Source organism: Artibeus jamaicensis, unplaced genomic scaffold, assembly GCF_021234435.1.
Source record: "Artibeus jamaicensis isolate MK-2021 breed Jamaican fruit bat unplaced genomic scaffold, CSHL_Jam_final contig_519, whole genome shotgun sequence".
In the NCBI taxonomy this organism is placed as follows: Eukaryota; Metazoa; Chordata; class Mammalia; order Chiroptera; family Phyllostomidae; genus Artibeus; species Artibeus jamaicensis.
The window spans coordinates 58,649,417-58,788,765 of record NW_026521871.1 but is presented as its reverse complement, the minus strand read 5'-3'; the positions used below and the strand labels follow the sequence as shown (position 1 = coordinate 58,788,765).

Below are 139,349 nucleotides of genomic sequence, written 5' to 3'. Positions count from 1 at the left end.
TCTCCCCTGGCGGAGGGAGTCAGACTGGAAGAAGAGCGGGCTTCCCTGACCCCTGTGCCTTTAGTGAAGGTGACACGTCAGTCCGGCTTCGCCGAACACTGTCCCCGGGACCCCAGGGCCGGCCGCTGTCCCCGGTGCTGAAGGCCAGCCCTCCGCCCTCCCTCCGGCAGCCACACCCCATGCCGCACACCCACGTGCACACACACGAAAGCCGTGCTAACCGTGATGAGCCTCCGTCAGCTTGCGTCCCTGGCTGACCACGTGGAGAAGGGACCCCTCCCAGCCGCCCACGCACCAGAACTGCGCGGAGTTGGACGCCTGGCCCCACTGAGTGGGGGCCCTGGGGCCCCTGGGCCTGTCGTTCCCCCGCAGGCCACGGACACCCAGGCTCGCGCATGTGCCGACGTCACACGGAAACTGCCCGCGGGCTCCGTCCCAGTCCCGTCCGAGCCCAGCAGCTCCTTTCCCCAGTGTCCCCTGTCCCGCCACCGAACCAGGACCGCGTGACACGTGAAAGGCACAGAGGCCACGGCTGCCAAATGAGACACCAAAGCAGTTTAGGAACGAGTCTGAGGCCCTGCCTCCCGGAAGCACCCAGAGGTCGGGGAGGGCGGGACTCACAGGGCCCCGCCTGAGGGGGTGGGGCCCAGCGAGTGGGCGGAGAAGCGGAGGAGGCTTGACCGGCGCGGGGGCCAGCGGTCCCGTGTTCTGGGGCGAGGCGGGCCGGGAGCGCTGGGTGGGGGCGTGTAAGGCACCTGCTCGGTGTGTCTTCGGGAGCCTCACACCCACAAGGTGGGTCACCCACCAGGCGGGTCACAGGGAGCCTTGGGGACAGCGCAGCGGTGGAGAGTCAAAGCGAGGGGGGGTGTGTCCCGCGGCCCAGACGCACGGCCGGCCGCACTGGAGCGCACAGGTGACGTCCACGGCACAAACTCGGTGCCGTAGCGGCGCTCTGGGGCCCGTGGTCCCCTTAACCAGGCGCGATGGGACGACGGGCCCTGAGATGGAAGACAGGAGCGGCCACTGCGACCAGAGCGGGTTCCAGCGGACTTCTGTCCGCAGAGGCTCCCAGGGCCGAGGCTGGTCATGAGCCGCCGTGGATGCGTGGGTGGCTCTGTGAGCAAATCCCCTGCCTGACTAGCCAGCTGCGGAGGGACCGGAGCTCCCGACCGTCTGTCCTTCTGCCCAGGGTGCGGGGCAGACCCAGGTGGCGGCGGCGGCGGCAGTCGGGGTGGATGCGAATCAGCTCCGCTGGCTGACGGTGGTGAGGGGGGTCAGGGACAGGGCTGTGAGGGGCAGGTGATGATGTCACGTGTCAGAAGCTGGACTGGACCCCTGTCGGGACTCGTGCTGTGTGGGGTTCGAAGCCTCCCCTTTGTGCACGCAGCCCCCCTGCCCCTCGGGGGTCCGAGTCAACGGCTCTCTGCAGCCAGAGTGGTCTCTGGGCGGGGACCGAGGCCAGCGTGACTCAGACCAGTGTCCGTTCAGACCTCACCCGTGGAGAGGCGGGCACTCGGAACTGTGGACAGAGGGCGTCGTGGACGGAGAGGGGGCGGGCACTTCCGCAGACGCCGGGAGAGCGTCAGCGGCACTCGGATTTCTATCCCTGCCCAGAGCCTGCTGACGCAGCCGCACAGTTAATTAGATGTGTTTTTAATTAAACAAACAATGGTGCAACCAGAGAATCTCTTTATTTGGGGTTTGCCGGTCCCTCCCTACTGCCCGCCTGTGGGGAAGGGCACCCACCGTCCACCGTATGTGGGGGTGGCCTTGGGCGCCAGCCAGCTGGTACTGTCACCCTTCTGTCAGCCACGCACGTGCCAGGCTCCCCGAGCACCAGGCAAGAGAGCAGCTACCGGAAGCCGCCCCAGCAAATGTGCCCGGTGACGTCTCTGACTGGTGGGGCAACCGTCAGAAAATCGGGGGCAGGAATGAGAGATAAGAGAGCTTCTCTGGGCCGGCCGTGCAAATGCACAGGAGCCCCAGAGACGGAAAGAAATGAGGGTGAGAATTCCAGAGAAGCCAGCTGGGTCCATGAAAGAACTGTCTTCTGATACCGAGAGGATCTCGTCCAGATCCTGGCTCACGTCCGGACGCTGGTCACAGTCTGCCAGCCTGTTCGTGTGCGTCGATCCCCGAACGCCCTCCTCCTGCCAAAACCCCACGTCCCCAAGCCCCGCTCCCCTGTTTCTGTGAAGCGTCGGCAATTTTATCAGATTCCGTTTTATCCGAAGTCCCTGATCCTGAAGCCAGAGAGGATTGCTCCCCCCGGGTGTGTCTGCCGGCGGAATGTGCATGAGAAGGGAAATGAGCAGGGCAACAACAATGCCCCTGGTCTGGCCCGGGTCCTCCTCGGGGACCTGAGCCTTCTGAGGGGTGTTGAAGGGGGATTTCTCTGTGTCACCCGAAGATGTGCCTTCTCGGAGTCTGTGCGGGCGGAGCCGTCAGGACAGGGGCCAGCAGAAAGCTGGTGGCAGCCCAGCACCGTGGCCGAGCTGCTGGGAGCCCCCTTTGCCGCCTCACACAAGCGCCACTTAACGAGGGAGTAGGAGGCTTCGTGGTCGAATTCCAACAGGGAGTGCAGGGCCCTGGCTGGGGCCTCTACGGTGGACGGAGCCCACCTGGGCCCCCCGGACACTGTTCCCCAAGGGCCCTGACCACTGGAGAAGATGCACGTGGAACGCCAGTACCGTGGACAGGCGCTGGTGTACCATCCCGCCTGCCACCCACGTGTCCACGCCTGTGTGTGTGCGTGCCCGGGGCACGCCACCCCGGCTGCCACCCGGGGAAGGGGCGTGGGCCCCTGCAGCCCCTTCTCTCTCCGGGGGTCAGCTGTGACTGTGGGGTCCCCAGGCCGCCCTCACTGCTGAACGACTTCAGAGAGGCAGGGTGTCCCACGAAACCAGGACGCTCCCATGCCCCCCTCACTGCCCCCACATGCCCGGTGTTCCTGGGACGGAGGGAAAAGCGCCCGAAGGTGGGATAGCCTGTGTCTGCTCCTGTTCTCCACGCCTGGAATCACGCACCAGACGCCAGGAAGAGGAACCAGCTGAGAACGGAAGGCGCAGCGTGGCCTGTGTTTGGATCTGCATGAAAGCCGGTTCCCCGCTACACGGCCTCCGGCGGGTGCTGCTGGGCGCTGAGCGGGGGGGTCCTGAATGCCTGGAGCCCCGCACAGGAGGGTGGCTGCTGTCCCTGGGAGGAGGCCTGGGGCAGGCGCACGGGCCAGGGGGCAGCTTTGCTCCTCTCACACGGAGACATTTAATTCCTGCACCCTGCTTTTTTCTTTCTTTCTTTAAAAAAGAAAAAAACCCAACGGATCATTGTCTCGGATCTCCAAATTTCCAACAGTTTGAGAGGCAGATTTCATCAAACTCATTAGAATTTCTCTGTGGCTAATCGCTTTAAATTTTATTGGATTTCACTCTCAAATGGATTGAAGAAGGATGCTGGACACAGAACATGAGACTGGCGTGTGCTGTCGTGGGACACTCCTTCCACACGGTTGAACAATTGATTTTTCATATTATCCTCAAGTCCCAGGGCACCACGTGTAAACACTCACCGCGAGATATCAAATGAGCTAGAAAAATAATTGAATTTTGTACAAATTCTCCAGGGTGGTAAGCATCTATGACACCCATTAAAATTCAGAGGTCGTAAAGCAGCCAGAATTGTTACAACTCTCCTTAAATTGAGAGAATAACATAGCACATTGTGGAGACTCGGATGCAAATGAATTTTTTTTAAAGAAATTGAAGCAAGCGCTGATTTATAGAAAACTGCTGTAGCCAGGACCTTTTTCTTCTGATGCATCGGAGGGTCCTGTGTCCCCCAGTGTCCTGCCAACAAAGATGTCCCCCTCCACACCACGCCGCAGCCTCGGGGGCAGGAGGCCAGGGCTGGCTCTCTGCTGCCACTCAAGCCTTGGGTCCCACTGGGGTTTCACCAGCTGCCCCAGTAACGTCCTTCGTGGCGGAGGACTGGCTCAGAGTCACAAGCCACGCTGGGCTGTGAGCAGCCCGTCTGCCCTGAAGTGCACGACCGTGACCCTTTGGGACCCCCCCGGGATGTCGCCTCAGAGACCCCACCTCGGTCTGAGTTCCCCCAGGGGCCCCTCAGAACCGGGCTCCGCGGGGACATCGCCAGTCCGACGAGGTTCTCGCCGCGCCCTGCCGTGGCCGGTGGTCTTTGTCTGGGTCTCTATCTGCTCCTTTGACCACTTGATGAGGACAGCGTCTGGCAAACGTCTCCAGTGTAGGCTCCTCTTTTTCTGTCTGTAATTCATAACTGCTTTACTGGGAGGCCCTTGGGAAGAATGTGAGCAGTCCGCTTCTCAATAAACTTTTGATTGTTACTTGCTGTCGGTCCTGCACTGTGGGCCCTTCTTTGTTCAGGGGCTCGAGGTCGCTGCTGTTTGCGTCCTTGGGGCGCGATGCCTCCGTTGACCAGGGGGCTCTTTGTGTGGCCTTGGCCCCCTCTGGCCCCGCCCCCACTGTTCCTGGCTGTTCCCTGCTCCCTGCACGGAGAGAGCACCCAGGCACACTTCCTCTCCTCCCCCTGGTCCCCGCGTGGGCAGCCCTTTCTGCAGGGAGATGATGCTGAGAATCCAGGATGCAGGCCCCGAGTGTGTGCTGGGCTGCAGGGACGCACCCTGCTCCCCAGTGGGCGGCGCTGGGCCCCCGAATTTCCATCCACGTGTTTCCCTACCGTGGCCTCTACGACGCAGCCGGGAGTTTGAGGCAGAAACTCCAACCTCAGTGCCGCGGAGCCCGGTCTAGTCCGATTCCCGCTCTTCACCTCCCCTCCTGGCAGGTGAGCAGCCCCTCCTCACCTTCCATGCACTTGCGCACACCCTGCCTCCCTGCTCCCCGGCCGGATGCCCTCCTCCACCCGCTTGGACTGGGGCCCCCTGTGCTTGGTGTCCCTGATGTGGGCACCCGTATCACCCCACTGGGACCCCAGCGCCCCACCCAGGGCCTCCACCCAGACATCCTGCTCGCCGCACACCCCTCTCGGGGCCCAAACTTGCTTTGCTCTCTGACTGCGGCTTCACGATTGGATCGTTCTGGGAGAGCGAGAGACAGGGGAGGGAAGAGTTGGGAAGGAGAACAGGGAGGGACGGGAAAGGAAGGAGATGCGGCTGAGACATCTGTCAGAGGCGCGCTCCGCCCAGGTGCCGGACATTTACCGGACACCACGCGGCGCCACAGTGTCCCGTGTGTTTACACGACAAACTTGTCCTGTGTGACACGTCCATCCCCTTGGACACAGCTGCTCCGGTGTCTCCCGGATGTGTGACATGAAGGGGCAGTCAGCAGTCTCGGACCATGAACGTGGATGGAAGGGCCCGGAGTGGCACCCAGCAGACCCCAGAGCCCGTCCGTGGGCAGGGCTGGTGCAGGTGCCTGTCTCACGAAGTCCGGAGGCAGCCTTGCCTCTCCGAGTCCGGCTGGTGGTGCACAGCCGTGCTGACCGTCAGACTGACGGTCAGGAGCAAACTGGAACAACCACAGCCCACTGCCATCCGTAATGCACAGAAGCCCGTCATGGTGCAATTGCTCACGTCCAAGTCCATCGCCACTGGCCAGGTCACTCAGTGCCGTGCATGGTGGCACGCCCTTACCGCAACTTGGGAACTACCAAGAAACCGCCGCAGCCGGCACTTTCCATTCTCACAACGATCCTTGTTGTCCTCGCATTTCCAGTGAAGTGAATCTACTTCAGTATTTAATCACTGTCCGAATTTAGCAGGCGGAGTAGATTTACGGTCTTTTCTCATGTGTGTTTATTTACGGAGTGTTGTGTTTTAGTGAGAGCCCAGGCTGCACAAAAGAGGAAGAATGGAAGTTAACTAAGTGGAGAGGTGGTCTCCTGTGTTTAATTCCCCTGAAGGGCTGGGCAGGAGGAGATCAGATCGCGACGGGCTTAGTGTCGGGTCCAGACCGCCCACAGAGGCGTTTGCTGTGTCCGTTGTACCTGGTCTCCCGCCCAGTGTCAGGTTCTTCATTCATGATCCCACGCTGTGGCTTTGGAGACCCTTAGTGGACATGTCACCGGACGTGTCTTCCGATGCAACCGCAGCTTGGAAGAGTCCTGTCTTCTCTGGTAAGCCATGGCACAGAGGGTGTGCGGCGAGGCCCTTGAAAGCATGTCACATAGAGTTAAACCACTGGGCAGGTTGTCGCCCGCCTGTGCACGCTGGCAGGCTTACAGGGTCCCCTCATCGCTGCGAGCCTTCCGTCACTGCCCCGAGATGCTGTCCTCTCCTCTCCGCAGCCACCTGGGATCACCTGCCCTCCCGCTCACACCCCTGACAGGACAGTCAGAACTCAGGGACCAGGAGAGAAAATGCCATTGGTGTCCGCTTTCTCCCCAGCCCTGGCCTGGCTGCCTCAGCACGAGTTCCTGCCCACTTTTCTGTCCCGTGTCACTGGGAAGTGCCGTCACCAGAAAATTAAAGATTTAAAAGATGTACTTCCTCCAGATCTTCTCAGCTCATGCAAAAAACAAAAAAGTAGCTGCACTGCAGGCCTGGTTGGGCGTTTGTGCGGTAGGAGGTCCAGGCGAAGCCGACACAGTCCTTCGTGGCACAGGATCACTTCCGGGTCTTCAGGGTGGGTGAGGCTTCGTGGGGGCCTCCACACAGCTCCCACTCTGTATCTTTTTAATGCACAACTTCGTAATTACAGGGATAGTGCAAGAATGTGCCCCTACCTCCCAAATAAGAGGAATGGCCGCGTAGAGATGGAGGGTAGAATGCCATCTCTTATAAACTCTAAGCATTGATGAGTCCCAGGCAGACACATTAGTGAGTCCACCCCGTCGGGGCTCAGGGTCCCGGTCCCCGGGTCCCTCACCATCAGAGCACTGGCCGTGACCGGGGCAGATGAAAGAGACAGACCTCTGGTTGACAACGATGCTGACGTGGGCTGAAGGCGCCTGGCAAACCACACCATTCCAGCCTTCGGGGTAATTCAGAAACTCTCCCACCACCAAAGTCAAGTTTTCTTCTTAGAATCCCACATGCGAAGGACGGGGGAGGGAAGCCAGAGGTGTTTTCAGTCGGAGTAACTCGGCATCGCTCGAGCCCCTGGGGAGACGCCTTCCGATACATTTGCTTCCAAATCCTGCTGTTGCTCCAAGCTCGTTCCGCGGCGCTGGCCCCCGGGGACGCTCGGGAGCATTTCCGGGCCTCCTGCACCTGTGACCCGGGCCACAGCGTCCAGGACAGAATGTGTGGCACTGGCAAGCCGCTGACACCACCAGAAGCTGTTATGCGTTTGGGTCCAAGGGGACAGTGTGTTAATCACGTGGAAAGACAAAGGCTTCATTCGCTGCTGCTGCCGAAATGAGCCGACCGCCTTCTCCCTGCACCCGAGACCCCTGGGGGCTTTCACCAAGAGCGACAAAGCCCCGTGACCAGGCTCACGACCGGGGCCCCTCGCTTCATGTGGGGCCCGCAGCCAGCGCAGCGGAGGAGTGCAGGCCAGGCTCTCGAGGGCGGCGTACCTGCTGACCAGCAGGGATCCATCCGTTTAGAGAGGGGAAGGGAAGGAGACAGAGTGGGAGAGAAACATCACTGTGTGGTTGCCTCTCATGAGCCCCCTACTGGGGACCTGGCCTGCAACCCAGGCATGTGCCCTGACTGGGGATCGAACTGGTAACCCTTTGGTTTGCAGGCCAGAGCTCACTCCACTGAGCTACACCAGCCAGGGTGGGATTTGTCTGTTTAGAAAAAATAACTCTTTAATGTCCAAAGCCATCCTTTGTCTCTGCTTTAAATCCACTCTGACTAGATAGTATTATGAAGAGGCTGATACTAAGCACATGAAATGTGCTTGAACCCACGCCACCCTGAAAACAGCCCTTATCTAAAGATTGGTGGTGTCGCCTTCTCCCCGCCCCCAGGCCATCGCCGACCAGGAACCTGAGGTCCCAGGTATCCACGGACCCGCCCCAGGTCGCAGGCACCGAGTGGTCCTCAGAAGAGGCCGGAGCCCTGCCTGTCTGACTCTGGACTTCCCCCCAAACGGGGTATGCGTTTAACAAACGTTTCACGAGCCCAGCTCCCATTTTCTGAGCGCAGGCTGGGGAAGGACAACTGTCTAATCGGTTACGACTCTGTTTCGACCTTTTCTGTCAGTAGAATGATTTGCGCTCTTCCAACCACGTGACTCCATTTTATTTACGCTGATTCCTGTCCTTCTCAGAGACCTAGCGGCGGGGAAAACAGTTGGGTTTCGCATGGACGTGTGCGGTTCACAGATGTCCGGGGACCGCGGAGGCTGGGTCCGGGCCACCGCGTCTTAGCCTCTCCTCCTGGGGACTCCTTTCTTAGGAAGCTACTGGTCTCCGGGGCAGACACCCGGAACGTGAGTCCAGAGAGCTCAGGGTGGTGCCCCGTCCTCCCCGTCCCCAGAAACCGGTCGGGACGCCCCCTGGATGTGCACTGGCTGCCCGGGGCCCCGGGCCCGGTTGGCCATACCTGGTGCGAAAGGTCACTGGATGTCTCTGCACCTTGACCCCCATTTAGCCAGGGGGCACTTCCTCAGGGGGCTGTCCGTGCCTTCTTGGAATAGGTCTGCTTCTTTCAGGACCCCCTTGAATGAAGCTTCACCCGCCCCCAGTTTCTGTCGGTGGTGGAGAAATTCCAGGATGGTCTCTGGCCTCCCTTCCTCCCAATGTGGCCTCCCTCGCGTGACCTCTGGCTTCGCCGTGGGCGGGGCCTTCAACCTCCAACCAAAAGCAGCAGCGGAGAAGATGGAGGCCCCTCTGTGTACTGGGTAGGACGGTGGCGTCCGTCTGGCTGGGAGACTCCGCCGCTCCCTGGCCGCCCAGTGGAGGGACCACAGGGTGGCCTTTACCGGCGGCCACAGGACACCGTGGCTCTGAGGCTCGCAGCCCATCCTCTCCTCGGAGCCCTGGGCTGAGCCCCCGCCCTGGGCAGCTGACGCCGGTGGGTCCCAGCCTGGTGCTTGACGCCCGGAAGCTGAGACAGCAAAGGTGTGCGGCTTCTCACCAGTTCTCCTGAGACACAAGAGAACATCGGTATCACTAGTTCTACTGCCATAACCACAGAATCTGCCCTTTATTGATGACCTACTGTGTGCCAGACACTTGTGCTTCACTAGGCTCTTCACACAAATGATGTCACTGACCTTCAGAACAACCCTGTAGGGAAGGCGTTATCATCTCTAGTTCACACTCCAAGGCTCAGAGGTCAAGGGTCATCGGTCATCAGTAACTGGCCCAAGGTCACACAGTGGGTGTGTAGGGGAACGCTCAGGAGCCCAGGGCCTGAGCTCTTGCAGCTCTGCCACCCGCCTCCTGCCCCCTCCGCTCACGGAACGGGCCTGCTGATGTTGATTAAGGTGGCAGAGCGGCCTGGGCACCTCGCAGCCTGGTGCCAGCAGAGTCATCTGCACACCGGTGTCCCGGCCGCCCTGGGGCATTGGGGCCCCTGCGCCATGAGGACCGGGAGACTCAGGGCTCCGACCCTCCCGGACGCAGTGGCCTGGAGCCGCTTTTCCTTCTCTCTGCCCCCCTCCCAGTGTTTTCGGGCTCTCACCTTGGACGGCCTGGCTGCGGCGGGACCTTAACCAACCTACAGAATGGAAATGGTCCCTGCAACGCTAATGGGAGCGGGAGGCCTCGCCCAAGTCACAGTGAAAGCCTGTGAGCGTTGGTTCCTCGAGGTGACAAGATAAAGAAGCAAAGTGAATGTGAACAGTGTGACGAATAAGCTTCACAGAATGAATCAGAATGTCTAGCTTTTGAAACTCTGTGAGATGTAACATTTTTAAACACACGATGAGCTATTAACAAAAAATGCTCTTGTATTAGGGCAGAAATGAAAACCTTGTAGTCTTCAAAGCAGAGATTAAATAGTCTAAATAATTCAATCAAGAGGAGAGACAAAGAGCTGGGGATTAAAAAATAGCCAAGCAGCGGATCTTGAAAGAGCAGGATGGGCACACACTTCTTATTAAATCTTAAAAGGAGAAAATTACACCTGTGGCTGAATTAAAAATAAACGACTTCAGCATCTAGTTCCAGAAGCACCAGAACAAGCGAAGAACATCGAGTGGGGGGTGGGTGTGCGGGGGTGGCTGTGGTGACAAAGGCAGAAGCATCAATTAATTACGCTGCATGAGACGGCACCCGCAAATAACGCCTGCCCCCCACTGCACACTGTCCAGGACGTGTGTCGCTGCCGCTGCCGCTGGTCACGATTCCGTGGCTGCCTGGGTGCTGCCGCCCGGGGCCTGGTGCGGGAGCAAGAGCAGTGACCCCTCAGCGGGGTTTTTGTTTCGTTTCGTTTTTTGGCCACAGTTCAGTGTCGCTATGTGAGGAGAGCTGGAAACCAAGCGTTCCCTGTGTTAATGACGCTGAACCCCAGGGATTTCACTGTTAAAGACCTTTCCTCCTTATCAGTCATGAAAATTAGCATTCAGAAAGAATTTTGAAAGCCAATTATTCTCAAGTTTGATCACTGTCCATGGGAAAATGAATTTCTGCCAGTCGTCGCTGCAAAGCTGTCTCCACGGAACTCGCGGCACGTGATGGGAAGAGGGTTCGGACGGTGTTCGGGGACCCGCTTCCCTCTCACTCCGTCCTCCCCTGAGCCTCTCCCTCTGAAGAGACCTTTCACTCCAGCGCGGAAGCATCGAGTGCCCCCCACCCCAGGCTGCGTGCACTGGGCCCCTTCGCCGATCAGCACCGGCCGCTGAAACAGCTCCCAGCACCACGGTTTTCCTTGTAAGGTGGGAGGGTCCATCACACCCGTTAAGGTTTATATTGCCCAGTAGCAGAGCCATTTATCACAGCCCTCCATCGGCAACGTCTCTGGTTATTAAAACTCCCTGGTGGAGATGTACTTAGGAGCTCACCGCGCTGCTATGTAATGAATTTTCTTTATCATCTGACCTGAGGTGCAGGGGGAAAATATGTATGAAGGCACGTGACCGGAAAACAGTGAGAAGATGCTGACCCAGATCCATCGTTAGTCTCTGGAGTGACCTCTGGTCGGACCCACTGCCGACGCCACGCACACGGCCCTCGCTCGGGGGGCACTGGCCAGCCGGTCCCTCTGCCCCTTTTACTCCCTGCAGCCTGGGAGTAAAGACGGGGCTCTTACGCCCTGAATCCCGGCTGCCGTTGCGCAGTAATCCTGTGAGGCTGCAGACCGTGGGCTCAGTTTGGAATAGTAATTACACAGAAGGCTGCATCACAGACTCAGGTTGCTGACGACGGCTCTCTGGCTGGCTCAGCCACGTCTGACGAATACTTAGGACGGGTTCTGTCTGGCAGCCAGCAGCTCCTTGCAGCCTGTGGTGGCTCCGAGGTTTGGGGGAGCCTCTGGCTTCGGGGTGCCGCCCAGGGAACCGAGAGGCAAGCACCGGAGAAAGAGCGCCTCTACGAGGCCCCGTGTGGCGTTATGGGCAGGCAGGAGCAGGGGGACCAGAGGAGGGGAGTGTCCTCTGCCCACGGGGTCCCTGGCGAGTCACCGGAACCCGGAGGCTGATGCCCCGTAGGGTGTGTGGGGCTGGGTTGGGGGAGGGGAGGTGCTGGGAAGCTGGAGACCACGGATTCCTTGTGAACCAAACACCCGCTGAGAATCCTGCTCCGCCCGGTGTGGTGCTGAGAATGGGGCTCACGCTGCCTTTGTGGTTTTTCAGGAAGGTTCTTCCCTTCGATGTTCAGCCACAGCCTTTCTCAAGAACAATTCTGGGCCATCTACCAAACGGGAGTCTGTGGGCACCAGAGGGGTATGTTCTGACCTCTGTGGTCACCATGGGTGAGGCTTGACGTACGCCTGGACCTCGTTTCCTCCTGCCTCACCCGGCGCCCCCGCCGGAGCCCCAGTCCAGCGAGGTGGGCGGGAAAGTTGGAACCCACGTCCCTCCCCTGGAGGTCCGGTTTCTCGCAGGTGAAACCAGGAGCAGAGAGGCCGCGACACCAGTGAGACAGGGCCCGCCCTCCAGGCCCAGGGCCCGGTCCCCCGGCACACACAGCGCAAGTGTGTGTGTGCGGCACCAGGCGTGTGCAGAGTGCAGGTGGGCGTGCCCAACACCGAAAACCGAATGCTCATAGGCGGAGTGAGAAGTGAGCCCCTGAAGTTTCCCGGGAGCTGGGTTGGCTGTGGGAACATGTCTGTCAGCGACAGTGAACTTGGCTGCGAGAGCCCGTCGGTCCGGGAAAACGGTGGGTTCCAGCAGGGGCCTGAGCGGGGGCATTCTGCAGGGTGGTCTGTCTCCGAGTCCTGCGGTCCTGCCGGTCAGCTGTGCTGTGCTGGGCCCGTCCTCCGTTAGTGTCTGAGTCTGTCCACATCACCGAGACCCCGCACCCAGGCCCGCGGCTCCTGGGCACCAGGCGGGCAGCCCTCCCCGCCCTGGGCCGGGAGGCCGACACCGGGGCTCCAGCAGGGTCCGGCTGGGCCTCCTTCTGGGTCCCGGCTTCCGGCTGCAGCTGGCGGGGGGGTGGGGGGACAGGGGAGACGGTTCTCCTTCCTCGTGGCCACTCGGCCGCTCATCCCTCCCCAAGGGCTCCACCCTGTGACCTCCCTCGGGTGCCTCCTGACACCGCTCCCTTGGGGCTTCGGTTTCCACACGTGAATTTTGGGGACACAAACCCTCATGGTAGTGAAGTAGTTTGTTGTCTCCTCTTCTGAATCCTTCCTCTTTGAAAGCCCTCGGTCGGGGGTTAGAATCAGTGGGCACCCACCCGGCGGTGGCGTGGGAGGCACGGGGCACCACGTGCAGAGAAGGGCCTGGCCCCCAAAGTCAGCTGCGAGCCCCGCCAGCCGAGGACCTGGCGGAGCAGAACTGGGCCTTGGGAGGGGCCCGCCGTCGCAGCCGGCCGCACATTGCTTCCTGTGCCCGCCACCGACGCTTGAAGTAGAAACTTTTTCTCCTGAGGCTACAGGACAAGACTGTCGCAGTCGTGAGCCTTGTTTCACAGCCGCGGCCTGGAGAACAGGCAGGACGTGCGGGCAGCGGGCGGGCGGCAGGGGCCGGCCGGAGGTGGAGGACGGAGGCGACCGGGGCAGAGCGAGGGCTCGGGGCCCCGTGCCCCCCCCCGACGTCCTCCTCTCCCCAGCTGTTTCCTCCTTTTTAAACCGTGTTTCATGTTCTGAGTGTTTACCTGTCATCCTGCATTAGAAATAACCCACCAGAATCCATGCGGATCTTAAATAAATATTTACCTCCGAGGGACTTAATTTACAAGTAGTTTTTAAACTTGAACTCTGTGAGATGGGCTGTCTGCAGCGCTGAGGAAAGGCGGCACAGTCGCTCTCAGGCCGGGCAGTGTCTGAGCCGCAGTCGGTGCAGACGTGCCAGCGCCGCGGTGACCGACGTGGCGGTGTAAATAAGGACCAGGAACCGCGGCGCTCTGCGTCCGGGGCAGGTTTCCTGGGGGGCGCTGTGCCCGCCTGCCCGTTAAGCCCACCCCGACATTTGTGATCGGCCTGGTCAGGGTCGGGCCTTTTCCTAGATCTCAGCCTGGTCCTCAGGCCGCAGACCGGCCCCGGCTCGCTCTCCGGTCTGCGTGGTCACCAGCCTCCCGGGCGTGTGCGCTTCATGAAGCTGTGGAACTGACCGTGCGTCCGGGTCCCTCGGAGCGGATTGCGGGCTGGTGGCATCTCTGCACGGGCACCAGTGAATGGCATTTCTGACTCCAGATCCGAAGGTAAAATCGCAGCCTGGGAACAGATCTCAGGCCTTCAAACAGCAGCTGCAGGGGCGGGGGACCCTTCGTGCTGACGGCCTTGGTCCCCGACAGGGTTCGCTGCCAGAGATGGCAGAGCTTCGCGAGGCTGTTTCTCACACGGGGCTGCGGAGAAATCACCTGGATTTTATTAATGAGCTCATTACGTTGATTTATAACTAATGCCCTGCTGGGCTCATAGTTTGATTTTACGGTTAAATACTAATGAATTTTTATGAACGTAACTTCAGATGTCTTGTATATTTTCCGGAATTGGAATTACAAGTTACAAATCGGAATTACTAATGTACAGGGCATTATTAAAGAATTATTTGAATGCGTAAGATATAAAGAGTCACAGTTCTTCAGGGTATATTTTTCCTGAGCTAATTTAAATAAATTCTACCCCATCCTGTTGGACTCAGGATGAGAGGGTGCGGTGGGACCCGGAGTGCCGGGTGGAGAGTGGGCTCAGCCTGGCTGCAGCTGCATTGCCTGGGGCGACTTACATATTCTCTCCGAGCCTCAGCTTCTTCTGCAAAGTGTGTAGAATCCAAGCGTTTCCGAGTCGCTTAATTGTGGGTGGCACCGACAGGCAGGCCCCCAACAGGAAGCAGTGGCTCCAGCCTCGCTGTGGGCCCTTTTCCCTTTGGTGCGGTCCCACCCCCCGTTTATCTCCATTTGCCGTTTTTTCTTCCACGTCTGCATTTTTACGCACTGCTCCCCTGTGTACTTCTACAGCTCCTCAAACCCAGAGTAGGAATTATACCCTTAATTTTGGGTGCTTCCCTCCAAGGTCTAAGTTATGACAATCAGCGATTTTTTCTTCTAGTCAAGGTTGGCCCCTGAACTTTAGACCTGAAGTGCAACCTGCTCCAAGGGTCCCCTGGGAAGAACTGGTTGTTCCGCACGCCCTCCCCGCTCTGTGGAGTGTGCTGCCCTGGGCCTGGGTGCAGGGGCAGGCCGGAGCTCGGCGGGGCTCGCTCTTGGGTGGGGCTGCCTTTAAGAAGACGTGTTGGGATGGGCATTTAGGCAAAGAAGGTTGACCGGAGATTTCCAGAATTTTCTGCTGCACTTAGCCAGAAAGACTCTCTCTTCCCTCATCTGTAAAACAGAAAGAGTAACAGGCCACCGTCTCCACGGAACGAGTGTGATTGTAAAGGGGACTCTCACAGGGACTCTCACAGCCGACCACCAGCCATTGCTGCGGTGTCCCAGTGCGTCCCCTCCTTCCCGGATTGCTGAGGGGGTGGGGCTGGGCCTGGAGCCACAAGGCTGCTCCCGCGCCCCCTAGTTCCTCGCTGGGGGTCCTCGGAGCCCCAGATGGAGCCACGCCCAAAAGGCCGAGGGGGAAGGGCTGGAGGGGCCCAGGGAAAACCACCGAGTGGGTCCAGCCGTGACTGGAAGCGGGACACCCTCCTGAATCTCCAAACGCAGGAGCCCAGATGGCTCCTGGGAAGGAAACGCAAAACAAAACAAATATGAGCTTCGTTTTTGTACGTCACTGTCCGGGGAATATCAAGTTACCTTTCCACTACACCACGTGGCCGTCAGATGAGAGGTTCTCTGGCCATGCGATTAGTTTGAAAGAAGAACTTGACGTTCAAGACTGGATCTCTCTCTGTCTGTCTCTCACACACTCACGTACGTTCGGGATTACTTTGCCGAAATTATTTAGATCATTTCTTCGGTTAAATGCTGGGTCTGCCTGTGCAGCCACAGTGGGTTGGGGATGGAAATGGTGCTGAGTGTAGAAGGGAATTCGCGCGGTCCTTACCCCACCCAGTCAGGACCAGAGTGAGGATGCACGGTTGCTGTCGCCATGACTCGCTAATTCCAGACGATCACATTAGTGTGAAAAAGGACAAAGTCCTTAAAAATATATATACCTGGGATTAAAGCCAGAAGAAGAACCGGGAGCCACAGTCCTCTGGCCTCTCAGCCTGAGGGAGTCTCCGGCCAGGGAGTTGTGGCCTGCGTCCCCACAAACCACGGGCTACGCGTCATCTAACGTCATCTAATGACGGAAAATAGGCCTCCATTTTTCCATTGGTTATTTGAAAGCTTCAAAATAAATTAAGCTGAAGTCAGTTACGTGCTGAAGCTTCCCAAGTGCACAGTGTTCTCATTAATTTCTATGTGAATGCTGATATATTTTAATTTGAGTTTATGTTGCATGTGTGTCCACGGGAGGGAAAAAAAAGATGATTTCTAGTGAGCGGTGTTCATGTCAGTAAGGCACGTATTTCCATTAGCATCCATACGCCTTACAGATCTTTAATTCAAAGGTTGTTTTACCCAAAAAGGAGACATCTTTAAATAATAATGTGCCTATTCTCTATTTTTTCCCAGTAATATTTAACTCAACACACACATTCATGGAACGCCAAAAGCTTCACCTGCCAGCATCCGTCTGCGTGATACTCTGACACAGTGTAACGATTCATAGTCTGGTCCGCGACGGTGACAGTCTGTGCCAGCCAGCACTCTGAAAATGTTCACACTTCTCAGAACAAACGTGTCAGCCGAACGTCTCTGAAATGACAAAGGATGTGAAAGTCAATCTGACGCTACATCACCGTATCATGAAGTCAATAATTAGCTGTTTTTCATAGTGGTCTCGTGTTATTACCCAATTCGTACACCCGAGGAGGTTCGCCTCTGAGGGAACAGTGTGGAAGGGTCAGGGACCCTTCACTGAGCAGCGTGGAGAACGTCTCCGTTCCCCGGACAGGGCCCCGCCTCTGCCCATGGGCTCCGGGCCCAGCCTCCGCCCCAGCAGGCCGAGCTCTGCCTGCCCCGCGCCCTCCCCTGCGAGGGCCCCCTGCCTCCATCTCCTCCCGCCCTTCTTGGTTCTGCTTTTCCCCCCCAGGCTGTGTCTCTTCTCCTTGGTCCCTGTGTCCTTCTCTGCCCAGACGGCGGTGGCCTTTGCGGGTGTGATGCCAGCAGCAGGCCGTTTTCCTGTGCGCGGCGGTCTGTGCCCAGAGCAGGCTCTCCTGGGACGCGGGCTCCGCACCTGCGTGTGGGCACTCCCCTGGTGCCAGCCCGACACAGGAAAGGAGGCCAGAGCGGGTCTGGGTGTCCAGGGCCCAGTCCCCCTGCAGCGGGCCACGGTGCCTGAGCCTCCAGGACCTCAGAGCCCAGGGCTCCACTCTCCCGCCGGAGTTTCCGACGACCGGCTCTGGGCACCTGTGCAGGCAGAAGCGGGGATGATTCTGAATGTTGAATCCGACCCCTGGTAGGAGCTCGGCTTACAACCTGGGTCAGAACAGCGAGACCCCCGGCCCCCAGCCGCCACCTCCACAGGAGCCGGTCTGTCTGAGGTCCGAGCAGGTCTCCTCAGGGGAAAAGCCCCCCAGGAAAGGGAGCGGGCAGAGGAGGGAGGGCCCGACGCAGCAGGCACTGGACCGGGCTCACGGGGGAAGGGCTCTGGGTGTTCCTGTCCTTGTCTTTCCTTTCTCTCGCATCAGGGAGGATGGGGGACGACAAGGAGAAAACACCCCCCGCCTTTCCTTCTGCCACTACGCAGTACTGCCCGATGCGTGTGGCCCCAGAGCAGGCTCCCAGGCCCCTGCCGAGTCCCCAGCCACCATGCACTGCCCCCGTCCCGTGTGGGGGACGCTTCCTGTCACCGAGTGAGAGGTTCCAGAGCAAAGCAGGTTTGGGAAGGAACTGTGGTGTGTGGCTGTCTGCGCTGTGCAGCTGACCGCCGCCCACGCGTAGGTGACCCTTCCTCCCACAGGACGCCGGCACCTTCCTCCGCCGGCCCGGAGCCCAGTGAACTCGTCTTCCCTGTGTCCCACACGGAGGGCCGGCCGTGCTGTGGGTCAGCCTCGCGAACTGCTCCCCCACCCCCGCCACGGTACAGGGCGCCCAGGGCCTCCCTGCAAAGGCCGGAGAGAGGAGGACGCGCCTCGGAGCCACCAGTCAGTGTCCTCCCTGCACTAGATTAGGAAGAGCCGGGCCGCGCCCCCCTCACTGTTCGCAGGAGGTCAGCGGCTGGCCGCGTCCAAACGCCCAGCCTCATGGACGTCCCTGTTCCTCCCCCGGCCAGGGCGAGTCTCCTCCCACGGGCCTTCCACAGGCGCATCGCCCACTAACCCTCACCCTTCCACGGGCAAATCGCCAGCATTTCCTCCTTGTGAAGAAGCCACAGCCACAAACTGCCGGTGTCTTCACCGGCCTGGCGCCTTTTCTTCAACCCAGGACAGGTGGTTGGTGACTTGAGCCCTCACCCTCTGGTCCCCAGTCTGGGGTCCTCCTGGGCACCGCCCCCACCGGCGCCCCCGGGGACGGAGCTCCACAGCAGGGTCCAGACCTGGGAAAAGTGGGGTTCCCACTGTGCCTCGGTGCGGAGGTGGTTTTGTTGTTCTGACTGAATCAATTTGGAAAACCGTTTTGAATTTTTATTGTTACTGTATTGATCGCGGAATTAGTCCGAGCCACCCCCACGGCCGCAGTCTCCCGGGTAATTCCCTTCCGCACTCGGGAGAGGGAAGACTAATTAATGGTCCAGACTTAATAGTGCTATCGATTTGGAAGTAATGCTGCTTCCACACAAGCGAAGTGAAGTTCAGGGTGCAGACAATTAACAGGGTGATTTGGGACGAAACACTACTTCAACATTTTGTTCTAAAATCGATTTTCTCTGAATTATTTTGACGACTGCTTCAGTTATTTGCTTTACTCGGCGTGGAGATGGTTTAAGGCATGGTATTGAAGTGAACCATCGTGATTTTTGAGTAATTAATTAATTGATTAAAATGTGTTTCGGACAGTTTAGGTCATTTTAATTTCTGATTTGTTGGTGTAATTATCCCGCAAACACATCTAAGTAAGTGGCATCACAGGTGGCTGTGAGTACTTTATTTAATCTGCATGCCATAAAAAAAATAGAACGTGCCTCAAAACCTGGGGACGCCTGACGAGAGAACTGGGAGGAGGGGAAGGGGCAGGAGCGAAGCCGTGATGGAGCCCGCTTGTGGGCCACTTCCCCTCCCGCCCCTTTCCCAGTCCTGCTCTGTGTGTCGGGCCCACGGGGGCCTGGGGGCGGCGGTTCTGGGAGGAGGAGGAGGAAGAGGAGGCTGTTCCGCAGAATGTGTGGCGCAGAGCACCCAGGCCCAGCAGGCGACTGAGGACCGCCCCCTGGCGGTGCTGGAAATCTGTGGACGCAGAGTGGACGGACGCATGGGGCGTGAGCGTGGGCCGGCCACTCTGCAGCCGAGGGACCAGGAGGACGGCCTTCAGCACCCTGAGGCTCCTGTCCTCGCCTGTAAACGGGGAGGACTCGCAGACGGCAAGGCTGAGCGTGCAGATGACACTCACTCGGTGACACGTGTCAGGCATTCCGCACGGTGCCTCCCGTGACGGCTGTGACCGGCACAGGGACACAGGGCAGGGGTAACCCTTAGGCCTGGAACCCAGGTTCCCGTGGAGGTGCAGGCCGGGCGCTGTGGGACCCCTTGCGGATCAGAGCCTCGGAGGGCAGGGTCGAGGAGACTCGGACTCGGGGCAGCGTGAGCGGCTCGCAGGGCACAGGCGGGGTTCAGTGCCCGGCCCCGGGGGGGGGGGCAGACGTGAGCTGTGGTCTCAGGCCGTCGGCTCGGACTTGGAGCAGGAACACGGGCAGAGGAGTCCGCACGCGTCCGAGCGCAGTCTTCCCGGCTCCGGACGGCAGGCCCCACACACGGCCTGTGTGTCCCCGGGCAGCGGAAAACCGTCCTTGATTTCTGCACGTTCCCTGGGATGGACAGAGAGGCAGGGCATGGCTGTAGGGGCACAACTCACCGAAGTTCAGGCCACAAGCAGGGAGGCCACAGGCCAGGGGCAGGTGAAATGGGGGTAAGGACAGAGAGGAGACATAACTCTGGGGACGGCTTACTCCTCCGTGGCAAAGGCAAGGTGAGGCAGGAGAAGGGCGCTGTGAGTGGGGGACACGGCAAGAAAGCGGCCGTCTGTCACACTCTGCGAACTCACACCCTCCCCCTGTGCGAGGTGGGCCGTCCCAGAGCCCACTGGTACCTGCTCGCTGAGTCCGGATGAGGTGGGGGCCCTGCCAGGGCTCAGCCCTGTGCCAGGCATGTGCGAAGCCCTCAGCAATCGTGAGCCCGTTTATCCTCATTACCATCACCAGCGGGAACCGGAAAGGAGGTTTCTAACAGGGCCCTGCACGCCCAGAGCTGAGTCATCTGGGGCTGCAGTGACGGAGGCAATGGGACGGGCTGCGGCCTGTCAGGAGCCCGCCCGCTGCCCGGCCACGCACCCCCAGGTGTGTGTGTGCAGGTCACCCTGGCAGGACCCCGGTGTGCGGGCGACATCTCTGAGGACACGCCAGGACACGGGCCCTTCCTCCCGTCTGCAGTGCGGGGACACGTTAGACCCGAGTGGGGCACCGACGGATGGAATGAAAGACTCAGAAGAACGCCAAGTCTTCGGACCCCCGATCCCGGGGGGCGGGTCCAGCCTGGTCTCTGTGCAGCCCGATTCCGTACCCCCTCTCATTTGCACGTTGCGTTTCTCTACCCGGAATGCAGATGAAGGACGTCTTGTGTCGGGTCTTATTTCTGGCGCACAGCGTTCCGCAAACCCTTGATTACTCGTTGAAGTGAAGTGAGTGATTTAGCACTTTCTGGCTGAATTCCGCTCATGAAGATATATTCATTTTGTCATTTATCCCATGGTTACATTCCGTGCCATCAAATCAAAGCTAATTTAGAGCTGAACATCCACGTGGTGCTTTGTGACAAGCCAGGAAGCCTGCAGATCTCCGGCAAGCCGCTCCCACCGCTGTCAAATTAAAGCACAGAATCTGCTGCTTCCGATTCTGAGCTACAAGCTCAGGAAGACTGAGAACTCGGCTGCTGCCCCACTGAGTCCCCTCTGGTGGCTTTGCTGGGCTGACCAAATGCTCTGGGCTAAAGGCCAAGGAACTGCTCACGACCGCTGACCTCTCGGGACAGCTTGCCCGATGACAGCGTGAGCCCCTGTTCGCTGCTGGCCTCAAGGGAAGGCCCTCTGTGAGGGTGGGCCTGCAAGGGCTTTGATCTCGGGGGAGGACGAGTCGGTCGCAGCCGGCACAGCTCACCTGGCGTGAGGTGCCCCTGCCCCAGGGGGGCCCCTTCGTCCTTGGAGCCTTGGCACTGGCGTGCAGGGTGGTGGGCGCCCTGCCTGGGCTTCCCGCTCATAGTGGGATGTCCCCCTCTGTCCATCCCTCGAGGGTGCTACAGGCAGCCCTGTTACCAGGGCCACGGGGAAGGTGACAGGACCCCACCCTGGAAGTCCCCCCAGCCTCCTGCGCCAGGGCTGGGACTCGGGGGCCCCAGATGACCCTGCAGCCAGAGGTCCGGGGCGGAGCTGTGGCCTCCTCAGGTGTCCGGGTGGTCTGTGCTAGAGTCGCGACGTTAGAAACACGCTAGTTCCACGTTTCCACAGGCGACGACGTGGATTATTCTGGAGCCAGGAGGCGCGCCGCACACACCGTGTGCGTGCAGCAGGCGGGTTAACCCTCATCCCCAGACAGACGGACGGTGGTGTCGGCCCGGTTTCCGGAGCCTTCGCTCGCAGGGCCTGGGAGACCCTCGAGTCTGGGCTCCACCGAGGGCGTCCGCCGTCCACCGTGCAGGTGTGTGCACGTGTGTGCACGTGTGTGCACGTGTCTCCTGTGGCCTTTCAAAGGCTCGCGGTCTCATTTCTAGGTCCCCTGCTCCCTGCTGACGCCAGGACGCCACATGTTTTCCTGACAGGGGTGTTTATTGCTCAAGAAATGGCAGGACGGGCATGAAGCCCCGTTTCCCGGGTCACACGCGTCGTTAGCGCCGTGGAGTTCGCGTCCTGCCTCGCCCTCTCCCGTCACTTCTGTGTGTTCGGGGCTGCGCTGCTCACTCGTGTCCTTGGCTTGCAGTTCCTCTGGCGTCTCTGGGCACGTCTCTGCCTCGAACACGCACGGTCCTCCCCCTCCACCCACAGCCTTCTCTGAGTCCCTTAACTGAATGGAGTTCACCCTCCCGTCTCCCCCTGCCCTGGACACGTGGGGTCACACCTGCCGCAGTGGTCAGAGCAGAGCTGGGGGGCTCTCCACAGTGGGGGGCCCCTGGCCACAGCCCCGAGGGGCTGACTCGCTTGCCAAGGCCACGAACCGAACACGCTCCGTTTTCCCGCTTTGAGATGATCCTAACCAGGGGCTGTTTCTCCGGACGCCTGTGACCCCAGGGGGTGAGAAAGCTCCGTCACTCACAGGGCCCGAGTTTATTATGGCAAAAGCATAAAACGGGACAAAACACGGGGGCGCCCCCAGCTGTTTACGGGGAACCTCCTCTGCCCCTTCTGTAAACAGGCCGTCACCGGGGCCTGTTCCCCTTGCTCTGTCCCGGCGTCGAGCTGTGTCTGGCAGAGAACAGAGAACGGCTCTGGGAACGGAGGTGTGTCGTCTGTCCAGCGTGGAGCCTACGCCTCGCTGTGGTCACCGACGGCCAAAACCCCGTCCCGGGATTCCACAGTAAAGTCATTTTGGTAAGAATTTGGTAAGAATTCGGCTGTCAGGCTTCGTGACGGGTCCCCGCCACGTGCATCAGCTCTCAAAGTGTCCGTGGCCCCGGGAGCAGGTCAGGGTTTCAGAAGCAGCCTGTGGTTCTCCCCGGGACATCCTGGCGAGCGTTCGGATTGGTGCCGTCTCCCGGTGTTTGTAACGGGCGTGCCCGGCGAACCGGGGACCAGGCCGCTGGACGGCCGTGTTCGCCTGGACTTGAGCAGCCTTACTGCACGGACATTATATCTGTGGTCTTGCTGTGTGTGTTAAAAAGTACAGATGCCCCAAACGGTGACTTTATTTCTAAAAAAGCGCGGGAATGTAAAAGACACAGAAGGAACCCGTGTCGTTCTCGTCTCCCTGGAGGGCGGGGCTGGCACCTGTCAGCGTCTTGGACACTCACAGGGACGCACCGTGCACTCCGGGCTCCCACAGTGTCTGCTCGGTAGGTCGCTGCGAAATGGGAGAGAGACCACCTTTCTTCTGCTCTCAGTAGCGGCTGCTGCGTGAAGACCAGGTGTGACCGGCGTCAGGGGAAGCGCCGTGGGTGCCTCTGCGGGTTCAGAGCCTCGTGTCTGGCCTCGGAGAGCCGCCGGCGTGGGTTTGGGAATCCGAGACGAGCTGCCTCCCTCCCGACCCCCCGCAATGTGTTTTCCACTGGGGTAGAGCCAAGACAACTCGTGTGGTGTTGGAGAACGACTGCTAATTACCTGGTGGAAGGTGTTTATCAGCAAGTCGGCCCCAGCTGCTCCGGGCGAAAACAGCTTCCTTTGCGCCAGGCACAGCCGCCCAAATAAGCGGATCCTGAGCAGGGGCGGGTTTCCCTTTCCTCTCCAGCAAGTCAGTCAAATCTGATAAATTTTAAGTTCCTTTATTTTATGTTTAAGAGGGTGAGCCGTCTTTATTCCACTTTGTTCTCAGATGCAAATGATTCGGCGCTCAGCATGGCAATCGGGCAGGAGCCTGGTGACGAAGCCGTGATTTAATGATCTCCTCCTAAGATAATGATGTAAGATTTAGGTCTGAGAAGGGGATTCTCATCCTTATCTAATTGGCGAGATCTTGCCGCAAAGTCCCTGTAGGCTCTGTATTCATGCTAATAGTGAAAATACACTGGATGAAGTCCAGGTTATGAAGGATACTGCCTTTTTTGTTCAGGAAATACAGCGTATGGAAACATATCTTCATATGCAAAGTGACATTTTGGGTACATGTGGTAACATGCATTTTCTCCAGAGTTAGGGAATCGTCGGTTTTAATGCAAGCAAGGGCTGGGGGCTTCGGTTTCAACGGTCATTTCTGCTGGAAGTAAATTGGAAGAAAAATAGTTTCTTCTATTTACCGTTTTAAAACTGTCTTATATTTACCATTTTCAGTGCTTTTTAGCCCACTCCAAAGTTCTGCGTTTCACCAGGCACCTCCCCTTCAGGCCGAAGAACCCCTTTCGGCCCATCTCACGGGGCAGCTCTGAGCGGCGACCGCCCGTCTTTCAGCTGAAGCTCTGCGTTCGCCTTTGGGCGTGAAGGGTACCTTCCCTGGACCGGGAACTCTCGGCCGATTCCTCGTCCTGTGCCGCCTCCAGCGCTTTAAACAACCTGGTCTGACTGTCACGGCTGTTCTCCAAGGGTTTCTCCTCCCCAGTTTCCAGCCTCCTGGTTCCCGGGTTTCTGGGGGGAGCTGCCTTGGCATTCATTCTGCTGACGTGTGTTGAGGTCCTCGAACCTCTAGGTTTCCGAATTTCACCACATTCGGTGAACTTTCTGCCGTTATTTCTTCAGGTGTAGTTTTGCACCCCACCGCTGTCTCTCTTCCTCTGGGCCTTCGATCACACGCGCACACCGGGCATTTGGGGACGGAGTATTTGGACAGCTGTCTGTCCCCAGTCTTTTCACTGTCTTTCAGGCGGGGGACACAGTGTCGTCACCTCCAAACTGCTGTGAAGGTAATTGATGTGTTTTGTTTCAGACATGATGTTCAACTCCAGACTCACCCTTTCGGTTCTTTGGTCCCCTTTACAAAGATTCTATTTCGCTGTTTAGGTGTCCTCATTTTACATTCCTTTGGAGAACCTCTTCTCTTATTTCCTTGTGCATGATCGTAACTGTGCTCCCTGTTCCGCAGCCTCTGGGGCGGTGTCCCTGACCTTCTCTCTGGGTCCCGAGCACGCTGTTCCTCGTGCCCGGAGCTGTTCAGGATCACGTCTGGGCATCGCGGGGACCCTGGGTTCTGTCACCTCCTCCGGGTCGAGCTGGTCCGACACTTCCTAGCAGCGACTGGACACTGGAACCTCGGCTCGTTCCTTCGGCCTCCGCAGAGCTGCTGAGAGACAGTCCTGCTGACGCGGTTTCCCAGGACGGCCAGGGGCGGGGCAGCGCTGACACAGGCCGTGGGCCCGTCCCCTTGTTTTGCAGCCCATCTGGCTGCAGAGACCCCGGGCTCCATTTCTCCAAGCCGGGGAGCCTGCGCACCTCCCTTCCTGTGTTTCCCCTCAGCGTGGACACACCGGGTCCACCACCCGGGCAAGAGCCGCAGGACAGGAAGCTGGCCCGGCGCGAGTCCCTTCCTCCGTGTGCCTGTTTGGGTCACTTTGCAGTGCTTTCGGGGGCTACGTATCATATTTTGTCTATACCTCAGAGTTCGGATCCGCAGGAAGGTTGGTCCTGAAAGAAATAGTTACTAGAAGTCCACAACTTGACCATAGAGATAATGTATTTCATTACATATATTTAAAAACATAACTTCAGACTTTCATCGTAAGGAAGGTTAAGAATAATTTATTAGGTTGAACAATGTGAAATTGCCATTTCTGCGTGTTAGAGATGGCCTATAAATAGCAACAACTTCAAATAGTTCAAACTAGTGATCATGTTTGTACCTGCTTATTGTGTCTGGGGCCAGACCGCCTTGTCTGTATTTCAGGCTATTTACGTCCCACCTAAGAGGTGGAATGCCCGGGTTCATACTTACGGACATCTTGAAACCTATTGAATATAATTCATCATTTTAATATAAAATTATTGTTTTCCCTAAAATGGCGATAGGAATGAATTGTATCGAAAATGGCACCCATCTTAGGACTGGGTAATGCAACTACAGTTGGGCTTTGCCTGCTTTTGTTTGTTTATTCTTCATTAGCAAAAATATCATCAAGTTGTTTGATTCGATATTTGTTCTGTTCGTTCATTATCATCCGTGTTCAGGTCGATTTTGCTCCTTAACCCCCGTGTGTCATCTTCGGGTTTTAGGGACCGTGACACATGGCAGGCCTTTATTGTTAAATTTCCTCTGTTAAACATAGTCACGACATTAAATGTCACAAAGGCTTCGGGATGGCTTCTCTACGCAAACCGCGGCAGCTGGCACACTCGTTTCCCTCGCCTGTCAGTGTGGACGGGCCGGGCCGGAGGGGCAGGGACCGGAGCCCGTTTGGGGGCAGCGCCCCCGTGGGCAACGCCAGTGTTCCCGGACACTCCGTCTGTCTGCGCGCCTCCGGGGTTCCGAGTGCACCGTCGAAAACCACGTGGGTGGGAGGCAGGAGAGATGAGCAGGAAAGATGGGGGCCCCTGTGTGGGGGACGCTGCAGAGCTTGCTGTGGGGGAGCAGCAGGTCAGAGCCCCGGCTGTGGGCGGGCGCTGGGCCCGGGGCTCCGGCCACCTGGCCGGTCTGCTGGTGACCGTGATCTGAGAAAGGACAGGAACACGCAGGTCCGTCCGTGCCTCGTGACTCCCGACAGAAAGTGAGCCCCACGCGGTGGCTGTGAGTGACGCGGCCCCGGTTCGTGCTGGCACAGGCCGCGCACACCAGCAACTTGTGGTGTGAACGCCTGCCTGCTAGTTAGTTTATCGTCCTGGAAAAAAGCCGGTGGGAGGTGTGAACTGTGGCCCCTAAGCACTGCATGAAGGGGGTTACCTGGCCCACGGCTCTCACGAAAAATGCTGAAAATATGTCCGCAGTGACTTTACCGTCCCTTCACGACATTAACAACTGCGGTCCCTGCGCACGCCTCGATTGGGGCTGCATGGAAGGAGGAGTGCGTGAGTGACCCAGGGTGGCAACCCCCTGCGAGGGCCGTTTCTCTGCACTCAGTGACAGGCGCCACTGGGGGCCCCCCGCCCCCTCGCCCGCTGTGTGTACACAGTGCGGGGGGCACCGCAGCTGGACAGGTCACCCCGTGAAAGGAGGCCCACGTCGCTGGGCTCAGCCCTTCTCAGAACTGCTACCTGTCCCGATGGCGGAGGCTTTCTGAGTCTCCAGCCTCGGCTTCGGACGGACAGCAGGCTTCAGCGTCTGTGAAGTTGGGGGGGAAGCGCCCGTGGCCTCCCTCTGCTTTCTCAGTTGGGGCCTCACTCTCGGGCTCCCTCGCGGGGGTGGTGGGAGCAGCTGGCGGTGCATCTGCCCGCTGGGCACCCTCCGTGTTTCCTGAGCACTGGAGCCCGCGCCTGGGCAGGTCTCTCACCGGCCCCCAGCACCACAGATGGGAGACGTGCCGGTGGTCTTCTCACATGCTGTCCCCAGGGGCTGACGGGGGTCCTGGACCCCCACAACAGGGCCCCCCACAATGCAGGCTGTGTGGTCCTGGGGGGAGGGGTTGAGATGCAGGAACTCGGAGAGATGCTGGGCGAACAAGCACCCAAGACCTGCCCACTGTGGCCTCCACTCGTTTCCGTCGATGCTTCCAAACTGTTCCTTGGGCTGACAGTGACGATAATTGCGTTAATTAGGGGAACGGCCGAGCAGACCTAACAAAGAGTTTCCAGAGACACTGGCTGAAAGCAGGCAGAAGCTCCGACTCCCAGTGATAAGTGGGCCCCGGTGCAGAGCCCCCAGCACTCAGGGGAGGGGCTTCTTCCATCACCCTCAGCACCAGAGATGGACAGCCTGGAACACGGGACGGGAGCCGGGTGCCTGGGAGTTGCCAACAGCGTGCCTCCTGCTCTCCCTTTGGCCCTGGGGCCACGCTTGGTCACCGGTGAGACTGGAAGGTGTGCCCTTCAGGTGGGCGGTCGTGGGCTCAGGAAGTGACCCTCAAAAGCCTTAAAGCATCAGAGTTGACGGCACAGAGAGTAATGTTAGCTCCGTGAGTCTGACTCACGCTGACAGCGGCCCGAACGTTACCTGGCTTCTTTAAAATCCAGGGACAGGATCTGGTTTCACGGCCTCCCACGCCTGCATTGCACACAGTGATGATCCCTGGCATAATGCACAAGCTTCTAGCTCATTATTTGTTCCAGAAGCGCAGCCCTTTGATGTCAACGCACGTCCTTTTGTCCCCGTATTAAAGGACTGGTCACCGGAGCACCGGCCGGCAGTGCAACTCCGCAGTTGAGCGCCTCCCCCGTCTCTGGGAGCACCGCAGCCGCAGGTGGTGCTCTGCGCTCCCCAGGTGGCCTCGGCAGCCCAGCCCGTCCCTCTCGGGGAAGCCGCCAGCTGGCCAGAAAACCCCCGTTGGGCTGTGCGAATCGGACCCGCTAGACGGAAATGGCATTTCCAAACTACAGCTCTTCTGCTGCACAGTTTTTCTAGGAATGATGCCATTATCACCGGCGCCTGGGCTGGGCTGCAGGCAGCCCTGCCAGGGCCTCGCTCGGGGAAGGACAGCAGCCGAGGTCCAGGCCAGGGCCGGCCGCAGCTCAGCAGGGGAAGCCGGAAATGGCCCCGGGTCTGACTACCTGCTCTGTTTTCCAGATGACTGGCCTGTCTCTCTTGGCTTCTGCTTCTGTGCTCCAAACAGCCCCTTCCTCCCGTCCTTTGGTGGGTGGATACTGTATTTTTATTTTGTGTGGCCTTCCTCAGTTGGGAGAGATAAATCCACACCCTTCAAAGCTAAATACAACCCCATTCCCACAGGCCAGGCAGGAGTCCAGACTCTGCTGTGCCCATGACAGCGAAGGCGCCCCAGGGACCAGGGTCCTGGTAGAGAGGGAACAGCCTGACACCGGGCGGGAGGGCTGGGGCATCCGGGGTGGGGGCGTCCGGGGGGGTTCCCGGCAGCCCCAGCCTCGGGCACCGTCCGCACATCCCCTCCAGCAGACGGACCTTGATAATTAGCAGTATGAACCTGTCCTTGGAGGTAAGGGCTGGGAGGCATGTTTTGGACATGGAAACCAGTCACCGCCTCCATTCTGCATTCTTTTAAAATGACATCCTTTCCTTGGCTAAAGTACTTTCCATCTTTCTCTCAAATACTGTTTTCCGTTCTTGAGTCAGAACTCGTCTCCCTCCCTCCTTCCTTTTTTCCTTGCGCACCGTGCCCTTCTCCCCCGCCCCCACCCCCATGCCAGTCTCCTGTCGGGGCTGGGTGTGTGGGGAGCGGTCTGTCCAGACCCTGGGCAGCCAGGGGCCCACTGCCGGGCTGTTCCCGCCCCCCACGGGGGTGAGAGGCTCCGTGTAGAAGAACCGACACGTCATCTCCACATTGCAGACGCGACGCCTTGCAGTCTGCAGCGCATGTGGAACATCTGCTTTAAACGGAAGCCACTGGCCTGGTCCCCTGACGGTTCTACTGGGCCTAGTACCTGGGACAGTGACTGCTGCATAGTAGGTGCTCAGTAAACTTATCTCGTTAATGAGTGAGGCAAACCCATCATGGGGGAAGGAAGAGCCACGTCTGAGAGCAGCCTGTGGTGGGACGCTCCCGGGACCCACGGGCTCTGTGCCTCCTTGGCCTTGGAGATGTCCTCCCCCTCCAGACACCGTTTCCCTGTTGAAGTGTCACTCGGGATCCGGTCTTTGTTCCTAGTTCGGCGGATGAGCTGGGGGACAGTGCTGCCTCGGGGCAGTTCGGAGGCAGGGACACGCCTGCCCTCGCTGGCATCTGCAGTCTAGGGCGCACTCGGGAGAACTGTGCCCACACATGAACGGACAGAACCCGGGCTGCGAGCTTAGCAATTAGGAAGATTTACAAGCCTGTTTATTCATTTTCAAAAAATTGTATTCAGCTGCTCCTGAGGCAGACTCCTGAGCCTCCCCCCTCCCCCCCACAAGGCGCTGCTGAGGGCGGCTCACAGCTCCACGGATCCGTCCTTGCTGCCGGAAGCCCTGGTGCCGGCGAGGCCAGACCACCAGGTCCCCCTCCTCACTGCCCTGCTGGAGTGTGAATTCCCTCTGCGTTCTCACCACCGAAAGGGCCCTGGCAGCATGTTTTCCTAAAGCAGTATTGTGTGAAAGATTTGGAAAACCCAGTCACGGTGACTGAAAAATGAAAGGGATGTGTAAGTCACTTACACAGCACATGATAGTCGCTTTTCTGAAACAATTTTGGAATCCTGCAACAAAAGGCACACTCCTGGGCGGCTTGGAGGAGGCCCGCGGGGCACGGCCTCTGCGCTTGGAACGGGAGCGTGTGGCCTTCTTCAGCCCCCAACAGTGAATTAACAGAAGAGGTGACTACAGCGTTAGGGGACAGCATGGTGAAAACCAGACCGTTAAGTATCCGGACAAAAATTGTTTAAATGGAAACAGCGTAGGTGCCCTAATGTATGTAAGGAATACCTTGGCAGCCTGCGGAGGTAGCCCGCCTCTCGCAGTTACGCGCGAGCCCCACCGCGCCTCCGCGCGAGGAGCGGAGCAAAGGAATCCGCCGCGGGGCCGGCGGCACCACGCCCTCCAGCGAGCGGCGGCGCGACCGGCCAGGCCCGCGCGTCCCGGATCCGCGGCGCCGAGCCGAACCGCCCGGCGGGAGGGGCTCCGCGCAGACGTGCCTCTCCGCTCCCAGCGTCCGGGAGCCCACCTCCTCCGGCCGCGGACGTGACAGGGACGGTCAAAGTTTGCTCTCCGTGGCAGCCGAGCCGTGACCGCCCCCGTCCCGCGGGAGGGAGCGAAGGGAGGCGGCGGCGCAGACGCGGGCGCAGCGGAGGCGCGAGCAGCCGGCGCGGGAGGGCGTGGAGCCGAGCGAGCCCGAGCAGGTTCCGCGCCCGCGGCCACAGCCCGCGCTGCCGGGGACTCGGGGTTCGCGCTCCAGGACCGAGACCAGCGCGTCCTCTCCCGCTCCCAGCCAGATCCCCGGAGAAGGGCCCAGCGGAGCCGGTGCCACAGGCGACGCAGGTGGGTCCGAGGTGAGGCGGTCGGCAGGTGTCTACCTCGCCCCGGGTCGCCCAGCTCCCCGGCCAACTCTGAGTGGGACGCAGGGAGGGCTCGGGGTTGGTTCCAGGGCGGGGATGGGGGGTCACCCCACTGTGGCAGCAGAGGGTGCACGACAGGGGTTCATCGTAACCCTAGGACCCTCAGCCCCTCCCGGGAGGGACACCCTTCCCCAGCCGCGCCCCCGGGGGCTGAGGATGCATCCGGACGGCTGGATCGGTCGGGGGAGGCGCCGGGTCCCCGAATCCCCCCAGCTCCCACTTTCCCCGCCCGGCCACGTTTTGGGTGGCCCTCCAGCTAGCCCCCGGCCTCCCACACCCCGAGCTTCCCTGCCTTCCCGGAGGGTCCCGGAACCCGCCTCCTGCGGAAGTCCAGCCTTGTCCCCCGGGGACCCGAGGTCCCGCTGGGTTTGCATAGTCCCGGACTCCCCTCACCCCTCCCCACCCCGCCCGCCTCTGGGGTCGCGGGGCGCAGCCCCCCAGCCCTCGTGTTCCTCCCACTCGGGACAGAAATCCAGGTCCCTTTGGGGTTTTGTACACGCTGCCAGCTTGAGGGGGAGACTCTGGACCGCCGGGTGGGGAGAAACCGGGTGTGGGGGCAGTCAGGAGCCCCGCCGGGCGGAGGGCTGGAGACCGCGGTTGCCATGGCTCCCGGGACCGACCCGGGGAGCTGGAGATGCCGGTCACGCGCGCCCCCTCCTCTGGGTGCCCCTCCCGCGGCCCTGTCTCCCTCCTCCTCCCGCCTTTCCTTCCCCCCCTTTTCCCGAGCGCGGGGGCGGGCGCGGGCGCAGTGATTAATTCGGAGAGCGGGGATTGCAGCGGGAGGCCGCTCGCCGCGCAGCCCCGCAGCCCCACTCGGTCCAGGGCCGAGACCCCTGGGGACGCCGGTGGCAGGCGCACCGGGGTCCAGGTAGCCGCCCCGGGCCCCGCGCGGTGGGTGGGGGTCGGGCCGCGCGCTGTGGGCGGGGAAGGGTGGGGGGCGGTGGCGGCGCGGGCGTGCGAGGCAGCGCAGGGCGGTGGACCCGCACCCAGCCCGGCTCCGCGTCCAGCCCCGCCCGCCCGGGGAGCCGCGGAAGAGCCGGCAGAACCGGCGGGGGACCGTCGGCACGCGCGTGCGCAGTCGCGCGCTCCGGGCGGCGGGAGCCGGTGGCCCTGCGCGTGCGCGCGGAGTGGCCAACACGGGAGCCACCTGGGTGGGCCAGGCCGAGTCCCCGCCTGGGTTCCCGTGTCAGTGCCACCGCCTGCGGTGTGTGCTTTGGCAGGAGCGATCCCGCGACCCCGTGCCTCAGTTTCCCCTTTTCAGTAACAGGGGTAATGTGGGTGCCTGCCTTTGGGATGGTTGCAGGACTGGAAGGAGCTCCTTCGAGGAGACAGTCCAGCCTGTCGTCTGCCGCGTGGTGAACACTCGGAAGTTGGTTGCGGACCCCGTGACGTTGTTATTAGTCTTTCCTCAGCTCGATGAGATGCCGTGCGCTCTCCTTTCTCTGCGCGTGTATTGAAAACCAAGCCACTCTGCTCTCCAATCCTCTTGAGCACCAGTGAATATTAGTGGTATTGCCGACCCGGCCGCCTCCTCCCCGGCCCGGGCTGCTGCCGGTGCGACCGACCCACTGCGGGTCCGTGTGCGGGCGGCGGAGGAAGCTCGGAGGCCCCTCGGGCCTCGCTGGGTGCCGGGCGGGTACAGCGTCCTCCTGACACGCCAAGGGTGCGGGTTCCATCCCCGGTCAGGGCCCACACAAGAAGCAGCCAGTGATGCCTGAATCAGTGGAACAACAAATTCACGTTTCTCTCTCTAAAAAAACCATTATTTTTTTTCTTAAAAGAAAGCTATTTGGGGAAACTTAGTGACAAAAAAGAAAGTCGATGCCGGGCTTCATGTGTGAGACTTTTCTGTGTCCTTTCTGAGGTTGCCGCTGGGCTCGTCGTCCTGATTCCCGCTCCGCGGTGCAGCGCCCGTGGCCTTTGTGACCCGACGTGGTTCTGCGTCCTGGCAGGTCACCCAGTGCCCTGTGTCATGGCCTTGAGTGCAGTGACAGCGGAGCACAGCTCTGAGCATCCACAGGAGCTCCATGGAGAGGAGCGGTGGTCTGCGGGCGGGGGTGGCAGGCAGTCCCTCAGAAGCCGCTTTCGGTGCCCATGTCACAGCACAGGTGCAGGACCTCAGAGACAGACGAGTGGCTTGTTCCCCGTTCTGTCTGTGGCCGGGGTGTCCTCCTTTCAGGAAAGGACGTCTGTGGCCACCCCCCGGCTGAGTAGGGCTCCAGCTCACTGGGCAGTGAGTGGACGCTACTGCTGTGGACAGAGCTCCGAGCACAGGACACCAGTGTCGAATGACCTGGTTACGAAATGACTTCTTTAAAGAGAATCAGCTACTGAAATATAGGCAGGCGTCAGATCTGAGGCAAGGACAGCCGGATGGGAGTCTCCATCATCAGCTCCCACGGCCTCATGGGCAGATCTGGCCTGGGAGAATATTTGATGGACAGAAGTTCCACTTCCCAGTCCCTTTCTCCATGGCTGTGACGATGAAAGGTGGCTGGGCCCACGGCTGCTTTGTGGAAGTGACGAGGCCGATCTATTTCTACGACGGACTGAGGGAGAGCCACGGCCAAGTTCATTTCAGGGCCCAGCCAGTCTCCGTCTCGCAGGGGGCAGCCGAGGGGCAGGAAGGGGCCCACGGACCGTCAGGTCGGAAGGGACGCGTGTGACGAAGCCCCGTGGGCCTCAGCTCACAGCGCAGAGTCTGCCTCCGAGTTTGACTTCCCGGTGACAACGCCCCCTCCCTCCCTGTGACTCTGTCGTCTGGAAGAGGGACCGAGAGGGCTTAGTGTGACAGCTTGCCTGACGCACACACGGTCATTTGCATGTTGTCTGCCAGGAGCTCTGGCAGCGTGTGTCACTTGCTGGGAATTATTCTGGCCTCTGATTTACGGCCACCTGCAGTGCCGTGGGGTGGAACGTATTTTAGAGACAAACATTGAGCCTTTCTCTGGTGTGTGTTTGCCCTGAACCTCTGAGCAGCCATGACATGGGAAGCCGAGTGGGGCCAAGGACACGGGGGACAGCAGAAAGCTGTGGACTCCCCGGGGTGGGGACCACCAGCAGGCAGGGGTGAGATCCAGAGGCCCAGGCCGCCCCTCCAGAAGGCCCTTCCCACCGGTGCTCCCCGTGACCTGACCCCGTGGGCGCTCCCCACGATGGTTTCAAATGCAGACGGGGTTCCCACCTTCTCCATTGCCAGCATTTTGATTACGGCTTCGTTCTAACGGATTCAGTCTGAGGAGAATGCAATTACTACGGTGATTTACATACAATATGCTAAGTTAACCCAGCTAATGAGTGAAGGAAGGCAGGAGATTCTTCCTCTGGTTCCTGGAAAAACACCGAGCTGAGCATCGTTTCAAAGGAAAGACCCCGGCCTCCCCAGCAGCGCGGTCCCCTCCCTACAAAGAGCGGGCGCTGGGCCCTTCTCTCAGCTACTGAGGTGGAGCCTCTCGCGTTTTGGCTCTCGGGTGCCCCCCCTCCATTTGGGGGCGGGAGTGGGGAGGAAGGAAACAGTTCTCCGTTTAACCAGGGACGCTGCCCGCTCCTCTCGCTGCCTCTTCACTGGAGGAAAGACTCTGTGTTTTCTCGTTTCGTGGGTTTTAACACCTTAAACATCACTGATCCCTGCGGCTGATTGTGTCTGCGGCTCCGCAGAGTAGTTAGTTAATTATAGCTTTCTCATTAGCGCCGTGTGGAGAATAATGAATTAACAGAGCCCTTTGATGAAAGGAACATCCAAGTTTATCTTCTGAGTATAAAAGTGTTATTGTGTTGCCGAAAGTCACTATAATTTTCCCAAGAAGGAGAGCGGGTGGAATTCTCCGGCACCGGCGCGGGAAGCCTGGTGAATGAGCGGATTGATCACGGCCGGGAATACGGCCGCGGTTGCTTGGCAACCTGACATCATCCCGCGCTTTCTTCTGGTACATTTATCCAGGAAACCAGAAAATTCTGTTTTGTTAACGAATGTTTTTAGTCAGTGCACAAATAGACCATAACTAATTGAGATTTTATGTATTGTGGGTAAAAAATGACCCTGCGCACCTTACCCCCCTGCTGAGACAGCAAAAACACAAGGGGAAAGCACCTTGTTTTCTGCTTTTATGAATTTATTTCCTGTAAAAATGTTTACTTCCTCTTCACGTTGTTTTGTTGGTGCCCAAAGGTCACGACTTGCGTATCCGGTTGGGAGTCGAGTTGCCAGGCGCATGGGCCAGTTGTCGGGCTTCGTTCACAGTTTCTCGGTCATAGACGCAAACAGGACGGTAACCGGGCAGCCCCGGGGCGCTGGCCGAACCGGTGCTAACGGGGAGGAGCAGGGAGGAGCAGCCGGGCCGGAGGGAGCTGGGCGCCGTGTGGGAGCCGCCGGATGCTGGCTGCTCCTGGCGGGTTCTCCTGCGCCCCGGCCTCTCCCTGCCCTGGGCTTCCCCGCAGGCGCCCTGCCCAGCGCCTGGCGGCCTGTCTTCCGAGCCCCCTCTCCCTAGGGGCCCCGGAGGACCGTGGCGCACCCTTTTCCGACTGGGCCTGTGAATGTCAGCCTGCCTCACACGTCCCTCCTCAGGTGGTGAGCCCTCCGGGGCACGTTGGAAGCATCCAGAAACGCCTCCTGTTTCTGGGGAGCAGGGTCAGACGCCCGCGGGCCCAGCGAGGCTGCGGGGTCCTGAGGCCGCGTCTGCGGGCTCCCCTGAGTGTGGCCCTGGCTGGTCCTTGTAACCCCGCTAAGCCTGCGTCCTGTGGAAATGGGGGGCCGTAGTCGTACCCAGCTCCTGGGCATTATTGTGAGTGCGAAGTGGGGCGGTCTGTGCACACAGCTCAGTGGCTGCGTTAAGCACTCAGTTAATTCCGTCTCTGCTTGTAATATTTGTGCCCCTCGTATTCCGTGAGTGGATAGAGAGATGGGTGTGTGTGTGTGTGTGTGTGTGTGTGAACCAGTGTGAGCCAGGAGGGCGGCACAATCACAGAAAGGCCTTGGCACCCGCACTGGCGGTGACTCTGATGTTTCACAGCCCCTCCGAGGGGTTGTCCTCAGGCCCAGATGGGACTCCCCCCGGGGAGCCAAGGCACCGCCAGAACTGCCCCGAGAGAGCCCTGGGTAGGGAGCAGGCGGGCGGGCGCCCCTGGTGGGGGTGGGGAGGCAGCCAGCGCCTGGGACCTGGGCAGGGCCCGTAAGACACCACGGGCCCCAGGCCCTGCCATGCAGTCACCTCCCCTTCATGAAGTGGGAAAAGGAGGGGCCTTGGCTACACTCCGAGGGGCTGCTTCCTTGCCCCTTGGGTGGGACCAGCACTTGAATCTCGGAAGAGCTGGTATGTGCCTGCCGTTCAGCGGGTGCCTTGTCCCTCTGTGTGCCCCACGGAGAGGGCGGGAAAGGAGCCTTCTCCCGAGTGTGCAGGCAGCGGAGGGGACCACACAGTGGAAAGGGCACCATTTGGTGGAATTTGTGCGTTAGGACGGGGGACAGGCCCAGGAGGGAGTCCCGTGGCCTCCGAGTTCCGGATGTCTCTCTGATTGGCCTCCGGTCCCAGCTGGGCGAGGGGGGGGGTCCTGCCGCCGGACCCGACAGCTGAGCGGTGCAGAGCGGTGTGGGCGGGCAGCGCTGCCTTTCTCCTGATGACCGTGCGCTGTGGTGAAAAACAGACTTTTTTCCCTGAAGAAGAGGCACCCTCAGTCCATTTAGGATCCAAGCCAGTGTCCCCTGGGCTGAGCCGGACTTACCCACGTGTTTTGTTTGGCCGGAGGTGTCAGCCAATATTTAAAAACCGGTGATTAAACACCTGTATTTCTGACTCATCTTGAGAAACACGATGCTCTGGCAGGATCCGCCCTGAATGCGGGGGTGGCAGCGGGTGGGTGGCGTCGGCAGGACCTGGGGTGCGGGTCTGCCTGGTGGTCTCAGAGGACCCAGAGTTCGGCGTCTCCTCCGGGAAAACCGTCCCTCTGGCAGAAGAGCAGCTGGAAGGAGGTCGGAGAGGGGGGGCATCTTTTTGAGGGGCAGCAGGGGTGCCCTGGAGCTGCCTTGTCCTCAGGGACAACAGGAGAGGGAGGCCGCAGGGAGGAGGGGGGATGACAGCTCTGGAGGGACAGCCGGTGGGACTGTGGCTGCTGGCAGGTCTCCGGTCCCTGTCCCGTGACCTCCCCTCCGCCCTGGGGCAGGGGCCTGCAGAGGCCGGTATCCAGGGGGCGGAAGGCGGAGGACAGACCCGAACCCACAGGCTCCTAGTTCCTGAGGGAGGCCACCCAGCGTCCTCTGGGCCCCCGGTGGTGGCCTGTGGGTGGTAGGGGGGCTGAGCTCCCAATGCCGGAAGCAGACAGGATGGAGACCCGTGGCCCTTGCTCTCTGGGCCATCGCCTCCTGTCCCTTTGTCGTCCTCCTCACCCCGGGTCCCCCATCACTGCATAGTGGGCAGGCTCCTGTGCAGAGGCGGGGTCTGCAGCAGCCTCCAAACTGCGTAACAAACGTGTCCGTCCCCGTGTTTTTCCGTGTCCCCAGATGAGGGGCTGCAGGAGAGAGGACTGTGCAGAAGGTGTGTTTTGGCTTCCACGGTGACAGGTGTGTTTGTAGAGTCCCCTCCCTACAAAAGCCTGTGCCCTGGTGGGGGCCCCGAGGCGGAGACCCTCCCGGAGCCGTCCGGCCGCTGGGAGTCCCTGGCACCTGAGGGACCGCCGTCTCTGTGCAGTGGGATCAGGCCGGAGCCTGGTGATGCGGGGGCTGCGTGTCTGGGGGGAATCCGCCCCCAGGTGTAAGGGACAGGCCTGCGGCTGGGTCGGAGGGACCTGGTCCTCTGGCCCCCAGACACTGTGAGAGCCGCGTGGGGGTCCAGTTTGTTGCTGCACCGACAACCTCCAGGGCCGATGCGGAGTGACAGCTTATTGTGGGATGAGTTCGGAGGACCTGTCGCCTCTCGTGTGCAGAGGGTTGGGGAAGGGGACCGTGGCCCGTGCTGAGACGGGGACATGGGGCCTGTGTTTCCAGCCGTTCCGGACACTGGCCGAGGCCTCTGTTTTTCAAGTCCTGCCCTGCGTCACCTGGGAGCGCTCGGCTCCCTGGGGAGGTCCCCGGATCCTTTCATGTGACTTCAGGAGAACGTTGTGAGCAGGGGGCCGGGGGTTGGTCCCCTCACAGCGAGGAACTGCATCCAGGAGGCCCGAGAGCCGGCGGGTCGGTGAGGGGTGACCACAGCCCGACCCGGCCCCCCCTCTGCTCGGGCAGGTCCTGTACTTGGAAGGCCAGTGTCCCCTCACTGGTGAGGTTTCCCCTTTTTTGAGCAAATTCAGAGTTTGTGTGTAAACCAAGGGCTGTCGTGGGACTGGCAGTCTTCACCAGGTTCATGTCCAAGGTTGAAGATGGCCCTGCCTGCAGGTAAGGGGGCTGGACTTCCCAGAACCTCCTCAACCGTGGGGTAGCTGATCGGTTGATCGTGGTCCCGTGAGACACTGGCAGTCACCAGCCATCAGGACGCTTTCGCTGAGCAGTGGCCCTGTGCCAGAGAGAGGGCGGGGCCTGGCCGGACGGATGCTGGGGGGCGGCGCCACTGTAGGCCATTTACCCTGGGCTTGGCGCTCATCTCGGCCCCAGTGACTTGAAGGGCTGTACTGCACACCCGTTGAAAGCTGGGGCCGGAGCCGCGGGGCTCTCTGTGCAGGGGCGCCCGGCGCCCAGACCAGGCCTCGGCCTCAGGAGGATGCGATGTCCTCTGAGCAGCTCTGACCCCCTCTCGGTGCCGCCCTTGTCCCTGCTATTCCTGGAGCCCCCACCCTGGCTCAGGCCACTGCAACAATGCCCCCCGGGCCACGTGGCTTATAGCCGGCTCCGGAGCCGGGTCCTCTAAGGTCAGGGTCCCTGCTTCTGGGCAGCAGATGGCTGGCTCTCTCTTGTCGCCCTGGCGGGGAGGTGGGGGCAGGGACGCGCTCCCAGGCTGTCCTTCTGAGGGTGTGGACCCCATTGGCCGCCGCCCTGGTGACCTAGTCACCTCCGCAGACCCCCCACGGGAATGGGGTCTCCACACACGGGGTTAGGGGCTGACACCAACTTTCAGTCTGACGTGGGTTGCCCTTCCTCTTCTTCGGGACGGCGTCTCCCAGGTGGGCCCTGGCCCTCCATGCCCCGGGGTCAGGGGATTCTCTGACCCGGGTCTTCACCTAGGACTGGACTCGTGCCTGCGGCCCGTTCGTCCCCTCTCACCAGCTGGCGTGAACACAGGGCCACTACAAGTGTGTCCTCCCGAGGGAGGTCTGGTGACACGCACACAGGTTCCAGGACCCGCGGCGTTTGAAAAGAGGATCGGAACCCTAATGCAGAGGGTGGACGGCGAGGGGCTGTCGTGAGGGGACTCGGGAGAGCGAGGTCTGTGTTCTCTCCCAGACCTGGACGTGCGTGGGGCCTGGCCCCGGGCGCCTGCACGAGTGAAAACCTGCCTTCACCCTCCCAGGTCTGCTGGCGCTCTGCACGGTCCCCAGGTGGAGGTGTATCTGACGCCCTGGGGTGTCGGTACACGAGGGCCACCGTCACCCTGGGGTCGGGTGCCACCCACCGCCTTCCAGGTCAGCATCTCCACACAGGCCAGTCTCCGCCTCTCCAGATGAGGCTGAGACAGTTGGAGCGGCTGGTCCCCAACCACTTGCAATGGCATCTGTCATAACGAGGACACATCTTTATTATCAGCGTCAGTGAAGGTAAGGCTTTGGAGGGAAAAAAATGCAACTGTGTTCTAGCCACAGTCAGCATATTTGGGGTTTTAAGAAGGCGTTTGATTTTTTGGTTTGGGGTATTTAGAAGCAATTGCTATTTTTTTAATATTCAAGATATAAATACTGTTCTCCAGGGCCAAGGGGCACCAGGAGACTGTGGTGCAGGTGGTGGCGGGGGATGCATCCCTGCACCTGCCTCCGCTCTGGCCAGGGGGCAGCTCCCGCCTCCTCCCCGGGGGCCCATGGGCTCGCTCTGAGCTTCTGTTTGACCCCTGCCTGCTTCTCCGAGCTTGGTGCTTGGCTTCTCAATCAATACGTTTATTCTCGTGTTAACAATTTGGGGACTTTCTGAACTTCTGTGAAAGGCATCTGTGACACTGGAGAATTGGCGCCTTGGGTTCAAACATTTCAGGCGGTCACACAATGGCAAGGAATTGAACACGTGGGTGATGACAACAGTAGCAATGTTACCTCCACAGAGGACTGCGGAACAATGAACAGACTGGGAGGGGCTGTTTGCTATCATTCGCCAATTCCAGACATAGTCTGTTCTGTGGCAGAGATTGGAGTGAATGGATAGAAACAAAGTCCCCCAGAAAGGTGTTTACATTTGACGTGATCCTGGGCTTTGCAGCCCCAGCAGTTACTCCTCGGAGTCGGGTTTCAAAGGGTGGAGTCGAGTTTCAAAGGGTGTGGACAGACCTCGTTTCCTGTGCACACAGGTTTCTGCATGCAATTGACTCCGCTGAATAGCTTTGTACACAATAGGTTTTCTTCAATTAAAGGACCAGCATTGCGCAATTCAGGGGCAACTCACGTGTGTCAAGTTCAAATAAACTGGAGTTGACCTTAACTACTATTCCTCCAGAGGGGTGAGCTGTCTCCAGAGTGCCTGCCATCCAATAGCACATCCAACGGGTCAGGGGTGGTTTGAATAGGCAGCTGGCCTCCCTACTCGGAGCCTGTCTCGGTGTCTGGTTCCTGCTTCCCTGCTGTAAACTGAGGACAGCGATGGCTGCCGCAGCCTTCTGGGCGGGTGGAGGATGAACGAGCTAATATTTGGAAAGTGCTTTGAAGATAAAAGTGCCAGCTTTATTATTATTGCTAATAAACCATTTTTCTCCGGTGTAATTTTGGACAGCAGCCATTAAAAGCCCATTACTGTATCGAACAGCAAAACAACCTGGTAACCACCTGGTACTCAGGGCCTCGGCTGAGTGTGTCCTGCGCCTACTTGGTCTTGCCCCCCCCACCGCCGCAGAGCTGCTGAGGGGTTCCTGAGGGAGCCTGCCCTCCTTCCTTCCCCAAGTTTGCAGAGGGCCCAAGTGACAGGCTGGATGGCATAGGACAGGGTCCCGTGAGTTCTCCTTTGAAATCAGGACAATTTCCCGGAGCCACTGGGGACTGGGGTGCCCAGGCCTGGGTCCGTTTGAAGGGAGGTGCATGGAATTCACTGTCTTTGAGGACTGAGCCCCAGTCCCCTTTTGGTCATTTAAACCCGGTCCCATGAAGGGAGTGGGCTCATTCGGGCAGCTGGGTGTGTGTGCGTGGGGTGGGTGTGCCCTGCTCACGACTCAGATCGAACGGAAGTGGAAAATGGTCATTGAGCGGCCGCTCCCGGTCGCCAAACACCGAACAGTAAGATTGGGGACCTTGAGTTTCACAGAGCCGTCTATCAGTCTGCGATCGGTGTGTGGTCTGAAGTCCCCAATCCCAGTTTGTCTTGACCGTTGTCCTAAAATACAGAGTGATGGGGGTTGCTGTCCCTCTTTGTCCGCTGCTGCCCGTGCCCCCCCCCCCTGCGGATTTACCGCGGCAGGTGAGGGTGCGGAGGGCAAGCAGTGAGGGTCACAGACCCCGGATTCCCGGGAGGCTCCTCTCGGGCACCCGCGGTGCTCACGTCCCAGGCCGGTGTCTGCAGGCTCAATGGGAAAGGCCTCCTGGCAACTTCAGTCTCGTCCCCGTCCAAAGCCACCGAAACACGAGTGTTTCGTTACGGACAGACTGCCCTCGGTCACTGGCTGCCGGGTCTCGACTTCGAACCCATCCTGATAAGCACGACTGTCGGTTTTATTTTGAGTGGACGGCAGTGTAAACTGAAGCTGGAACAGAGGGAGGGAAGTTTCCAGATTCACTCACAGACACGGGAGGCGCAGGCCACCTCTCGTCCCTCGGCTGGTGGAGGGAAAGGTGAGAAGGGGCGGGAGGAAGACCCCCAGCGGTCACAGTGGGTGTGTAGGGGGGGGCCTGGATCTCTCAGGAGTCACGAAATGGTTTGAAACTAAGAAGCAAATTTCGATGTATCGGCTTCAGGTCATTTGCCTGAAAATCACGTGAGACCCCTTCCCTACCAAGGGACCGCTTAACCGCCACCGATGGGTCCAAGCGCAGAACAGCCGCGGGAGGCGAGCGCCTGGCCGCGCGGAGGAAGATTCTGGGGGCCCACGGGGAGGGCACCGCGAGTCTCCCGTCAGCTGTCCCGGCGAGGCCTGCGTTGAACGCGCCGTCCCCGTCCACGGGCTTCCGAAACGGGGCTCCCGCTGCTCCGTCCTTCATGTTGCTGGGTCGCCTGTGGGGAAGTCACCAGATGGCTTCCAGCGTTTGCGACTCCGCAGGCCTGCGTTCCGCACACGGGAGCCTCGCAGGGACACGCGAGCTGCTGGGCGCCGGGAGGAAAGCACCTGCAGGCTCGTGTGTGGCTGCAGGTGGGGGGCGTGAGAGGAAGTGGTTCCGAAGGGGGACCTGGCCGCAGGTCAAAGAGCTGTGAAGGGGCATCGCTCCCGTCCCTCTCCTGATAGGACAAGCCATCCCCTACCCTAGACAGTAACTCAGAGCCAGGGCCCTGTTGCAGGAGCTCGTGGTTCTGAGGATCAAGGATTTAGGCCACAGGGCGGTGTGGCCTCAGGTGGCCCAGTGGCCGGTCTGTGCTCGGAGAGGAGGGCGGAGCTCCAGGGAGCCCCTCCTCTTTTTCCTGTGGCCTCAGGGGCCTTTTCCTGTTTTCTGATGGAGTTTTGTGTTCAGAGGACAGGACCTAAAACTTCATACATTTCCAACTCTGCCTCCTTAGGTTTCAGAAGGCGAGGTAAGAAGTGGTGGGGGTGGTAGACAGATTTCTGCAGTGGAAGCGGCCACGCGGGCTGTTCAGACGGGTTCCTGGAGGTGCGCGCGGTTTCCGAGGTTCGGTGCTGTCGCCGCGGCAGGGACCTGCTTTGTGCCCGGAGAGCTTCAGCAGGTGGCCGGATGGCCGTTTCCGTCACCGGCACCGTCTCCGCTCTCAGATGACCGCAGCCTGCTGCAGCCGGCTCCTTGCCACGCTGACATTCGTTTCTCGCAAACCCTTCCAGAAAATTCCTTGCTCAGTCTTCTAATCAGGAGACCCCTGTGCCCTTTCCCTCACTGGGCTTCTGGCTCTTATAGTCACACTTCTTCACGAGGGCCTGAATGTCACGGGGCCTGTCCCCTTTCTCCCTTGTCATGGAGTGTGGCGTCGCTTCCTGAAAATGTCCCCCGGCTCCCACCACTTCCCAGGCCAGTGACTGTCACCCTGGGCTCAGCCTCAGGCCTCCCCTGGGAGTCTCTGTGTCCCCAGAAACCCCTCCTGTTGCTAAGCGGCTCCCCGCCCTCCTCCATCTGTCAGACACGTGTCCTGTTGTCCTTTTCCAAGCAGCCCATCCCTCACTGGTCCCCGAAGCTCAGCACCCTGTCACCCTTGTCACATCTGCGCGCCATCTCCCATTGTGCACTGAAATTTTTAACTGGCTCGTGAAAAAGGATGTTGACTTAAACGAAGGTTTTCTTCCGCTGCTGTGAATGAAACCCCGGTGCCTGCGGGGAACGAGGAAAGGGCACCACAAACGTTGGTGCAGTGGGGACACCCGCGACCTTAAATTCCAGCCCCACGCTGCTGCCGGCTGGCCCGCTCTTTATGAAACAGTGAGACCAGGCAGGTCGCAGCGCTGGCGGTGACGCGTTAGGATCCACCTGAGAGTTCCGTTTTCCACAGCCAGGAGGGTCTGCGGGGGCGTCGGAGGGCTGCGCGCTCCCATCACGGCCAGAGCGCGTCCCAGACCCGAGTCATCCCCGCGTGGAGAGTCCGTCTCCAGGACGCGCAGTCGGACCCAGGAGCGGAGACGCCCGAAAGAACGCGGGGCACGTGCCTCGGCTCTCGGTGTCCTACCGTTAATCGCTCGGTGAAAAGTTAGGAGGTTCTTGCTGCGGGAAATCATGCTGCCGGTGGGCCAATTCCAGGGTGGATTCGACAGTTGCTTATGGTCCGCACTGAGTGCAGGCCCCGTAAGGCGTTTTGATGTGCACGCGCACATCTCCCGGTCCCTGCTCCCGGCAGGTCAGGGACCTGCAGTCCTCGTAAAGCCCGGGCGCGCACTCCAGTGAGTGCGATGCCCCCTGGAGGCTGGAGCGGGTGGGGAGGGGCAGCGAGCGGTCAGAATGGAGAAACGTGACCTCCAGCCCCCGCACAAGGAGAAGCTGCCGGGGAAGAAGCTGGATTTGCAAGGCCAGGAAGAGGCTTCATTGTCCTGGCCACTGCTCTGAAGCACAGCAAACGTTCCGGCACATTCGATGGGCACTGAGGTTGGGGTGCCTGGTGCTGTGTGTGGGAGAACCTGAGGGGAGGGGACAGTGAGGTCTGGGTGTCTGCATCGGGTTCTGAACGGCCTCCCTCCCGGTGCTGCACAGTCCTCATGTGGTCTTTCCTGGCGCTCTCCACCCACCTTCTTCCTGTAGCGACCCTGCGTGCTCTGGGCCCGCGTTCCCGTAGTCCAAGGAGAGCTCCTGACTCCGGTCTAGGTCACATCTCCCAGGTTGCATCTCCCAGGCAACGCACTCGCAGGTGCCAACACAAGATGGGGACATCTTTGGGAGTCATTATTCACCCAAACACCCCCCAGACCCTTTTTCTGGTTGAAATATCCATAAAATTAAGCGACCTTTTGGTAAGAGTTTTATGGTCCATCACTATCCCTGTACGATGCAGAACAGAGGTACTTGGCGAAGTGTTATGAGAACACAAATCTTCATTATGAAGTTAATATTAGAAGGTAAATGTCCCCTAAGTATTGACTGGTTGAGTTAACCGTGCTTAACTTTTCCGCAGACGCTGTGCCATTTTTTTAAGGGAGTCATCTAGTACTCAGAAGGTGGTCAAGCGTTGTACTCTGCTATTATTGTATCATGGATAGGGAATAGGATGTATCTCAAGACTGTGGCCGTTTCTAAGTGAATCATTTGAAATTGTTACAACAGGGGCTGGCTTATGGCATTTGCTAAACACGTGTTTGCTGCAATTGTCAACATTATTGCCTCCACAGAAGTACCCAAAAAGTATCCAAATCCGCACTAGCTACATCGGGTTGCAGGCGTCAGTGGGAGAGAAAAGTGTAGGAAGTGACTAAAAGGAGTCCACAGGACTAGAGGGTTAAACGTGTAAGCTTTTCTTTCCTTCCACTGGTGACGTCCAGCACCCTGTCTCTGTGACTCAGGAGCGCAGGTGCACCCAGGTGGGTGGGTGCAGGTGAGCGGGAGGCGCTGGGGCGCAGGTGGTGCAGGGGTCCCATCGCCCTTCCTCCAACCCCCAGGGTCAAACCAGATGTAATGTCTTTTGAAGCCCGAATGTGAATGTAAATTGGAGAGCGGTCCAGGAAGGTGGAGCCCGGACTGACTCTCAGTGCAACTGTTTTCTTTGTAAGAGCAGGTCCAAAGGCAAACGTGAGAGCTGGTTCGGACACAAACGGCCCATTTTCACGGGCACGTGCATACACGCCATGGACGCACACACACACACACACCCAGCACCACGCAGGAACTAAACGACTGTGCTTTGCTGGATGAGCTACAGTTCAGGGTAGAGGAGCCGAGGCCAGGCCCGGGGGAAGGGGCGGGGACTGTGGCGTGCTGGCCTCCCTCTGAAGCGGGACTCTTTCCATGACTCCTTAGAGGGCGCTCTTCGTCCTGTGATGCTTGTGGTTCGTATCTTCCCCCTCGTTTTCCGAAATGCTTCCCACTCGCCCAGTGCCCAGCAGACAGCTGCGTGCAGAGAGCCTTTCTGAGCAGGCGCCACCGGGGAGACTCTGGAAAACACCACGGGAGGGGGCCTCAGAACTGTCACAATATTTCCTTGAGGAGCGCGGAGAAAATTGGGGGTGAAAGCTGACATGTGTGTCAGGTTAATTCCTGCTTATTATTCCGGGTAAGTAGCTTCGCCAGGAGGCCGCGTGAGTGGATGAACGCGCACGTCGCACGCGGAGGAGCAGGAGGCGCTTCTGCCCCCAGACTGAGCGGGACCGGCCTGCACCCTGGACCCGGGCGCACCCGACTCTCACTTTGACGGCCACCGCCTCTGGGGCCTCTGTTACTGCTGACGCGGAGCAGTCCTGTCAATCACTTTTCGTGTTTTCCTGCCCAACAGTTTTTACCGAAAAGCGGTGCGAAGAAACCCAGGAGGCAGGAAGTGCCGCGTCACCTGGGGGGCGGCTGGAGGCCGGTCCAGCCCCGCACCGGGAGGGAGTGTGTGGCACTTGCAGGAGGGCCATGCGGGTCCGGGCGGAAGGGCAGCGCCGGGCTGCAGAGCTTGCGGAGAAAACGCAGCCGCGGGACCCCGGCCTTTCCCTGACTCCCCATCAAGGGCATGGGGAGAGGGACTAGAGGGCGCGATTGCTCCTTCCGAAAGACACGGGTGGCGTGGGTGGGGAGGGACTCGAAGGCCCGGAGGAGAAACGCCGGGGGTCGGGGCAGCCGCCCAGCGGTCGGGGGCCTGAGTGGGCTCTCACAGTGTCCACGGGGACGGTCCCAGAGGTGGCGGCTGGCCCGCGGCTGAGGCCCTCCCAGCCCTCCCGGCCCGCTGTCCTCCTTTGCGCAGGGACGTACTGGCTCCCGATTTCCCATTCCGCCGCACCACCCCCTCTCCCCATTGGCCTACTCCTGGGCCCAAGTGCTGCCGCACATAGAGACTCGCGCAGGATTCGCACTCGCTGCTGTGCCCGTCCAGGGGCGGGGCCAGAGGGCAGAGTTTGCGGGGCGGCCGGGAGCCAGGCGGGTTGGGGGTGGGGCCCAGTCTGCACCCACCTTCTACCTGCGGCTCCACCGGTGGGACGAGGATGAGGGACCGCCCCTGTGCTCACCCCCGAGATCGCCCGGCTGTCTGTCCCTGGAGGGGCCGATCCGCCCGTCCTGCCTTCCGGTGTTCGGCCGCAGCCCTGTGGCAGAAGCAGACCGAGCCTGGGTGCCTCCGACCTGTAGCAAGGTTGTCCTGGGGCTGGACGGGGAGGACTCAGCGGAGTTGAGACCAGGCATCCTGAGGCCATGGCCCTCTGTGGTTCTGCCTGTACAGTGTTCGCGCCGTCGCGGGGGTTGCAGCCCAGGCCCGGGTGGTTGGGGGGCACAGGGCAGTGCGGGGGCAGCCTGCGGCCCGGCAGCGAGCTTCAGTGGAAGGGCCTTCACTCCGGCAGCTCCCGGGGGCCCTCGGAGGCGGCTCAAGGCCCTGGCACAGTGCTGGGCTGTTTTCTGCGTCAACAGTGCGCAGCTGCCTACTTAGGTGTTAAACGTTCCGCAGGACACCTACCCGCGGCTGCAGACGTCCTGTGTGCGCTCGCCGAATAAACGTGTGACGGGCAACATCTTAGAAAGGATTACACCTAAGTGGATGCTTTATCTCTATTGATTTTCGTGGCGGAATGAGGCGGATTATGAGTTGCATGAGTCGGATCCACTTGGGGTCCACGCCTCTGCCGGGCAGGGGGGCGGCGGTACAGTTTCAGAGAAGCTCATTAGCCCCGGGAGACCCCGGTGGCCGAGGACAGAGAAGGATCGCTATCAAATTCAAGGAGATGAAGCGGCATCTTCGCCGGAGCAAATTTCTAAACCCTCTATTGCTTTGAAGCCTGCTCCGGGGCGCGTCTCCGACTCCAGACGGGCTGCCTCTGGTTCCTGATGAGAGAGGCAGAGAGCAGGTCCCACGATATGCGCCTCAGAACCAGAAAGGAATGTCCAGTAAGTGGCGTGAAAATGTCCTTTTATGCAGAAAAGAAGTGATTTAAATGTTCGGTTTCTCCCGGGAGCTCATTAAAATGCTCTTCCCAGAGGACACCGTGCTGCCGGCGGCGAGCAGGAGCCTGCGTCCGCGCCGCTGACGGCTGGTCCGTTTACCCAGGATGAGATTGTGAGGTGGTGCGCCCAGCACAGTGAACATTGATTTTTTTCTCATTAGCCCCGCCTGCGGTTTCTAAGGAGACTCCGCTTTGTGTTTTAAGGTGGTGTTTGTTACATTTTACTTTTTATTAGTTACATTTCTGCCCCCGTGGTTTATGCTGGATACAATTTATTAAAACTCTTTCCTAATCCCTTTTCTCCCTAATTGTCACGTCCTTCAGGAGCTTCATTAGTTTTGAGCGCTGATGCGTGACAAATGTCGGGAGAGCCATTCACAAAACCCTCGGGCCAGCCCCTCCCCCCTGGAGCCCCCCCCCATGCTCCGGGGCCCCGCCCTGTCCCCCACTTAGGAGCAAGTTCAGGCGCTGGAGGCAGGTGCCTAGGTGACTGAGGGGGGCCAGCAACAACCCGAGAGCCCGACTCTTCTCCCACTGAGAGCCTGTGCGCATCCAGAGGAGAGGTGGCCGCTCGGAACTGGGTCCTTCTTCTGGGCCACGCAGACCTCTTGGGCCTCGTGTTTCCTGAAACGCCGGTGGGCACCGACAGGTGAGAGCTGAGCAGTGTCGCTTGGATTCTGTAGGCAGATGGTTCCGCTCTCAGCCGTAGTTGGTCTGCTCTCTGTGGGACCATAAAAGGCCTGTTGAGAGAGTTCAGCCGGATTTTCATAGCTGGGTTCAGACTGTGCTCTGTGACCTTCCATGGGTTTTGAGGAAGCGGAAAATAATGTTGACCGCGTGCGGTTTAGGACTTAATCCCTGCGCTGTGGTCCTGAACTTGCAAACTGATGGCCGCCCGTGGACGCTGCCCCCCACCCCACCCATCACAGACTGGCTCAGATAGAATTCTCCACCCCCCACCCCCGGCTTCGGGGAGGGGCAGGAACCCCACCGGGCTCTTGCCACCCCTGCTGTTCAGTTTTGCCTTGTGTGGCTCCCCCTGACCCCCAACCCGGAAACCCCAGGGAGGAGCTGCAGGGAGTCCGGACAGAACCCCCAGTGTGAGCCCAGGGCCCCCCTGGAGCCTGCGGGAGGACCCTCCTAAACAGGCTGTTCCCGAGCCTCAACAGGGGCTGGTTTCCGGAGGGTCAGAGGAGCGTTCACCATCCCTAAGGAAGGGATGGAAGGGGTGAGGCAGGTCTGCGTGCTCCGGAGGAGGCCACATTGGGGCAGAGACGGGAAGGGCGGCTTGTCTCTGGCGCCGTGTCCCTTGGGTCCAACAGACAGCGATGGCTGCAGAGGGTTCTCACTGACCGGTACCCAGGGGGACAGTTCCGAGTGGCCTCCCTCGGGCCCTGCCTGGCCAGCGGTGCCCACGGGAGAAAATGCTGACCTCGCCCAGGGGAAGGTGGGGTTTGTTTTGAGTCCTTCGAACTGCCCACCCTCCCACAGAGACTGGGCTACGACCATGTTGAGAAAGGCCTAGAACTGGAATCACAAGACTGGGCTCTAAGCTTGACTTTTGTCCCTTGCCAGGTGTGACACTGATAAAGTGACAGCACCCTCTGAATGTCACTTTTCCTCCTTTATAAATGAACCTCAACGCGACGCACAGAGCTGTTTCCAGGGCTAAATGAAAAAGGTCTTCGAGTGTCGTGGCACGTCCGGCGTTACCTAGCTGGGCTGAGTTTGCACTCAGTTTGGCTGAACACTCTCTGCTGACTGTAGTTCCCGGTTCCAGGGCTGAAACTCACTCTCTTCTTCCACTGGACCCTGTCATGGGCCGTGGAAAGGCACCCCCGTCAGCGGCGACTTTGAAGCCCTGGTACTGTGTTTGGTGAGTTGTGTGCATGGCGGTGTGTTGGGTTCTGCAGAAGAAGCCCTTGCTGTCTGCAGAATTCCAGGTGTGTCCAGGACCGAAGGGGGTGCGCAGCCCCCCCCCCCACCAACACACAGTCTTCTCGGAGCACCTTCGGGTGGCCCCGCACCCGCTGCTCGGGTCTCTGGAGACAGTGGAGGACGCTGTCCCTGCTTCTGGACTGTTTCCGTCTCCCGAAATTCTGAGACCAGATTCTCTCCTTCCCATTTCCTGGACAGACAATGAACATGGACTTGAGAGCTTCCTCCCCCAATTTTACGTGTATGTGTAGAGCCTTGGTGAATTCCCCCGTTAAGACACGTCGCTTTCCTCCCTCCCCCTTTTCCTCCCCTTTCTGTGGTGAGGCCACCGCCTGTCACCGCCCTCCCTGGTCTCCTCCTCCCCTCTTGCTGGGAACTCATAGGCGATTTTAGGTGCACGGCGTCATGGGGAACTGAAACAGACCCGCCCACAGGTGAGCTAAGCTGCTAATTTTGAAAAATAGGATCGCATTCAATATATTTTTTCTAAATGTAAATTTAACACTCCCTGAAAACTTTAAGTGGGAGGTTATCTTTAGAATTTGTTTCTTATTCTTCACTTAAATATGTACATTGGTGCAACCCTCAACTCCACTTCCAGCTCACTTAGCCCAGCATAAATTTCCTCCTAATGAATGTTTTTCAAAGCATCCCTACTGAGTGTTTACTCTCTTCCTGTCAAGAATCTCTGGATCCCCTTACATTTCTGATTGATTCCCTGGGGTGGAAGTCATGGCACCCAACGGCCACCACTGGGCCACCAGAAAGCCAGGTTCGGAATCCGCCCCCTCGTCTCCTTCCCAGCGCGTGGCTGGGGCTCTGCTGGGCGGAGCTGTCAGGAGGCCCTGCTGAGTCGGAGTCACGGCTCCGGTCACCTGCCCGCGGCCACCGCCAGTCGCCGCCGGTCTGGGCCTGAGCAGCCTGATTACGTCTCGTGTCTTTCTGCTCACACGTGGCTCCCGGGGCTCTTCGTACAGTGATTGGTATTTGGTCCTGAGGACAGATATTCGAGAGTTGCCTCTGAATTTGCATATTTTATTATACATTACACTTTGTAAGAGTTAGCATTTCATTATAATAAATTAGAGGTTAAGCAGTGAACGTTTAGCGTGTCAAGAACCATTGCCTACCCCGGTTTTCACACACATTATCACATCTCCTCGGCAGTTTTAGGTCTTTTGAGTGATTAGAGGAACTTAGCCCCGCTTTTCTGACTGGCTGTTTGCTTTCACAGTTTAACGAGTCAGGTGTTCACACTTAGATTTTTTTTTTACAGAACAAAGTTTCCATTTGCCAGCGAGTGCCTGTAAATTAATAATTATACTAGACATTATCTGTGGTTTTTTTTTAATCTTTTTTTTATATCTGTGGTTTTTAAAACCACAACGTTGTTCCCACTCTCCAGCCTTATTGAGTTGTAGCTGACACATAGGATTTATGCACATTAAGTTTGTGCGCGGTGAATCGATGTCGGGCGCGGTGTGGAATGACGGCTGCGGCCCAGCTAATCGGCACTCCCAGCCCCTCACACGGTACCAGGTTCGTGTCGGCGGGGGGAACACCAAGCTCTGCCCTCCCAGCAAATCCCAAGTGCACACCGCCCAGCACTGTTGCCTGTGCTCCCCCCCCCCGCCGCCCGTTTGGCCCCCAGAACTTTGACCGAGCTCTGCCTGTGCCCCTGCCCTGTCCCTGGGGTTCGCCTCTGCTCTCGCTGCTGCAGGTCTGACGTTTCCAGACCCCACGTGTCAGACACAAAGCTTCTGTCCCCCCGAGTCTGCTTGTCTCAGACGGCAGGTGTCCCCAGGTCTGTCCGTGTAGTTGCGAATGGCTGTGCCTCCTTATTTTCTGTGGCAGAGCCATGTTCCAGAGCGAGGGGGTGGGGAGAGACAGAGAGAGAGATACACTGTTTCTTTCTCGTGCGCAGATGCTGCGGGCAGCTGGGCGCGCACCTGCCGCTCTGAGATGCTGACGTCTCGGGCGGCAGCTCTGCTCCGTGGGCGGCCGTGCTCCCGGGGAGGCGAGGCAGAGGTTAGGACTGAGAACACCCCGGGGGTCAGCGTGCCGGTGACAGGCTCGGGCGGCCCGAGGGTCCCGGGGACCGGGTGCCTGTCTCCATTGTTTGCCGTCACATCACAGTCTAGAGTTTTCCCTGCTGCCTTCCTCCCTCCTCCTCTGAAAGGCCTTTCCGTGGACGGGGACCGAGCAGCACCCATGATTCTCTGCATGACCTTGCATCAGCTGGTCCACCATCAACGGATGCGATCAGCCCTCAGCCGAAGCGGCCCTGCTTCTCTGGTACATGAGGAGATTGCTGTCGTGTAGAACAGAACCTTGGATTGCGTATGAAGGAAGAGCACCTTTTCTGGGCATGCTCAGAACTGCAGCAGCCCATGCGTGATGGGCACGTCCACGCCTCATGGAGATGGTCCCGGTGGCCTCTGAGAGTAATGGAAGAAGTCAGGGCTAGCTCCTGTGGGAGCTTCTGTTTGATGCATGTCTAACTTAAAACACGGACGTGTTTGCTGGTTGCTTTTGAAACCATTTCACGCGTGATCACACTGGATGCGCCACCTTTGACGGTGCTGAGGAAGCCAGAGAGGGCCCCGCCTGTCCCACTGCAGGGTGACAAACAGGAATCGCAGGTCCAGAGGCAGCCCGAGCCTTGGCAGGTGGGGCTGTAAGTGGCACCATTGGACGTGCCCCAGGTCTGGGAGACCAGCTGTGTGGTTTGGCTGTAGAATGTGGCTGAACTGGGCCTCCGGGTTGTGCTGTCTGCTGGGCTTTCCTGGCGGGAAGACCACGGTGGTGGCCCGGGCCCTGTTTCCCCTGGGGCTTGGCTCCAACCAAGTGCCTTGAGCTCTTGGCTCCAGGGAGCTGGTTTCCTGGGAAGCTTGCCAGAAAACTTCTGGGAACTCGTCCTGCAGAAGGTCAGTCCTGATGGTTCTTAGCTCTGAGACTATTATCAGGACTGAGCACATCCGCGTTGGATGGTAGAGAAAGTAGAAACGAGGTAATTTTCCTTGGTAACACAGGCTGGGGGTGCAGGGCCCACTCGTTCAGGCACGTGTATAGTGTGCTCGTGTTTATTCTAAGAAGGCAGAAAACAAGACAGGAAATTTAAAAATGGGGTAAAAACAACATGTTCACACACTGGTACATGCACATGTTGACATTAATGACACACGTGCTATAACATTACATGCTGTGTTCTAAGGGATTGCTTATGTTTGGGGGGCCACCCATCTGTGATGTGAAGAAATGAGAGGAGACCTAGTGACACAGAGAGAACGCTTCGCGTGCACACGCACACGCACACACGCACACAGGTGCGCACACAGGCGACATCAGGAGTGAGGGCCTTCTCGGCCTAGTAGACGGGCCGGGGAGAGCCTGGCAGGTGTGTGTTGCGCTCTGAGCCCAGATGCATGTGATCCACAGCTTCGGTCCTGGTCACCGGCTCTCACAGGTGCGGGGGACAGTGGCCGAGAGGTGGGACCCCTCCCCTGTGGGAAGGAAGAGCCCCCGAAGGTGCCGTGGACTGTGGGAGGGACTGGAGGAGACGTCTCAGGAGATTCGATGTGGAAGTGGCTGCTCGGCTGTGGAGCGTGCCCAGTTTATGACATGACGTCCTGTCACTGGACTCACAGCGGCCGTCCTCTGTGGTCTCATTTGACTTCAGCCCGGGAAACGGGGCGCGGGGTCAGCTGGTCTCGTCTGCAGTCAGCAGGGGCATATGCTTCTGTCCCCGCTGAGGGGCAGGTGGACCATGGGGAGGATGCTGGGGGCAGCAGATGGCAGCCGTCTCTGAGGCGCTCTGCTCAGGGGACAGCTCACCCGCGTCCGTCAGTCCGGGGACCTCTGCAAGGACAGTTGGACGCAGGCAGTGTTACTCAGCACCCAGTGGTCGGCAGCCGCAGAAAGGCTGCTGAGTGCGTCGCTGGTCGTCTATGTACAATTCTGTTTGTCATACGATGTAGACAGCGATGGCGTCAGGTAGAACCCATGGGGTGGACCTGCAGCCAGAAACCAAGTCTGCAGGCGCCGACAGTGCCGCTGGCCCTCGGTCAGTCGGAAGGCAGCGGGGCTGTCCTCACAACCCGCTGGGCGGAGTTTTTCTCTTGGCCTGTTGGTGCAAGGCTTGCAGTGATTCAGCGTTCTGTCTGGGACTTGGGTGGGAGCTTTCGAGATGAGGATGCAGAGATTGTCCAGTGATGCACAGAACGGCAGCGAACGCCTGCTCCAGCCGTGCTCCTCTCGTGGGGGCCTGAGGCACCTCCACTTTCTAAGTCATTGTAATTTGCAATTTCTACCGTGATGGATCCGATTCACTGGACGGAATTCAGTTGTTTGCGTGATGCTCGCTGCGTCAGGACAATGGGTGTGCAGCGAGCCTTGGCCTTGCTTGTCCCTCCTCAAGCTCAGCAGAGAAACCTCAGGGGTTCAGGGTGTACCCAGGGGCCGCCTCCGAGAACCAGCTTGGAGGGGTCGGCCTGTCCGCAGGTCCCCTGGGCAGTGGCAGGAAAAGGGTCCTGCGTGTTGGTGGAAACACCTCCTCTGCTTCGCTAGTGGTGTAGAAAAGACGGTGGCGGCTTGACGAGGAGGCGCCGGCTGAGGGAGGCCACCTGGACCGCCAGCTGGCAGCTCGCTGGGGTTCCCGGTCCGGTCCCGGCACTGCCTCCGGGCCCCTCCGCACGCGGCCCATGCGCTGTGTCTGTGCAGACTGGCCCCGGTGTCCCGCGCGAGGGAGTGGCGTTTGTGAAATACGGTCCCAGGAGTCTGCCAAGTCGAGGTGCCCACGCCCCGCCTGGCAGGGGAGGCTCACTGCTGTCGGTGAGAAGTGCGGCTGCGCGGCTGGTCCGCGTGGCCGGCCTCTGCCCACCTGTCCGTGCGCAGCCCCCCAGATGCCTGGTCCCAGTGCAGTGCGGCCGCTGCTCAGGTGCTGGGGAGGTCTGCTGAGAGGTGGGGAGAAGGAAAACCGAAATCAGTTCCGCTCAGCAGGAGGGAGGTGGACTACAAATTAAAGGTGGCTTTTCAAATAGAAATTACCTCTGAAATGACAACTTGGAAATCTGCCTCTAGGTTCTGTGGGCTCCCCGCGATGACCCTGAGTTGACTGCAGACGCAGCACAGCGGGAGGTGGGGAGCCGGCTTCCGGTAAGGATGTCCCCCAGACCCTGGGCTCTGGGGTGCGTGTCTGAACACCTGTCCCCGCGGCGCCTGGCAGTCGGGCCCAGCCCAAGGGAGTGGCCGTGTGGGGAAGACTCATGGCCCTGGGGGTGGGGGGGTGGTTTTCAGTCCCGTGAACACGGTGGTTTATTTTGGAAAGATCGGACCACTGAGCGAAGAGCTGTTTTCTGTGTTACGTCTCCTCTGGGCCTCAGGGTGGAATTTCTGGGAAAGTCACTTCTGACAGACAAGTGAATCTCACCACTGGGATCAGAGACAGTTGGCCTCTCGGAGAGAAGTTTCAGTGAGAAAACCTGGGTTTTCCTTGGGTGCACAGAGCCCCGCCCTGCAGTCCTGGGGGAGGCCCTGGAGCCCCCCTAACTGTGTCTGGGGCCTGGACCCTCGGGGAGGCTGACCTTGGAGCTCTTTCCCCTTCTCTGTGAGGCACCAGGCTGAATTGTAACTGCTTTCAAAGAGTTTGGACTGGTGACAGAAAGCCCACGTTCAAAGGCCTCAGCGCGGCGGCTGTGGGAAACTGTTTGGGCCTTTTCAGCATCTATTTCCTGACTCGTAAAGTTGGGAGAAAAGGGCTAATTGCCTGCAGGTGCCAGTTAAATTAGATTATTTTATAATGCTTATTAGCACCCTGCTTATTCCTGGCATTGTTAAGTAAATGTCCCCAATTAGCATCTCACTAGTTTTTAAAGACAGTGGTTTGAGGAAAAAATGGTGTTTTTCAGCGTTATGAGTGAAAATTCTGTCGGGAGCACGTTTTGGTGCCGACAGCCTTGTGCTCCCGGAGGGTTACCTGGTGCAGGCAGAACCTTCGTGTACGCAGGCCATGTCAGGGACCTGGGGGCCAAGAGCAGCGGAGACCCCGTGGGAGGGACGCCTTGACCACCCGTCCTGGTCAGCGTGCCCAGGCCTTGGAGCTGGCCGGGGCTCCGCAGTGAATGCGCTGGCCCTAGGAGTGGACGAGGGAACCGAGTGGGGTTTGAAGAACAGCGCCTGCCTCTGTCTCCCACACCTTGGCGGCTTCGCCTCCACCCTGGTTGGACCTTCCCACCCCGGGGAGCGCTTGCCCAGGGCCCGGCACCGGCTCGCTGTCCCGGTGAATCTGCAGGTCTGTGAGCTCCTGTGCTCAGAGAAATCGCCTCCTTCATGCAGCTGATCGCTACCTCCGACGGTGGTGATCGGTGGCGAGGGACTCGTTGCTTCTGTTAAAACAACTTTGTGATTTCATCCGAAATGAGTTCCTAGTTGACAGGAAGTCTAGGTGAACCTTTCCAGAAATGAAGGGGTGAAATACAATGTCCAGAGCCCTAAATTAAAAAAAAAAGTCACAGCTGCTGCGAGGAACCTGAATCATGACTGTATCGAGATGACGAGTCAATAATCGTGCCCTTGACGTCGTGAGTGTGGACCGAACCCGCAAGGCCAGCGCTCACTCACAGTGGCGCCTTCTCTCCTTGTTCCACTGGGCTGTTTCCTTCCTCCTGCCCCCGTGGGGGTCAGTCGGCCTGTCCATCAGTCCTGCAAAATGCACTCCCTTGCACTCAGTTCCCACTGTGGTTCTGGAGACATCCAGCCTCTAGAAGCGTGGGCGGGATCACAGGATGCACACCTGTGCACAGGTGGATTTACACCTGGGATCTTTCACTTGGAGTCCCCCTCCCCGCCCACCCCACCCCCAACTGTGAAATGATCTCCGAGGCTCTGATCAGACCCCAGCCCCGTGTCCCCGAGCACTGAGCTGGGCTCTGGGAAATGCGCCCCGACCTGGGCTGCAAACCTCGGCACGTCACCGCACCCTGACTTGACGGTGGCAGTGGCGGCGTCACCAGGTGACAGGCACCTGTCAGCTGCACGGTCATCTCATCCCCCTTGTGCACGTGCTCTGTCGCCCCTCGCGGTGCCTGGCTGTGTGAGACGTGACCACTGGTTCTGCTGTTATGTTTTTTCAACACTGACGTGAACAGGACACAGTCTGCACTGAGCGTTAGAAATGTCACGAGCTCCAGTGAGTGAGCAGCCACTTGGTGTGGGCTCATCTCTGTGTTTTCGCTGTGGCCAGACCTGTGTGTGATTTACCCGAAGATGACATCGTCCTTACATCCTGACGGAAGCTCACAGGGCTGAATGACAAGGACCGTATTTCTGCAGCACAAGGTCATAAGGAAACACGCGCCCCGTGAAGCAGGGCAGGCTCTGGTCTCACGGTGAGACTGGTGGGTGACGGCCGTCTCTCCACGCCGGTCCCGCTGCAGAATCGTGGGTTCAGGGGCCTTTTCACAGCGAAGGCGAGGCTGCGAGTGCCGGCGGGGGGGGGGAGGGCAGGGTTTTCGTGGGGGCCTCAGTCACGTGCTCTCGAGTGAGAGATGGTTGCACACCTTCCTTGCTTGTCTGGGACACTTCCCTAGAGGTGCTGATGGCTTTCCAGTGACTCACGTCCACCGCCAGTGACCACGCACGTGCTCAGCCCTGTCTGGGCTCGGCTGCCCTTCTTTGGGCGATGGAGAGGTGACGACAACCGGCTTTGAGACGTTCTCAGTGCCCTGTCATCCTGCACAGGATGGTTCATTTTATATGGTGACCCGAGTGGGCCGAGGTGTACCCAGGTTGCAGGTGTGGCGCGGCCTCTGGGTGTGTCGGTGCAGGCATCTGGCACAGGCGAGCATTTGCACGCTGGGCCGAGGGGGAAGGAAGGCCGCCGCACCGGCGTGAGCGGACGTCTCCTGTCCACCGAGGCCTCGTGGAGCAGAAGACAGGGGCGGGCGGACTTGTCTTCTGTTTGCCCCGGTCATCGAGCTTGGCTGTGGGCTTCGGACTCAGACTGAGTAATTGCTTTAGCAGCTTCGCTGGGTGTCCGACTGGCAGGCAGCACACGTGTGCCAGCTCCTGTAGTTCATCTGTTTGTATCTGTGCACCATTCATACGTCAGTCAGTCTGTCTGTCTGTCACTGACCTACCCACCTACCCGGCCGCCAGCCCCCCTTCCCTCGGGCTCTGCTGTCCTGGGGAGGCCTGACCCACACTCTGCACAGACACAGCTGTGCGGCCGATTCTGCGTCTGTCTTGTTCCGACTCGGTCACAGGCCTGCGCACGGCTGCAATGAAGTGTTGACACGCTTGTCTCAAGGATGAGTCTTTGGGGTGGGGTCCCCTTCAAATGCGTATTTGCATCATCACCACGGACCGTGGAACGGAGCAGGGCGTGTACACTGACGGTGACGGGGGGGGGGGGGGGGACTGATGGGGGGACGGGGGGGGGGGGCAGGGGACGAAGGGAGGGGCGGGTCTCCTGGCGGGTTGTTCCTTCGGTTCTCTTCTTTCTTTCTTTCTTTCTTTCTTTCTTTCTTTCTTTCTTTCTTTCTTTCTTTCTTTCTTTCTTTCTTTCTTTCTTTCTTTCTTTCTTTCTTTCTTCCTCTTCTCTCTTTCCTCTCTCTCTTTCTCTCTCTTTTTATCCTCACCTGAGGACATACTTAGAGAAGTGACAGGAGGGAAGGAGGGAGAGAGACATCGACATGAGAGAGAAACATGGACCAGTTCCCCAACCAAAGACCAAACACACAACCCAGGCATGTGCCCTGACCGGGAATCGAACCCACGAATGTTCGGTCTATGAGATGACACTCCAGCCTCCTGTGCTGCCCTGGCCGGGGCTCCTGGGACGTCCCCCGGGCTGACTTTTCTGCATGGCTTTCCTGGGTCCTACACGCTAGGCAGTCTTGCTAGGAACCTCAAGTCTCACTTAAATGTGGTTTCTGATGAATTTCCACGTTTGCTTAACTCCGGTCTCTCTGAGTGGGTGCTGTCCCTGGCCCTGGCCTTGGCCTTGGTCTGTGGCTGACTCCCTTCGGGGTCATGAGAAATGGAAGCAGGAAACTGCCCAGCGAGTGTTACGCCAAATGGAAACCTCTCCTCCTGAGACCCTGAGTGGAAGCTGTGAGGTTCCTGAGTGGAACCGCACCTCAGAAAGAAGCCCCCCATCTGAGTAACTGTCACTCTGCCACCGTCTCTAGAAACCAGGCCTTTGGAGGTGATAAGATTGCACCCCATTGCATGCTGGAGTATTCTGCGTAACGAACACCGTTTCCAATTTCAGCACCAGGGCACTAAACAGCGCCCCTTTTCTTTGCCGTGGTAGAAACACAGCAGAACTAGCTCCGTCCCCTCGTCCCAGAATTAATCATCCCTGCCCACATTTGATGTTTACGCCTTTAAATATTCATGAGCTGCGAGGGCCTTTCCTGTCGTCGGCCCACTCTGGGGACGCGCGGACGCCCTGCTCGTCTCCCTCAGCTCCTTCCCTTCCCCTCCTCCTGCCAGGTCTCTGGCCCGCCTCCAGTTCGCATCCGTAATTTCAGTGTGGAGGTGCCAGAAATGCATTTGTTTCGGCTGGACTCTGACTGAAGTTGCTTTCACTGCAATCCCCTACACAGTAGGCGTGATTTCTGAGGCATGGGAACTCAGCGAGGGCTCCGGGGAAGCTGAGGTGTGCAGGCAGGGGTCCCGACGCTGCGGGTGGGTGGGCAGCGCCCAGGGTGCAGGCGTCTCAGATCGGCAGAGCCTGGGGTGGGCACTGGGTGCGGGACCCTGGCTCTGCACCTCGGTCGGGGGTCGTCGTGCGGGCTGCTGTGCGCCAGGGCAGCCCCCTGGCTTCTAGGATCGGGGCAGAGTCTTTGGGGTGGGGTTTGGGCTGCAGAGCTATTCTCTAACTTTCCATCTAGTTTTTCTTTGCAGCACGTAGAGTCCTTTTTCATCCACAGGAAACCAGCTGCCATAACATCCCGGAGGGAAGACCGAGGTCAAATGGCCAGTAAAACAGCACAGGGAGAAGCTGGAGCCCAGGACACTGGGCCGGTCTTTTGAATGAGCGCACACTTTGGATCTTCTCTTTAAGAGGACTTTTCCAGTAACAGTGTGACGTGTGGCACAAATAAAATGCCCATGAAATCACGGAGCGCGGCCAAGGAAATGACTCAGAGTGAGAGCGTGGGAAGAGAAGATTGTGTTTCCTCCACAAAACGCCGTCTCTGCCCCGAGGCAGCCGTGTTGGGGAAGCGCCCCGAGTGCGGGGCAGGGACACGAACACGAGGCTGCAGACTTTATTGAACTGGACACGTGTGCAGATAACTGGGGCCTCGGAGAGGGAGCTAAACAGTGACATCTGCCACCGCCATGCCCGGCCCAGCCCGGGAGGGGCCCGGCGGACGCCCCTCGGCGCCCAGGATGAGCGGGAATTAAGAAGTAAATCAGAGGCTCTGTCTGATCAAAGCCGCCTGCCCGCCTTAGACGGTCCCACTGTGGAAGGAAGCCTTGTACACAGAGGTCAGGGGCGAGGTCCTCCCCCCCCCCCCGAGATTTCTGCATGGAGGAACCGAGGTTGGGGAATGAGGAAGAAACTCTCAAAGCCACTCGGAACCCACACAGGGCAACCTCCCTGCTGAGATGGTGTGCACTGGCTGGGCAAGGGGATGCGCCGTGGGGACTTCTCGATGGTGGCTGTGTGTCTGCGCAGCCAGGGGCCCCCTGTCCCTGCTTCCCAGTCGAACCGGAGCTTCTCTTCACAGCTGCGAACAGCAGGCGCCTGGTTCTATGGGGAGAACCTGCCGTCTGTGAAGTTGACTTTGGGTCCGAGGCTTGGTCCACGTTACGTGCTGATTGTGGGCCTCTTCCCTCTCCCAGTTAACCCGCCCTGTGCGGCGCCCAGCGCGCGTGAGCGCGGCAAGTCCCCCCACTCCCAGTGTCCCTGTGCACTCTGCTGACCTGCCACTCGGGCCTTTGAACCCGGGCCATGTGCCAACGGCAGTGAGAGGAGGGTGAACCTCGTCAGTGCCCGTGCCCTGGTCTGAGATGGGATTGCCTCATCCCTTTGGGGGTTGGAACGTTTCATCCACTTGTCCAGCAGTCATTTCCCCTGTTCCTGCCACCAGCTGTGCACACCGGGACAGAGAAGCCCAGACACACCTTTTACCCCCATCAGCTTAGGGTCTGTTCGGGTAGACACGCGAGCTCGGCTGACCAGGCAGGCGGTTGAACTTTCTGCTCCGTGACTGCTGGGGTGCAGCGGGAGTGGGGACCCGCCCCCGGAGGGCGGCAGTGGGTCTGGGGCTGGTGCCTGAGCAGGGGTGGGAGGGAGTGGGACAGGAGGGGGGGGAGGGGCCTGTGATTAGAGAACTTATTAACAAGGTTCCGTTTTTGGGGGGGTTCTGGAAAATCAGCACAGCTACAGGGCCGAGGGCGGGGCTGGGGGTGGGCTGGTTAAAGGAACGGAGTTTACCACCAGGACCGTCCGAGTCCAGGGCCTACTTGGTCCACTTTTCAGTGGAGAATTTTGGACAAATTAACCAATCTCTTTGAACCGCCGGCTATTAAATATAATCCTGATCTCATAGAATTGTCCCGATAAATGTTAGGTATCATTACCGCCATCACCACCGTCGTCATCATCACCATCCTTGTCACCGTCATTGGCACCATCGTCATCATCTTCAGCATCGCCCTGGGGTCAGCACTGATGCTGGCCACTCCCTTCATCACTTCAAGCTCCCGCTTCACACTTTTATGAAACGGGACTGCAAGGCAAGGGGGTTCAAGGCGCTGCCTGGGCCTCACTCTCCCCGCCCCCCCCACACTCTAACCCTGCACGTTCCCGTCCAGCTCCGGGAACCCCAAGTGCAGGCAGGGCAGGGAGGGTGTTGTTTTGGGGACGTATTCTTTGAACAGAAGCAAAGTTCCACCTTTTAGTGGCTTTTCAGAGGTGTCTGTTATCTGAGATGAAATTTCGTAGCATGTATTTCTTCTGCTAAAAAGCCTCAAACGTGTGGCGGTGGGAGAGATCCAATGTCCCATGACGGCTTATTTCTTACTTCGTTCCCTTTGTAGTTGTCACATTTTTACAGTTCTGTTGAAGACGAAGGTAGTTTGCCAACCAAAAATGTCCAGCTGAGTTGGAAATCAGAGTCCAAAGATGGTAAAACCGGATGAGACTGTGGCTTGGGGCTGAGGTTTTTAACCGGCACAGCGTCTGGAGAACTGAGCCCCCAAATGCTTCCCTTTTTTTCTTGTAAAACACCGAAGAACACTACTGAGATTTTTGGGGGCAAAATAAAGTTTTCTAACATTTCTTAATCTAGAAAATGGAAAATGATTTCCACCTAGTTACTTGTTTAAATGCATATTTTTTTCGATTGGGTCATCTCTACTCAGTTTATGCGTCACTTAAATGCTGTTGTCGCCCTGGTAAAGTCCACTTTCAACGTGTTCTGTTAGATACTTGATCTTGTTAGTGCCAGTGACACGAGAAGGAGTGGGCATTGCAGCCGTCTGTCCCCGGATGCCAGACTCCATCCGAGTCCTGCAACCCGCTCTCGTTGCCACGGCGACCACCGCTGGGCTGGCCCAGCTCGGTGTCCCACAGCCCCGCCCTCCTGTTTTGCGTGACCACTGCCCTGGGCACTTCCGAATTCACTTGGACCCTGAGAGGGTAGATGCCGAACACTGTAGACAGAGGGCCCAGGCGCTGCTGCCCCGAAATTACAGGTCAGAAAGTGAGGGGTTGACCCGCTCAAGGTCAACTGCGTATTGGTTGAGTGAGAATCAGACCTCGTGGCTCCTGACTTCTGGGTGAGCCCACGCGTCACAGGGGCTCTCTGAGACGTGCGAGCAGCAGAGGCCCCGCCCCCCCACAGGAGCACCCTGAGCCCTGGGGGAGCTGCGTCCGGTCGAATCAGCCACTCGCTGTCTGATGGCCTCGGTAGCCACCGCTTTAAGTGGCATTTCACGTGGATTTCCCCAACTGTTTTTTTCTTATAATGCAGGGGCGTCACACTCACTTCCACCGGGGCCACACCAGCCTCGCGGTGGCCTTCAAAGGGCCGACTGTCACGTTAGGACTGTGTGAATGTAACGACCCCTAACAGTGAAGCCAGAGCTCAGTGCTGCCGCTGGGTAGTAACAAGGTGGAGGCCGGAGTCCGCCCGTGGGCCCTGGGTCTGCCTGCTGCGCTGTAACACGCGTCACCTTGTTGCCCTCTGCGTGGACATGCCCTTCGTTTGGGAACGTCCAGCTGCCACGCCGGGTGCTGGATGGAGGACGGATCGGGTAAGTGTGGGCTCACTAAGGTGACAGGATCATTGTACTTAGGGTCACAAGCCGCATAATAGCCGTCACAGCACGGCCGGGCCATCCAGCAGTATGATATGTGCTTGGAGGTCTGGCTGAGCGGGTGTGAACTTGACCTTCAGGGCACACCAATGAGCTAAGCATGTGAGCCTGTTCAAGTTACCGACGCTTTGGGCCTCCGTCTTCCCGTCGGCGGAAAGGAGGGGCACTTGCACAGTGGCTTTGACAGACGCCGTTGCACTGCCCTGTGACACCTGATATCCGGTGACAGCTGGACAGTCGTCAGCAACACCTCTCTTAGTGCTGGGCCACGGGCCGTGCGCCTGTCTGGTCAGGACCCAGTCCCCATCCAGCTCCCTGAGCTTGGCCGCGTGAAGGGGGCCCCTGTGACGGTCACTTAGGGCCCAGCACTGGGGGCTGCCGCCTTGAGGCTGGAAGGACAGAGCCGGCCCAGGGAAGGGTGCCCGTGACAGAGCCGGCGGGGACCGAGGGGGCACGGTGGTGATGGTCGAGTGCTGGCCTTGGAGACCCTGGAGCTGCGTGTCCCTTGGCCTCTTCCGTGGTTGGCTGTCCGTGGGCCAGTGCACTGCCCTCAGTTAGGTGGGCTGGACTCGGGTGTCTGCGACCCACGGGTGGGGTCTGGGAACGCGGCAACTTCAGAAGCACAGACCCTCACCTTCTGGCGACACTGCTGCTCCTGGGCCGTCGCGTTACTGACTTGCACGCACGGCCGTGTTCTGCGTGCCAGGACTCACAAGAGCTCCATTTGGACGGGACCCTCAGGGCTCCTTCCTCAGGTGTGGAGAGCCCCCGCCTCCCAGGGAACGCAGGCTGAGTGGGGGGTGGAAGGAGAAAGGGAGGGGCGGCGTGTGTGACGCCCCCTGGTCAGATGTGCATCTGTGCCTTTCCGGGCCAGAGCAGGTAAAGGGGCAGGTTCAATGTTTACCGAGACGTCCACCAAGCCAGCTGCCGCCTCGCTCATCCTGCGCCTCCGGCACTCAGTGTGTCGTCCCCATTCCACACAAGAGAAGGTGGAGGGGTAGCGAGACGCAGTCCGGGTGGGGGCTCTGCCGTCCCCCAAACCGACCCTTGGCCACCGGCCACCTGGGCTCCTCACTCGAGGCCACACCTCCTTTCCAGGCAGCACCCTCAGCCCGACTCGGGCAGCTCCAGGGTCAGCCCACTGCCGCAGCCCCAGAGGCGGCCCCGGCCTCCGCACCGCCCCACGGCCCAGCTGCCCTCTGTCCCTCCCCATGGGTCTCAGCCCGCTCACCACTCATCCAGACTCTGTCCACCAGGGATGCCACCTGCCCAGCCCCTTCCGAGGGCCCTGCCCCAGGGCGTGCCAAGGCCTCTGTGGGGAGGACAAGTGGGCCGAGACCCACTGGAGCCACACGGAGGCGGGACTGGCCCTTTTCTGGGATCTAACGGTGGCTCTCGCTGGTGGGGCCCAGGGAGCGGCCCTGGCGCGGCCTTGCACCCGGGCGAGGACGCCGGAGCCCTGCCCCTGCTGCGGCTCCCGCCCGCCCTGCGCCGGCTGCCTGGCTCTGGCCGAAGGGGCCCGCTGTGCCCTGTGAAGTGTACTTGAACTCCATTCTCTTTCAGAATGCTATTCATAGTGGGCCCTTTCATTCTTGACCTCCCCACTGGCTTCCTGCTATAATTGGATCTCAGAAAGCAGTTGTTTTCGGGAAAAGGGCGTTTGGAGCTGTTGGTTGTGACTCAGTCGATTGTGTGCAGTTAGAAGTCCCTTCATCAGAGGCGAGGGTCCGGTCGCTGTGATTCAGAGTTGGCGGGAACCGTCTTAGAATTCTGTGTCATCAGGAGAACTGTCCCAGACGTTGTAGGCGTATGTACCATGTGGGCTTACCAGGAGGGGTCGTGCTGTGACCCTCAGGGTTGAGTCACTTCTTGGTCACAGACACATGGGGGCAGCGTGCCATCTTGTGTGTGTGTGTGTGATAACTGGGGTGCGTGTGTGCATGTGGAGACCAGGTGTGCACTGAGGAGCCTGCCCACGGGACCAGCAGGGGGCAGGTTGGTGGCCTGAGCATCTTCCCGGGAGGAACCGAGGGCAGAGGGGACAGCCACCGCGGAGCCCTGGGCACCGTGGGACCCGAGGTCAGCCTGGTGCGGGCGACTGTTCCCGCACAAGCGTACATGGAGTGCAACACGCCCCAAACTGGTAACCACGTGTGAGCTCCTGACATAGCAAAGGCAGCCGACCCCCTGTGCCTCCTGAGAGGGAGCCGGAGTCCGTGTGAGGACCTGGGACGCGGTCCCTTCCCTCCAGTGTGGGGCCCCCCGCCACCCCCACAGGGCGAGCTGGGCACACCGTGTGTGGAGCTGGGGGGGACCCGGGCTGACCAGGTGTGGCCGGGGCCCGACTCCGAGTCCTGAACCCCTCCCTCAGACAGGTGAGGGTGGCAGAGTCCCCCGCCCTCCACCCTGTGCCTGCTACCTACGGACGACGGGCTTTCTGCCCTCTCCTTGTGACAGACACCTGAATCGGTCTTGTTTTCTCCAAATGAAAGGAAGAAATCCAAAGAGGATTTTCACTTTCACGAAAAAAGGCAAGAAATTGATATAGCCTTCTAGAGACCATGGTGCCCTGGCAGTTAGCGGGTGTCCCGGCAGGACAGTGGCCCTGCCAGGCTCCTATCCCAGGAGCCTCACACAGTGTCACAGCCTGAGGCTGGGGCTCTGGCCGAGTCTGCACCACTGGGCCCCACGGCCGTCAGCTCCGTGCATCCTGGGTGAGCCTTGTCCTCCCGAGGGTGTGAGCTTTGTGCGACTTTGGACGCAATTACGAGTGTTTGGCATCATTTGATGGGTCGTTTTGGGGTCTGAGACCACCCCAACTATTCCATCTAAATAAATGGGAACTGGGTCCTTGGCTTCCTCCCTCTTGGGTCACGAGAGGTATGCGGGGACCACTGTCTTCAGTCAGGGGGGCCCTGCCTCTGTCACACGGCCCAGGAGACCGGGGGGGGGGGGGGGGTGGGAGCAGGAGCATCGAGAAACAAACACGATTAGGCAGCCACGTGGTTTCAAATGGAATTATCTCTCTCAGACTTTTCCTCCTGGCGCCTGCCGCCCTGGGCCCAGCCGGTTCGGGGTTGGGGAAGCTTCCACCGGCCCCTTTCCTTGGGACCACGTGCCCTGGACTTGATTTGTCAGAAGTAACTGGAAGTCACGTGAAGGGTGAGCCAGGCGGCTGCGGTGGCCCCCACCCCTGGGCGGGCCCAGCCCCGCCCTTGCCCCCGGCCACCGTGCAGGGCTGCCCAGCCCCGGGACTGAGGAGCTATCTGCTCAGTGAGGTGCCTGTTTTACCTGCACCTGCAGGTAAACTACTGGCCACGAACAAGGGAAGGGAGGAGGAGGAGAGTGTCGAGGGAGGGAAGCTGGAGAGGAAGGAGCTTTCATGTCCAGAAAGTGGCAGTGTTTTCCCCCGAAGCTTCTCGGGCCAGGTGCGGCTGGGTGAACGTTGAACTGAGGTTGAGAAATCGTTTTCCGCCCTTGACTTTCACATGCCCTTCCTGTGTGCCCTCACAGGCCACACACTTGTGAGGATTTATTAGTAGTAGAAATACAGGGTTGGAGTCACAATGCTGAGGCAGTAATTGTGCAGTACAGTCTCTGCTGGACTGTAATTCAGCCTTTAATGTTCCAGTAAAAAGCAATTGCACAACATCCTGAGTCTGGCAGAAGTAACGCCTCCCTGAGTGTGGTCAGTAGGGCAATAACATGAGGGTAAGAATTTATAGTTTTAATTTTAACGTGTCACCTAAAATGTCCCGTGGTGTGCTTGAGGGTGATACTGTTATGTTACAGAACGGCATGCTTATGATTTTGTCTTAAAAGATTTTGTAATAAGCAGGGGCGTTATTTGTGCTGGACCCTGTGTATCCTTAATAACATCTTTATGTCGGTCGTTTGGTGGAGAGTATCAAAGGGCGGAGTCGGCCGGGCCTGGTGGGGACGGACACAGTGCTGAGGGTGACTGGGAAAGAACGGCCTTCACTCCTGTGATCTGCAGCACGGTGGCTCCTCCCAGGTGGGCGGTGTGGGGGCCACACTGTCACTCTCGTGGAGATGGGGACAGAAAGGCCGGCGGGTGTCCTGCCGGTTTCTCTCCCTTGGTACCCGGCTCTGGCCCCGTCCCCTGTTGCCGCAGCGACGCCCAATGAGGCGTTAGGTGCCCTGAGGTCCCTTATGGACTGTAGTCGAATGACGCTCTGTTCCACGGCACAGGACAACTGTCATTCCTTAGTGCACTTTTGCAAGGAGCCCCAGTGGTAAATGACACTGTTTCCACTGGCCATCCCTGAGGTCAGCCCCCGCACCTGGGGATCGTTCTAGAATGAGCCCTGGGCTCCCGGTCCATTCCAGTGGAAACAAGAGCTCAGTTCTTGTAAGGCTGTGCGGTTTGTCCGGCAGACGGGTCACGGAGGAAGGGGGATTCCTGGTGAAAGAGCGCTCTGGAGGGGTGACCGTGAGCCCGGTGGCTGGGTGCGCGCGCCTTGGATAACTCCGCACCGCCGGCCTCCCGGACGCGTGGCCTGGGCCACCCGTGCACGGCTGTCTATGTGAAACACCCAGGCGCCCTGCGTGAAGGTGGCGGAAGTGAATCGTCACTCGCTGTCTTCGAGATACTCAGAACCGGGTGTGCCCCTGGGGGCACGAGGAAGGTGGCGCCCCTTCTCTAGCACACACGGTGAACCAGCAAGGGCATCCTCCGATGAGGAACGCAGACCCAGGGCTGCAGGAAATTGGGTCCCCGTGGGAAGCCAAGCCCTCTGTCTCTGCCCTGAGGGACCGAGAGCCTGTGACACACCAATCTCCCGCCACGGCACACCCGGGGCCTCGTGGGTGAACTGCTCAAATTAAAACTACGAATCGTCACACCCATGTCACCGCACCGCCGACCACACTCCAGCAGGTCCTACTTCTGCTGGACCCCGTATGGTAAACACCTGCTTGGAAATCGAAGGATGTTTAATAATCAAGGTACTTCCCAGTCACGGAATTCAGTGGTAATGTTCACAAGCTGGATCGTAGAGGAATTCTGGAGAAAATTTATATTTAAAAAAGCAAAATAAAGACTCAGGAGTTAATAGCATCCAGATAGTGGAACGGGGATTTAGTGTTCTGTGTCTGTGTATGCATGCATGTACACACATGTATACACACATGCGTGCACACACACACACACACACACACACACTACTGCCTCGCTCCCCCTGCCCACGGTGAGAGGAAGTGTGGAACTCCACGCGGTGTCTCGCGCTCCGCTCTCCGGCACCGACGCTCACTTGGGACACCCACCCCTTCGAGGACCGGAAACTGCTTCCTTCCAAACCACGGTCACCGTGTCTTTAATTTATTCACCTCGTCCTACACTGTGAAAATTATGGGAAAGAGCGGCATTCAGAACTTACGTGTGTCTATATCAGGAATTCAGAGAAAACAAGCACCTCCCGGGACTTGACCTCCAACTGCCACACTGCGGCTTCTCCCTTTTCCTGTTCACCCACTTCCTCCTGCGTCCTCGGCTGACCTCTGGACTTGACACAGGAGATAGACTTAACTCAGAAGTCCGTGAAGTTAGCTGAGACACGTTTTCTGTTCTGCGATGCAAATGCTTTGCTTTTGTATTTTTATTTTTTGAAGGCCACCCAGGCAGAGAGAAGCCGTGAGAGGGGCAGGGGAGAGTGGGTTCTCCTGACGCCCGGGGGCGGCCGGCTCGGCCCCTGCTCCGGGCTGTGTCACGGGGGGGAAGTGCCCCGGCAGGGACGGCTGCTTCTCAGCCGGTCCCCCACCCGGCAGCAGAGGCAGGGGCGCCCTGGCCCGTGGCCATGTGCGTGGAGGGCGGGGAGAGCTCTGGACACCACAGCAGCTGTGTGTGTGCACACGTGTGCGTGTGTGTTCACACGTGTGTGCGTGCACATGGGCGTGTGTCCCGGATCAGGGGCTGGGCAGGACCACCGCCTGGCGTTCCTGCTGCACTTGGCAGCGGGTCGTTCGCCTTCTCGGCACCTTTCTTTCCCCGAATGAGCGGTTCTCCAGGGGAGGTGACAGCTGCGCACGTGTGCAGGTGACAGAGTTATGACTTTGAGTGGTGGCACAGGCGTGCATGTTGGTTTTTGGTGGTGGACATGTGGTCTGAGCACACGTCTGTATGTGTGGGGCTGTGAGTGCTCATACATGTGTGCGCACACTACTGCCTGTGTGCACACATGTGCGTGTACATGCGTCCTACACCAGTGCTTACATGTGTGCGTGTAACGGGGTGCATACACGTGTGTGCGTGCATGGCTCATGCATGCACATGTGGGCACACGTGTGGGCAGTGTGCGTGCGTGTGTCTGGGCGGAGGGGGCGTGGCTGCGGCCCAGCTCCCCCACCCGTCACTGCCGCTGCGGTTCCAATTCAAGGCCGAGGTCGCCAGCTCTCCACACCTGTGACACTGACCACTGGCCTCGCCTTCTCTGCGGACGCCCGTCCAGGAAGCAAGTTGGAATTGCGAGACCCCCTGAAACGGGGTCTTTGGCATCACCCTCTGCCTCTGACCACTGACTGCTTTCTGCCGCTTTACTTTTCCTGATCCTTCTCTCCGGGGTGGTCTTCTCTGAGGCCCAGGGGGTGGCCCCTGGGGTCAGTTACCGGGACGTTGTCCCCACTGCGCTGAGTGGCCGCCGGTCTGGCAGCTGTCACGTTTGGGAAATGCCGCGATGCCACGACGTGGTTTTGTCCCCATCATGGGACCCCCCACAAAGACCCCAGGGGCTGCTCGGGGCATCACTTCACTGCGCGGCCTGTGTGCCTGCCTCCCAGGGTGGTGACCCGTGGCCAGGGGTCTTGTCACAACACATGGAGACACGTGTTGCTCGGTTCCGTGATGGGCATGACATTAACCTGTCTTCCCCTTTGGTTGGCTGCTGCTTCCCACAACGACGCCCATGAAAGGGGGAGAAAGTGCACTTGGGGCGACCCACTCTCCGGGCCAGGCAGCCCACCGCAGGGGCAGGGTCTGGGCCCAGGGGACAGACCGCGGGTCACAGAGAGAGGCGCGCGGCCCTGCTGCACAGGTGGCACTTGGCGGTGTCCTGGGCGGCCGTCTCAAAGCTCAGGCGGGAGGGACGCAGGGTGTGCAGTGAGGTGACATCCTTCCTGTCTGAGCCCCAGCAGGAACAGAAATGAAGCCGGTAACGGTGCCATTTTGAGTGTCCTTGTGGAAGAAAACTCCAGAAGGAGGGCTTCCAGGTCGGAGCCTTCAGCGTTCAGACGGCTTCGGGGAAGCTCGGAGCCCTCTGGCTTCTCTCCAGGTTCCTCGGGCCCCGGCCTCAGGGTCCCCACAGGGGCACGTGAGAAACGGACCTCCAGACCGGGGCCTTCGGAGGGAAGACAGGGCCCGAGGACAGTCGATGGACGATGTCCGGCCTTTACATCCTTGGCAGTTGCTCGGTTGTGTGTAAGGACAAGTGCAGGGGTGAACAGCTGAGTGGGAGCTTCCACCCCGTGAAGTAGCGGAACTTTCAGCTCAAATGATTCCCCGGTGACCGAGGCGTCTGGGTCCTCGCCTGCCCACACCTGCCCACGCCTGCCCACGCCTCCCCCATACCACGTGTGAGCTCCCTCCTGTTCCATGCCTTTGGATCCTGCAAATGTTTCTTTTCATCGGCGGGAAGCTATTTTCTATAAGTGGTGCTCTTTCTCCAGTAATCTGCTCAGTGTTTCTTATATTCTGTGAGCTTTAATATCAAACACACTAAGGAACAAAAATTTAGTCTTTTCCCTTTCTCTCTGTACACGTTCTGAGGACCGAAGCTATTGTTCTTCGGTCTGGACCGGTTGCTTTGAACGCGGGAGCAATCCATTTTTCCTGGCATTTCATAAATGGCCCTGATTATTCAGTGGATTCCCTTTGAAAGTATAAACATTACTCCTCTTGTCTCGTCCCGGAGATGGATGGCTGCTGCTCTCACAGGGCCGTGGGGTCGGGATGATTGAAGGAGGGGCCAAAGATCCGCGTCTGAAGCAGGGCAGACACGAGAGGAGGACACCAGAGACAAAGACGGGGGCGGCGACTGTGAAATCGTGGAGCCCGGGCTGGGGGTGTACGGGCTGCTTACGGGTGATTAATGGACTCGCGAAAATGACAGGCAGGCCCGGGGAGAAGCGCGCACTTCCGTCCCTTGAAAACGCGTTAATGCCTCTCCCTTCTCAGCCATTGTTTCTTTCTTTCCCTGCTGAGAATAAAACCTTTACACGGGATGCAGATCCTTTCCTCCTACATCAGGCAAGGTGTCTTCCTACCTGCTGTTCGAGGCAACGTTGGGGTAGAATCGGTTCCGATGAGACAAGGAGAGAGCCCAGGAGGAAAGAGAAAGAAATGGAGAGACCTGCACTGGTACCGGCCTCATGGGAACCTTTGTGAAGTCAGCATCGCGGTAAAATTTAAAACACGACATGTTTAAACACATTCCTGGAAGACTAATGGCATGTACTTTGCGGCCAGTCGCAGTGGTGGCAATCGGACCGCAATGTGGGACTTCACAGGGATTTTTCGAGAGATTGTCTTATTGCCGTGGATGGTATCTAAATATTCTCTTATCAAATGTGTCAGGAAAATGAAAAACCAGTTTCCTTGAAAGTAAAGAAAATAACTCGTGGCAAAATCACTTTATGATCAACAGCCCGTGAGGACCCGCCCCGTCACTTAGGTGAGCGTGAGGACGTGGACTCGTTTTTATTGCTGGAAAGGCCGCTTGGCGGCTGCTGCTGGCGTTGGCACTGCAGGGGGCGGGATCGCGGGCAGCCCCTGGCTTCCCGGGCCAGCCCTTCGGGTCCTGCCCGCAGCACCTGGGCCCGGGCAGCTGCCGTTTCCCGAGAGCGCCCCCTTCGTCCGGTGCCGGGTGTGCTGAAGAAGGTCGTTCTGGCCCCGGGCACCTGGGAGTCCTCAGCCAGCCCCGCTTCGCCTGGGCTCTGGCTGGGTCGTCTCAGTCCGCATTCAGGACACCACGGTGCCGAATCAGCGTGAGCCGATGCGCTCAGTACGAACAGCGCGGTTTCCCCCAGGAAGCCGGTCATTACCGTCAGACTCGCCTCCTTTCTCCATTAGTGGTTGTTAGTTATTTCTGTGTCTTCCTAACGGAACTGCAGAAATTGCACTGGATTTCTGCAGATTTGGGTGCTCGGCACGTACGTACTGGGCTCACACACGGACACCTGCGGGTGCGCGGATCGCGGCGGGGCCGGAGGGCGGTCAGCAGCGGCCACGCGGGCTGCAGAGGACACAGGCGCAGGGTCACCTTCTCTGGGTCTGTCCTCTGACCCCGGTCCAGGCCCCGGGTCCCTCTGCCCACCGCTGCTGTCCCGTGGACGCTGCGCGTCACGGAGGGGGAGGCGGGGCTGCGTGTGTGGCTTCCTGCAGGTCCCCAGCTCTCCCGCCAAGTGTCAGGAGTGGGCGGCGCGTCTGTGCCGACCCTGTGTGTCAGGAGTGTGTGGGGGGAAGGACGGAGGACGGGGCTGTGGGTCCATAGGACCTACTTTCTGTGGAGACACGGAAGCTTCCGGGGAATCAGACCTTCCGTCCGTCTGGTCCTGTTACACGAGGGCTTGTCTGTTCTTGGTCAAGGCTGGGGTCCCGTTGCCCCTTTGCCATTTCCAGTCCTTCATCCTTCCGATGTCTTCACCCAGGGCTCCTTTCTTTGGAAAACAGGTCACGTGACCATGCGAAGTACCATCTGGGGGAAAATGTGTCAAGCGCAAGCCTGGAATTCAAGTCAAAAAAAATCTTGACATCATTTATTTTCCTTTAATTTATTGGTCCTCTTTGTAAGACACTCATTTCATTTATTGACTTGGCCAAAAATCCGTTACTTTTTTCCTTAAAATAAAAGACACATTTGTCACTTTCACCAATAACGTTATTGACTTGGGTGTTCTGAGCATGTCAGCCGCCTCCCACTGTTGGCTTCTAGTGGGGAGAGGCCAGGGACGCTGCTAAACGCCTTCCGGGGCGTAAGACAGGCCCACGGCATGGGGTCCAGTGGCCAAAATGTCAGCAGCACCGAGAAGCTTCACAAAACCTCTTTGGCTCATCCCAGCAGTCACAGCGCCTTCTCCGTGCAGGGCTCACCGGAAGCCTGTGTGTCCAGCTCGCCTTAGCGGTCTTGGGCCCAGACAGAATGGTAGACGGTGAGTCATTTACAAGTGACGTCACCAGCAAGAAGCAGACACACGAGGAAAGCTGAACGGGACACACAAAGGACACATTTCGATATGAAAACTGGAATGGGAAGAGCTGCTTTGTTCACCCTCAGCAGGGCCCCGTGTGGGTGGACGCCAGGCGAGTGCTGGGTGCGGATTTGGGGTCTCCAAGCAAAGGTGAATTCACGGATGTGGCCCCTGTGATTAATGAGAGGCAGCTGCACCTGCATTTCAGGTCCGAGAGGAGAAAACTGGATCCTCGCAGGCCCTGAGTGGGAGGGGAGAGGCCGCGGGCCGCGTGTCCTGCCTTCCAGTGGCTCATTTGCCGAGTGGAGGGCCAGCTCCCAGTGGTCGTGCCTGACAGACGTGTTTAGGACGAAGCCCCGTCTTCACTGCTCCCGGCCGCCTGGGGGGCGAGAGCCTGTGGGGTCGCCGCGCCCACTCGGGTGCCGCCGGGCCACGCCCAGGAACGCCTGCTATGACCGCAGGTTTGATTATCTTTCCCAGCGGGATCAGTGACATCATGACTAGTTTGTAAACACGTTCTGTGCTTGAACACAGCACTGCAGGCCCTTTTTGCCACGAAGAGGGGTCGCTTGTTCAGTGCCTGTGTGTAGGAATGAACTTGAGGCCTGGGGTCAGTTTTGCAGGTAACAGACGGGAAGGACGCATGTGCTGGGGTGACTTCGGTCCAGTCACTCCAAGACGCATACATGTCACATGCAGAGGTCAGGTGCGCCGGCCTCGGTCCACTTGCCTGTTCTCACGTGCGTGTTCTGCGGGTGTTCGGGTCTGTGGTCACCTGTTCCCCTGGACAGATGCGCTGTGCGGTGTCCCGCCTGCGGACAGCGGGTCTGTTCTCCGCTCTTGTTCCCTCCCTGGGAGTTCGATGGCCGGCACTGGCGAGAAGCCCATCCCTCTGACCACGCACTTGGCTTCCCTGTGGCTGGCTGGGTGGGGCCCCCGACAGCAGTGTAGAAATTAGCCACTTGGTTCACATGAGCGGTCACGTAGGAGAATCGTCCGGATGTTGGTGGTTCAGTTAATAACACCCCATTACTCTGCCCATAAGAGATTTTGGGGGGACACGCCTTTGTCCTTTCTGAAACGCGGAGGGGGCTCTTTCAGGGGGATGCCTGTCAGCCAGCGTGATGGACCGGGGCGGCCCCACCCTCACTGACTGTGGACGCCACCTGCCCAGCTGCACACGCTTCTTCCCCGGCCGGGGTCGCGCCCACCCCGGAGCCTGGTGCTGCGCCGCGTCAGCCTCCACAGGCCGCAGGGCGGCCGACACGGGTCTGTCTCGGCCGTTCGAGATCTACTAGCGCTGCTGATTTTACCTCCTTCCTTTCCGCGCTCCCTGCTCCAGACCAGCCCTGGGAACGACGCGGGCGCTGCCCCCAGAGTCGCTCTCCAGGACACGGACTCTGAGTTTCCGGTCCTGTGAACACGTCTGAGGGGCACTCCTGTCCTTTCTGCTGAAGATGCCGCGTCGGGAGCCCGCGGGGCACGTTGGGGTGCGGATGGGGCAGCCGCTGCGTGAACGGGGCCCGACCTTTCAGGCCTGCGGGGCCACCCGGGCTTCTGGGCAGCAGCCGCGCTGCTCGGCTTCCTCTCCCGAGTCCTTCTTTATCGCCGCTGTGCCCACGGGGACCGAGGGCCACCGTCTGCAGTCAGTGAGTCCTTTCCGTGTGGCCCTGCGCTGCGTGAATTCCCGTATCAGAGACATCGTCTGTCGTCCCACAGAGGACGTTAATAACACAGCCGCCCCAAGTCCCACGGGCGACTCTCGCGGGGGACCCCAGGTTCCTGCCTAAACGAGATGCCACTGCCTGTTAGTGGTCTTCGTCAGCCTGACTGAGGGGCTTATCATAAGACCCGATAAATGGTTATTGATCGGTGGTTTGGATCTAAATGCGGAGATACAGTACAGGGTCGTACATTAATTTAGAAAATAAATATTGTCTTTCTTTCAGTGTTAGAGTCTCTATCCATTTGTGGAGGCTTAGAGTTGCTGAGACTGAAACTATTAAAGACATATTCTCAGCTGGAAAAGAAATAGCTTGAATTCTAAACTAGCAGGACCTTTCCCCCATTTTCCTGAAAAAAAGCAGCAAATAAAAACGAAACGGAACGAAGCAGATGGAATGTGTGCTCGGAAGTTCCAGGGCAGGCCGGACGCGTCTGATGGTGTGCAGTGCGGCCCCGGCCAACACCTGCGCTGTTCCCCTCCGGGGTCCCGTCGAAGCCTCCAGGAGGGTCTGAGCCACCAGGACACGCAGGTGCAGTCTAACACGGACGCGTGTGCTGGGCGCTGGGCAAGGCGGTGAGCGACCTTAGAGGGGCAGCTCGAATTGAGGAGGCACCGCTGGGTCTTCTGACTTAACCGGAAAAGACATAAATAATTGGAAGGCGCGTCACTCACTCCCGTGGTGTCATTGAGCTGCAAGTGCTTACAAAGCAAACAAACGAGGGTTACATTGTGTCTGACCCTGTGAAACGCCCACCCATTGGCTGGAGCGGATCAGCTGCTCCACAGGGAGAGGAGCCCTTTCGTGTGTTTCAGGTCTGCTGCTGTTACTGGACTTTAAAGATAATTGCTGCTCTTCTGAATGTTACATCGTTATCCAAAATGTTATAACAGTGACTGACCATGCACCAGGATGGAAGCTAATACCGTCAGCCTGAGTCGTGAGTGCCCGCTGCGCCCAGGACGCAGCACCCTCAGGAGCGAGGGGGGCCAGTTCCAGCTTCCCCGCTGCTCCCCGTGGAGTTCTGGGCGGCGCCCCCGGCACAGAGGCGCTTGGTGTCAGTGCGCTCCCTTTTAGTGACTCCTGAACATCCGTGTAACAAACGGTGTGCATGCGTGAGAGCTGCTGCTCCGCGTTTCAGACCCTCTTTGTTGCAACGGCGCACGCTACCCTGGTCACTAATAGACGGGACTGTGGCTTGTCTCTGTCCTCCTTCCCTCCCTCCTGCCGTGTGTTGGGCATTTCCGTCCGGCCCTCGAAGCCCACCCTGGGTCTGGTGGTTGGAGACCTTGCGGCCCCCACGTCTGCGGGGGGTCTGAGAGAGGGCGCGGGAGCCAGGGGTCCATGTGCGTGTGTGTGAGCGAGCGGTCACCACGCCGATGAGGCCGGGAGGGACGTTGAAGCACGCACGGCATTGGATCCTGCGAGTTCCTGATGCCCCAGGGCGGTGTGGGGAGCAGCTGCTCAAGCAGGCTCGCCCTTTGCCTGGCGGGGAGAGGAAGGCCCCGGTGCGTGCGTGAGATCAAACAGAGGTAATTCCCCGCCAAAGCGTGTGGACAGTCGGGGGGAGTCAGGGTGAGAAGGGGCTGCTGCACTCTGAGAATTAGCTTTTTGAGAGCGTGGGGGCGGAGAGGGAGCTCTGTTTGCCCCCTTTCAGGTTCTCTGCGGAGCCCTCCCCCCTTAATAAAGGTAGATTAACAGAAAAACCAGCAGAAGTCTAGGGACATGGAGGTGCTGGCTGGGAGGGCTGAGCAGCTCTCCGAGTGGCCCAAGCTGTCACCGTGAATGCCTCCCTCAGCTAAGACACGCAGCAGGCGGCAGGCGGGCAGGTGGAGCCTGACACTGGGGACCAGGCCCAGCGCAGTCCGTGGAGCGAGGCCACCGGCAGGTGCGGCTGCGCCTCCCTTGTCCGGGAGACTGCAGACCCTGGGCCACCTTCTCCCCTGGTGCCGTGGGAGAGACCCCTCACCAAGGGAGATGCTGTGTCCAGGAAAGAGCCGGTCGGCTCCCTTCTCAGAGCTGCTCCTGGGCTGCTGATTCTTAGAAACGCTCAGCGCTGGCTCCTTCTCCCCTCTTGTCCCTTTGGCTGCTCTACAGTGAAAGTGACGCAGGGCAGATTATCAGGAGGGAAGCACATTTAACTTCCCTTGTGGGGGAGTCACAAAGACATGAGACTCCAGGGCCAGAGGGGCCCAGGAGGCTGGTCTGTGGCCGAGCTCAGGAAGGGGAGGCAGCTTCCGAGGGGAGGGGGCCGGGCCCTGGGAGCGGAGAGCCTGGGAGGTGACGTCTGTCCTGCGTGTGGGGAGGGCTCTCAGGTGAAAAGTCATCTCTGGTGACATTAGCTCCTTTCCTAGCATGGCCCCCACCTGCGGGAGAGGTGAGGTGTTTCCAGGGCAACCTGATGCACCTCAGTGGCCCTCAGCTCAGCGCAGCCCCGATGCCATCGTGGCCCCTCTGGGACAACCTCTTCGGCCCCTTCGGCCCCTGAGTGAAAACGAGAAGGACAGCACAGGCCCGCCCGGAAACGGTGAAAGCCTGCGCTGTCTGCTGCCCGCCTGGGGACAGGGCGCTCCCCTCCTCGCACAGGCCTGGGTGTGACGGGCGGTGGGGAGCCGCTGAGTGCCGTCCCTGCTAGTCGGGGCCTCTGCTGAGAGGTTTAGGTCGAGGGCATGGAGCCGGGGCCTCTTTCCTGGGGGCCGGAGCGGGAATCGCAGCCGAGGCACGTGACACACCCTCGCTTTGTCTCCTTGTGCAGTAAGCAGTGCAGGGCCCTCCCTGGGGAACCCCCTGACCTCCCCCTCAGGGACCGGGGGACAGCAGACGATGTGCCTGTGCCAACGTAGACCTGAGCCCTCCCTGGGACCAGTGGCTGGAGAGTACAAAAAGGGATGAGGGGGCAGACAGGCCATTACAGCCCCCCAGACTTCCAGGAGCAGCGGGGACATTAGACAGCGGCCAGGGAGGACGGGCAGGGTGTGGCACGGGTGCCAGAGCAGGGGACAGGAGCGGATCGGGAAGCGAGACGTTCAGGGGACGTCGTCGTCACGGTCATCCTCGTCCCATTGCCCTTTCTTGCCGAGTTGGCGTTTGGTGCCGTCAGGAAGCCGCTGTGTTCTGAGAACTTCGGGCAGAACTGATTTTAGGCTCCTCAGTGCGGTGGGCTCATGGAAAACACGGTTACTGCGGAAAAGTGGAAAATGGAGGAAAATTGTCCAAAACTTGGTGCATTTTGAAATCAGTTCTCTATCTTTTTCAAACAGTGTAATTGTTATAATAAAATACTTTCTGTGTGATTTATTATTATCCTTAAATTCCAGGTTTCTCGACTGTGGTTGGTCTTTGTCCCAGACTCCCAGACCCAGTGGGAGCTGTTCCCGCGGGTCCTGTGTGGTGTGGGCCCGTCCGCGGGAAGCTCAGAGAAGGACCCTGCACGGGCCCGGGGCCGCCCGGGCTCCTGTGCGGAAACGTCTTTCTCGGGAGGGAACAGAGTTGCGCTGTGTCAGGGTGAACGGAGTGGGAACAAGTAGAGGGGGTCTCAGATGCGGGAGGGGTCACGCAGGGGAGGGCAGTTCCGGGAGGCGGCTTCGATCCAGCCGCCAGCAGGGCCCTGCTGGCTTCCTGGGGCAGGGGGCTGGGCTGGGTGAGTGAGGACAGCAGCCTCGGGCGTCCCCTCCTCCCCAAGGGGACCCGGGGGCAAAGCGCCCAGAACCCTCTCAGGTTTTAGAAGCTGCGTTTTTGGTCGTTTCGGATGAGACTATAGTCCACAAATGGTCCTGACTCAAATCAGAAGAGAGGGCGACTTCTTGGTCGGGATTTTGCGAGAGAGGATGCAGAGGTTTGGACTCTGTAGCTGCAGATAAGTTTTTCCCCATCGAGGAAAATATCCTTGCTGTATTTTAGCCAGTTTTTCTCGGAGAAATAGTCAGGAATGACGGAACTAGAAGGAGACTTCCTACGATCGTTCCATTCATTTCTCACCTAATTTGATCTGCTTTGCCCTGGTTTTTGAGAACAGAGAGTAAATAAGTGTCCTTCAGTTTTGGAGGCGGGTCTGCCCCAGTGGTTGTGTCTGACGGTGGAACCGGCTGTTCCGGGGGCGCCCCTGTTGGAGTTGACACGCAGCCGGCGGCCGGGTGGTGGGCCCACGGGTGTTCGGGGCTCGGATTCGTTCCGTACACAATCTCCCCGCTGTCCTTACACTGCCGTGTCTGCACCGTGGAGGGAGGAGGCTGAGACCGGCCTCTCGAGAGTGAGATCAGTGAGGGTGCGGCCTGCCCAGCGAGCGTGCTCGCCTGTCCCCGGTCACGGCTGAGAACTCACAGCTCACGGGGGTGTTTGCTGATGGTGGTTCCTAAGTGTTTTCCTCCACACGTGGACTTTGACAAAAATCATACACACACACACGTTTCTTTAGTCAAATAAGTGTGCGGAAAGATGAATAAAGCAAAATAAAGTGGGGACGGGAGGGTAGGGACAGTTTCTGATTTCCGGGGGGCGCCGCCCTCCCTCAAAGCAGGGACCGGAGCAGGTGCGTCTCACTGGGGTCCTTGGGGCACAGCCTGTCACGGGAGGAAGGTCACCGCCCACGGGAGGCCCCCGGGACGCCGTGGCGTTGGCGTGGTGGGGCGGTGAGCTGCGTGTGCGTCTCTGTCTTATTCTCTGTGTGTTTCTCCCCAAATCTGCAGGCCACGCCGCGGTCAGAAGGGGCGGTAAGACTGTCGTTCTTCCGGGTGTCGCCGTTCTGCCGGAGCGATGGAGACGCCCTGGGGTGCCGGAGGCTCCGTCCTGTCTCTGATTTGGTTCCTGCTGGCGGTCGCCGCCCCCACGGAGATCCCTCTCTCAGGTAAAGTGACAGCGCTCGGTGCTGCTCCTGGGACTCCGCACCTGCGTTCTGGGTTTGAGTACAGAGGTGTTTCTCCGCATTTCCCACCACACGGCCACCAGAGTCCGTCTCTGCCCTTTAGGTCTTGGGCGGCTCCGCTGCGCACGCTGGTTCTTCGCAGCCCCGGCTGCTGCCTCCGGTGCAGACGTGGCCCATGTGAACTGAGCTGTAGATGGGGGGGCTTTGTGCCACGTAAGATTCTCTGAAATGTGACCCACGGCGATCCTATTCTGTGGCCTGGGTTCTTATTTTAGGGACGTTATGATTTAGCAATTACTGGTACCCAACCAACCATGACAGAAACAAACCGAGTGAGCCGTGTGTCCTTGCCCCAAACGGCCGTGGGTTTAGGACCGAGGTGAGCTGGGAGGGCGGCGAGGGGCCGCGTTGCCGGGGCCCAGATAACCCAGCAGTGGTGTCCGTGCGGACCCAGGGAGGCGCCTGCAGCGTGAGTCTGCGTCGAGAGGCTGGTCGGTGGTCTCCTGGAGGGGCTTGTCTTACACATGTTGGTAGGGGTGAACCCAGACTTCGGAAAGTTGCTAATCAGTTTAAAGAACTTAGTCTAAAAGTTCAACACACGGCGGGTCTACAGACACGGAGCATGTGCCAGCGTGTTAACTGTTCCATCCCGTCCTTGCGACAAGAAGGCTCGGAGACTGCTGGGTAGTCAGAGGTGTTTTATTGGCCAAAGTTTCAAAGTTTTACCTGCGCAGGGGCGAACTCTCGGGGTGCCTCCGGGGACACACGAGTGCCAAAGTGGCTGCAAATGAGAGTCGCGCCTAACGCTTACAGGCTAGGGTTCTTATAGAAACGAGCAAGCAAGGAACTTCCAGAAGCAGAAGGTGGCAGTTAGCTGCTGGCTCGGGGGCTTATGCTGGGGCTCGTGATCTTGCTGATGATTGGCTGGCAGGGCTCAGGAACAGCTCGTGCTCGGGTTAGCCATTGGCCTAGGGGCTCATGCCAGGGGTAAAAATTCCCCCCCCCCAACGGATGTTCCAAGAAGCTATCTGCTTAACTTCCTGGAACATTTGCCCGGGGGTGGGGGTGCAGTCCCCCCACCCAAGCTTGAGCAAGCAGCTAAGGTTGAACAGACAACTTAGTTTTCTTAAGACTATTTCCCTTAGCCCCCAACATTAACTACGTCGCGTAGAAGTCCGGGAAGCCTCCCCTGTGTGGGACGTGGGACATGGGACGATCGGCACGTGGGACGTGACAGACCCCGGAGGGGTCATTAGGTGTCTCATCCGTGAGGTTCAAGCGTGATCGTGCCGTGTTTCCTGCGTGTGGGTTGGAGAGTCATGGCCGCAGAGTCACGGCCCGGTCTGAGCGTGAGCATCTCAGCGCTGGGAACGGCCTGCCGGGCCCCGGAGGGTCAGTCCGGGCCTCAGAAGGCCAGACAGGGGTGCCAGGCTGACGCTGCCCCGGACGTGTTCCGAAAGCCCAGTCAGAGGCAGAACAGAGGGGCCGTCGCTCTGCGCGGCGTGAGGCGTTACAGCCACTGCCGGGGGCCCTGCTGAGGGTGTGACGTGCACTCGCCCATCATGCAGTGCGGGCAGCCGCACGCCTGCGCCCACCCAGGTGAGAGTCCCTTCCCTCTTCCTAAGGGGCCCCACTGGGGGACAGAGGCGAGGTTCCCTCTGAGCAAGGCCAGCTGCACCCCGCTGGCTCACAGACAGGCAGAGGAGTGCCCGCCCATCGCAGAAACTCTGGGGGAGCGGAGGTCATTCCCCCTGAGTAGGGCCTTTTGGTTTGGGGCGGCAACACCCAGTGCAGAAGAGCCAGGTTCCCGGGGGCCCCGTGGGAAAGGGCCACCGCTTCCCGTTCTCCCCGCAGCAGGTCCTGGGCCCTGACCCCACTCTCTGAGGGGACCCGCCCCCCGGCGCCTTTGCACATGGGGGTCTTCAGTGGTGCAGTGTGTAAGGTTTTCCACGGCGCTTGGTCTGATCCGGTTGCCTGAGCCCCTCACACGTTTTCATGCCACACTGTCCTCAGACAACAATTGTTATAAAATATTAATGACATGTTTTCAGAACAAGCGAATATTACCCATTTATTTCAGCGCTCCGGAACATGCACGGGCGGGTGAAACCCGGGCAGGCATTCAATTTGAATGTCAGCGTGTCGGGTGTCTCTGTAATTGGCCTAATTATGGAGAAAGGATTTATAATGTAGAATGTATATTCTTATGACACCCACAGGTGATGAACGCCATTCCCTGAATAATTAGCTATTGCCGAGACTTTACAACCTTAGCAAATTTAGGAGAGAATAATGCCCCGATAAACGGGTTGTTTCCAGTCATCAGCTGATGCTCAGGGACCCGCAGCTGCGGTGCCTGCCCCCCATCCACACCTGCAGCAACATCGAAACACACAAATTCACAAGGAGGTCCGGGCCTGGGCCACTCAGAAGTGGGAGGGAGCAGTACTGAGGCAGGAGTCGGTGAGGACACGGCTGGACTCTGTTGTTGCGGAACTGCTGACGCCCCGGGGGTGCAGCCGGGACTGGGGCTCATGTCCCCGAGGCAGCGAGACTCAGGCACCAGGCGCGTCAGGAGGAAGTGAGGAAAGCTGCAATTTGGAGTTGGGAACGGCAGGGGCCAGCGTCCTGGGTTGAGCAGCAGTCACAGGCGGCCAGCCGTGAAACGCTTGCTTTCATTGGGTCCGTTGTGAGAGCCTTCCTGTCAGCCTGCCGTGGGCTGAGCCAGGGGGCGCCGCAGAGCAGCCGTTTGGTGTGACAGATGCCGCCATTGCCTCTGTCCCTGCACCGGGCCCTTGTTGGAGCACCGCTGGGACCCCCCCCAGGACAGCAGGCAGGCTGGGGTCACGCTGATGGGGCTCTGGTGGGTGTCATTGTGCATCTCATGAGCCTGGCACGTCTGGGGGACAGACAGCTGACCATACATGTCATCACTGATAACGTTTGAGCATCTGAGCAAAACTTGGGATCTTGGCAAACTCGAGTTCCCCACCCTGAGCTCAGTGGCTTCCCGGCAGTTAAGGCTCCTCGGGTGCGACCAGCGAGGGCGGCAGCTGGCGTGCGTTTGGGGCTCTGTGCTGTGAAGCCGGCCAGAACCGGGTGCTCGGTGTAGCGCAGCCGACCCGCGCTCCTCCCAGAGGACTCCCGCGCGGCGTCAGGGCGCAGGCCCCACTGCAGAGACACGGGCGTGACGGGCGTGTGCAGCAGAGCAGGGCAGCTTGCCGCTGGGCCGTCGGGGTCCGAGTGGCAGGAGATGCGCCGGTGACGGCCTCGCGGAGAGTTTGGTGTACGCTCCCGTTGCCGGGTGGGACTGTGACTGTCCCCCTCTCCAAGTCCAGGTCCGAGTGAGCCTGCGTCTTCACGTCCTTACGCAGAACGACTCGAGCAGGAGGTTGGAGCAGGGGCCTGAGAACCCGCGTCTGCCCTGACTCAGAAGTGTGACGAGCGGGCCCGGGCCCAGCGCACTGTTTCTGAGAACACACGTGGTTTAACATGTGACGGGGTTCTGTTAGTTTCCACGGTGGCAGATGTGGTCAGGTGTAACTCGTATGAACAAAGGCACCTTGGCGTCTCCTAGAATTTTGGGAAAATTCAGGTGACCCGAGACCAAAGGACTAAGGACAGCTTCCCCAGCCTGAGCCCCGAATTTCACAAACAGGAGCCGGTGGGGGCTGGGCGTGCTGTGCGGGGCTTGGAGTCCTCCTTGTGGCCCCACTCTGCAGGGTGACGCCCCCAAATCGGCCTCCCTGACTTTCTGCAAATTGCTCTTCTCAGAACATGTTCACCGAAGGCAGGTTCCCGCTGAACCGCCAACCCCCTCATGGGTTCTGTCCCCTGCCCGGGTTTGAGGCGGCGGGAGCCGCGCTCAGTGGCCGGGTGTCTATCAGCGGGGACCATGGAGGTCCGGTGGCAGAGGGTCACGTGCCATGAGCTGTGTCCCCCTCAAGTCTGAGCCCAGCCCTGTTCTCCAGCGTCAGTGCACTGAGCGTGCTGGTGGCTGTGCGCGTTCGGTCCTATGGGGGGTCTTGGGGGGGCCTGGAGTCCCCAGCGGCTAAGTCGGGAAGAGAAGGAAAACTGGTGAGTGGGGAATGGCAGCTGGTGAACAGGCTCAGGGAAGACCACTGAGGAGTAAATGGAACAAAAATAAAGGGGGGGGGCTATGTCTCCCCTGGTAACAATCAATCGGACATTTTATCATTTTAGAGGCTGGTGCTGGGGGTCAGGGCGCTGCCCAGAGTCTCCCCCAAGTGTCTGTGCCTGGAGGTTTGTCACAAGTCGTTGACCAGACACAGGGGAATCTGTGAGGACGTTTACCGAGGTCTGTGTTACGCGGGAAAGGAAAAATGAGAATAAAATCCAACATCCGATAATAAGAGAAGCGTTAGATGTTTGTTAACCACAGATCAGTGGAAAGAAACAGTGTAAAAGTAGTGAATGAAATATAATGTCTGAGAAAACTATAAAGAGAAATAAAAACAGCAGACATGTCAAAATGACGGCGCTAGTGAATGGTGAACAGACACAGGCACTCAGTGCCAGGGATTTCCAAACAGGTCATTTAAAGTTGTGACCATACGGCAGGTTTTCTTCTGCTTTAAAAACTGGTCCACTGTTCTGGGTGGAAACTCTGGGTAAACGGCCACACACGGCCACACGAAGTCCCGGCACCGGATCAGGTCCCTCCGAGTTAAACGCGCTGTGGGAAGAGGCTGTCAGACGGGTTCCTTAACTTTCACTCCTTCAGCACTGCCCGGTGCCTGTCACTGCCCGGCGCCCGTCACTGCCCGGCGCCCGTGTAAAGTGCGTTCTGTTGGAGCTGAAGTAACCTCCCCCGGTGTTGGAAGACTGACCCTAAACACCTCCTTTCGCTATTCAGTCCAACAGGTTCCCACCATCACAAAACAGTCGAGAGTCCTGGTCGCCTTCCCCTTCGATGAGCATTTTCAGATCGAGTGCGAAGCCAAAGGAAACCCGGAGCCGCAGTGAGTGTCCCCTCCACCCGAACGGCTGTGGGACGTGTGAAGCTCCCCCCTGTCTCCCAACTCTGACCGAAGCGAGCTGGTTGCACCGGAGGTCTGTGTGACAGGGGGAAGGGCCGCCAAAGCCTGGTGGCCGCGTCCGTGGAAAAACAGCCTGGCTGATGTTCGTACGATTGTCTGCCAGCGGAATTCATTCCTCAGTGAGACACACGGTCCCGTGTAGATGGTCGGCAGAGGCTGGGCTCTCTGCGCTGTGCGCGGGCCCTGCCTTCCAAGTGAGTCCCTGAGATGTGGGGACAGGGGCGTGTCCTGCTCAGTGAGAGGCAGGTCGTGAAGGCAGAAGCTAGCTGGTTTGTGAGCGGGGTCCGTGCACCGCGTGGGTTACAGTGTGTCTCTACCTGTGCCGCCCGCACTGTCTGGTGAGCCAGTTGCTGCTGGTGTTTTCTAAGTTATCATGGAAGTGTGCCGCCACCCGGGAGGCTGGATGACGCAGCCGTGGCACGTCACTCCCAGTGCTTCTGGTGACGAGCTGCTTGTTACAGTGGGTCATCGCAGTCCCCGAGAAGCCAGTCCACAGTGTCGTACATGTTGGGGGAGGAGGAAGTGTGTGCTGGGAGGGGCGTGGGGAGAATTTCAGACTAAAGTTCTGAGAGGTTCAAAATGGGCAGCTCCATCGTCTCATCCGCTGTGAGTGCTCTGTGTCCCTGATGAAGGCGTGTGATCGGTGGGAACGTGCCATCTGAAATGTGCTGCCACCCAGCAGGGTGCTTTGTCACACTGCCGCTCAGAAGAGGGGAGCAGATGGGTGACTTGAACGGTGGCCCTGTGACAGCGACGCTGTCCTCACCAGCACTGTGGTAACTAGAAAACTCAGTGAGCAAAATTACAAATCAGTGTGGCCTCAGATACGTGACATTTACCGGGGTCTCCAAATGTCAGTAACTGGACAGATTTGAAAACAGTCCTGACTTAAAAAGACCAGGACAAAGCCCAAAGTGCTGCCGATTTGCTGTTTCAGCTGCTCTTTTCCGTGTCCAGGCCGCTCTTACAAAAACGCGGTGCCTGGTGGGGGGGTGAGGGGGGCGCGTCATGGCAAAGACAGGTCTCCGGCAAAGACTCCTTCCGGAGGCCGTGGGGTCCAAGCCCGTCCGCGGGGACCCCGCTGGCTCCCTGAGTGCCCCCCTCTGTAACCTCACGGGGTGGGGGCAGGGAGAGCAGGAATTCACTTTGGTACAGGGACCCTGATTCCCTCCGTGGGGACCCCCACTGGTGACCCCATCGGCTGCCACAGGCCCCGCCTCCCAACACCATCAGGTGAAATCTGGGGGCGTGAACGTTCGGTCCACAGCAGCCCGTAAGGTGATTTCTACTATATCCCAGTAAAAAAAGGGTTTTTTTTGTTGTTTTGTTTTTTACCAGGAATGCTTTGGTTTTGTGTTGAAACATCTGTGCATTTGTGTATAAATACTTCAGGGCGTGTTATGATTTTCTACATCACTAAGCTGAGTTTCTGTTACAGATTCACGTGGACGAAAGATGACAAGCCCTTTGACCTCTCCGACCCACGGGTCATCGTCTCCAACAACTCGGGGACCTTCAGGATCCTGAACGAGGGGCACATATCACACTTCCAGGGCAGGTACCGCTGCTTCGCCTCCAACAGGCTGGGCGCCGCCATGTCGGAGGAGATGGAGTTCATCGTTCCTGGTGAGTCCTGCGTGGGGCACCGGCCTCGGGGGGCGCAGTTGAGGGCGAGGGGGCTGCTGCTCTGGGCTGCGGTGAAGCGGCAGGTGGAGGTTTAACCTGTCGCCCTGTGCCGTCCTGTCTGGGGACCGGAGGACGCTGTCCCGGGCCCGACACCAGGACTCGGGGAGCCGGCGGGCAGCGGAGGTGGCCATCGTCCACTCAGCATCCAGTTCCGCCGCGTGGTCAGACCCTGGCGTTAGGCAGGTTTGGCCGGTTGAGCCTCAGAAACATCCCCCAGCGCCTGGTCACGCCGGTCGCTCCCTCATCGTGCGGATCCCACAGCTCTGGCAGCTGTGCCAGGGCGCGGGCGGTCCCCACGCAGCCTCCCCGCGACCCGCCGTCATCCCCTGGCTGCCGTGTGGGACCCGTGGGTCCACGGGGGCAGAGGACACGGAGCCTCACTTCCGACGAGACACGACGCAGGCAGCCTCTCACCTGCCGGGGGCGGGCAGAGGGCATCGGAGGCCCACCCGAGGTCAACACAGGTGTCTGTCCAGAGAGGAGGGGCAGAGGTCGGTGTTACCGGGAATGTCTGCCATTCACGGTCGGCACAGGGACCGGTAGCTGCTCTCCTATCAAGGTGTCACTTACCCACCATTACCGCCAAAACTAGGCCTTTGTCACCACCACCTTGGGCTCCGCGCCTGGGGCCTCTGGCCGTCGCCTTTCACCGTGTGTCCTTTATCTTCCCTGACCTTTAAGGGACCTGGTGCCATGTGGTTCTAACCAAAGGCCCGGAGAATAAGTGTTTACCTCTGGTCTGTCATCCACGGCCAGGTGACAGTTTCTTCCGGTGTCGTGGACACCGAAGTGAGGTGACTTGAAGAAAGCTGTGGCCCTCGCGGATATGGGAAGGACACACACGCGCTTCCAAAAAACGCCGTGGGAAACCATGTGTCTTGTCCCGAAAGTGGGGGCGGGGACCGGGTTTAAATCGCTGCAGAGGAGAGAACAGGGGCCAGTAAAGACACATGTGAAGTGTGCGTCCCGATTCCGGTAAAAGTCCAGAAAAATGGGAACAGTGGTCAAGCGGTGGGGTGAGGAAGGGGAAGAAGAGTGAGACAAGCAGACACTTTAAAAAGTGGAAACAAATTCAAATACATATCGCCAATTAAAGGGACAAGCAAATGGACTAAGTGCTCCAAATGAGAGAAAAAGCCGTGAGTGATTTACAGCGTGAGGCCCCTCGGATCACAGGACGTGGACCCCTTAGCTGAGAGGAGGAAGTGATGCCCCCGCTGCGTGTTGCTCCCGGAGAGCAGTGGGGCTGCGTCCTGCCCGGCCCGAGGGACCTGGTGTTACAAGGACTCCCCTGGACATCAGCTCAGGGCGTGGACAGGACAACGGAGCGTGTGCAGCAAAAATGGAGCCGCAGGGAGAAGCAGACAGCTCTGTGGTCGCGGCGAGAGCGGTTTTACGGCACCGTCTCGTTGTTCAGAAGCTCGAGCCCAGAAGTCCGTGGGAGGCGCCCGGGAGATGGAAAGGCCCTGCCGACGGCCACAGCGGGCGTGACACCGAATCCCACCCTGGGCGTCGTCCGGGTGCTTGGTGACGTCTCAGGAGGAAAACAGGACCGTAGGCAGTTAAATAGGAATCCACAATAAAGAGAACGTGGAAAAGTCTAGAATCTTTGCAAATTACGGACCATATCTCCAAGTCACTCCTGGGCCCCAGGGAAATGGCAAGGAGACAGGATACGCCCAGAATCCTGGTGGCGGCAGGAATTCTGCCCAGGACGTCTGCCTGAGCGCTCAACTCAGACTGACCCGCTGCAACCCCGGCGGTGAGAGCACCGGACCCCACGATCCGGGCGACACCCCAGAGTCCGAGGGCTTGGTGTGGCTCCCAGGACCCAGGTCACAGGCCGGCTGTGCGGTCGCAGACACGAGCTCTCGACCTCCTCCAGGGAAGCCCGGCCGCCGGCCCCAGGGACTCCGTCTCCCGGCCGACGTGTGAGCGCCCTGTGCAGGACCCTCCGTGGCAGCACAGTTGGTGCTAGAAGCGTCCTGGGGACACACGAGTCCCATCGCAGGGGCTCCCACGAGAGGACCGTTGTGTGTTTGGATAAAGAAGACCACTGGGCAGTGGACATCCATGAACCTGGGGAACAGGTCGGACGTGTGTACGCTGTGGTTCTGCCTGTGGGAGCTCGGGCGTGGGTAAAAACAGATGTTGTCCAGGAGCGTGATTTCCTGTGGTGAAATTACAATGAAAAATGAAACCCAGGGCGTGGCTGTCTGAGGGAACTAGGCGGGCGCAGGGCACCCGGCGGGAAGCCACGGCGGAAGCAGTGTTTTCAGTGGGTGGGCAGTGGGTGGAAGAGCGTGACCTGTTTCTTTCCTTCCTTGCACCCTTTCCGTTTACTTCGCAAACGGCCCTTTTGTGCATGTACAATGAACAGGTGCGCAGCCTGGCCATCTGTCTGCATTCGACATACTGGGCTGATAAGTGGATTTCAGCGGCACGGTGAAGGGCAGGGCAGTGACGTTTGCACTTGGAAGTGACCTCCTGGGTCTGTGTCTGAGGCGCCGTTCCATAGCAAGTGGTAATGAATTCTGGATCAGAAGTGACTGCTTTGGAAATTACGGTCAAGGATCATAAAACTAGATCGCTCCATCTATCATCCTTCTACCTACCTACCTATTTATGTGCATATCCACCCATCCACCCATCAGCTGTTTTCTCTGAAACCGGTTTAACTGAAATAAGATGAGGGAGAGAGAGGTTATTAGAAATCTGCTGAAGGAGACACAGTGCCAGGCTGATCCCTCACCCGAAGTCTGGCGGTTGCTATGGAGACAGAAGAGCGAAGGCAGCAGCCGGTCCTCTTGCAGAGATGGAAATGGCACATTTTGGTCTGCAACTCTGCCTTCCAAGGATTTTTAAAATGTCTTCCCTGGCAGTCGGAGCAGACCCAGTGCAGACCCAAGCAGTGTGAGGGGCTCTGGGGGGGCCCCGCTGGCACTGGAGGTGCAGGCGTGGGGGGTTGGGCTGAGGGATGGGCGGTTGCTTCATTTTCCTGCTGCTCGAAAAGAGAAAAATGAATTAGTTTCTCGGGCATCGTGTTCCGTCTCCCCTGAAATTGCTTCTCCACCTCACCCCTTTCTGGGGTCGTTTGGATTTTGAACAGGACCAGAACCCGGGTACCAGGGGTTTGTGAATCGGGGACCAGCCATAGCTTTCTCCAGCCTGTATCCCTGGATCTTCTCTGACACTGCAGAGATCTGATGCTTTTTTATACCAATAGAAACTCTGTGATCTGAATTTTGTAATTTATTTCTCTCCCTCTTTCAAATTTTCGGTAGTAACCTTGCGGGCTTCAGCCACCTGAGTGCCCCAGAGAGTAAAGCCACTGAAAATCCTGACCTTGTCCCCAGAGACAGGAGCCTCAAGGGCACACACAGTGCCCCGCTCGCGACCACCCTGCCTCGGGTTGGCCAGGGGAAGAGTCAAAGGAGCGGCCTCCACCCTCCCAGTCACAGGAGCAGCCATTTAGTCACTGGGTTCCCAGAGGCAGCGCGGAGAGTTGGTCTATTATTCAGCAAGTCTGTGAGCCCTCCTCCGTGCCGGCCGCTTTCCTCGTGATTTAGGGTGCTGCGGGGGGTTCCGTGAGAAACGTCTGCCCCGTGGGCACGGCCAGAGGGCCTGGGGGAGGTGGGCTGTTTCCTCCCCTTCACCATCACAGCCCCCTGTGGAGTGAAAATGGTAACGTTCGATTCTGCTTTGCCTGTGCCGGGTCGCCCTCCGCCAGGGCGGGCCGGCCTCGGTGACCCGGCTTCTCTCGTCCACCTGGGCTTGGGCGGAGCTTCTGCCCGTGTGACATCGCCAATGGCGTCCGAGGTGTCATTTGGATACCACACGTAGCCCCCCCCCCCCCGTGAGCAGTGGGGGTTCTGCAGCGGTGGACGCCCGTCTGGAATGAGCTGGGAGCCCGGCGCCTGGGCAGGGTGGTCGTTTGGAACCGATTTACACCAAGCTGCATGTGTCCCAGCTCAGCGAAGCCCGTGCGTCCCTCCAGACCAACACAATCAGCGACAGTCATCGGCGGGGGTGACTTTCAAAGGGAGGTGTGTGTCTTTAGCTTTTTGAGTTACAGCAGCCTCCATGCCAGCTGTTGACTTATGGTGATTAAATTTCGCATTTTTCCGTGGGTGTCAAAATGTTTGCTTTCTCACACAGCATCGGACTCATTAAATGGTTTCAGGGTCAAAGAGTCAGACCTAAAACCCCTGAGAAATTACTGTCCTTTGTGATACCAGTTCTCAGACCTTGAATTACTGCACGTATAAATATCCTTCCCTGTTTGCAGATGCAGGGATTTATAGAATGTGGCAAAGGGTCTGGTGGACTTGTAAATTTTATTTTTCTCATTTTTTTTAATCGTTGACACCTCGGAAGCCAGGTGAACGGCACAGTCACATGTGCGGAGTTGGGATTTTGTAACCTAGATTGAATTGACACGGGATGGGCGTTCCTCCCTGGCGACAGGATGCGTTTGAACCATCAGGTTTTCTGAGCACTCGGAGGGGGCAACCTTCCTACTGGGGCTTCGTGTGTCTGATTAATCAGCGGCAGCACGATGGACTCAGCAGGTTGGGTGACCGCCCCACGACCCCACCGACTTCAGGGCCAGTGAGCCCTGGGCTTCGGGTGAAGCGGTCACATGAAACAAGGGGTGAGCACCTGGAGCGCTGGGTAGGGCCAGTGTGTGAGTCACCACGCGTCACAGCCTGCGGTAAGGCTGTCTGCACGGTGACTCGGAGGGCGGTGGCTCTGGGTCAGAGGCTTCAGCAGGTGGGCGGCGCTGCTGTTTACCTGGGGACCCGAGCCCAGTGCACGTGCGGAGCAGGCTTCCTGCCTCTCTCGGGGAACCGCAGGGCTCCCCAGGCGGCCGTGTCCCAGGGGCATACACAGACCTACCAGGGGAAATGTGCCGGAATGGGGAACGGGGGGGTGTGGGGGGACAGCGGGGACCGTCCCGTGACAGAAGCCTGCCGGCCCACGTGGCCAGGCAGTGTGAGGACCACCCTGCACCCTGCGACGCTAGGCTTTGAAGGGCCCTTGATTTTGGACAAAAAGCCAGTTGGTGCAGCCAGCGGGGGCACCGGCAGGAAGTGTCAGCAGCTTCCTGGGCAGGAGAAGCGCGAGCTTCTCAGGGAGGGGCCTGGCGAGATGTGCGCAGGTCTCTGGGGGCCCTGGTGGTCTTCCCCGAGCCGCGGTTTGAGCGCGAGCTCCAGCGGTGGAAAACCCCAGTGCATCCCACTCGGCGAGCCCTGTTAGCAAATCCCTTCCTGGGCCCTGCTCTCCCACGGGGCCGGGGTGACTCCGTGATGCCAGCTCCCCTCACAGTGGAAAGGCCCTGATGTGACGTGTGAGCAAAACGCATTTTGAATGTTCTTAAAGCTGCCGTACAAATACTTTCATGAAAGTCCCCAGGGCTGGCGCTGGGGCCCGGAGCCCACTGCCCGGTGCAGAAAGGCAGGTGGGACATGTGTGGCCACACGGACGTCTCAGTGTCAGAGTGCCCTACAGTTCCCAGGTTCCTGAGTGTCCTTAAACCTGTGTGGGGGGGTGCGCCCTCTTCTGCAGCGGAGAGATGAGAACCAGGACTGCGGCTGCTGAACTTACTGAAAACGGCTCTGATTTTTTAAAAGAAGGTTCACTAAAATATCGCTTATGCCTTTGAAAGTTGTAACACAGTGTCTTCCGATGGCTTTCTCACCAGACGTCCCCAAATTCCCGAAAGAGAAAATCGAGCCCCTGGAGGTGGAGGAGGGGGACCCCGTGGTGCTGCCCTGCAGACCCCCAGCGGGGCTGCCCCCCCTGCACATTTACTGGATGAACATCGGTAAGTCGCGTCCGTCCCCTCGCCATGGTGTCACTCGAGAACACAGGGCAGCAGCGGGTCGCCTGGGTGGACTCGTCACATTGTCACTCTGCGTGTCTGCAGTCTGCTCCGAGTTTGAAAGCTGCCCTCAGTGTGTCTGTGGACTCGAGGGGAGCCCCTCACTCTGTCCCCGCTCGGGGTCGAACCTGGGAGGGGCAGAGGCTGGCGAGGCACTCGCATCCGTGCCCAGACCACCCGCCCATCTCTGCCACGGGGGCCATTTGGCGAGGGCTCTGCAGGTCTGTTGCCGGCCTGTGTCCCTGTTTCAGCAGCACTTTGCCCGCTGTGTGCCGGGGCCCGCAGGGCAGCGGGCATTAGCCTTTGTGGTTGGCTTTCCAAAGCGTTTGCTGGCTCTTGAGTTGAAGTTCCAGCTTCTAGCAAAGCCCACGTCTAGTACGTGTCTTAGCGGCGTCTCTAAATGTTCTCTCCCGTGGCCTCGGAGGGAAATGGTGACGTCCCTACAACCCTCAGAGGAAGCTCAGGACGCGACTCTCAGCGGCAGCCAGACATCTGGGTGCTGATCCCTCGGGCGCTCTCGGCTGTGTCCAGGAAAGAGACGGTCCTTTCTCAGAGACGGCATCGGGGAGACCGCTTAGAAAGCAGTGTCACCCTAAGAAAGGAACAGTGGTCACTAGGCCGTTGTCTGAGTCGGACCAGTGTTCCGACACACCCTTCGCACCCCCGAGCAGAAGTGGGGGCCCCGGGGTGGGGTGGGAGCTCACCTTCGGGTCCCGGGGAAGAGCGGGTTCCCGGGCAGGTCGGTTTTCTCCTCCTTGCTCACCCTTCTCAGCGCCTGTGCTGAGACCAGGGACGGGGAGAAGCTGTAGGAGGGAGACGAGAAGCAGTAGGGCACTGCGCCCACCCCTCTGAAATTTTTACCTACCGATTTGAGGGCAGGGAGAGAAACCTTGGGTTGTTGTCCCACTTTTCGACACGTTCACTGTTGGTGCGTGAATGTGCCCTGACTGGGGACCAGACCCACAGCCTCGGCGTGTGGGGCCCACGCTCTAAGGAACGACCGTCGCCCCATTTAACGGCGGCTGCTTCTCCCCAGAACTGGAGCACATCGAGCAGGACGAGAGGGTGTACACGAGCCAGGAGGGGGACCTGTACTTCGCCAACGTGGAGGAGCAGGACAGCCGGAGCGACTACTGCTGCTTCGCCGCCTTCCCCAGACTGAGGACCATCGTGCAGAAGATGCCCATGAAGCTGACGGTCCGCAGTTGTGAGTACAGGTGGCTCCCCTCCCCCGCCAGGGCCACACACACACGCGTGTCTGTGACTTCGTCCGGGCCCAGGCCCGCGAGAGCGGGGCCGTGTTTTCCGCCACGTCTGGTTCAGCTCCAGAGACGCCTGCCCGGTGCGAGACACCGGCCCTTGCAGCTCCGCGGGGCCCGGTCGCTCGCAGCCAGAAAACCACGCCTCCCTTCTCAGTGCAGTTAGGGCACAATTTGTTCCTGTTTAGACTGAGGGGAGGGAGGGAGGAAGAGACGGAGAGAAACTTCAGTGCGGCTGCCTCCCATGCGCCCCCTACTGGGGACCTGGGCTGCAACCCAGGCGTGTGCCCTGACTGGGAACCAAACCAGGGACCCTTGGGTTCTCAGGCCCACGCTCAGTCTGCAGAGCCACACCAGCCAGGGCCAAAGGAGCACCATTCCAATTGCCATCTCGCCAAGCTTTTCTGCCTTCCCCAAATTGACCAAGTTATTTGAATTGCTTCTCGTGCCTCCTCGGGCCCGGGTGCCCACGTGGGAAAGCATCTCGGGGGGAGAAAGAACCAGACTGGAAGGGCAAGATGGTTGGTGCGAGCTGGGCCGCGGTGGGTGTGGCCGCGCCCCTGTCCGCCTGGGCGGCGACTGTTTCCTGGTTACACGTGACTCGCTGTGCCAGGGCCCCATGGCGTCAGCCTGGGCTCTGTTCCCCGGGGTGACCTTCGCACCCTCCGCACCCGGATCCATCGTCGGGGGTGGTCCGAGGTTCAGCTGTGTGTAAGCACCGGTTTCCACTGCTCCGTAAAGAGCACGTTCTAGCCAGGCGTGGTCACACCTCATCTTGTGATGTTGCCAAGAACGAACTGTGACTTTTCATTCTTTGTTGGCATCGGCACCCACCATTATGTTTGTGAGTTTTTTTTCTTCCATTTTTTCATTTCAGTAAAGCATAACGTCCCGGGTCCATCCACAGAAACTGGTTCCAAGGGTAAGTGGACCGTGGGTAGAGAGCCGAGTGCCCTCGGCCGGCGGCACTCAGACGCGTTGGTGTTCAGCCGTGGTAGCTCGCTGTCATCTCGGAGTGTGGGTTTTTCCTTTAGTCTCGTCGTGAGTCTGTTAAAACACCAATGTTCGTGTTCGGGGAAATCTCTCAGCATCGAGCTGTCTGTGACACTGCCTTCAATTTGTGCAAAAGGGGTGACACTCAGAAATGCCTGACTGTTAGATAAATATAGCCATGAGTTTATTTGGAATATAGTTCACACGCACGGACACGTGTTTACCACGTGTGAAAGTGCGTAGTTTCTGCGGAGCAGTCATTCCGAGTCTCCCTGGGGGTCTCACGGTCAGTAGACATCTGGCTGGTGGCTGTCACGTGCAGAAAGGAAAATGAGTCGATGACAGTGAAGAGGCCGTTTTTCCCGCGGGACTTCCCAGGACACCTCCCACGGGCCTGCCTGTCCTCCCCAGCCCTGAGCGTTTCCCAGTCTCGCTTGCCCGGGAAAAATTTCCCATTTTTTCCTGAGCCGGGGGAGGTCTTTTCTGTTTGCACCAGAGCTGGCGTTCCGCGGAAGTTGCCGGAGCGATACTCAGTGAGCTCGCTTCTGTAATGTGAGGGGCCGTGAGTGTGAGTGTGGCCAGTGGCCTCTGTGTCACTGGGGCCAGAGGTGTGGTTTCAGTGTCTCCTGCAGTGTCAGCGGGGCCGAGGGGCCACCCGGGGGCACCCGCAGTCTTTGGAGTCCACAGCTCAGACATGGGCGTTGCACCTTCACAGCACATCAGAGACACAACTGTCTTAATATGGCACTTAATGACATGTGAACACAGACATGATTTATATTTGCGTCAGCATGAACACTCATGTCGCTAACATGTAACATGAACTCTCTGACTGCAGTTTAATGGTGCTGTTTGTAACGATAGTCTGAGACACGCCCGAGGGGAGGCTGGGCAGCCGGGCCCCCCACGCTGAGGGCGCAGAAGCCAGTGAGGCGGACTCGGGGAAACACGGTCCAAAGGGGCGTTGAGAACGGAGGCCCCTTCCTTGCCGTTGCGTCTGAGAAGTTTTCCTGGGGAAGTTTTTTTAAATCGCACACTTCCGTGTGCGGTCAGCGAGGCCGCCACAGGCCTGTGCGGCTTGTGTCCCTCTGACCTGGAGACGCAGGTGTCACGTGAGGACTGCGGTGAGGTCACAGACGCCCAGTGTCCGTCACCGGCATCCCGAGTGAGGGTCCTGGAGTCTGCAGGGCCGCAGGGCCCTCGGCTGGCACTCAGACGCGTTCAGTGAGACAGACACGCACAGCCACCGAGCGGGGCCAGTGGGGCAGACGTGCGGGGCGTGGAGTTACAGCCTTGGTTCACTGAAGGGCCTCTGTCACGGGACTGGCCATCCCCCCGTGTGCCCTGCACCCGAAGGCGTGGCAGTGACACGCTCCCTGGCCCTCTCTGCGTGTCTGCCCCAGCCTTGGGGGCAGAGGGAGTCCGGTTAAGTGGCCGTGTGTTCAGATGAGGGGCGAGCCTGTGTCTCCGTGGCACTGGCACACGCGTGGGGGGCGCAGGGTCACGTGTGTTTTGGTGGCACGGGGGTTGGGCTCTCAGTTTGAGAAAAACAGGAGACTTCTCTTTTCTGTTTAGCGAACTCCATCAAGCAGAGAAGGCCCAGGCTGCTGCTGCCGGCCGCCGAGAAGGGCCCCGAGCACCCCGTCACCGTCCTCCGGGGGGACACGCTGCTGTTGGAGTGCTTCGCCGAAGGCCTGTGAGTGGCCCGTCCCGGCCGTCCCTGCCGCAGTGTAAACGGGGAGACGCCCGTGGGGGCTGCACGCACGGCCCGGTCACCTCCCCGTCCTCCTTCGGAGTGCGCTGCCGCACCTGCGGGGCACGCGGCTTCCACCCGACTCCCGGGTTCAGGCCAGGGCTGGGCCGGATTATAATTCCAGCGCTCTGTCAGTCCGGGGCAGCGTGAGCAGAGGCGGTGAGGACACCGTCCCCTGAGCTAAGTCTCTGGGTGTCCTCCTTGGAGCCCAGGGTCCCTCTCTGGGGTGCTGGTCTCACTCCCGCCTGCGGGCCGTGCGTGCTGCCCCCGCTTCCCGTTCCACCTGCCGCCCCTGCCCCCAAGGAGGTCCCTCCATGTAACTTCAGGGGGGTTCGCAGGAAAACGGAACCCCCGGACTCCCCCACCTGGAACAGAAGAACATGTTTCCGATCCTCCAACAAAAGCCCGAGAGGCTTCCCTGGGTCCATGTTCTTAAAAAGTAAATTGACTGGGGACATGCAGGTTTCAAGGGTACATTCCCACGACACATGGTCCGTGTATTCCATTGTGCATCCACCCCCCCAAAGTCAGGTACGTTTGTCACCCCGTGTGTCTTGAACTCGTCGCCCTTGTAAACAGGGTCACCTTCTGTGACCCTTGCTCAGGCAAGGGGGCCCTCGCCCGGCCTGCGTCCGCCAGGCGGTCCACCCCGGGCCCCAGCCTCCGCGGAGGGCCCCGGCTGCTGAGTTTGTCCGATCTGAGCTCGGGGCTCCTGGCAGCTGGGCATGTGGGTGGTGGGCGGGGTGTGGGAGGTGAAAGGTCACGGCCTTGCAAACTCAGTGTGTTTTCTGAGTGGGCAGCTTCCCGTTAGACCTGAGAGGTGGATTCTGGTGGCTTTATAGCCCCTGCACCTTGGGAGCGCCCCCTTCTGTCCGGGAGGGCCCTGGCTGGCCGGTCTGTCTAAACAAGCCCACGGGCGTCCACATACTGACCCGGAGATGGGGCCTCCCTCCTGGGGAGTCCGGTGTCCGCTGTGCGGGAAGGTGACTGTGTGGGGTTGGGGGACAGTCACGGTGGGAGCCACGGCCCTGCCTTCCAGTCACACGAGTTGGCCCTGGAGGAATGACGCCCTCACGGGGGTCACCGCCGTCTCTGAATTCATAGTCGGTATCCCCACGCGGTCAGTGATGTTGGGGACGCAGAGTGGTCCCTGAGATGGGACGACTCCCGGCCCCTGACGTGTGACTGAGGGCCCCACAGGTCCTGTGAGTCGGGGGGGCGGGGGCGTGTGGCCCGCAGTGGGGCCCGCAGACAGAGGGGAAGTCGGGCTGGACAGCGACCCGAACGAAACCCTGAGCCTTCCACGTAGTGTGTGCTTGTGTAGTAACACAAATTAAGCAACACAGTTTTCTTCTGATCGTCAGCGTTCAAATATTGTCAGTAAATCTTCCCTAAATTAAATAGAAAGAAAAAAGAACAAATTTGGTAAGGACGTGGCCGAGCCTACTCGCAGGAGTGTGGCTACACGGCCCCGGAGAAATGATGCTTTACGGTCGCTGATACTTATAACCATTCCTTCTCTTCTTCCAAGGGGTAGGTTTTAGAGGATTAGACTCATTTTCAAAGACTGGCAAAAAGCAAGCAAACACACACACAGAGCCTTTGCAGAGAGCGAATGCCAGCACCGTGAGAGCCCGGTTTGGGGGGAACCGGGTCCGGAGCAGCCTGCGACCTGGCGTGTTGCCGTTTTGACAGATGGGCCACAGGCAGGCCGTCCGCAGGCTCCGGGGAAGCACCTGTTCAGTGCGAGCTCGGGAAGCCGGGCGGTGCACTGGCTCGGCTCCTGCCCGCCCTCCCGCAGCGGTTCCGCTCTGGGGGCAGGACGTGCCTCTCGCGTGGGGTGAGAGAGCTCAGGCGTGTGCAGGTGGAAGGTCCTCCCCGTACCTGCAGTGGCTGTCTGCATCCGAGTGACTTAGCCACTGCCTGTCCGTGCCACCTGGGATCATCGGCTGGAAGGATAGTAAGCAATTCAGTGATTAACCGATAACTGATTAATTTGGCTACATGCGCAAATTCCGAGAATACACTATTAGGGACAGAGAAGGGTCGGCAAGAGCCCAGGGAACAGCACAGTACTCGGTGACAGAAAGGGCCCACTGAGAGCCAAGGCTGGGTCCGGGTGTGCCACCTGCCCGCCTGGGACCACAAGCCCATGAGTTAACTTCTCGGAGCCTTGTGGGAAAAGGGTTATAACAAGCCCCAACTTTAGAACCCACTCAGCACCTTTCACTTGTTAAAATGTTTTTTGTTGATAACAAAAAGAATATAGTGAGGGATAAAGAGCAGCATCAATAAAACTGGCAAGAAGGGGTTCCTTCCCCTCAGGGCCCGGCTGGAGGGGGCGGAGGACACGCCGCCGGTTCCACTCGGCCCATGTCATTGTCCCTAACGTCTGCATCACAGGGGCCCTGCTGCCTGCTTGTCTGGCTCCATCCCCACTCCCGTCCCCTTAGGAAGGAGGAGAGAGTGACGGCTTGTCCGTTTGGTCCTTCTGTTTACTTTCCGCTTTTCCCTGCATGTGTTTTGGGTGCGGCGTCCGGGCTTTCCCCGCCACGGCACAGGTTCCCTCCTCTGGGCCTCCCCGACCGGCTCCCCCCGGGCCGGCCACTCCTGGGCTCTCTGCTCTGAGCCATATTCTGGAGAATCAGCTTCCGCGGGGGTAGAGGGGTCCCACGGCCGCCCCCGGCTGACAGCGGGCTCTCTGCTACCCTGTCGTCCAGCCTCACGCAGGGGAGGGGGCTGTGACTTCAGGCCACTCCGGGTCGCCCACAGGGAGGCTGCACACTGGAAACAAACCTCGGGCTGTTTCCGTGCGTCTGTCCTTCATCCAGCCACCCCTGCCTGTCCCGCACGCAGGCCCTGCTGACGGAAGAGACAGGGTTTGGGGTGCAGCTGAAGGAGGTGGCGATGGCAGAGGCCTGAGCTGGCCCAGGGCGGTGTCGGGGACGAAGGGAAGCCACGAGGTCTGTCCCACGGGTTCGTCACATTTTATTTTAAAAGATGTTTGTCGCTTACTTATTGTTTTGCAGACCGACTCCACAGATCGAGTGGAAGAAAGTGGGAGGTGATCTACCAAAAGGAAGGGAAACCAAAGAAAATTACGGCAAGACCTTGAGGATAGAGAAGGTCTCCGACGAGGACCGAGGACGTTACCACTGCACGGCCACCAACTTCCTGGGGTCGGACACGCACGACTTCCACGTCACGGTCGAAGGTACGCTCGCCGCCCACGCTGGCACGTGTCTCCGTGTAACAGTTGTGCGGAGTTGCACGCACAGCACACCCACACACGTGTGAATGCAGGTGAGCTCCTCCCACGTCTGGCTGTACAGTGGGCCCTGCGCCTCCCACTTCCATCTGTCTGTGAGTCACTGCGCAGAGCCACAGAGGAGGGGACAGGTGACGAGGGAGACCTCACGCGCGGGACCCAGCGCCGACGGCTTCCAGGGCTTGTTCAGACAGCAGCTGAACAAGCTGGTCCCCCAGGTCAGCCATGGAGAGGGCCCTGCACTGGGTCCGGTCATGAGAGAAGGGACTTTGCCAGGGAAGGAAGGGTCACCGTGGGCCAGCCAGGCGTGGGCTGCGCTGCAGTCTGCCCTGAACGTGCTGCGTCCTCCACGACTTCGTGCCGCCGTCTGCGCCGCGGCTTCTTCCCCTGTGAAACGGGCGGGGCAGACAAAGCGCTGTCCGGGCTCTTTCCTGGACACCTGTCTGTTCTTTCCTGTCCACAGCCTGGGGCGAGGTGACATTCACAGGGTTGGTTGGGCGCAGTGACACCGCCTGTCTCTGGAACGGGCGAACAGGCGCAAACACACACAACACGGAGGCCCTCTCCCCGGAAACCTGAGCCTCGACCGCAGTGCCGTGCCGCTTGTAACGAGTAACGTGACGGTGCTTTGGGGCATCCCAGAAGGAAGCGGGTGGTGACTGGGCGGACGGAGGTCAGGGCCCCTCGTCGTAGTCGGGGAACTCAACGGACGCAGACCGTACCCCTGGGTCCGATCGCACCGAGGTCCTTGTACGAGGCCGTGCCCTGGGGTGATGCCTGGTGTGCAGGTCGTAGGCCCTGTGGTCTTCCTGTTGAAGGGAATCGTCCCTGTTGGCGTTTGGGGACTGGCGCTCTGGGGCTTCTGTCTGTATTCTGGTCAAGTTCACCTCTAAGGCCACAGTTTGCGTGAGGAACTCCCACGCCAATGCCCCCTGTGTCAGTCAGTGGGAGGAAATGAAGACTCAGACACTGGTGGAGCCTGGGGGGAACGGGACCCCGGGGCGGGGGTGTCACACTCCGTGCGCAGACACAGCAAGGCCAGTCGGGAGGAAGCCCACTGTGCACACAGAGACGGGCTGGTTCCCGCAGCGTCCGTCAGTCACGGAGGAGCTGGGAGAGGAAGGGCCGGAGAGGGCACGGGGTCTGCATTTGTGGTCACCGTCGGCGACCAGACCGTGTGGTCACCCCGGGCGCCGTCCCAGCACCAACACAGCCCGGGCGCCAGAGCCTCTGGTTGCCCGCTGCTCCGGCTGCGCGTTGCTGACTCCTGGAAACCCTTCCAGATGGCTGGAGCCGCGCTGCCGAGCGGAATATTTTAACAATCTGGCCACGGCTCCTCCACTGCAAGATCAGCGTTGAAAAGAATTGCAAGGGTTGCAAAAAAAAAAAGTCAAGGATGTAAAATCGATTACTCAGTTTGAAATGTTGATGTAGGACTCCAAAGAAATACAGGTTTCCTGAGCAAATTGTCCCCGCTATTCATAGAGCAGCTATTAGCACCATTGAGATGCAAATACTGTTTTTACTGGGAGCAGTTAATCCTTCCCCCTCAATGGGAAAGCGCCGACCGTGCCCTGGGCTGCGTGTCCCGGCAGCTGCCCCTCCCGAAGGCCCGCGAGGAGCCGCCGAGGAGGCTTGGCCTGTTTTGCGGGTGAGAACAGCGAACATACAGCCGTCATCAATCTCACGGGCGGGCCAGCGCCCTTTCATTCGGCCTTCTCCTGCCTTCCTGGACCTTCCTCTTTCCCTCCTTTTGTCTCTTGCTTGGAAACTCGCACCAGGGTCAGGAAGGGGGGCTGCTGCGAGCGCCGAGCCCTTCTGAAAGCCCCATTGTGCCACGGCCGCGCGTGCGCGGTGCGGTGCTCGGGCCCTCCGCCCGCTCCCCGCGCGTTCCCCGCGGCCCGCCCCGCACAGCCGGGCGCGGCGCGTCCAGCCAGGAAGGGCGGCTCTGGGGGCCTCTGGGTTTTCGGGGCCTGCGACCGACCTGCGGGGGCAGAACAGCAGGGGCCCCGGGGTTCGCAGCTCCGCTCTGCTCTCCAGGTTTCCGTGTGTGGCTGTGCTTATCTAGCTCAGAGCTCCAGTGACTGTGCACGAGTGCACGGCAAACACGAGTGAAAGCATGTCCTCACATGTTCACTATACATGCATCTGTCATGTCAACACAAGACCTATCCAAGTTGGTAGATGACATCTATGGGTTTGTCTGAGCCAAACTGACGACAACGGCCAGGAAGGGAACTCTCAAGGGACGGAGACGATGCCCCGGAGAAGGCAGTTTTGCAGCTTGTTTTACAGGTTAGAGTCAGAGGAGGCGGTGTGAGGGGTTACGTTCACCGGTGGGGGGAGAAGGGGGCGGGAGGAAGCAGAGCGGGAAACCCCCGGGTTGGACGCCGAGTGGAGTGGAGAGACGTGCGCCCCCTTCGCGTTGGCGAGCACTGACCGGTTAACGGTGAACGTTCACGGCACCTGGAGATGATGCGGGGACAGGATGATGACGACCAGGGGCTCTGGGGCCTGTGTCCCGGTGCCTGGCTGTCCCGCAGGGGCCTGGGCACGGGGTCCCTCTGGCGTCCCGGAGGCGTGTTATCAGATGCACGGAGACCGGGCACAGGCTCAGTCGGGGCGAAGGCCGACCTTGGTCAAGGGCGACACCTGCAGGCCTAGGTCGTGACCCCGCCCTGACCCGCTCGGAGTGCGGAAGTGTTCCTTTCAGACCGTCCTGGGTGGTCACTCTGGTCTCCGAGTCCCTGAGGCGTCGTGCAGGCCTCCCCTGAGCTTGTCGGGCTCAGTGCGTGGCCCCTTTTCGTCCGTATTTATATTTGTAACATGTAATTAATATATATTAAGTCTATAATTATTATAGGATAAATATAATACATTCTTATATAACTAATGTATAAGTACACTGATATATTAGTTATATCATTATGTATTACATTAATCATACATCTATTATATGTAAAGTATAATATATAAAGTCTAAAAGTTAATATAACTATATGAAAATGACACCTAAAACATGAGAAATTCAGTAATAAAAATATGACCCCAATCCCACTGAACTGATTATTTAAAAATACACCTCCCCCAATGATATCATAAACTTTTGAATCATTTAGGACTTTTGAAATTTTAATACTTCAAAAATTCATGGGGAATATTTAGTAATAAGAAGGTATTTATACCTACTTCTGTATCCATAGTTGTTTCGCCTTTTAAAAGGGGGTTTGTGAATTCAATGACATTCAGTCACTGAGGTGCTTAACAAAGCCGCGTGTTCAAATGACCAACCTGTTTCTAAAAGTGGCAGTCGAACCCAGGTCTGGAAAGCACACGGCCGTTTTCACTTATTCAGAATAGGCGTGTTGAATAGGAATCTGTTCCTGAAAAGCGGCCTGTGTGTTCAGTTGCGGGTGCCAAGTCTCCTTTCTAGTGGCAAACATCTCTACCGAACGCACCACACTCTGAACGTTCAGACGTTTGCCTCCAGAACGTGCTAGGTTCTCAGTAGAGATGCATTGTCATCTTAGTTCTAACTTACCGTTTTGGCAAAGGTTCCGGCGTCTGCAGTTTCCTCGGTTACCGCCGGTCTCAGGACAGTGCAGAAGCGACTGAGGCTCAGCAATGGCTTCTCCTGCAGCGTTTCACTCTTCAACCATCTGGGCCCTTCTCTCGTGCCTTCCTCCTCTTGTCACCGGCTCCTACCTCGTGGGAGCAGGGCCATAGGCTCTCGCTCTGGGGTGCATCCCCACTCTCTGCCTCGTGGGACCCCAGCCACACTGTGGCCGGGTCCTCAGCCTCCTGGGATGTTCTTTGTGAGCCACACGGGAGGCTGGAGGTTACAGGTGACTGGCCGTCACAGGGCCTCCCTGGTCCCGGCCTCCCCTCTCCTCCCTGGGCTGTGGTCCCTGGGGTCTCTGGGGACGCTCTGACCCGGGGCGTGTGAGCTGCAAGGTCCCGAAGGACCAGTAGTTGTGTGCACATGCGGTACTTCGATCCCATGGGCCCTGGCCCAGCACGTGTGTCTGCCCGTCCACACAGGCTTCTCCCTGTGATGAGCACCTCTAAGGCCTTCTCTCTCTCAGCAGCTTTCAGACACGTCACACAGTCCCCACAGTCCCCGTCCCCGCTGACCATCACGTCCCCGAATCCCTTCGCTTTTACACGCTCGGAGAGCTTTCCGATTGGAAGGTGATGGTTTTCGTGTCTGTGGGACTTTTACTCTCGGTCAAATATTTGATCATAAACGTGGTTTATGAAAAGACAAAAAAAAGTGAGGATGCCATAAAATGCGCACACCCATGCAAAAAAAAACAGAAGCCGTCACCTCAGGGAGAGGTACGCCGTTTATAATTTGACTATTACATTTTAAACTAAATATTTACAGGTTGTAGATTATGAATTCAGATCCTTAACTTGGGGTTTCAGTGTGAAGTTCATACACTGTGGAACAAATACCAAAGCACTTGAACTTGCCAGGATTTCTGGCATATTTTTGGTTTTCCTGATGAATTTATAGGTGTTTTTTTCATGTAGCCCCTTTCCCCTCCTTTACGTTGAAACAATGCTTAAATGAAAGTTTTCGTTTTCCATATCCATGTGGTTTAGAGAATTACCGTTTTTAACTAAAATGGAAATCTGAACGTCTCAGGGAAAATAAGCCAGCGGCACTTGATAGGGGTTAGTCCCTGCAGGAATCGTGCAGTTCTCCGACACCGGATTGTTCAAACCATCCGCACTCTACACCTCTGACTCGCTTCTGGCACGGCCCAGCGCTTCGGGCGACAGAACCCGGCCGTGGTGTTTGCGCTGCAGGCAGTGTCTCGTTCCGCACGGGGGCGCCCTCGGAGCGGCAGCACCACGGCACCGGGCACTGGAAGGTGCACGCCGCTTCCATGCTCACAGGGCAGAACGGAACCCGTAGTTTAGGCTCCCTGCCCCTTTTACAGAGAACTCTCCGGGAGATGGTGTTTCTCACATTCTTCCCCAGATAAACAGATACAGAAATTACGGAAGTGCTGAACACTGAAATCTTATTTAAAAACGCCTTTAATAGCAGCAGGCTTAAACCCTGGCTGCCACGTGGACGTGAGCGTGACCAGCGCTAAACACACGTGTCCCCACTCCCTTGTTTTCTGGTCCTGGGACAGACAGGCCCTCCTGCAGCTGAGTAGTGACCACAGATAGCTGAGTTCACTGAACTTCCCATCCCTGCTCAAAGCCCAAGAGAGGACACACGTGTGTGCACCCGCCCCCGCTCACACCCACGCACACATTCATGCTTGCACTCAGGTGCATGCCCACGTGCACTCCAACGCTAACATGCATGCACACTTGCCCAAGTGCAGGGCTTCACGGGACATTCTCCGCACACTGCCGGGAATCCCTGCCGTGTCTGCCACCTGGTGGAACGTCTCGGAAGCGCAGGCGGTGGCGTTTGCGGGCGTCCCAGCCTGGGCGACACCCCTGACGGCCCCCTTTGCCTTTGTTCCCAGAGCCCCCACGCTGGGTGAAGAAGCCGCAGAGCGGCGTGTACAGCACGGGGACCAGTGTCATCCTGTTGTGCGAGGCGGAAGGAGAGCCCAAGCCCACCATCCGTTGGAGAGTCAACGGCTTGCCCATCGAAGGTCAGTGCCCTTGCTGGGTGGGGGCTGCAGGGGCGGGGCTCTCCAGGAAGGAGAAGGGCGGGGCTCTCTGGAAGGGGCGGGGCTCTCTGGAAGGGGCGGGGCTCTCCGGGAGGGGCGGGGCTCCCCAGAAGGCAAGGGCAGGCACCTGCTGTGTCTGCAGGGAGCAGGTCTGCGCAGGGAGCGGAATCCGGCTCGCCACAGAGGCACGGTGGGTAGCGCACCCAACCTCGGCCTTGGAGGGCAGGCCCTGGCCCCTGCCACCCCGTCCTGGCTACAAGTCGTCCAGCCACGGGCCGGTGCGTTGAGTGAGGGTGGGCTGATGACTTGAGATCTCCGAGCTCCTGGAATCTCTTCTCCTTCCTCCATCCCACTCCACCACATCACAGTGGTCGCCGTAGGCCTCACTTTTACCGCGTTTTGGATCCGATATTACTGACAAGCCCGGCGGGGTGTAGAGCCGGTCCCCAGGAGCCGCTGAGTCCGAGCTGACGTTTCTCCCACGATGTGGCTTGCTGCCCATCGACACGATAAGACACATGAAGATAGGTTGATTGGTGACCCGGTGACATCATTTAAACTAAAATCTTAGCGTCTTTGCCCCTCACCCAGCACCCCAGCTAAGATGTTTTCCTTTGTACGGCACTGTCACAGCGAGGGCCGCTGGCGTGGTGCCAGGCACGAGGCCGGGCTGCGTCTCCTGCCCTCGCCGACACCCGTCTGCTCATCCACATGGCAGCCGTGGCAGTGCGGAGCCCGTGGGTTCTGAGACATCACCTGTGTGACGTCCACGGCCATCTTTGGTCCCTAACAAATGCACCCCAAGTGTTAAATACTGCTGCTTCCAGAATGTATTTCCAGAATTGTACTTGGGTGTGAGGTAGGATTTCTGCCACAAAGTAGGAAGCTGGGCCTGTTTTCTAAGCCCCTGGAGGTAAATGAGGTCTGAGAGCTACGCCCCTGAAGCGGTCAGACAGCGGACAGGGCTCTGAAGGAGGGAAGGACGAAGGGGGGAAGAGAGAGACACAGCAGCCAGGACTCACCGAGGGGCCGGTGCTGGGCCGCTGCAGGACCCACGCGAACCAGGGGCGGGGCCTCCGGTTCAGAGTGGGGCTCACCGGCGACCTTCCCTCTGGGCGGGGGTGCGGGGCAGCAGGGGGCTGAGGCGACTGGGCTTGGGCAGTAAGCACCCATGTGCGGACGCTGAAATTGCAGAGTCACAGTCGATGTTAGGAAATGCTGAAGAATTCGACACGGTGAACCACGAGTCACCCCGAACTGGTCTTAAAATGTAAATCCTATGGGGCACGTTTAATCAATGGTCGTTAAGTATTTCAGGTCCTTTAAAAATTTTTTTTAAAAACCAAACCGACACCCTTTAACCTCCTGCAGAAAACCCGTTTGCGGGCGACGTCATTTTCCCCGGGGAGGTGAGCTTCACCAACCTGCAGCCCAACCACTCGGCCGTGTACCAGTGCGAGGCCTCCAACGCGCACGGCACCGTCCTGGCCACCGCCAACGTCGACGTCATCGGTGCGTGTCCCGGGGCGGGGGGGTCCAGGCCGCACCCCGCAGCACTCTGAGTCCTGGACACACGAAACCCGGGGGCAAACGGGGCCCCTCTCCCCTCACCTTCGGGCCCCAGACTTGGCGCCCAAACCGGGCTTTTCCAGCGCGTGTTGCGTTCGGACGCGCTGCTCACCGGAGCGCAGCCCGTGGCCCCCGCTCCTTTCTGTTCTCACAGCACAAACGTGGCTGCATGAAGAGCGCGTTGGTTCGCACACGTTATTTCTCCCGTGACTTTCAAACAGATATCCCTCCGCTGATACAAACGGACGACGGAGAGGACTACGCCGCCGTGGTCGGGTCCAGCGTGTCCCTGCACTGCGACTTCTTCGCTTCGCCGCAGGCGGTGGTGTCCTGGTAAGTGGACCCCCGACCCTGCCCCCCATGGCGGTCAGCGCGGGGCCTCCCGGGCTCCTCCGTCCACCCTCCCGGGGCCGCCGGTTCCCGCCCGGCTGCCGTACCCGGTGCCTCGGAGAAACGGGGTCACCCACAGCTCCCCGGAGGCTGGGGCCCCACCTGCGGGGTGTGCGCACAGGGGGAAAGGTGGAGAGCCGTTCCTGCCCGCCCGGGGAAGCAGAGGATTGAGGAGGTTGTGGGTGGGGCCGGTGACTAGACAAAGCAGTTTCACTCTGGGTGCGTTCAAGGTGGGGCCTTCCTTGTTGATTTGTCTTAGACGAAGTTGAAATGATTGCCTACACCTGCATTTCATTCCAAACATGCATGAACCTTCCCCGGCACGCGCTTTGCACTGAATCGTGTTGATGGTGGGAGGGGCCCTGTTTGGTGGGCCTGGCGTGTTTGTGGCTTCAGGAGACGTGTGTGGGGTTCACGTGCTCCTCGGTCGTTCCTGCTGCTCCGAGGGGCCGTCGCTCACGTGTGGGGGCAGAGCCTGTCTTTCTGTGGCCTGCGGGGATGTGAACTCCTCCTGGAGTTTTACTGCATTGGTTTTGATTTTTAAACGCCCTCCGGAAGTAACTGAGGCTTTTGAAGGTTGAGTGATCTGCCCGCAGTGACGCAGCAGGTGTGTGGCCGACCCCAGTCACCACCAACAGCCCGGCCTTAGGGGTGAGGTGGACAGACCCCCCACATGCTCCTGGTGGGCGCCCACTCTCCTCGGTCCCAGACTGGCCAAGAGCAGGGCCCAGGCAGGGGTCCCACCTTGGGGCAGACTCAGCGGCGGGTGTCAGGGGCCGACCTGCAGCAGTGAAACACACTGGGGTCACTCTCTCCTTTGAGGGGGACGCGCGGGCCGGTGGTGCCGGTGGGCTTCCCGGGCTCGGCCGAGTCAGGCTGTGTTTTCAACTCTTTCGGTCTTTACTTCATAATAATTAAGTAAATAAGGCCTCCATTAAAATAGTGTCAGTATTGATTACTGGACTTTTTGGCGCCCTGGGAAATCCTGTGGGGACGGCAGGAGTCCTGTGAGATTCGAGCTTCGAGGCCACCCACTGGGACTTGTCCGGGATGTGGCTGCAAATGCCTGGAGACGGGGTACAGGCAGGGGAAGTGCCCCGGGGCTCACAGGGGTCGGCAGAATCCATGAACAGCGCAGGATGGACTCCGGGGCCAGGGGCCCCGGCTCCCACAGTGCAGCAGGGGGTGCCTAGGCGTCAGGACCACGTTCAAGGCAGCGCTTTCAGGCACAGTGCGCCACGGTGGTCCCGAGCAGAGGAGTCCCCAGCTGTGAGCCGGGAAGATGCACCGTTGTGCTCGGCACCCAGATGCCCGGCCCCACTGCTGGTTCAGAGCTGAGGCCCGGGGTGCGGACCCTGGTCCTCCAGGTGCCCTCTGTCGGGGCATATGAGATGGTCCCCTGTGACCCGTGGGAGCGTCGCAGAGGGTCGGCCAGGGCCCGGGAGAAGGGACGAGTGTGTGTGACCTGGGTGTGTGTCCGCTCTCACGGCCGCGTTGTCCTGTGCCTCTCTGTCCGCAGGCTGAGGGTGGAGGAGCCCAGGCCCGTCGAAGGCCCGCGGTACCACGTCCATGACAACGGCACCTTGCAGATCAGCAGGGCCACCGAAGAGGACGCCGGCTCCTACACCTGCTGGGTGGAAAACGCCAAGGGCAAGACCGCGGTCACGGCCAGTCTGGACATCCGAAGTACGTTTGCGTCGCCCTCCCTGTGCGCCGATCCCCCCGCGGGTCCAGCGGGTGTTTGTTTTCTCGCCTGAAGGTGGAGGGAGTGTGAGGCTCGCTAACACCTGTCTGCACGTCTGCAGACCCCGAGTCCGTCCAGAAGACCCCGCGAGAGCACAGGGCCTGCCCGCCCTTGCGGGGCCGGGGGGTGGGGGGAGCCGGCGAGGTCTGCTCGGGATGACTGGGACATCTGACCTGTCCTATTTGGGTGTTTCTGTCACTGTTCCAGGTCAATAACCAACTCAGCACATACTGTCACAAGTTACCGACTCTCTGAGCTAAAAGCGTCACAAGTAAATGTACAAAGTGCAGCTCCATAGTTGGGTCCAGTGGGCGAGGGGCTCGTCCTCTGAATGGGAAGCAGCCTCGTGCTTCTTGTCTGTTCAGGTCCTGGGGCCTCAGTAGTATTTTGATTCTAAAGTCGCTCAGGAAAACTTGGAGAAGAGGAGGGTGTCACACCACGTGAGGGCAGGGCGTGCTTTGGGGACCTGTCACAGGGCAGGTGTCCGTCTGTCACCTGGGCTCCCGACACCTTGGCGTTTCTCTCTCCCCAACCCACAGCACACACGTGGCTCCTCGCTCCCTCCCCTGCTCCCACTGGTTTCCTCCCCCTCCCTTCCGCTCCCCTCCGCTCCCCTGTGTTCCCATGTCTGTGTCCCCCTCGCCCTCGGTGGCCCGCCTGCACCCCCACAGGCTGCGTTTTTACCTAAGTATTCTCTTACTCGCGGTGTCCCCCTCGCCCTGCGTCTGTCTGCGTCACACAGCCTCACGTGCGGTTTCACAGAATGCCCTTCGGAGTCAGGAGGACGCCTCTCTTTGCTTCACGAAGCCAGACTACCTGCAGGGGGAGTTACCCTGCCAGGTTCAACGTCAGTGAGGGTGAAGCCCTTCACAGGACCCTCCCAGCCCAGTGCCCCCCGCCCCCCGCGCCGGCCCCCGGGGACCTCACACTGCAGCTCGCCAGAGAGACGGTCAAGTCCAGGAATGTCGTCCATCTGCCCCGATGGCCGTTTTACGACGTGTCAGGGCCACGCAGGGGCCATACCAGTGCAGAGTTAAGGATGCCGATGGCATTTAAGGAGGCACGTGAAGGACGGGGCTGGATGGGAGGTGACACAGCACAGTGGTTAAAGGCGTGAGCTTTGGTCTCTGACAGGCTGGGGTTCAAACCCTCGCTCGGCCCTTCACCAGCAGGAAGCTCTGGTGCCGGTCACTCTTCTATTATTTTCTCCGCACGGCGGACACACCTGCATTCGTCGAGCCCTTAGCATTAGGAGCTGTCACAGTGGGACCACCTCAGCGGAGCAGGTGCTGTTATAGGGCGTCTGTCCTTCTGTCATTAGTACCCGGGCTTCTGACTTGGAACTTCCAGGTAGGAGGCGGGTGTTTGATAACTCACCGCAAGCTAATCCAGCCCGGCAGCCCCCGCGTTCTGAGCCTGGGCGACCAAATCGCCAAGTTGTCAGCACCTGCCTCTTAGTCAGTTCCGTCAGTGACGGTCAGGACAGAGCTGTGGGGTGGGGGGCGGCGCCGGGGGCCACGCCCTGCCCCTTCCGTGTGGCCCTGGAGAGGAGGGTTCGCGCTTTGAAACCGTCAGAGGGAAGAAGCACTTTCCCAGGAAGCCACGGTGCCCGTGTTTGAGCGTCAGGTTGTGGTTACTAGTGATTTACAAGTAAAAAGACCGTTAAAGCTGTTTACCTGACATTTTAAATTTGCTCAGGAGTATTTAGGATGCACAGTATAACCTTGCCCACCACCACCCAGCCTCAACAATGACCGGTTCACGGCCAATGTCACTGACCTGTACCTACACCCACTTCCCTTCTCCTAGACGTTTTTTCTTTTTTAACTAGACTTTCCACTCAGCATTATATCAGTTCCGGTGCAGCACAGTGGCCAGACGGCCGTGCCCTGTGTCAATCACGAGCCCCTGGTGTCCCCAGTCCCCACCCGGCACCACATGTGGCCCTCACCACGTCACCGGCTGTGTTCCCCCTGTGGTCCCTTACTTTCCGTGACTGTTCCCAGGCTGCCATCTGTGTTTTTTAATCCCCTCCCCCACTAATTCACTTCTAAATGTGGCTTCTGAAAACCCCACGAGCGTGCACGGGGTGCCTACTGTGTACATCAGTGCAGCAGAACAGGCCCGCGGGGACCCCAGGCCCAGAGCCCCGGCAGGAGAGGCCAGGCCATCTCTGTTGCCGAGAGGCGTTGGTTTGTTTGCTCGGCTCCTGGAGCCCAGGAAGCAGGCCACTCGCTGAGGCACTGCCCCTGCCCCTGGGCTCACTCTGCGTGTGGGCTTTGTCGGACGCCCAGGCCCAGGTGGACAGAAGCAGAAGTGACCCGTGGGGGTTTGGATGTCGCCATGGCGGCACCACTGAGATGGAGCTGTCCCGCCCGATGCCGTGGCGGGCTGAACCGCAGACTCGTGGCAACAGTGTGAGCTCCGCCGTTCTGACCCGTGTGCTTGTTTGGTTAAAACAGAGGCCACGACCGTCCGGGTCTCTCCCGAGAACCCGCGCGTCCCCCGATCACACACGCTCGAGCTGCACTGTGAGAGCCACTGCGACCCACACCTGGCGCCGAGTCTGACGCTGGCCTGGAGCAAAGATGGGGACGCCCTGCCGGCCAATGGCACCGAGGACGGCAGGTGGGCAGCGCTGGCGCGGGGACAGGTGTGACAGTGTGTACGGTGGGCTCGGACGCGGAGGGGCCCTCGGGGGCAGCCGGGCCCTGCCTCACCCTCCCACCCCTCCCCCGGGTTCACCCCGTTTTCATGACCCACTTTCCCTGTCACTTAGGCCATCCTGCTTGTAGAGAACAAAGTCGCTGCAGGTGCCTGAGGCTCGTTTCCGGCCACAGGGCTCACGGAATCGTGGAGATGATCCCAAAGGGGCCGCTCCCTGAAATTCTGGGTTCTCAGGACCCAGCCTCGGGGGCGGTGCCGGCATGTGCAAACCTGGGCCGTTTTCACAGCTGCCCCAGCCTGCTCTGCGCCCAGCCCCCAAAGCCCCACCATCCCCTGCCCCCTCCTGAGGGGATGGCGACCTCCCACTTTTGCCTCCACCGCCCACTGAGTCAGCCTCTCTGGCAGGACCTGAGCCTGCTGGGGACCGGTCCTGCTGGCGGGCGCTGGCGCCTTCCCGCCCATGTGCACGGGTGCAGCAGAAACACAGGGGGGCGTGGGGAGGAAAGCGGGGGCGGGCGGGTGCAGAGTAGCACCAGAGGGTGTGAGGGGCACTGGGGAAAGTGGGCCACGCCCCACCCCCAAGTGCCTGGCTGCATTGGGCAGCCTGCGGGCAGGTGCTCCTCCCTCCCGCGGGTGTCTGAGCTGGGGCGGGAGGCGGAGCCTGGCTGGGGCGGGCAATGTGCTCACTGTCCTTCACCCAGGAAGTTGGCCTGTTCAGAGGGGTCGGTGTGTGCCGTGCCCTGGGACGTGCCAGGTGGGCACAGGGGTAACGTGACCTGGAAGCGAATTCAGAATTCGTGTTGGAGCCTCCTCACACTGACATGGGGGCAGAGCCAGGGAAGCAGGGGTGGCCCATCAGGTCACTGGTGTAGGACCGGAGGCCCTGTGGTGTCTCCTCAACTGCAGGACATCGTGAGGCACTTTTCTACATTCAGTCTTCTCAGCGGCTCATGGGGGTCTCACAGCAAGACCCCGTGTTACCGAGGTTTCTCTGTGCACACGGATGGTGTCGTGTGTTTAAACTAAACATAAACTAACAGCACACTGCTGTGCGTGTATTTCACATGCAAAGATACTTGAACAGTCACGCCAACAGTGTACAGCTGTGGTAGGAGTCATAATTTATATAAAAGTTGCTCATCTAGCGAACTCAGTTGCAAGCTGGCCAAAATAGAAGGCAGAAAGAAGCGCCCTGCAGGTGACCTGCGAGAGCAGGGCTGGTCTGCCCCCTGGTGTTCAGAGAGACGCCTCGGGACATCAGTGTGCGGTCTGCTTGGGCGTGGAGGGCGGAGAAGGGAAGCAGGTCCAAACAGGGACTGGCCGACCCGTCCGGGACACGCTGGCTCTGTGTGGCTGGGATTGACTGCCAGTCTCTGTGTGCTGGGTGGCGGGCGTTGTCCAGGCCTGACGCAGCTGTGGGAAGGCAGGCGCCCTCCACGGTGCACCTGGGCATGTGGGCCGTCACTGAGCCTGGCCCTGCCCGGGGTTGGGCTTGGCCGTGAGAAGCAAACAGAACGGTTCCCTTCCGGGCTGTGCAGACACGTGCCTGCCGGAGTGACACTCTCATCCCGGCCTTCAGCCTCGGCCTCCTCGGTGCAGTGTGTGTGACGCAAGGCGGTTTTCCACGGGGAGACGCAGTTTGAAAGGGTCGCCTCTGTTGTGGGGGCCGTTTCTTCCTCGTCACGCGCTCCCCTCGCCCCTGCAGGGTGGTCCTGGACGGGGCTCGCCTGACCCTCTCCAACGTCACGCCGGAGGACCAGGGCGTGTACTCCTGCGCAGCCCGCACGGCTCTCGACAGCGTGGCCGACAGAACTCACGTGACGGTCCTGGGTGAGTGGCCCCGCCGTGGGAAGCATGTCTGTCCCTCCCCTGCTGTCCGTTGGGTTCAGGCAGCGGCTGTTTGAGCCCCTGCACATGTATTACTGGTCTGAGTTTTCAGTTAAGGAGTAACCCCACCTTCTGCTCCCTCCGAAGGAGCTAGTGAATGCTAATCTCCTGTCCCTCCACGGGAACCAGCGCCAGCACTGGGAGACAGGAGGTGCTGCCGGCCAAGACCCGGCGCCCTGGGGCTGTGGGCTGCCCCTCCCCTCCCAGAGCGCAGAGGCGAGGCTACTGTGGGGTGCGAGGACCCAGGGGTAGGGGCTGAGTCCCTGGGACTCCAGAAGTGGGGGGGCTGCAAATCCTCTGCAAGGTGACGCCTGTCATTTAGCTTTCCAGTGACAACACTGATTGGAATGCAGGCGCACCCTGACTGTGCTGGTGGGCAGCTGCCCAAGTTCACTCCTGGGGGGAGCTCAGGGACCGCCCGCAGGCCCCTGCTGGCCTCCCTGAGTGGTGCGCCATCTGTGACCAGAACCGGAGGGGACGCGGCCCGGAGAGGAGGGGCTGGCCGTGGCCCTGAGCCTGCGTGTCTCACCCTCTGCCTCCAGATGTCCCTGACCCACCAGAAAACCTGCGCTTGTCGGAGCGGCAGAACCGGAGCGTGCGGCTGGCCTGGGACTCGGGGGACAGCCACAACAGCAACGTCACTGGTAGGGACGGCCGGCCCGGGCCCTTCCTCAGACGGTCACTGAAAGGTTCCGCGCCGTGCCCACGTCCCCCTGTGACATGAACGCGCTCGTTTCCCCCCACAGAGTACATCGTGGAGTTCGAAGGAGACAAGGAGGCACCCGGCAGGTGGGCGGCGCTGACCACGGTCGGCGGGGAGGGGACCTCGGTCCTGCTCCCGCTGGCTCCGTACGTGAGGTACCGATTCAGGGTCATCGCCGTGAACGAAGTGGGCAGGAGCCGCCCCAGCAGGCCTTCCGACCACCACGAGACGCCGCCGGCAGGTGGGTCACAGGCTTCACCGCCCTGTGTCCAGGCCAGGGTGTTAGTCTTGCCTTTCTTTGACTTTGTCTTTGAAAAGAACCGGTCTAGGGCCTCAGATTTCCCAATGCAGAGCTCGAGACCTGGTGTGAATGAACAGCGCACCACATGTTCAAATCCTACCAGAGTCATTAAGAATCACACAGATGCTGGGTGCAGGGCGCAGGTCAGCGGGCAGGGGCGGAGTGACCTCTGAGCGACCTCTGGTGGCTAGAGGTCACGTTGAAATGAGATAGAAAGGGGGTTCCGAAGTTCCATATGGAGAGACAGAGTCAGGGATTGCACTTTCTGAGATAAAACTGTGACTCGTGGGAGGCGCCTGGGTGAATCTGCAGTGTAACGAGCGTCATTGGTGTCAAGCATCTGGCTCATTTTGGTCTCTCAGCATCTCCCTAAATTCCCAAGACACATTCCTCATACTGAAGGATGGCAGTGCTCACGTTTGTGAGTGGCCAAGTGGGCGCTGGTCGTGGGCGTGGCTGTGACACGGGGACATGTACCCCGCTGAAGCACATTCGCTGGCTGTCCCTCCCCTTCGGCTGAGAAAAGTCGAGCACCAGTCCAAACTGAGTCAGATACTCGGGTGATGCGAACCGCAGCTGAACTTGGCGCCGAACTTGGCGCTCAGGTGGTTCTCATAAAATAGACCCGTCTCCGTGTGTCCGGGACACGACGCCGGCCGCTCCCGGCTGTTGGTGTTGGTGCCTGGTGTGTGAGCTCATCGGCTGAGAGGTAGATGTTCACGGCGTGAATTCCTAATGGTAATTGTGGCAGAAAAAGTAAAGCAGGCTCAGATGAAAACGTATCTTTTTAAAAGTAGGATTATGATTTTAAAGTTCACATTTTAAATGTAAAGAGCAGGTTTAAAATTGACACAGATGTACCGTCTACTGCCCACGAGACTTCAGGAACACTACTTCACTCCTTCAGATAGAATACTTTAGGCAACCGTATTCGAGGGGGTGGATGTGTTGACCGATCTGGTGGTGATCACTTCCCAGCGCACACCTGTGGTGTCGAACGTACGGCCACATGTGTGTACACACTGACCTCGAGTCATGGCGCTGTGTGCCTGAAACGTACACAATGCTCTGTGTGAATTACATCTCAGGGACGCCGTCTTAAATCTTCTTGGGAACCCAGTGTGACAGAAATTAATATATATGTCAAAGTCATTCAAGCATATTTTTCCAGGAGTGTCCATATGATTTGCGTGCGGACCCCACGGTGGGAGAAGCACCATTAATGCCTCTTGTTTTCCAGCTCCAGACAAGAATCCGCGGAACATAAGGGTCCAGGCCTCTCAGCCCAAGGAAATGATCATAAAGTGGGAGGTGCGTGTTCTTTCACATTTTTCTTTGTGGCCTTTTCTCTTTCTTTTAGCTTTGTTTGTGAGCATGATGATAGAACAGTGTTTTTAAGCAAAAGGAGAGCAGCTCTCCCATGTGACGCTATTCCACTTTATAAGTGTGTTTCACTGGCGCGTTTTGAGGTCACTGGGGTTCCAGAGTTGTGGGATGGGGTTCTGCGGTGGTGACCAGTGAGAGAGGGTTCAGGCTGGTTTAATTACACTCCGTTGCCGAAGGTTTCCGACCCCCGACACGTCCACAGCCAGTGTTCTGAGCTTTCTCCCACTCGAGCGGCACCGAAAACCTTAACCTTGCACTTCAGTCAGGCGTGTGGTCCGTTACACGTTACGGACACCCAAGGGACGGCTCCTGAGTAACGGTCAGCACCCCCGGCAACCCCGCCCTTCCGCACACTTACACCGAACCCCGGGGCCGGCCTGCTCTGGACAGCGCCAGCTCCGTGCTCGGGTCACAGACGGGGCCCCGGCGGGTGGCCTGTCTTCCCGTCACCACACCGGCTACGCTCTGACCTGGGTGTCCTTGGACACTCCCCCGTGTCCCTGTGAAAGGTTATTAAATAGGCTTTTCTCTTTAAGTGAAAAAAGGGGAGCCCCTGACCCCCTGACTCTGGGCCCTACTCGGGAGCTTGCCGAGGCTCCATCGGCCACCGTCTGAAACCACGTGCAGAGGGCTCCTGGCGCCCATGTCCTCGGGTTCACGTGCCAAGGAGGCCGCCTGTGCCGGTCCGGTCTCTCTTCAATGTGTTCCCAACTCCGCACGATTCCTTTTACCGTTTGCCAGAGAGCTCTAGCCAAGGCGAGCTGAAGCCCTCTGGCAAATGCACAAGCTGGGTAACGTTCCTGTGCCCAGGGGCTGCGCTCGGGCGGAGGACAGTGCGGCTGCCGAGCACAGCGGGGAACTGGAACCGGAGTCACCGGGTCCCTGGGGGATTTGCACCCGAGGGCAGTAAAACTTCCCGGTGACTGCAGGTGTGACCCATTGCTGTGGGGTCTCTCAGGGTTTTGTTTTGCTTTGTGTTTTTCTTCTTTTTTTGTCTGCTAACTAGTATAAGCACTCCCTTTGGAATAAATAACTTGAAGTTATTTTGTTGGTATAACACTGTGTTTTCAGTTTAATTCCAACCAATGCCTCCAGTGAGGGCTTTAGTAAATCAGGTGGAGTTGAGAGATTGCAAATTCTGCAGGAGCAGGGTGTATGCAGTGACACTCTCGAGTGACTCACGTGCACGGACGAAGGCACCGTCTGTGGAAGTGAGCCCTGCAGTCTGGGACTGAAGTCACAGTTTAGTTTACTTTGCAGGACGGATTCATTCAGAGGCACATTCCCATGTTTGCGAAATGAACAGGGTGGTTCAGGTCACGTCGGTGTTTGGTGACTGCAAGCCTTGCTCAGTCGGAGACGAGCCCAGAAATAAGCCATCTCTGTACCAGAAACGCCAGCACCAAATACTCCTGTGCAGTGAAATAAAGTGTGTTCTGGGGGGAGGTTCTTAGAGAAATAGTAACGAAAGAGCCGGGGAGCCGGGACATTGTTCTGTTACTGAGAGGAGCTACCTCTTCTGCATATTCTCTGAACATGATTCATCTCTGTTTTTCTCTTGGAAAGAAGGTGCAGAAGGTCGGGGGAGGGGAGGGTTTTGATGGAAAGCCAGTGGAAAGTCCACTCACGGCTATGGGACCCACGTCCAAGGGACCCACTTCCATGTCCACAGCCTCCCCGGGCCTGTGGGCCAGATGGGAAGGGGAGACACGGGCTGAAGCCTGTGTGGGATGTCTTAGTAGATTCTTACGAAAAGTGAGACTTGACCCCAGGAGTGGTGTTCAGCCTGTTCCCGAGTGAAGCGGGGCCAGCCCCCCTCGAGGCCGGCCATCCCTCTGTTCAGCCATCACACTGCCCTGACCCTGCGTGTCCCCCTCTCTGATGCCTCCCGCCCCCGTTCCAGCCCCTGAAGCCTGTGGAGCAGAACGGCCCGGGTCTGGAGTACCGTGTGGCCTGGCGGCCGCAGGGCACATCCGCCGAGTGGGAGGAGGAGACGGTGCGGGAGCACAGCCTGCGAGTGATGACGCCGGCGGTGTACGCCCCCTACGACGTGCGGGTGCAAGCCGTCAACCGCCTGGGCGCCGGCCCCGAGCCGCGGCCCGTGACCCTGTATTCGGGCGAGGACTGTAAGTGGCGCAACAGCCCCGTGCGCTTGGGACCGTGGCCCTCGTGTGGGTCGAGTCCCCGTCCACGCTGTGTCCAGGTCCCCTGGCGCCAATTGGTGCGCGCTCGCCCTGGGCCATGTGGGGAGGGCAGCGTGGGCCTCTCCCTGGAGGGCGGGCGGCGGGACGTGGCCCGTGCAGGCGGAATAGGGAGGGGGGTGTGGGGGCTTCCAGTTCTTCCCCGATAAAGCGGTTTCCGTGTCGAGGCCAAAGGCTTGGCGTGTCCCTGCGGTGGGCGGGGCAGTGTGACGTCTGCAGTTTCCAGCGCCTTTGCCCTCCCCCGTGGAAGCCCCCCGAACGCTGGGCCCGCCCTGGCCGTCTGGCCTGTCTGAGCGATTCCCCCAGTGTGGGGCACAGCCCGGTGTTTGCTCAGGAGCAGAGCATACACGTGCACATGTGTGTGCATACTCACACATGTGCACACAGAGTTTTGAGGAGCTGGTGGCGGGGTCGTACCGTTAAACACCCACATTGCGTGCATCCTGCCGATGGCTCGTGGGAGCAGGGCCTGACCCTGCCCTCCGCCGCCCTCCCAGGGCCCAGAGCGACGCTTTCCTCCCAGACTAGGAGGTCGAGGGTGGGAACCCCCTCCCCGTCCCTTTCCCACCCGCCATCTGAACTTTCTATCCGAACTCGACAGAGTGTCCGAGGGTCCTGTGGGCTGGTCCAGCTGGGCCCTTGGGCAGCACCTGAGGTGCAGCCGGGGTCAGCTAGTGTCCACTGCTGTCCCTGACGTTAGTTTACTGACGTTCCGGATTTTGGTTATGGCACCGGTGAAGTTCACGTGCCGCCAAAGGCAGCGGCCCCCGGAGAGTCGCCAGGCCTGCCTCGGAGGTTCAGTCAACAGGGCTGAGGGGCTCCCTTCTCTGAGAAACCCCCGTGGGCCAGGACGCCCCTTGGGGGGACCCAGCTCCAAGCAGTGCTTCTGTGTGACCACGTGACGAGTCAGCCTCTGAAGAGGGTGGGTGGCCACTGAAAGCTGCCCATCCTCTCCCGCTCCACAGACCCCGACGCAGCCCCGGTGGTGCAGGGGGTAGACGTCCTGAACAGCACGCTGGTCAGAGTCACGTGGTCCTCCGTGCCCAAGGACAGAGTCCACGGACAGCTGAGAGGATACCAGGTCTCTGTCCCGGTTTCCCTCCTCACGGGATGGTGTCTCGCATGGGCGAGGCTTCCAGGCCCTGGGCGGGGGCTCAGTGGGTCGGCACATTGTTCCATAGACCGAAAGGTTGCGGGTTCGATCCCCAGTCAGTGCATGTATGGGGGTGACCAGTGAGTGTTTCTCTTTCACATCGATGTCTCTCTCTTCCTTCCTCTTTCTGTAAAATCAATAGTCTTATCTTTAAGGGAAGCTTTAAAACACTAAACACCTGAAAAAGGACTGCTTCCAGAAGCAGCCGAAAGAGCCTCTGGCCCCGGGGCCGTGCGGTAAAGGCTCCCGTCCCTGCTGCAGGTCACCTGGTGGCAGACCCGGAGCCTGCTGGACGGCCGGCCACTCCCCAAGGAGGCGCGCTCGCTGCGGTTCCCGGGACAGAGGGGCTCCGGCATGCTGCCCGCGCTCCAGGCCTTCAGCGAGTTCCGCCTCACCGTCCTGGCCTACAACTCCAAGGGCGCCGGGCCCGAGAGCGAGCCGTACACCTTCCAGACGCCGGAGGGAGGTGCGGGGGGCCGGGCGGGCCCTGGGAGTCAGCGTCTCGACCTCCACGAAGCGCTACGGCCACAGGGGCCTCGGGTGTTTGCTGTAGAAACGGCTCCAGCGGGGCCTCTCTCCTGGGTCTTGTTTTCCAGTTCCCGAGCAGCCTGCGTTCCTGAAGGTCCTCAAGGTCGACCGAGACTCGGCCACAGTGGCCTGGGGGCTGCCCGAGAACCTGAATGGCAACCTGGTCGGCTTTCTGCTGCAGTACCAGACCAGTGCGTGGGAGCGGGGGGTGGGCCCCGTCGGGATGTCCCTGTTTTTTTGGGAGTGGGCTGGCTCTGTCTGACCCAGGGGCGCGGCTGCCGTGGGGCCCACCTCCCCGCAGCCTGGGCTCCGCACCCCAGGTCGGAGGTGCAGCGGGCCACCGCCTGTTTTATATAAAGCAGTTTTCTGGGCACACAGCCATGCCCGTGTCTGTCTGTCTGTCCATAGCTGTTGGTCACTACAGAGTCCGAGGGGAGTAGTTAGGTAGAGGCTGCGTGGCCACCAGGGCCCACAGATTTACAGTCCAGTGCTTTCCTGGGAGGTTTGCCACTCTGTGTTTTAGTGAGAGGAGCCCACCAGGGGGCGCCAGAGACCGTGGTCACTGCTCCTTTGTGCCAGACCGGGAGCCGGTGGCTGGTGGGGGTCCAGGCGAGGGGTCCCGTCCTGCTGGGCTCAGTTTCCCTACCCACGGCCGTGATTCGGGCCTCCTGGAGCCAGCCAGGGCCGATAGCTACCGCTGCGCCGGGGCCTGGCACACCAGGGGCACCGACATGGGGGCAGGCGGCTGAGTGACGGGAGCTGAGCCAGGCGGCGCTGTCCTCTGTCCTCAGTAAACGACACGGAGGAGATCGGGGAGCTGCACACCGTCAACCTCACCGCTCCGGCCACGCCCAGCTGGCGCCTGTCGGGCCTGCTCGCCAGCACCAAGTACAAGCTGTACCTGCAGGCGTGCACGGCCCGGGGCTGCGGCAAGGCCGTCACGGAGGAGACCGCCACGCTGGGGGATGGCGGTAAGTCTGGGCGAGGGGCCGGGGGCCGCCATAGGGGTGCGCTGTGGGGATGACGTGACCTCAGTCCGTCCGCCCTCTGGACACAGACTGTATTTACCGAGTTTGTGAAGTTGTCGGTTTGCACACAGCAGCCATCCAGGTGGCCTCGGCACACAGGGCCGGCAACCGCAATGTCACTTTCCTGAAACAGGGAACGGCCGGCCGTACAGCGGCCCCTAAGGGGGAAGGAGGATGTCTCCTTTCGGGAACGTCCCCTCACAGAAGCGGGGCCTCTGCCCGGGCAGACAGAGTGCCGCCCCGGCCCACCTGTCCGTTCCTTTTCCTGCCCAGCAGTTGGCACCCAGCCTCCGACTTGAAAATGGCGAACGAATCTGCTTTCATCCGCTCCATTTTTCCCATTCAATTGCACTTTTTCTCCAACTCAGAACCTCTTTCCTCCCCATGTTCTTTCTCCAGCTAGTGTGTCAGCGGTGCGTCCACCCAGCCTCCCTCAGTACCAGGAGGAGAGAGAGACCAGGGAGCAGGAAAAACCCACCAGAGGGCAGAGGGGGCCTCGCGGGAGCTCCCTGCTGATCGGCCCCGGGGGGTGTTTGTGGTGGGAAGCAGGGAGCGGCAGGGGGGCCTTTATTCGGACCAGGGGGTGTGCAGGCATCTTCTCTGATCATCGTCTGGGTGTCCCACTCTCTGGCTTCAGGGCCTAAGAGGGAGGGGACAGCGGGGGTGGGGTGGGGGGGGAGTCGGATGCTCCTCGAGTTGCATTTGCTGGTTTGAATGAAACGCTTGCTTCGCTCCAGTTTTCAGCAGCTCCTGCTCCTTAACCTCCTGTTAGTGCTTCTGCCGCCCAAGGTCAGACCCGGCCGCCTCCTTCGCCAGCGGCCTCGGTCTCGATGGCTCCGCTCCGCTCCTGTAACCGGCCTTGTGCTTCCTGGCAGTGGGGCCCTTCCATGATCAGAAAGCCTGTGCTCCGCTTCTGGTCTGGAATGTAACACGCGACCAGTTCCGTGACCCCTAGTGCTCTCCACACGGGGATCTTGTTTCCGTATAAAGTAATGTTTCCTGGTTTTCATTTATTCTGATGAGTTGATTCTTAGCAATGTAGCTAAGAAAGTATTTTAGGTATTTTTTTGCAAGATCATACATTAAATGTCACTCTTAATTCCCCTCGACTCATATTTTTATCTGCAACTGAGACTTTTTCCGTGAACACAAGTGCGTGTCCCTGTGTTTTGGGACGTGTCCTTTCTCAGAACGCTTCCCGACCCCGTGCGGTCCTCCCCCTGCGCCTGTAAACCTGTGCTTGGTGCGGCTCAGGGGCCTGCGAATGTCCCACATTTGACCGCGACTGTGCCCTGACCCACACCACCAGTGTCCATGGGGGGAGCCCAAAGATGGCCCATGGTTCGGCAGGCACGCAGTGGCCCCGCTCAGTCCCCCACTAGGTTTGTCCAAGTCCGTGTGACGCAGGATGACGTCCGCGCTGGGCCCTGAACCCCCACAGGGCCGGGTGTACCTGCAGGGCCGTTCACTCGCCTGCATGTCCCCCACATGGGGCCCGAGTGAGGTTCACCGCACTCGCCCAGTTTCTGCACGTTAAGAGAGAAAACCTGAAATGTTGACGTTCTTGATCTCCTGACCATCCAGGGACTGTCTGAGGACACAGGGCCACGCGCAGCTCTGGCTGTCTCCCGCGACTTTCCTGCTTTTCTGTGATCACGACCTCTGTGCTTTTGCTGTGTGCGTTTCTCAGGCAAAGGGACCGGGAAGATCTCAGAAGGAGTCAATGTCACTCAGAAGGGTCACCTGCTAGAGGCCCTCCCTGCGCCCGGAGCCGAGCCCGTGGTGCGCCTCCTGACTAAGACCTGGGTGGATAACAATAGCATTTTTGAAGATGTGGTTGAGGCGAGAGGGAGAGGTGAGGAGTGGGGTCTCGTGGGGCAGCCTCAGCCGGTCCCCGTGTCCCCAGTGTACAGGGCGTGGTTGTCCTCACTCCCTGTGTCAAAGGCAACAACACGCAGAACGTTAGCTAGAGAAGAGCAGCCTCGATTTGTTTCGGCATAGTTTCCAAAAATCCAAACGAACACGCTCCGCCAAGGTCCTCTTTCCTTTATTGCTTCTGTCGCAATAGCTGCCTAGAGCCGTCTCCTGCGTATTAACGCCCGTCAATAACAAGAGCTAAACAGAAAAGCCAAGCACGTGAGGAAGCCCGGAGTGGCCACGGCGACCTCCAGTAACCCCGGCAGCTTCTGCTTGCGCTTCTGTTGTGTGTGTTGAACTTGACCTCCTGCCCTGCCCTTTCTGGTTCTCGGTCAAGAACGAGTGTTTGTCGGGGCCCCTCTCCCTGTCCTCAGGGTCCCCTTCCTCTGGGGTCACTTGAAGGAGAACCGAAGCCGATGCTCTTTTGTGCGTTTAGAAATGACGTGTAATTTTCCCCGAGGCGGGTGACTCCCGAGGGCTCAGGGTGTGGCTTCTCTGTGCGGCAGAGTACGCTGGCTCCTACGAGGACCTCGCCACGCAGGGCTGGTTCATCGGGCTGCTGTGCGCCGTCGCCGCCCTCACGCTCATCCTGCTGACCGTGTGCTTCGTGAAGAGGAACCGCGGCGGGAAGTACTCAGGTAGCGTCCTTGGCGTGAGGTCTCCTGGGGCAGCGCCGGCCCTGGGGATAGCCTGGGGGGCCTCTCACAGGCAAGTGGTGTGGATGGGGGAGCCCCCCGAAACAGACTGTCTGTGAAAAACTGGTTACTTATTCTTATGTGTTTAAATTTGGGTTGCTTTCAAAGTCCTCTTCGTTTAACACGACACACCTGCTGAGACATTTTCCCTGCTTCCAGCACAGTGTCTGAACGCGTCGATTTTGATGCCTTTTCGTGCTTCTGCCGTTTTTTGTTTCACCTCTTCCACACTGGCAAAACGTTTACCTCTGAGGACTTTTTTCATCCAGAAAAACAAAGGAAAAAGCCACTTAGGGCAAGATTGGGGAATGGGGAGGGTGGGGCATGGGGCTAGTGGGGTTTTTGGTCAAACACTGCCAAGTTCTCCTGGAGTTGTGGGCAGGTGGGCTCGTAAATCACCTGTCACGAAATAGGCAAATGCTCTGAGAGTCTTAGAAAAAACTTCACTGAAGCCAAACTCCAGCAGCTGGTTCACTGATGCCAGTGGGTTTGGGGAACACCCACCCGGCAGGGGCAGCCTGTGCCACAAGGGGCCCGCCCTCCAGAAGGCTGTTCCAGTTTTCTGGGGTCCCCCTCGGCATATACGGTGGAATACCAGTCAGCCAACACAGGCAAATCCGAGAGCATCGGGACAAGGGGAACAAGTCGGACGACAAGGACAAGAACTGTGTGAGCTCACTCGTACGGGGGAATAAAACCAAAGGCAACAAAGGCACAGATGAAGGTGTTTTCCACCCGGTTTTCAGATTAATTGTCGTTCCGTAGGAGGCTCTCTGCAGAGTCACTGCTTGCCCCTCAACCCCACGCCTCGGTCAAATTCCTGTCCGCACACTCGATGCGCAGCGTCCCGGGAGGGACGCCCGTCTGGTGCGATTGAGCAGCGGAGTGTGTCCCTGGGCGGGGCCTCATTCCCAGTTTCCCGCACTGACAACCGGCTCTCCTGGGACTCCACGCTTCCCAGCTTCTCCTGGGCACTAGTGGGTCCGGAGACGCCGAGCACACTCAGTGCTCAGTCACACACACGGTGTCAGTGTCTCACGAAGAAAGGACGTCTCTCGCCACGTTCAGGACCCACGGACTTTTGCACAGGTGACTGCCAACGGCAACGGCCCCCTCGTCTGCGGGCTCGGGGTCCGGCACCCCTGGGACACGCCCCTCAGTTCCGGCACACGCGGGGGCATCCCGGTTCCTGGGCACCCAGGGGCGAGGGCCCACGCAGTGGACATTTACGGGCAACCCACTATGTATATCGAACTAACCAATGAGCTTAGCTTCTAAGTTTTGGTAAAAGTACTCGGAAAATGTAAGCAATTGTATATCTCGCCTTCCCCTGTGAAGACTGAGTGGTTTTGCACAGATTTTCAGGGACAAGCAGAAATCTCGGGGTGATTGACTGGAAACTTCACAGAGAAGACCCCACGCTCCCTTTGGGGCCCACCCCGTCACTGTCAGGCGTGGCCCTCACAGTTCTAAAGGAGCTGCTTTCCACGGTGTCCTTGGAGGGCATGGAGGTCCACACGCCCCACTTTGGGGTGGCTGGGGGACCCCGGCCTTCATTGGGCGTGAACAGGGAGGAGGCCGTTCCATTCGTGATTTCCTAGTGGGACGGGCGAGACCCTCCCCGCGCCCTCCTGTCCAGAAAGACCACAGTGAAATGTCACTCTCGATGGTGGAGGGCTTCCACATTCTTCCGTGTCACCGCACAGCTTGGATGGAGCCCGCAGCACCTCGGAAGAGGTCAGGAGAGCAGAGGGCGTGTTCGGAGGCCGCCACTAAGCCTGACTCTGCGGTGCACTGCGCAGGCGCAGGGGGCCGAGTAAACGCTCCGCGCTTTTAGTGAGGGTTTGCAACGTGCGGGAACTCGGGTCCCGGAGAGGGGGAGCCCAGGAAACCCTGCTTTCCTATCAGGGGGGGCTGGCGGGTGGTAGACCTGTCCGCAGGGCCTGCCATCCTTGGGGGGGGGCTGGTGGCTGAGTCACGAGCGTCCCCCTTCTCTCTCTCTTTTCCTCAGTGAAAGAGAAGGAGGACCTGCACCCCGACCCAGAAGTGCAGTCGGGGAAGGACGAGACCTTCGGTGACTACAGGTAAACACGTGGCTGCCCGAGTGACGGGGTCACAGCCCAGGGCCGTCTCCCAGTGAGGACGCCGCCCTGCCCCCTCCCCACCCCCACGCCCTTAGCTGGGTCAGCACCTTCCTTCCCCCACCCCGAGTGCCGGCCGGGAAGTCCCCCCCCCGGAGACCGTTGTCCTGGGGGCTGCATTCAGCCCCAGGAGTGGCTCCTGGCCACCTTTGCCCAGCCCGAGCCAGAGCCACCACCTGGGTTTCTGTCACCGTGACGCAGCACCCCGTTCTGGGGCCAGTGACAGTCCCCGGCAGGATGGCCTGTGTCACACTCCTGCTGGTTGTGTGTTCAGCTCACCTGGCTCTGGCGATGGTGGTCACTGCAGTGACTGGCTGTGGGGTGGCCACAGGCGGCACCTTAGGGACCCGAGTATGGTCCCTGATTGGCTCGCACGGGGCACACGTCACCTCTGCACATGCTTCCTGGCGACGGTGAGTCCTGTGTGACAGGAGGGGGTAGAGCCGTCAGCCAGATGTCCACTCTTCGGCCTGAGAGGCCACCACAGGCCAGTGTCACCAAGTGCTGGTTATGTGCTCCTTACGTTTTTCCAAACTCCCCCTTTTCCAATTTTGTAGCAGTGTTCACTGTGGTCCGCCACTTTACAGAGTGACGAGGCCACACCAGGTCCCAGGTGTCCCACTCACTCAGTGGCTTCTTCCGAGGAGCCGAGCCTGGACTGGCAGCAGGGGGCACCTGCGGTACCTACGCTCTGAAACGCCAGGCATTCTTTTTACTCCGCAAACCGGAGTTTATGGACTGTACTAGAGGAACTTGTTTGGTTACGAGGCGCAGAGTTTGGTTCAGGAACTGGAACAGGAGAGTGGTTCGGGGAAGGGTTGGCGACCCGGGCGGAGGGTCGGGAAGGCCCAGGAGAGGCGCCTGCCCCGCGGCCAAGTGAGCCTCTGCCGGCGGCCGGGCTCCCCGTTGTAGGGACAGCAGGGGGCGCTGTGAGCATGGAAAACGGGAGCTCGCCCACTCAGGGGGACGCAGATTGGTCCTGACTTTCCAGGCGTGTGTGCGTGCGTGCGTGTGTGTGTGTAAGTGTCCCTCAGGGCTGGTTCCTCCGTCTTCAGTGTCGGCCTGAGCGCTCGGAGACGCGCCGGCACTGCCGCTGGAACCTCCCGCCCTGAGCAGCTCAGAGGACGCTCTGCTGAGCGAGTCTCTTGTTTTCCAGCGACAGCGACGAGAAGCCGCTCCGGGGGAGTCCCCGGTCCCTGCACCGGGACACGCAGGCCACAGAGAGCGCGGACAGCCTGGTGCAGTACGGGGACGGCGACCACGGCCTGTTCAGCGAGGACGGGTCCTTCATCGGCGCCTACGCGGGCTCCAAGGAGAAGGGCTCCGCGGAGAGCAACGGCAGCTCCACGGCCACCTTCCCGCTGCGGGCGTGACGCGCCCCGTGGGGGCGCCCGTCCCGCTGGCCTCCCGTGCCCACCGGCTGCAGGGCGCGGAGCGTGCGCTGGGGACACGGACACGTTGCCCGGGAGCCGTGGGCACTGCAGCGCCACCACGTGGGGAAGAGCGGTGTCGCCTTGGGAAGCGGGGCGCCCAGCCCCCAGGCCTGGGTTTCCTCGTCCGCTCCTCCTGCCGGTGCGAAGGTGCAGAGCCCGCAGACCCGAGTTCAGATCCATCGAGGCCCCTGCATCCGGAGGTCCGCGGGGCCGGGGCCACCCCAGGACGCGGCCTCGGCGAGCTGCGAGTGACTCTGTTACAAGAGGGTAGATGTGAGCAGACAGCTCATTTACGTGTAAAGAGGCATACGAATGTCTTCCTAGAACCCGTCGTTGACTGTGTACAAAGTCTATTATTTAAGTTTTACTAGAGGTCTTAGGTACGCAGCCGGCTCCTATTTATTGAGCTCTAACCGTTTGCCCAGAGGCGGCCACGTGGAAATGGACGTCCGGCAGTTTGGCCTTCATCGTGAATTGCTTTCCCCATGGGTGGTGGTGTCTGCGCACCTCTGGTTGGTTCTGCTTTTGGACTAAGTCCAGCTGCGAGGGAGGGGGCCGCGGGCATCGGCGCCGGCCGGGTTCTTCCTGCCGCCGGGGGCCCTAAGTGGTCTCCGAGTCCACAGGGACCGCCACCTCCTTCCCCGTCTGTGTAAATGTCCGCGGGCCGGCTTCCTGAATGCGCTGTACAGACTGCGTCTCTGCCCACGCGGTTGGGAGTGGAGGCGGTTTCACGTGGAGGCGGAGGGAGAGCGAGCAGGCCCGTCTGTCCATCTGTCCATCTGTCCAGGGCGAAGTCAGCAGGAACACGCCACTTGGCTTCCTTCCGGAGCCACAACCAGAGACGCGAGGCCCCAGATGGAAGACTTTGTCCAAAACGCTTGCATTCTGTCCTGACATCGCTGTTCCCAACAGCCTCAAAATCAGACACCATCTAGGTGTGGGGGTGTCCCCACAGCTTCCGGAACAAGTTTTGCTGCCGTGTGCGCCTGCCCAGCCCCAAAGAGCACTGTTTACAGTAGAGGTTCCTGTGCGTGTGTTCGCCGCCCTCATGTTCCAACCCCCCCCTCGGGGCCCGTTCTGCCCCCTTCCCGCACATGTAGTGTGGGCGCACATCGGGGGCTCGGTTCCTGGCACGCGGGCTGCAGGTCCTTCCGGAACTGTGCGTGAAGGCCGCTTAGAAACAGTGTTGGGGACCCTGCATGCGAGTTGGTTAAATGCAACGTCAACTTCTCAGCTGGTGGGAACCTGTTTTTGACTTGCCCCGAAGCTCCGAATGTTTACGTGAAATCCACTCGCGGATTCTACTTTCTTTTTTGAACTGCAGTTGTGGGCACAGCTCCTTAAGTCCTGGACTTCGATTGCCGCACCCACTCGATTTCCTGGGGGCCAGAATTAGGGGTGTTTGTCAGGGTGGTTAGCGCAGTAACCCGAGTGGGCTGCCGGTTTAGACCGCGTGCGCCCCTGGACTCCCACCGCGTCTGCTCTCCTAGGAGCGGCTTTTCCGGGGGCTGCAGCTTCGTGGGTGGGATCCCGGGAGCGTTTCCTGTGCTCAGCGCCGAGGAGGCCGCATGCGGCTGGGCCTTGGGGGGCAGCAGGGCAGAGCTTTTAGCTCCTGTTGTTTGTCATCGGTCAGAAGGGGCCTGAAGGGGACCGTGCAAGTTGGGAACGGTCTCAGAAAAGTCACAGGGGTCAGATTCACTACACATTGAACACCAGTGACAACACGCTCCCTTTTCCCACGGCTCCTTCCACCGCCTGGGTGGTGACGAAGCCCCTGCTCATGTATGCTGAGTGCCCCAAACTCATGGACGTGGGGAGCACCACCCATCCCAGCGTGTTTGGCTTCCCCCTGAAGCTTTGGTGCAGGAGGGCCGGGCCCCCAGCTGACTTCCCCGGTCTGCCGTCACCGCTGCGTGGGTGCGGCGGGTTGCACCTGCTCTCGGGGGCGGCAGGCTGAGTCACCCAGGGCCACCCCGGGGAGGGGGGGGGAGATCCGGGTTCTTTCCCGGATCCAGAGCTGCCGCCGGGCACCAGGCCTTCGGCAAGTTGCTCGTCCCCTTCGCTTGGAATGGTCTCCACTGTGAGGCGCCAGCCATGTGCTCGGTTACCTTCTCTTTGTCACAGGGTGTTTTTTATGGAGAAAATAATAAAAACTGAGATGCCTTTTAACTTCATAAACAAACCGCTACCCCAGCGCTGTATCAAAAAGTCACCCCCACACACCAACACGGTTTCCCCTGTGAGCACATAAATATATTTTTATAGAGAAACAGATCTACAGGAAGCCAGTCAGTCTCCTGTCCCGTGAGCGGTGTGTTGGGCACGTGCCGTCACCACCGAGTGACGAGAAGAAAACCAGGCGGGGTCTTTGCTGCGCACGCGTCCTCTGCACGGACTTCGCATGAGTATTCGTGAGACAATGCGCGTTCCACGGTTTGTTCTACTCGTGTAAAGGCACCGACATTTTAGGTGAGCCCATGTTATAAGAAAGGTAAAGCACAATGCAGTTGTGCAGGAAATCCCAGATGATATTTTGTCCTGTTTTATATTCATGGAGAGATGAGCTAAAGAGAGACCCATAATGAGAAACGTCGGTTTGTTTTTTTTTCTAAGCACGAAACATGTAGTTGCCAATAGAAACCCTAAATACGTTTACACGACGTTACAGTGGACTGTGGACACCTTTCTGCGTGGACCCCATGGGGCCTGGGTCCTGCCAGGCTGGTGCATCCGCCTGCGAGCCAGGCGAGGGGTGCAGCTGGCCGGCTCTGCTCCGTGGGTCTGGGTGGCCGACGACGCCGTCAAAGGAGGTACAGGAGTGAGGCCAGCGTGCCCGACCGCGGTCTGTCGGCCCGGATCGATGTTCACGGTAGAACTTTGTTAAAACGTGTTTGTGTTGTAGGTGGCGGTGTGTTTTGCCTGTGGAAATGTACGGCTTCAGAATATTTTCATTATACATGAAATTCGACTTTCCAAATAAAAGTTCGACGTCACAGGCCCAAACAATGTTTGTGCTCTTTTCGGTCCCGATGAGAAAAATCAGAATTTTCTTACCAACCGAGTCCTCACTTGCCTTTGATCCCAGAGTATCAATCCGTGAGGTATAGATTAGTAAAAGATAAATGAGGTATAAATAAAGTGCTTTTATTTCAACGACTATATTGCCAAGAGACGATTTAAGACTAATGTCTGTAAAATGTAATATGCCAATACATTCTATACTTCAGATCAGTGTAAAATTAAGGGGAATGTATATCCATCTGGTTGTTTTTAAAACGGTGCAGAAATGCCACTTTCCAGGAAAATGCCCAATAACTGTGCTTCCCCAAAACCCCGTGGGCGCCAGACTCCCAGTCCGGCGCGGAGCAGGTGCCTGTTGAAACTCGGGGTGTCAGGAGGGTTTCCTGTGTGCAGCGCATTGAACACAGTTTCCTGTCCGTGGACTCCAGGCCCAGGCCCAGGCGGCTGCGCACTTGGCACGCGTGGGCAGCCTGCCCCGGAGACAGGACTTGCAGCCGCGGCTGCCGGCCCCACACCCAGGCCCGAGTCCCGTGGGGCGTCTTTATGACCCCACTTCCACCTTCTCAGGGACACGGAGGGGAGGCGAGTCTGCGGTTCCGGCTGGTCATGTTCACACAGGTCTTGGGTTTCAGAAGCGTGGTCACGGCATCGGCAGGGAACGGCCACTGTGGTGCCCGTGGGCAGCGGAGTGGTGCGCCCCGAGCAAGGCAGGGGTGGGGATGAGTCGTAAGCCCGGTGCATCGGAGTTCGAGGGAGGGGAACGCGGCGTCCGGCCTTACCGGCCCCCGGGGTGCCACGCAGACTCAGTCTGGGCCTCGTGGTAACTCCGTGGCCCCGCTCACGTGTCCGATCCGTCCAAGGTGATCGTCATGTGCCGACATGTGACTCCAAGGGACTGTCAGCTCGGGGTTCTCCTTAGGTCGGGGCTTTGTGGGTGACTCCCCTCCTGGACGTCTGCAGGCCCCTCAAAGCCGGCGTTTCTTCCCGCCCAGGGGCAGCTCCCCGCTCCAGGTGCTGACCGCCCCCCTGGGTGCTGCCTGTTCCCCCCACCCAGGCTCAGTCCGTCACCAGCTGCTGCTGTCACTGCTCCAGCGTCTCCTGGATTCTTCGTTGGCTGCTCTGCCTGCGCCCGCGGTCGTGCCTGCCGGCCCTTGTCCTTGGGCTGTGCCGCCGGTCGGCACCCCTGCCCTGGGTGGGTGCCGTCGGGCGCAGGTCTGGCCGTGCTCTCCCCCCTCTGACCCCCAGTGGGGTTCCCTCCCTCTCTGCACGTAGGACGGCTCCCGTCGCGCGTCAGTGTCCTGCATGGCCAGACCCCGCCCTGCGCCCAGCTCCTTCACTGGCTGTTCACTCTTCCTGTGTCCCTCCCTGTCCCTCGCTGAACCTCGGTGCCCCTGGGGCCCCTCTCGTTGCCCCAGACCTCATCTGGGCTGCACCAGCAATGGCCCCGGTGGGCAGTTCTGCTGCAACCACAGCTACTCCCGGTGACCATGGGCGTGAGGTTCATGGGGCACCTCTGGCCAGGCCTCTCTATGGCCAAGAGGCAGGAGACCCTCCCAGGGCCGTCCCGGCCCCCCAGGAAGCACAGAGGGGAGAACAGCAGACGGAGCAAACAGGCACTCGTGGGAGGAGGCTCCTGGCGCACGGGTCCAGCCTTCTCTGCACTCCCCCATCCCCTCCCCGCCCCTCGCACAGGATGGTCCCTGCGTTGGGGCATCATTGGCAGGTTCAGTGGCCAGGTCAGTCCAGCGCCTCCTGCAGGCCCCCCTCGGTCCCCGCCTCGCTGCCTCTGGGCCTCCTGCCTCGCACACGTGTGTGTCAGGCCCACACTTGCTGGTGAACCCACTGCGGCGCGCTGGTGGCTGTGGACTCCGCTGTGCAGGGACCCAGCCAGGGCGCCCGTATTTTGTCGGTGGCAAGTACCGGTCAATCCCGTCCTCTGCCCAGGCCCCTAAATCTCCTGTGGCTCCCTCGCAGAGCCGCTGGTCCGCTCTTGGCTGTGCCGGCTCTTCCGAGGGGAGACTTGCCGACCGGACCCAGACGCTGTGTCCTGGTGCTGCGGGCGACCTGCTTCTCCTGTTTGCACCCTTCCCTGCTGTGGGTCATTCTTGTTTTTAGTCCTCACTCGAGGACATTTTCCCACGGCTTTCAGAGAGAGAGGGAGACCGGTTATCTTCTGGTACGTGCCCTGACCTGGGACTGAACCTGCAACCTGGGAATGTGCCTTCACTGGGCACCGAGCCCGAGGCCCTTTGAGTCCCTTCCGTCCACGGGACGGTGCTCTAGCCACCTGAGCCCCCCTCCCGGCTGGGGCACTGCCCCGGTCCCACCCTCCCTGTGGCTGTTAGATGACCGTCTTCCCTTCCCCAGTGAGTCCTGAAGGCTCCTAAGGGCAGGACTCCAGTTCCTTTCACCAGAAACCCCGCCACCTCGGGCGGCGCCCCCTCCGTCACCCGTGTGTTCAGTGTGACGTCACAGACGGGGCGCAGGCTCCAGGCAGCAAGGACGGCGCTCCCCGGGCACAGAGGAGCCTTCATCTGCCCCCGAGCGCTTGTCGCCCGAGTCCTCTGTCATCGTAAGCGGCCCGGCATCCGCAGCATAGGCTGCGCCTCCTTCCTCTGCCTCGGCCCCCGTCGGTTCCAGCGCCCAGGTGGCTCCAGACCGACTCCGGGTTCACCAGCGCTGCTGCTGCCCTACCCCGACGCCAGGCCAAAGGCCACTCTCCCCTCTCTCTCCCGTGGCGGGTCTTCCGGCCCCTGTCCATCGACCACGGGCCCGGGAACTTTACAAAGCCTGCGTGCGACTAGCTGTACTCAGGTTTCGCAATACCTACAGCCGCTACCCTGAATTCCCCTGCCCTGGACCAGCCAGCCCCTCTCTCCTTCCTGACCCCACCTGCCATGCGCCCAGAAACGATGCCTTTTCCCCCCGATGCCCTCCCCCAGAGCCCACGGAGCCGCGGCCCTGCCCCAGGATGCTGGCGATCGCCCTTCCCCCGAATCCTGTATCAACCGGGCGAGGTCGCTGCTGCAGAGACAAGGGGCCCAGTGACCAGCTCCAAGGTGGTGGTGACACCCTTTACTTCACCGCGGCCATCCGCGCCTGTTAACTTACAGTCTCGCGGTTCTTTTTCTCACCGAGGTTCCAGGAGAACAGCAAGGCTGTCTGTCTGGCCCACAGCCCGACACCCGCACGGCCCAGGCAGGCAGGGCATAGATCCAAAGTGAAGGTCAGTTGTGTAAATGACCGGGGCAGAGCACTTTGGGGGAAACAATGGAACAAGGAACAGCGAGGGGGGCACACCCTTCGCCTAAACCAGCCTCAGGCGCGGGCGTCGTACGAAATTCACATACTTAGGATGTGGCGCATTTAGTGTGGTGCTCATTCCACAGTGTATTAAACACCGAGTCATCGTTCGTACTCCGGAAACTAATACAATGTTACATGTTAGTTATACTTCAGTGTAGAAAAGAAAAAAGAGCCCTGGCTGGTGTAGTTCAGTGGACTGAGCACCAGCCTACCAACCAAAGGGTCACAGATTTGATTCCCAGTCAGAGCACATGCAAGCGTTGTGGGCCAGGTCCCCAGTAGGGGGCGCTTGAGAGGCAACCGCACCTTGATGTTTCTCTTCCTCTCTTCCTCCCTCCCTCCCTCCCTTCTCCTCTCTCTAAAAATAAATAAATAAAATCTTAAAAAAGAAAAAAACATAGAGCCACCTGAAAAAAAAAAAAAACCACATACATCATGCTCATCACAGAAGAAAAAAATCGTCCAGGCTGATTTCAAGCCTTCTCTTCTGCTTGTGGGGAAGGAAATGGTTTTTCATGTTTTGTAAAACAACTTTGTAACTCAGTGGTTAATGCAGTAATTCCATTTATAAGTATCAATACAAATATTTGAGATGGGGTCAACTTCAGTCAGTTGCATACAATGAAATTAACTCCAATACAATATACATTTTAAATATAGTATACTTATATATGTTATACAACTCAATATTTATTAGAATGATTATGATGATTAAAAAGTGTGTAATGTACGCTTGTAATTCCTTGGGAGAAATGCTTACATTGTAGAACAGCCAGTCCCTAGGTAGAGCATCATAGTTTACTGTGTTTTAAAATGAACTTAAAAACACCAAAACATTGCCTCTCCGGTGAAGTTAAACAGTGGAAATATCTCCTAATTGTACCGGTTTAATAAAAGGTGTAATTCAAAGACTCAGCCACTAGATGGGAGTGTTTCAAAGTGTTAGCAGCTGTGGGGACTCAGCGCCCGATGGTCAAGGTGCCAAGTTTTGACGATTTCAGCGTGTTGGTTACTCCAACTCTTGCTTCAAACTGTGGTCTCGCTGTGATCACTACGGACGTCCATCAACTCGAGTTTTGTGAATTTTATGGGCTTTTCTAACACTAAAGGGAGAGTATTTTCCAGATCTTGACAAAATGATCTGTTGTGAAATTAATTAGTTTCTTAGTTTAACAATTTTCTTTCTGGTAGAAACGAGTGGAAGTAATTTCTTTTAGAAAAATATTTATTTATTTTTAGAGAGAGGGGTTGGGAGGAAGTGAGGGAGAGAAGTGTTGAGGTCCAAAACAGATGTTGAAAAGGGACAGTCCCGAACGAGCCCCGGATAAAGTTAGGCCGACCAGGAACAGGGAAATTTTTACTTCCTAAAAGGGCTAACCACCAACTACACAAAGAGCCCTTTGAATTTCCCTAATAAGCCAATGGCAATCAGCTGTTTAGAGCTAGCCAATAGCTAACAGCCACATCCCTAATAAGCCAATGGCAATCAGCTGTTTAGAGCTAGCCAATAGCTAACAGCCACATCCCTAATAAGCCAATGGCAATCAGCTGTTTAGAGCTAGCCAATAGCTAACAGCCGCATCTGCTTCTGTTCAAAGCTTGCTTGCATACCCCTATATAAGGACATAGCTGTAAGCGCTGGGGCGCCGTTCTCATCTGCAGCTCTCCTGAGCATAGTGTCCTCGGACACTCAGAGAGCTCGCTCCTGCGCAGGTAGAACTTGGCCAATCAAGTAACATCTTGAAAATTCGGAAAGTCTCCGAACCTCTGTTTCTCGTGACGGCGGATGCAACAAGAAGCATCAATGTGTGGTTGCCTCTCACATGCCCCACAACCCAGGCGCGTGCCCTGACTGGGAGTTGAACCCATGGCCCTTTGGTTCGCAGGCCGGTGCCCCATCCACTGAGCCACACCAGGCAGGGCTGATTTCTGACTTATTTACATCATTATCTATCTCTAGACAAATGGATATTTCTTAGATCTTTCTTGAACTCATAACCAACCCTAGGGGGTGCCGGCGCCCCTAAAACCACAGGAGCACCGACGCCAGGGGGCTGTTGGGAGGGAGGTAGAGGAGGGTGCAGACGGGCAAGCACCTCAGCCGCAGGTGAAGGGCTGACTTCACTCCGCGGCTTCAATGACACCTTTCCCTAAACCTGTTGACCTAGAATTCCACGGTGCAGGGGAAGGTGTGAAATAAACTCTGCCAAGAAAGGTCACCAGGGGAAGCCTGAGTTGACCTCCACGGCAGGTGAACGATTCATTTCAAAGTCAAGTTGAACGTTCAGAGAGTAAAAGATAAATCCCTGCACCTGGTTGGCCACGGGACCACACAGGTGAGCAGGCAGGGCGCCCCCTGGAGGGCAGGTGGGGGCAGGCATGCTGGGCTCCACTGGGCAGCCAGGCCTCTGCAGAGCTGGGCCCCCTCGCAATACAGGAATATCAGTTTTTCATGTTTTTTGACATCTAACAGACCTAAGAATTTGAGTTATGGATTTTTATAAAATAGCTTAAAACTTGTATCTGGACCACAACTTATAGGAAACATTTTTTTTTTTTGGCCTCAACCACGGACATTTTTTTCATTGCTGTAAGAGAGAGTGGATGGTGGGGGGCATTGATTGGTTGTCCTCGTCCCCCCCCACCCCCCGACTGGGGGTCCAGCCGCCAACTCTCGGTCCTCAGACGCTGCTCCAGCCCCTGAACCTCACCAGCCAGAGTGGAAAACATTTTCAGGGAGAAGCGATTGAGTTTTGAGTCCCAGGAGCAGCCTCACACCTTCCTGCTCCAGAAGCAAAGCATCTCCAGCAACTGTCGCCAGGCTGGAGGTCCTCCCGGGACCTCACCCCTCGGGAAATGATGACGGCCCCCAGCCTTTCTCAGAACAGCAGTTCTGTGGGCTGAGCTAGCGCTGTACCCAGGGCTTGGCTGTGGAGTTTATTCTTTTAAAGATTTTATGTATTTATTTTTAGAAAGAGGGTAAAGGAAGGAGAAACATCCTGTGGTTGCCTCTTCAGCGCCCCCACTGGGCACTGGGATACTCTGCAACCCAGGCCTGTGCCCCCAACTGGGAATAGAACTAGCAACCCTTTGGTTGGCAGGCCAGCGCTCAGTCCAGGGAGCCACACCACCAGGGCCTCTGCTGTGCAGTTTAATGAGGACAGGCAGGACGCTATGTGCAGGGACCTCAGCTCGGCGGGGTGTCTTGGCCCACCCACACCCCAGACCTCACGCAGAGAGATGGGCACAGCACTCACGAGCCCCCCACTCCACAGCCGTCTGTCTTGTCCCCTCACGGAGCTGCCCCCTCTGTGCCGGCTCTGGGGAGTCTGAGGAAACACAGGGAGCACTGTTTGCTGGCACCGCTTCTGTTCGCCCTCAAGGCTAAGGGCGCTGAGACACACGCTCCAGTGGGCTCCCGTCCAAGCTGGCACGCGGTGCCTGACACACTGCTGAGACTTTGGGCCGCGCAGGCTGATCGCAGCCGCCCAGGTCATTAGACGTGCAGATTCCACATCAGACGAGTTCCAGATAGTCACTCAGCTGCCTAGGTCACAGACCCGACTAGCCGCTCACTCCCTGTCCTGCTGGTCAGCAATGGGCACCTGAGGTCCGTCCAGAAGGCAGCCAGCCATAGAACATGAAAAATGGAGACATTTACTGAAGGACACACAGGATACAAGAAACACTGTGCATAGGACGATGACGCCTCAGTCCCTTCAAAGTGGGCACCTGGGGACCTCACACAGTTCTCCCAGTCACCATCAGCTGCCCCGTTGCACTTTTCTGAGTCTCATTGATGGTCTGAAGGTGCTTCCCTCTCACAGGTGATTTTAATTTCGGGAAAAGCCAGAAGTCACAGGACACCAAATGTGGGCTGTAGGGGACTGTGTCACCTGGGTGATTTGGTGTTTTACAAAAAACTCTGCACCAGAGGTGATGCGTGAGCGGGCGTGTTGTCGTGATGAAGCTGCCAATCACCAGCTGCACACAGCTGGGGCCTCTGAATCATCCGAATAGTTTCTGTGCAGGAAGACTTAAGCTTAATGCAAAATTTGGTGCAGATTCGCTGCTGTACTCACTCAGTCATGTTGAATGTGACGGCCACACAGTGCACATGCTCATTCAATGGCATCTACCACCCCCACTGACCAGTACAGTGAAGCCGTCATTGTTCACGCATGCGCATTCCAGTCCACTCCCCTTCACTGCCAATTTACATCCGTGTCAAGCAAACTGTTCTCCCGATAGTCACAAAGGCTGGGCTTTTTCTGGACAGGCCTCGTGCGAGCGCACGTGTGTGTGTGTGTGTGTGTGTGTGCATGCATGGCCGTGTGGCAGCAGCCTGACAGGTGAGCGTGATGAGGACACGTGACAGCCACGGGTTCCTCACAGGGAGTCTCAGTGGTTTAGAGCAAGAGGGGCTGAAAGGAGGGCAGCCCGTTGCACGCGGTGGCTCCAATCCCGCCGAGGTGGCCTCCTGGAGGGCTGCCTGGAGGAGGAGGGCACACTGGGTTCAGCCAGGGCTGGTGACGGATTGGTTGGTCACATCTGCTCCCAGACACAGCACACTGGCCCCTGCGGGCTGGTGGTCGGAGGCCTGGGTTTTAAGAGCGGAGATTCCTGGATTTCATTCCCGCATCAGCACGCAGGGGCTGAGTACTGGGAGGGCCCCGAGGGAGCCCTTCAACCCCTCCCGGGCGCGACACTCAGGGCCACCAGCTGTGGCTGGGGAGACGAAGAACATTCCCTCTCTGTCCCCTCCCTGGTCGACTGCTCCAGGCGTGTCAGGTGGTTCTCCGCGCTCTGCAAAGTGGGCGGGGCCTCGGCTGAGGCTGATGTTACAACAAAAGGATACATTTTCAGGTCTATCACACTCGGAAGGCAGCACAGACACGAGGACTCACACAAGCCCCCTGACTCCGGAGTCCCCTAAGGCCTGGAGGCGGGGCCTGTGCGGAGAGGGCTCCGGGGCCTTGGGAGCTTCCAGGCCCCGCCCCCCAGCACCAGGCTCTGCTTCAACCTGTGCTCTCGGCCAATCGTGTGGCTGGGCTTCAAGTATCGCCCTGAGCTGGTCACCAGCTCCTCACAAGGTGTAACTGTGGTGCTGCGGGCGAAGGTGACTTGTCAATGAAAATGTGCCATGTGCACGCAGAAAGATGGGCTTCCGACGACTTTTTGAAATTCAGAAAGCTGCGCTCCCGTGCGTAATGTGTGCCCAAAACAAACTTTCATTTCAGTTTTTTATTTATTATAGTTAGATACTTGTTCGTATATTATAAAGGAATTTAGCATTTATTTTTGAACATATTATGGTATATGAGATGTCATGTAACAAATAATACAAAACACAAGAACAGATACGAGGTATTTCAGGCATGACCCACGTATAATGAGCATCCTTATTTCTCCCTCACAAATCTGGGCAGAAAAGTGCGCATTACCCACAGAAAAGGACCCACCACACGCCCATTCGCCCCCCCATCTGCACGACCTGTCCTCACCTGTGTCTGAGGCCCTTTGGGACCAGCTGAAGTGTCACTTGCGGGAGTGTGGTTTGCAGGGTGAGAATGCGGGTGCAATACTTTACAGTTTTAATGTGCACATTTCACCTGAAATGGCATATGCTGTGCTTGAGTGCGAGATGAGTAGGTTACAGAATGACGTGCTTACAATTTTGCCATAAAAGACTCAGTAACAAAAAGGGGCGTTATTTGTGCCGGACCCCGTGTATTTTTTTTTATACAAAGTGTCTTAAAGAGGCCACGCCCCTGTTGCGACCCCTCAGCTCAGGGCTGAAGTGTTTGTGCTCTGAAGAAGCCTGAGCAGCTATTTTCATGCCGAATGAAGAGCAGGTTTGAGTGCTGGTGGCTGCCGTGTTGGCTCAAATCGCGGGGTCACTCAGAAGATCGGACACGGCCACGTGGCTTCAGGGCTGGCTTGTAAGGGTCGCTTCACTAGGTCGTTCCACCTCTGAGCCGTCATCATGAGTCCTGGACCGGTGACAATTTTGTTGGCTCAGCCCTGGGGGAGGAGCATTGAAGAGCAGAGTCGCATGTGCAACCCAGAACGGCAGCTTCTGGGAAAAGGACGTTCGTTGCGCCATTTTGCAAGGTCACAGAGGCCGCAGGCCGCTCCCCTCCACCGGAAGGGCCCTTCCCTCCCGTGCAAAGTGAGGCGGACCCCACTGCTGTGGCGCCTTGGCCTGCAAGGCGGTGAGTAAACGGGAAGGCGGGCGCGCTGACCTGTCCCTGGCTCCCACCCGCGCCTGCCCGGAGTGAGCTGGAAGCAGCCGCGCCTGCGCCTGCGCCGCGCTCGCTCCCGCTGGTGACCCTCCCTCTGCAGACCACGGAGAGGCTCATCTGCCGGCGTCTGCGCCGGTCGTCAGGATGAGCTATTTCAGCTGGAAGTCAGTCTCTAAAAAGGACCTGGACTCGGGTGTCAAAACAAGCATTTGTCACTTCAAACTTTCCGAGAGAAGCCGAAGTCCGGCTGCCATCTGGGTGCGCACACCGCAGGGGGCGGTTGGCGTTGCAGAGTCACTGCGCTGTTAGGCCCATTGCAGGGC

At 59.0% G+C, this 139,349-nt stretch overlaps 1 protein-coding gene across 2 annotated transcripts; it reads left to right on the top strand.

The window, feature by feature from the left end:
• The first annotated feature begins 29,944 nt into the window (after window positions 1–29,944).
• CHL1 (cell adhesion molecule L1 like) lies at window positions 29,945–126,425 on the top strand. Of its 2 annotated transcripts, XM_053668947.1 has the most exons (27): window positions 29,945–30,277; window positions 78,988–79,145; window positions 84,040–84,145; window positions 85,662–85,849; window positions 91,614–91,736; window positions 92,830–93,000; window positions 93,930–93,974; window positions 95,621–95,741; window positions 98,828–99,012; window positions 104,562–104,693; window positions 106,083–106,223; window positions 106,502–106,613; window positions 108,190–108,356; window positions 110,877–111,042; window positions 112,787–112,911; window positions 113,511–113,612; window positions 113,715–113,912; window positions 115,213–115,283; window positions 117,262–117,484; window positions 118,525–118,640; window positions 118,974–119,178; window positions 119,309–119,431; window positions 120,032–120,211; window positions 121,959–122,173; window positions 122,646–122,823; window positions 124,892–124,964; window positions 126,178–126,425. In XM_053668947.1, the coding sequence occupies exons 2-27, from the start codon at window positions 79,055–79,057 to the stop codon at window positions 126,392–126,394; spliced, it is 3,774 nt and encodes a 1,257-aa protein (XP_053524922.1). In that variant the 5' UTR covers window positions 29,945–30,277; window positions 78,988–79,054; the 3' UTR covers window positions 126,395–126,425. The 2 variants fall into 2 exon arrangements, with proteins under 2 accessions (XP_053524922.1, XP_036984582.2); XM_037128687.2 differs by lacking the exon at window positions 121,959–122,173 and having other exon boundaries at window positions 122,692–122,823.
• Window positions 126,426–139,349: the final 12,924 nt, after the last annotated feature.

Excerpts from the sequence above, each read along its gene's own strand:
- CHL1 (XM_053668947.1), top strand. The coding sequence starts at position 79,055 with ATGGAGACGCCCTGGGGTGCCGGAGGCTCCGTCCTGTCTCTGATTTGG. Across the intron at positions 91,737-92,829 it reads CATTTACTGGATGAACATCG|AACTGGAGCACATCGAGCAG; the intron begins GTAAGTCGCGTC and ends GCTTCTCCCCAG. Across the intron at positions 115,284-117,261 it reads AAATGATCATAAAGTGGGAG|CCCCTGAAGCCTGTGGAGCA; the intron begins GTGCGTGTTCTT and ends CCCCCGTTCCAG.